The following is a 129,284-nucleotide window of genomic DNA, read 5'->3' on the forward strand; positions in this document are numbered from 1 at the left end:
TTCGGAAAATGAAGTGCCCACTCCTAGTGCCGGCAATTTACATTCTAACCTGCGGGAGGCAGTTTGGGGAGATTAATCGCCCCAAGGTAGAGGAGATTTGTCGCCGGGTGACTAATCTCCCAGAATCTGAGCGTGTGTCTCTGCCCTTAAGGCACGGGTGCTTCTGATACACCTTTTGAGAGTGCGTATTGACCAAGGGAAACCCTACAGTTACAGCCATCTTGAAGATGGTGTTAGATTCAGGGTTCCCACTGTAGTTTGCATCAGTATTTGATTATGTTTGGTCTTGTGCCTAAATAATCACGCACAGAACACCAGAACTTTTGGCATTCTGACTTTTTGAAATTTTGGATTTTTAGCATAATTGAATGAAAATATAAGCGCAATTGCAGACATTTTGACCTGCCAGAAATGATGAGCCAATCTGCCCCATTTCGCTTTGCAAAACTTTTTAGTTGCAAAATACATTCTAGTTTATGAGCAACTTTTTGTTGACGCGATAATTTTGTTGCTGTGAATTTTTTGTAGCAAAAGAAATTACAGTTCATGGGCAACTTTATTTCTCATTCCAAATTAGGGCTGCACCGAATCCACTATTTTGGATTCGGCCGAACCCCCGAATCCTTCGCGAAAGATTCGTCCGAATACCGAACCGAATCCGAACCCTAATTTGCATATGCAAATTAGGGGTAGGAAGGGAAAAACTTTTTTTCTTCTTTGTTTTGAAACAAAAAGTCACGCGATTTCCCTCCCTGTCCCTAATGTGCATATGCAAATTAGGATTCAGATTCGGTTCAGCCAGGCAGAAGGATTCGGCTGAATCCGAATCCTGCTGGAAAAGGCCGAATCCTGGCTGAATCCCGAACCGAATCCTGGATTTGGTGCATCCCTACTCCAAATGCATTCAAGTCAATGGGAGTTTTTTCTTGCGTTTTTTCTCTTTGAATTATTGTCACAGTTTTGTGAAAAAATTCACAGATGGCAAAATGAAGAATTTCACTGCAAATCCATGCATGGTGAAAAAATTCCATGGTTGCTACATGCAAGCACAACTAACCCTCATGTCCACAAATTTGCTGGGACTTTGGGGAAAAAAAATACTGAATGTATGCATTGCTTTAGAAATTGTCCTGTGCACTTGTGTGTCAATAAGCCTTATGGGGGAATGTAATATATGTCGCTAACAGAAACATTGTTCACAATGCGAATAAATGTTCACATTGTGAACAATTTTGCCTTTGTGAAAATGTAACAACCATTTTGTGAACCCCTTGCCCCTCACACGACAGTAGGATAGTGATTGCAAATTTTATAGTTTGTGATTAGTGATGGGCGAAGTCGTGGCAAATTTCCGTGTTTCGCCGCCAGCGAATAAATTTGCAAAACTGCATCGTCACAATAGTCGCATGCATAAAAATGTTCACATGTCAAAATTATTCAGATGCCCATTGACTTTAATGCATTTGGGCAAAATTGGTGTGCAAATCAAAATTGGCACGGGCATCAAAATTGATGCGCGTCAAAATAATTTTACCGTCCATTGACTTCAATGTGTTTTGTGAATTTTTCACTATTGCAAGAATTTCGCAGTAAATTCTCAATTTTTTTGCGACAAATTCGTGCATCACTATTTGCCATATGTGCACAAATTTTTTCTCTTTGTGAATTTTATTACATTTCCACCTTAGAGTTTTCCTAAGATGGACAGGTTGCTTATGGCCTTATTAAAAGGGGCCAAAAAAAACATCCCCACATTTTAGAGACCAAGATTTTTGAGACAATGAACTGATTAACTAGTACAGCAGAAGGGACTTTATTATAAAGAGCCATGATTAGAGGAAAGGGGGCAAAGTTTATTCTTAGCTAATGTTTCACTTTGCCAGAAATAAGCAAAAATGGAGAAAATTTGCCAAAGTGCATTAAAGTCTATGGGCATCAAGTTTTTTTTTTTTTCGTCGCACGACAATTTTTTTCACCCATTGGAGTCTATGGGTGTAATTTTTGTGGCAAAACTCAGAAAAATTTCGCTCATCACTAATTAGAAACAGAGGTAGGCAAAAACTGTAATATAAGGATGAAATAAAAAATAGAACTATTATTTTAAGTAAATTACAGGCAGTTGAAACCAGGTAGGGAGACGGACACAGTAAATAACAATGGATTCTGATTTTCAAAGTCAAATGTACCTCTTTATAAATGACACTCCTCTCAGGCATAATATTGTTAATTTTTAAAAATGTTCACGTTGCCCATTCCCTCAGCCACCCAACGCCTCCATTCCTTTTTCCCAGTGCTTTCAGCTGAAGGTATACGTTTATTATGTCATATTTCTAATCCCAGTTGGTAACAGGCTTTTTCGTGCAATCATGTTTCTATTACATGGTGTTTCATTATTGATTCAGACACACTTATATTTTACTGACAGTTTAGCTACTCTCTCTGGGACTGAAATGGCAAGGAACCAACTCCTAAAGAAACAGAAGCGGCGATACGAAATGTACTTCCAAAGATATTCCTTTTCATGAAAGCGTGAGGCACACCAGTATAGAAAGTTTCATATTTTAGACTAATCCAAGAAAAATAACAGATTAAGCAGGATTTAGACTAACCATATATTAAAGTTTATTTTCCATCCTAGAATATTTCACTCCCCGACCTCCAGATGATGCTGTACATTACTAAATTATTAACCACACAGTAAGGGACAGTATGGATGAAATGTGGATGCACTAACTGATATTCTGTGTGGCAGCACTGAAGCTCATTTGGGTTTCACAGCAAACAGTTTAGAGAACATTGACTGGCCAACCATTTAGATCTTGCATGCAGAGCATGGGATCTGGTGACAGCATAGCACAATGTCTCCTCTTTGATGTGGCTGTCCTGTGGGTATTCTGTGTCCCTACAAAAAATATCCTACACCCAGAAAACACATATGAAACAGTATAATACTCTGAAGAAATACGAGTAGAGTGTATTGCAGTAGAACAGCTTAACCCTCATACTCCTGGGATTGTGGGTCATTCAGAGAAGGTCAGAGAGAGAGAAGTAACAAAGAGTGCTTTAATATTCCCCTAGAGTCTCCCAAACTGAGACAGATAAGTTTGTTATGTCTTAGTTCTTTATCTAGAGTAGTGTCCTCCAATAGAGACTAGTGAGTTAGAAATGTAGCTCAAAATATCAATGGTAGTGCAGGGGAAACATTTTAATAAATGGGCACGTCTTGTGCCATACATTTTGATTAAAGAGTTCTATAGAGTACTTTATGATATAACTATTTCTTTTTGCTTACTTTCTGTTGGAACAAATATTATCTTGAGATCTTGCTAATAAAAATTGGTATGTTAAGTGTAAGCATTTTTTCCCAAGTTTAGGGTGGAACATGTGGTCCTGCTTGTTTGTTTCCAAGCAATGAGAACAAGATGAGCAGATCTCTAGGTTGCTTCATTCATCATTGCCTACTTTGTTGTATTCAAGCTCCCTTGCTTTAGAGTAGCCCTGTCACAGATTTCTTGTGGCAGTTGTGGGGTTCCACCAATGAAATCTTTGCTCTGTTAAAGTAGAATTGTCTATAGAAAGTCTTGAGAAATGTCAGTCAGTGGTAGGGAAACTGGAGTAATATACAGCTGGCATCTACAAAGACTTCATACCAAGTCAGGAGTATGGAAATGGCCAAGCTGATGTTTATGCTGGAGAAGAAGCACTTAAGGGGGGATATGATAACTATGTATAAATGTATAAATTGATCATACAATAACCTCTCTAATGCTTTATTTTCCAGTAGGTCCTTCCAGCTGACAAGAGGGCACCCATTCCGATTAGAAGAAAGGAGGGTCTGAATATTCGGAAAGGGTTTTGTTTTTTTACAATGAGAGCTGTGAAGATGTGGAATTCTTTCATACAGGCTAATACATTAGATAGCATTAAGAAGGGGTTGGATGACTTTTAGCAAGTGAGAGAAAACAGGGTTAAGGAAGATAGCTCATAGTACAAGTTGATCCAAGGACTGGTCAGGAAGGAATTATTTCCCCCTCTGAGGCAAATTGGAAAGGGTTGTTTTTCCTTCCTCTGGATCAACTAGCAGTTAGGCAGGTTATATACAGACTTAAGGTTGAACTTGATGGACATGTGTCTTTTTTCAATCTAACTAAAGGTGGCCATACACGGAGAGATCCGCTCGTTTGGCGATGTCGCCAAACGAGCGGATCTCTTTCCGATATGCCCACCTTGAGGTGGGCAATATCGGGCTGATCCGATCGTGGGCCCCAGGGTCCAACGATCGGATCCAAACGCATGGGAACGGGGGTCGGATTGCGGGACCGCATCAACGAACAGATGCGGCCATGATCTGACTGGATTTTTTGTCCCATCCGATCGAGATCTGGCTGACTTTCGGCCAGATCTTGATCGGGGAAGCCCTTCGTGGGGCCCCATACACGGGCCAATAAGCTGCCGACTTGGTCTGTCGGCAGCTTTTATCGGCCCATGTATGGCCACCTTTACTATGTTGCTATGTTACTATGATTACAGAGCTTAATTGTTACCATTCCAAACATTATTGCAGGGAATGAAGGTAGAGTCTTTCTTGTAGCCGATATCTGAGAAAGTTTATTGGCAATTACTGCTGGCTTGTTATTATTATTAACATGTATTTATATAGCGCCAACATATTGCGTAGCACTGTAAAGTAACTGTGATTATACAACTACATCACATGAATTACATACATAGAATATATGGAGTAACAAACATCACAATCAATACAGGTACAAAGAGGTGAGGAAGGCCCTATGCATAGGCATACAGTCTAAAGGGAAGGGAGTAATACACAAGGTGTGGGAGTGGGCAAGATCGAAGTAAGTGGGTGAGAAATGTGGTGTTGTATGTGGTGTTGCGTTTGGTAGTTAAGCAGAGTGAGGGTAGGCTTCTCGAAAGAAGTGCGTTTTCAGAGATTTTTTGAAAGCAGAAAGGTTGGGAGAAAGTCGGACAGATCGTGGGAGAGCGTTCCAGAGGAGGGGTGCAGCCCTTCCAAAGTCTTGAATGCGAGCATGTGAGGAGGTAATGAGAGAAGAGTTGAGTAGCACGTCAGTAGAGGAGCGAAGTAAGCGAGTGGGTGAGTATATAGAGATGAGTTCAGAGATGTAGGGTGGAGCAGAGTTGTGAAGTGCTTTGAAAGTCAGTGTCATTAATTTGAATTTGATTCTGAAAGGTAACGGAAGCCAGTGCAGGGATTGACAGAATGGCGAGGCAGAGGATGAGCGGTTGCTGAGGTGTATGAGCCTCGCAGCAGTGTTCATTATGGACTGGAGAGGTGACTCTCTGGAGGGGGAGGCCAATTAAAAGAGAGTTACAGTAGTCTAGACGCGATATGATGAGAGAGTGAATAAGAATTTTGGCAGCGTCTTGGGTGATAAATGATCGTATTTTGGATATGTTCCTTAGGTGGAAGTGACATGATTTAATAAGTGACTGGATATGAGGAGTGAATGACAGGGCAGAATCTAGGATAACCCCAAGGCACCGGGCCTGGGGAGAGGGGGTGATAGTGGAATTGTTAACTATGATGGATACTTCGGGGATGCTACTGGTGTTTCTTGGAGGAAAGAGAACCATTTCAGTTTTAGAGAGGTTTAATTTATGGTAGTGTTGCGACATCCAGGTAGAGATAGCGGACAGGCAGGAGGAGACGCGAGTTAGGAGTTCTGGGTTGAGATCAGGAGATGAGAGATAGATTTGAGTATCGTCAGCATAGAGGTGGTAGTGGAAACCATACGAATTTATTAATTTGCCAAGGGAGGAAGTATAGAGGGAGAATAGTAATGGTCCCAGGACAGAGCCTTGAGGAACTCCAACAGAAAGAGGTAGGGGAGAAGATGATACTCCATTGTAGGAGACACTGAAGGAACGATTGGTGATGTAAGAAGAGAACCAGGACAGGGCTGTGTCAAGAAGGCCAAGCGACTGGAGGGACTGGAGGAGGAGAGGGTGATCTACAGTGTCAAATGCGGCTGAGAGGTCAAGCAGTATTAGTAGTGAGAAATGATTGTTGGCTTTAGCGGTTAAAAGGTCATTAGTTAGTCGAGTCAGGGCAGTTTCCGTGGAGTGTTGTGGCTTAAAACCAGATTGTAGGGGGTCCAGCAGGTTATTGTCAGAGAGGAATGAGGTAAGTCGGTTGTAGACTAGGCGCTCAAGTAGTTTAGAGATGAAAGGTAGCAGAGAGATAGGTCGGAGGTTGTCAAGATTGGAGGGATCAAGAGAGGGTTTTTTCAGAATGGGGGTGACAAGAGCATATTTTAGTTGAGAAGGAAACAGTCCAGTTGAGAGCGAAAGATTAAATAGGTGAGTTAAGGCTTTGATTAGACAAGGATTGGTATTGCGGAGAAGTTTCGAGGGAATTGGATCAAGCGGGCAGGTGGTAAGGTGAGAAGAGGCCAGAAGCTTTGAGACTTCCTCATCAGTGACAGGGGTGAAGGAGCACAGGGGAGACTGGGCAGTGTGCAGGGAGGGTGGTGGAAGTCTAGGGGGGTTGAGTAGTGTAATGTCCCTTCTGATAGTGTCAATTTTGTTTTTGAAGTGCTCAGCAATATCTTGAGCAGAGACAGATGTGCATGGAGGGGGTGGAGAAGGGGAAAGGAGAGTGTTAAAGGTGGAGAAAAGTTGTGCTGGTTTTTTAGAAAGGGAGTTAATGAGTGAATATCCCTCTATTCATCTAGAACGGTTTTAACTATACTTGCTAAAGTAGACCACGTTGATTGGAAATATGTATGATTTCATACAGAAGTGTGAGTGTTTTCACTTATAAAGTTTTTTCTTTTTTTTTTCTTTTAATTGTCACAGGATGTGCAGGAGTTGATAACAAAAACAAATTCTATACATTATGGCAGGTATTCCTTTGTAAGTAACATTGATCGATGACATCTTTAAAGTCTGGGGTCTGTTTCTGTAATACCATGATAAAGCATAATTTTGCTTTAACTGCTTTGAAAATAACCCTGGTTTTAAACTATTGTTCCTTTGTCTTCTGTTTCCTTCATTATTAGTTCCCATGTCAGTCACTGTCACACAAAAATGTTAGATAATAAATATTGAAGTTTACACGGTACAGTATCTACATAACAGAGGAGAGATGGGTCTTTATTTCTTTAATCCCCCCTTACTTGATTCTCTGGAAGTGTACCCACAGTTTACTCACAATAAGAACTCTTGAAGAACAGTGAGCCATGGAGCTTGCCTTTAAACTGTAAAAGGTCTACATGGGGGGTGAGCTGTGTATCTTGTGTACTCTGAATGTACCTTGAATCAAAATCAAGCATTTTCAAATTCAGAACATAATGCTTTCTGGTATCAACACCAGTCTACACAGTCCTACTGCTTCTTAAAGAAATCCTAAATATAATGGGATTAACAGAATAAAGTGAACTACTCCTTTCAATCAAATGTCTTGCCCTTCTGTGGTCTTCTTTTTTCCATAGGTCATATGTTTGGGACACATGACCATTCATTGATTTCATTTCATATAAATGTACATTTCAATGGCTTTGACGTTACTTTACTGACCATGCACAGGAGACTTCAGAATCTCACAAATATAATCTGTTGGATTTCCAGGAACATATTTCTAGGGGAATTTTTAATGCATGTATGCTGGAGCACTGATTCTTACCAATATGTTTACACCATTGATAAAAGTTGGTTCTTGTAATCTGCTCAAGCACCATGGACGCCAGTATATGGTCCGTCATCAGATGAGGAGGTCAAGTGAAGTGGCAGCTCTTCATTACTTCCTCTAGTTCTGATTATTTGAGTCAACAATAAAAGGTGGCCATAGTGTGTATGACCACTCAGGCAGAATCCATTTTGACATTAAATGGCCACCTTTAGGCCAATGGCACATTTGATATTTTGCAGTCATGTTTTTCTTTATTTCCACAGGGAAAAATAAGAGACTGTAGCAGACCTCCAGGAATTGTCTCAAATCACTTTTAATTAATGGGAATTTTAATTCTGATGGCACACAGATGTCACCTGAAAACATACCTGTATGTTCCTTTGAAAGTTGCTTAGTTGTGCACCATAATGGAAACACTCGTTCTTGGCACACCACTGCACTAAGAAACAGCTAAATATGGGGAAATATTACATGTTTATACAAGCAGAATATCAATGTCAACATCAAAGTCAAGTCAAAGGATGGAAAGACAATAGAAATGGAGCATAGAAAGGGGTACAGTTCTAAGGGAATAAATACTTTCCATTATTTTTCACTTGCTCTGTTTAATAAATCCCATATTGTTGGTCCCTACAAAGACCAACGCAGATCAGCCTTGATGAACTAACAGATAGTCATATTCCAAATAATCAGGGTAATATGATCAAGCAAAGTTTATTATTCCAAGATATACAGATTTTTGCATGAGCTATGCATGTTAACTCTATAGTAGGTTGGCGACAGCCTGTGCACACACAAAGTAAAAGGGTAATATGCATAAGGCATTCTACGGAGTATAATAGCATTATCAATTCAGGATCATTAGGTGGTAATTAGACCATGCCCATAAATAATTCATCTACAAAGTTAGGCAGGAGATGAGCAATACCACTTTCCCTTACCCCAACCCCACTAATGCTTAACTCCTGCCTCTCTTCTTGCTCCCCCAATCCGGGCAGATGCCTGAATTGAACCACCTCCCCTCTTATGCCCTTGTCAGCTGCCTACCCCTTGTTTCAGTCCTGTGGAACACCGGACCCTCTTAACACATATTTAACAAATATAGACATTGATGTAGATGTATCATTTTGCAGATTATACAGACCAGCATTCATACCCACAGTTCAGAAACTTTAATACGGCATTAGAGTACATTGGGACTTACATAGGTGACCTATCCAAAATTTTGGAGCAGTGGGCCTTAAGTAACGTCATTATAACACAAATATGTTAAAAAACAGTATTTTGTTCAAAGCCCTATTTTCCTTACATAGGGACTCTATCCAATGGTTTTAGAGTTATCTGTAATAGAATTAGTAACCCTGGATGGAACCTAAACCTATAAACTTAAAACGTTGTTGAGACCATTAAAAAGCTATTCTGTTTTAAACTTTAATTTCCTATCCATAGCATTTGGTGATATGAAATAAATTGGCTGTTGGCCAGAACTGATGAGAAATTGTACTAGAGGTATGGGACCTGTCTTCCAGAATGCTTGGATTTAGATCTTCCCATATTAAGTCTACTAGAAAATCATGTAAGCATTAAATAAACCCAACAGGCTGGGTTTGCTTCCAATAAGGATTAATTATATCTTAGTTTGGATCAAATACAAGGTATTGTTTAAATATTATAGAAAAAAGGACATTTTAACAATTTGGATTATTTGGATAAATTGGAGTCTATAGGAGACAGCCAAAAACTATGGAAAGGCCTTCTGGCTAGCGGATGCCATACTTTTACAAAAAATATACTTCATAGCAATATTTCAAATACTTACCTGAACTAAGCAACTAAAAAAACCCTTTTGAGAAAAAAAATATAATTTGAATACATTGTGATAAAATCCTTTTTTAAGGGAAAATTGATTTTTATTATTTTAATTTGTTCTTGCTGAGCCTAATCCAAGCCATTTTGCATATGCTAATTATAGTTTGGGTTCAACCAAAGGCAAGCCTTTAAAGACTGATTACAAGGCTAAAGTAATTACTGTTGCAAAGTTTGCGCCAGGTGTAGTCACACAGTGTCTCGTGAACTGAGTTCATTATATAGCAGATTTAGGGGCAAATTCACTAAGATTCGTAGTTGCGCCAGGCGTAACTTCGCCACACTTCGCCAGGCGTAGTTTCGCCAGCGCTCCGCAAATTCACTAAAATCCGAAGTTGCGCTCAGGGGTAGCGTAAGGTTGCGAAGTTGCGCTAGCGTTGATTCGCTAAGCAAAGCGAAGTTACACTAGCGATGGTTAATTTGCATACGGCGCCAAATTCAAATTTCAATGGAGGAATACGTACAATCACTACAAATGCCTGGGAAACCTTCAAAACATCAAATAAAATTTTTATTTTGCCCTACACATGTGCCCACTGTATAGTTAAGTTGCCATGAGTTAGGAAATGTAGGGGGGAAGGAGGGGAGCCCCAAAAAAATTTTCGATCTTTTTCAGCCTATCACCCATAATATAGAAAAAACGCCAGTGTTTTTTGGGACTTAGAAAAAATTTGAACTTTTTTGAAGCAATCCCTATCTACTCTATTGCGCTTCACCTGGTCTGAGGTGGCGAAGGAAGTCTAGCGTAAAAGGTAGCGTTCAGTACAATGCGCGTGTTAGTGAATTTGCGTAGTTACGTCCGTTGCGCAAATTCGCCAGGCGTAAGGGTGCGAAGTAACACTAGTGAATTTACGCCAGCGTTCGTTAGTGAATTTGCGAAGTAACGAAAATGCCCAACACTAGAGAATTGACGCTAGCGTTAGGCGCTTCGGCGCTTAGTGAATTTGCCCCTGAGTTGGGAGGAAGGATTCACTACCTTCTTATACTCTCACAAAAAACAGATTAGATATAGGTTTGTATTGTATAATGCAACCCTGAGAATTTTGGGCAAATTAAAAAAAACCCTTATTACACAGTAAATAAGTTTATTATGTGTAGCTTCTCAGCACTATGTACAAATAACCAATAGGCTACAAGGGACAATAAGCAGTTACCTCTGTAGTACAGTATATTAGCTTAAACAGTTTCATTATACAACTGTTTTAATAAAATAGGCGCTGGGAACAAACATCACCTAAACAAATATTTCATGTACAATCGTGAAATGTACAGTATGTAAAACAAGCAAAAAAAATTGATATTGGGTCGGTCCCACCAAGGGGTTTCTTTATTCTGTTTTTTTTCCTTTCACAGAAATATACACAAGTCCGAGTAGTTGTAGATCGCTTCTGCAATTTCTACAACAGTTCCTTTTCCAAAAAGAATTCTGCCAGTGCCCCTCACAGGCACTACAATAAAAACCGAAGAAACAATAATTAAAACAAAAAATTCTTTGTCCCAACTACAACACTGATTCAACTCAGCGTTCACTCCTTTTTGGAAGTTCCGGATTGAGGAAAAAAAAATTAAAAATGTATAAATAACACAAACAACCTTGTGAATCGGTTCACATGTTATTTGCAACCAATACTGTTAAAGCAGCGGTTCCGCAGTTCATTCGTGTGCAAGAGCATGTAGCAGCCGTTGTGCACTTAGCAAAAAAGAAAAATGTAAGGATCTGTCTCTATTGGCTAGACCGGTCTGTAGCAAGGACGACACTGTGCTGCTCTTGGGCCCTCTCCAGTAACTTCTTTTTCTTCTTCTTGTTCCTCTTGTCCTTCTTCTTTGTAGTTCTCTTTCCTGCGTGAGCAAAGAACATGTGATCAGTGCTATTAATATTTCTACTTCTGCTGCTGTCAGTATATATAAGAAAGTGTTTGCACACAAAAAGTAGGGGTGATAACAAAGCAATTCCCCTAGTTTAATTTTTAACAAATCTGCCCCCCAAACTGTACAAAAGAAATAAACATAAGTTGTGAAATCTCTAAAAATGATTTTTTTTTTCACTTTTAGAGAAAAAAAACTAGATTTTTCCAAGATTTATTATACCCCAATGCTGCAAAAAGCCTGAATCAGAAAATCCACCATCTCAAACCTGTCAAGGTCCTGTTTAAGTCAATGGGAGAGGGACCTATCACAATTTGAAATTACCACGGTCTGTACAGGGTTTAGCCTGAAAATCCGCCTATTTCTGGGTTCTCTTGAAGAAACTCAAAAAAATCAAGTGATTCGCCAAAAGCCTGAAAAATCCGTACAATTTGAGTTTTCGTTCGCTTGAGTTTCTTCACAATACGATTAAATGTAATTTTTTTATCAAGAAATTAGCTAAAATCGGCATGGGTTTTGGTTGAGATTTTTTATTAATATTATGAGATAAATTCAGATTTTAGTAAATAACTAGACATTCTGGTCAATGACAGCAGAATGACCTATGCAGTATTTTTTATTTATCTGAACCCATGTAATAAGGCAACAAGGTGGGGGCTTAACAAATGGTGAACTGCAGTGAGGTCTTGAACCCATAAGTCTGAAAGCTGCTGCCACTTAGATTTCTACAAATTTACTTTAATCTCCACCTTGCCCCATTTGCATTAGAACTCCATGCACAATATATATATAAATGAATATAAACTCTGTATATGATAGTACCACACTGTAGTCCAATGCACACTTATTTGTAACTCATCTTTTTTGTGCAGTATGAAGCTATGCCAATTTATTTTGGGGGGGGGATATTTTTCCCATCTAAGCCAGATATCTGGTTCTACTTATTGGTTTAATGAAAGCATGTTCTATTGCATAACCTACTAAAGAAAAAACAATAGGTAATAGGAAAAATGAAAACCATCTGGAAGTCATTTGTTGTCAATCAGACTTGGATTGGTCTTCTAACCTTATCAACGTCTAACGATCATAATTAAAAGCAGCACAAGGATTGATGCCACCGACCTTTAAAAAGACTCGAATGTAAGAAGTTATCGATCATCTACAAAACAGAGATTAGCGACTTTGACTATGTTCTGCTCATGTTTGTTCATCTGTGGCACACTGGTCACAAGTTTAAAGGGGCAGTTCAACTCTGATGCAGTCAACTGTACTCTAGTTTCACCTTGAGTAATGTAATAAGTCTAAAGTTTGCCCTCATCTAGTAACCCATAGCAACCAATCAGGTGTGTTTTCACACTAGACCAGTAAATGCTACCTGCTGATAAGTTCTTAATTATATTTGACAGGTCTCAGAATATCACCGTCTGCAAGGCACTCAAAATAAATGTAAAATACTCAGCCTCATGTTGTTTTTGTAAGAGAATTATCAGATTTAAGACTTTGGGAGGAAATGAGGAGGTTAAGCAAAGATGGAAGAACAATGATACCCCAGAGTAAGATAGAATTTATCATATAGTAAAATGGATATTGCACAGACAAAGCTTGGTTTCTCTTGCTCTTGGTATCGTTCCTTAGCAGCATATTTCTAAAAAAAAATTGTATTTCCAAAAAAAAAAAAAAGAAAAAACTTACATAGGTGCAATAAAATGCAGAACTGTGACCTTTCTCAAAATCATGGTTATTTTGTATTTAATTAATTTAACTAGTTTAATTGTTCTCAGATGGGTTCATCTCGATTGAGTTTCAAACAAATTCAATTAATAAACGAGTTTTATTATTGAAAATAAACTTCCCATTGACTTTTGTGGCATCTCAGAAGGTTTTAGGTGGCAAGATTTTAACTTTCATTTTTTCAAGATTTCCATTTGGTCAATGTCAATAAATAGTTTTTCACTGATAACTTCTGGGGGGTGGGGGGTGTCTCAACAAAATTTTAATAAACCACCCAGATAAAGTCACATTTATCAAAGAATGACAACGCAATTCTCTTCAAACTTCACAAATATTCTAAATCCTATTCAAACAAAACAGGCCTTGGAATATTTTAAGGAGCCGTTATTTCCACAAACGTTGGGTACGGAATAAAAATAGATAAGTAGATTTTTCCCTGCAATTCAAGGGTCAGAAATATCCACTAACAAGCCCACAATACTTTCACTGTTACTTGTGAATGTAACTTATTAAATGAAAACAAGACTTTTCCCCATAGTTGTGCGGTTGTGAAATGCAGCTTTGAAGATATGTGTACATGGACCCAAATCTTACGGATTACTTGTGTTTTTTTTCAAGAGCTACAAACATGTTCCACAAGGGGGCACACAATAGCTTTGTTTTTAACGTAGCAATTAATGGAATTAAATACTTTCCCTGTCATTACTTAAAGAAGCAGTCATCACGTAAAGTAGTATGCTATGGAAACCTATATTCATAATTCATATAGACCTTCTTCTCCTACACCAAAAAATGGTCTCCATGAACTTGGCTATATATAAAGGGGCTTGTCCAAGGATTCTCATCAAATGGGTCAACCCAAAAAATAGAGTTATTTACAGTAGTTCAACCTGATACCTTAAATTCACTGAAATGTCTTCCTGCAATAGAAAATAGTAACTAAAATCTGCTGCAGAATGGACTCTAAAACAATTCTTGAGGAAAAAGGTTAAGAAACCCATGGCCTAGGAACAGAAATGTTTATTTATGGAGCAGAAACACTGTATAGGCTTCTGCCAACCATACGACAATGGGATATTCTTGAATCTTATTCCTCCATTGTACTTTACAACTGCTACAGAAGCCTAATGTTTTAAGGAACCCGAGACAAGACTAACCACTAACCTAAAAGAACTGTCACAAGGCAATACACAAGCCCTTAAATGTCCTCTTCCATACTCGCACTCAACGCTACTTTCCACCAGTTGAAACATGATAAAACTAAGCACATTCTGGGAAATCTTCTGTATCTGCCCCCTTATCAAGGTGGCACAACATATGTAACTAGAACTTTAGGTTGTGCTGCTCCACAAAACACACTGGAACTCTCATAGGAGTTCTACCAGTCCCAAAGTAAAAATTAATTGGTTTACCACTCACATATGAACAACATCATCTTTATTTTCCTATAATGTGCTTTCATCAATTCCACCTAAGGCCTATGTGGTCCCACTTCCTTTAAAATTAATGCAAGACGTTTTTCAGGCCCCTTACTATATGGTTGGTCTCCATTCTGAGCAACTAAATGCAACCAACCACTAGTCAGCAGTTACAACAGTTATTAAAGCTGATGTTGCATATAAGATTAATAAGCAACTGTAGGTGTGGGACCTGTTATCCAGAATGCTTGGGACCTGTGGGTTTTTTTCGAATAACAGATATTTCTGTACTTTGGATTTTCCTGCATCATAGTCTACTAGAAAATCATGTAAACATTAAAAACAATATGCTGGTTTTGTTTCCAATAAGGATAAATTATTTCATCGTTTGTATGAAGTTCTGTTTTATTATAACAGAAAAAAATGAAATCATTTTAAAACATTTGGATAAAATGGAATCTATGGGAGTCAGCCTTTATGTAATTTGGAGCTTCCTGGATAATAATTTTTCAGGTAATGGATCCTATAAAATCCTGGAAAGAAGAGCCTAGGCGATATGAAGAACTCAAGCTGTCTCTAGATGTTTCTCCTTAACATTTTACTGTTGAAATATAAGGAACTTATATACTGAAATCATATAATGTTCTCTTCTCTAAAGGTCATGAGAAAACGTAAAGAGCTGCCTCTTTCTATGGAAAGTTCTATTTGTGACCTTGTTTGATTGACTACATCCACAGTTTATCATTCCTTGTTCCCTGGGCCAAGTTAACCTAATAGGACTAAATGAGTAAATAAGTGGGAATCCAGCTAGCAAGTCAATTTTTATAGAGGTTAGTTGACAATTATATATGTAGTTCCATTAAATGATGGAAATAGAAAGAGAAAGTAAAAAATGGAAGATACAGTGGCCCAGTCAACAAACATTATGGGCAACAAACCCTGCAATTACTTGGAACCTGTGATAGTGGGAGACACAGATGGATATTGACTAGTATTAAGTGTATGTTTGGAAAACAGGTCAAGATTTGGGAGCCCTAAAAATATTTTTACCAGAGGCGGCCATTTAAGAAGAATTTGACCATGCAATCAATTGTAGCAAAGGATCCTTCCAACAATCATTATACATCTACTCTTGTATCTTTGGCCATTGCTCATGAGGAAACATTGGGGACCTTTCTTGTCCATTACAGAATGAAAGGGAACCTACATTGATGGGACATACTACTTCAAAAAATTGGCAGTAGCTCTGCTTATATTCAGTAATAGTATTTCAGTGTTATCATAGAGAAACAATGACCAGCACTCCGTTCTGCAGCCCCAAAGTCCCACCTATGGGCATTGCCCAAATTAGTTTGAGCAAGAGCAGGTTTCTTGCAGGCAATTTGTGAAACTAATACGTGTACAAATGTAACGCCAGGGGATCAACCACAGTGAAAGCAAATAAAGTCCAAACAGAGTTTGTGCAGTAAGTAATGTTATGTTACATTATGAGCTGTGACAAGTCTTTACATTATACACCGACGGGAACACAAGGCATGTACTGTCGTCGCATGGAGCAAGTTCCACTTGTGTTTAGAGTAGCCGAGCCACTTAAGGTAATTATAGTATTTTGTCTGAATTTGTTTTCTGTTTATTTTTAAAACTATCCCAGTCATTGAATTAAGCCCAAAAATATTTTGTTTCATCAAGCTCTGGCCACTTAATTGGCTAGCCTTAGCCAAGTATCTAATTGTCGGCTAAAATATATCTTAAATCTCTGACCTGCGTTTTACAACAGTGGATATTAAGAAAGGAAGAAAAAAAAAAACCCTTTGAGTTTCCTAAATCATATAATCAAAGATTTTTTTTTTCCTCAAAGTAAATATAACAGGTCACATGTAGCTCTAGGGTGCTGAACTGTTACAGAAAAAAAAATCCCAAGAGGTGTTTAAAGGGAGTCACAGCAGAGCATACTTTAGTTAATATATGTTAAATAATTACAGGCTACAAATAAGTGGCTTTTACACATGCTAATGAGGTTGTACTTTACTAAACATTTGTCTGTACTAGTCCCCTCCTGCTGTGGCGTGGGTATTATCTCTCAACACTTGCTATTTTGGAACTCTTTTATCTAAAGTCCCACTGTGAAACTAAACGCCTACTTATGTACACGTTGGAGCATCTTGTTGCATTACAGAGTACCCAACAGTTTATCGAAGTTTGTTAGGGTACTGCTTTTATTTATTTTTAATTATTGTGGTTAAAAAAACACTATCTTTATTTAGAGGTGCATCTGCCCCTCTTGGGGTTGATGGGGGGGAGTCAATAATGAAGAGAACGTTATTATGTCTTCTCCTATACAATGATTTCCTGCAATTAAGAATATAAATTCTTCCCTTCATGTTACCCTGAAGAAGTTTCTCCTATGGCAAGGTTCTTTCCTTCTCTGAAATGGTATAAGGACTACTGGACCAGAAAACCAAGAACAATCATGACGTTGGCTTGATTTTAAACATGACCTAACCTTTGTGCTGAGTTCATACAGTATATCTTCTTATATGATATAAGGCTTTGATGGATGGTTTTAAATAGGGATGCACCAAATCCAGGATTCGGTTCGGGATTCGGCCAGGAGTCGGCCTTTTTCAGCAGGATTCGGATTCAGCCGAATCCATCTGCCCGCCGGAATCCGAATTTGCAAATTAGGGGCGGGGAGGGAAATTGTGTGACTTTTTGTCAGAAAACAAGGAAGTAAAAAATGTTTTCCCCTTCCCACCCCTAATTTGCATATGCAAATTAGGGTTCGGATTCAGCTCGGTATTCAGCCGAATCTTTCACACAGGATTCGGGGGTTCAGCCGAATCCAAAAATCCAAATCCAAAGTGGATTTGGTGCATCCCTAGTTTTAAAGTGTAACTACAACACAAAGGACATCAACAATCTTTAAAAATCTTTAAAAAAAAAACAGTTTGGAAAATCCATAACTGTCAATGTTTCCAAACAAAAATCCCATGACATTTTAACCACAAACCATACTTAACTAGGCCGTATATCTGAATGTACTCTGACCATGCTGCCTTTAACCCTTGACCTTTGTTTTATGGACCGTATGTGGAAAACTGGTACAGTTCACATGTACTTGTATCATTGGCAATTGAAAACAATGCTTACTAGTGAAAGCTGTAGTTTTAATATGTAATCAATACGATACCCCCATAAGTCTTTAACGAATGGAAAAAAGTAGTGATGGGTGAATTTGCGCCGTTTCGTTTCGCCGAAAAATTTGTGAATTTCGCGCGAAATGGCAAAAAAATCGCGAAACTGCGCCGTTTTTTTCCACGTCGGCGAATTTTTTCGGGTGAATTTTCGCTGGCATTTCGTGAATTTATTCGCTGGCGGCGAATTGCGCAAATTCGAATAAATTCATCCATCACTAGAAAAAAAAAATAGATTAAAAAACTAAGTAGGAATTTCCAACCATCCAATATTTTCGACATTTATCCACAAGCCAACATTTACCAAAGACAATACAGGAGAATTATTGAGAATGTGTTTGAATTCCAGCATATGGGGTGTTAGAGCTCAGCAAAATTACTGGGCTCTAACACCATTCTGCAAAATGCAAGAAGGGAATTTGCACTCTATCAGTTTTATGTATGTATAGCTTTATTTATACATCACCACTATTCTGTACTACTACATCGTGTCCAAATAAAACCACCGTATGTAAAGGGCTACATGGAATTAGCAGGGCAATATGACCGGACAGTCCCTGGAAATAATACGACTTGCAATTAAAGAATGCTCTGGCCTTTCAATGCCTTGGCCACACATGTTGGCTTTATTTACAGGAAAGTAAAATGAACATAAATTTGACTTGGGGCTGAAAAAGTACATTTCCCCGTAAGCAGTATCATTTGAATTACTGCTTTAATTTTCAGAAAGATTTAATATATACAGTTAAGTATTGTTTACTGGCTTAACCCAATTACTGTAAAACATGTGGTTGATATCCTAGCTCATGCTAAGTACTCTTATAGAAAAAATTAATTTATGCTACAAGTTCTTGAAATTATAATATATAGTTATATAGTATACCAAATTAATATTTACTCTTTGGGATACATAATAATGTTGTGTTCGTACAATGCTCCCAATCAAAAAATCTTTGGCAGGCCCATTTACCCATCATTGGGCTAAGGGTCCGTGTTTTTAGTTATAATAAATCATATAGGGAAATAATACATTTTACATTTATCATGATGTCTAAATAAGTTTTGTTCATGTTTTACAAGAGGAATATGGTTGTAAAGTAGCCATTATACAAACAAATAATTTGCTAAGAACATTCAATCATTCAATGGTTAAAAAAAAACCCTGGCCTTGACCACTTCTATACCATTGACTCATTACAGAGTAGAAAGAAATTAAAAACTATCTGAATTTCTTGATCTATTAGAAAATAAAGTAAATAGAGAGATAAGGATCTGTGGCGCCAACTAGATTTGATTTCAGTGAACAGAATTAGATTATGTTCCATTAGGTACTCGTATTCATTTAAGAGGTTGCAATGAAGATTATTTGTGATATTCCTGCATAATGTAGAACAAAGAAGTAAAAAGTAGAGAAACAAAAAAAAAATCTAACACTGGTGGTGGGGATGGCGGATTTAGATTTCCTATATCCCTATCTCAATGAATTGCACAATGTTAATTGTTAAACATATTGGTTTGAAATCATAATACAGAAACAAAATCCCACTTATTTAGATACTTAAACTTAAATATATATATTTTTAAATATAATTTTACATGCAGATTTGGAAGGCACTCTCCCGCTATTCTTTGAGCAACATTCATCTTTACCATGTATTTCATGTGAAATATTCAAATATTCTGTATGTTTTTGGAATGTGGCTGGAAACTGAAGAACACAGAGGAAACCACTGCAAGTACAGGGAGAACATACAGCCCCCCCGGCTGGAATTGAAGCTAGGACCCCTGACCTGCTAACCACAGGGCTGCCATATTCCCTCCATGTCTGATGTTATGGGAACTCATCTAATGGAACACACAAAATGCTAAACCATCTGCCATTAAAAGAAAGATATATTGTCTTAGACATTAAAGACTTGGTAACATCTGATTTAATAATCCACATTGCAACATGCTGGTAACTGTAATTCAACAGATGGAGGGCCACAAGTTGGACAAGTGATGATGATGCTAAAAACATTTAACCATCTACACATTTCCACTGCTTATGCTGGAGGCCAAAATTTTCCCTAGCCTATAATCAGTCTTTCTGTGATCAAAGCTTCATTATTTAATTTAAAATGTGCATATACTTGGGAAGAGTGGCCACACTTTCAAAGTTGGCCACAAGGGTTCCCCATCTTGTAACTCTGTTAACAGTCTTTGTAAGACTATGCACATGCTCAGATACAGCAAAACTGATTAATAATCAGAATATGCAGACTACACTGGGTCTGCGGATAAAAATCTCTACACAGTCTCTGGCTGCATTACAGGGAAACAAACAAAGATGCTTGAGTTATGGGAAGTAAGGTGGGGGGCTCCCCTGAGTTTTGAAAGTATGATCGTTTCCCTGCAGAGCAGTTAGGGACCGTCTGAAGTTTCCTATCTGCAGCAGTCAGAGCAAGTAAAATTAAGGGGAATTTCAGGTTTCTTATAAAAAACTGGACCATTTTTTTTAAATTAAAATATATTAGAGATAGACTTATTTTTCATTAAAGAAAATAAAAATTGATTTTATTTTTTTGCCTTTGCATCCCTTTTTATCATATCAGTACCTGTTTAAAAGAATAGTAAGGCAGGCATAATGTATCTATACTATGTGATTTACACACACACCAGCACACACCAAAATACCATAAAAACAAAAAAAGCTTGATTAATTGTTACTTTATATTTATAAAGAGATTAAAAGAAAAATCAGGTACAGTATGTATGAAATATAATCACTTTATGTTTTATTGGATGCTCCAAATTCCACAACTTCATTAGTAAGTGTTTCTCTTTGATTCTTTTGGACAAGATCAGAAATGATAGATTTCATGAAAATCCCATTACAAAACATTTTATGTGATTGAATAGCAAGACTATAGGAGGAAATGTAATAAGAAGTATGAAAGATGTTGTTACTACAACCAGCCAGCAGTTAGAATGGACTTGTCTACTGCTGTTAAAATAATAAAAGGATAGATAAGACTATGAGCTAAATTTGCACTAATGATTAGCGATGGGCGAATTTGCGAAAATTTCGTGAAACTGCGCCGGCGTCCGTTTTTTTGATGCCAATGCCCATTTTTCGATGCCGAAACCCGTTTTTGACGCCGACGGCCGCTTTTTATGCCGGCGTCCGTTTTTTTTTGGACGTCTGCGACAATTTTTTTTGATGCCGGCGAACTTTCGACAGCGAATTTTCGCGGGCTAATAAATTCGCCCATCACTACTAATGATTCCATTTCCCTCATAAAAAAGTTCTTAGCTTATTGAAATGCAACCTAAGTTTATCTCCGAAGAGCACAAGCAGAATAATTTGCCCGTAACTAAAGCAAAATGTACCCATGCCCTCTTATCTCATAGGTACAGATGATCTCTTTTAAGACCCAACTCCAGTCCAAAGACTTCTCTGGTTGCCAGAACATTCTCCAGAATTCTGGAAGGACTAACAGACTTTTTTCTGCAATAGACTAAAAGCCATACAGTACATACCACTACACATACATATCACAGTTTCACATAAGGAACTAACAACCCCCTTTCTCCTCCATTTTACGTGAATATATCATATAAAGCAGGCTAAGACTCTTAGCTGCATATTTGTGGATTGTTTTACAGGCATCAAACCATGAATATTGGCAAAACTTCTAAACTTGCTCAATTATTTTGCTCATCATTTTATCTCAATCTAAAGCCTGAGTTGTTCTATAAGGATCCAATGGAAGAAGCATGCGTGATATCCCCTCATCAGCAAGGCTGAGGGGGACCTAAATATCTAATATCCATTAGAGGCTATGAAGGGAAAAGAGAAAAGGTGCACCATAGGAGTCCAGCCATTCCATTCTGCCTGGAGATCAGTCATTCACCACTGGCTTTGCTTTAAAGGCAGCTATAATTTTGGACAGGTAACAAATCTTAAGCGCTGTGTTTAGAAAGCACTGGCAAGCAAGGAAAGGAAAGCTCTTTAAAAAGAATGGATGGTGTGCACCCACCCTCTCTCTAATATCCTCATGACACACGTGTATGCCACAAGCCCTAGTTTATAATTCAAGCCAGTACAAATATACATAAAGTAGAATGGTCCATTTTAAATAGTTTCCCTTTAATATTCTATCTAACTTTTAAAAAGTCAAAAGAACATATGTAAAAACCAACTTGATACCTGTCTAGGTCCTTGACTTACTGGCTACACTTTGAGTGATTGACAGTTTTTTTGAGTACATATGGCCCTCTCTGAGCTTATCATTTTTTAACCCTGCACCAGAAGTCTGAAGTCTTCATTCCTGCCTTTTCAGTCAAGCATTTGGTTGGGTATATTGAAACATGAAACTAATAGTCACATGCCTATAGTTGCATGAATATCTTGCACATTGGGAGCAATCTATAAGTTGACATTTTAAAATTCTCAAATGAGTGAAGACACTCCCAAACACTGTCTACTGGTATTCCCCACCTAACTACTGCCGTGCTCCCTGATATAGGTGCTGGTGTCCATTTCCACAGTTCTGGGTCCCAGTCACCCAATTTACTCTGAATAGTTCTACCATTACCACCCTTAGTACCAACAGGAGAGTGTGAGTATGCTTGGGATATTTCATTGGCACTCTGACCCCAGCCTGGACTGACTGACAACAAGAAGTTACATTATTTATACTTCTTGAGGAAGTGACCAGTTTGAGTCACGAAACGCGTCAAGCCATGCTCCCCCCCTGCCTGCAACATCCATGTGTTCAGACTTTGCTTTTATTATTACGTCTTGAATAAATTCGATGTTTTATACATTTTTTGCCTTACGGATCAAGTGATTACAGCAGCATGCTTTGGAGGATTTGTTACTTTATTTAAACCATACTTGCTATGCCACCCATTTTAAGTCCATCTGTTGTACAGTAGAAGTTAGAAGATCAATGGGCAAATTATCTTGACAACCTCAAACACCTGTTTTTTTAAGCCCACTCTATTCATCAATATTCCACACCCACTTTATGTAAAATTAGAATCTGGTCCCTGTTCCACTGCTTTTGTTAATTTATATTCTGAGGTCAAAGGTCTAATTATTTGTGGTCCAAGCCCCTACACCCTGTACCAGTGCCCCAATGCCTAGAAAGCAACGGTTGCATTACTCTGACTTTCTCTCTATCCAACTTACTAATTCAACAATTAGTTTTCCCCTTTAAATGAGTGATTTTGCATTTGCACAGGGCATATCCCCTAGCCAAGGTTTCTTGCTGATACAACTGTCTAACAGATGTGAATACTTTTCTCAGACCCTGCAATGCTGAATGTACTCAAGACTATCGCACATATTCAGGTCTCCTGTACCTACTGGAACTTCCGCTCATGTTAATCCATCACCTCAGAAGGCTACACATGACCCCTCGTGTTTCTTTTCATTATACTAATGTTTCTTCTCATGGATAGATCAAATACCAACAAGACAATGTATATGGTGGAAACAATTATGTCAGTATTCTCTTTTGGTGAACTACTCAATATGCACAACAATGCATTGTTTGATTCATGATATGAAAAATGAACTAGAATTTAAATGTGAAAGAATGGAATGTTCCCTATGTATCTGTAACCTATCAGTGTATACACTCCAATTTAAGCAGCCATATGATATTATCCTTCAGGCTCTATGGATACTCCCCCTTATGAACAGCTTCTGTTAAATACCATGTAGTGCACGCAAATACAACACAACTTGGTGACTTCCACATGTATCAGTGATGTCAAACAATTACACAAATTGCCATAATTATTCTAACTAGTGTGTTGTCCAAAAAGTACTTATGCTTTCAGTAGCCCTTAGAATCTTCACTTGTAAGAGGACTTCCCTGCAAGCAGACATGTTTCAAAGCTTTGGTTTTATTTGTATACTAGTCTGCATACCTCCATGTACAGATTTATTGCAAAGTGAGACCTCCTGCATTTGCACAGAAAGTTTACTTGCTATGTTTATTTTTTGGAACTCACAAACTCTTTGCAATTATACCATATTATGAAGTAGCAATATTTCAAGTAGTGGACCAGATAGTTGACCTACTAAATGTTCTTGGGCCAGATTCTATCAATTCTACACTGCTTTGCAAAAGTATTCACCCCCTTGGCTGTTTACCTATTTTGTTACATTCCAACCTGTAATTTAAATGTTTCTTAATCTTATTTTATGTGATGGATCTGTGAAATGATGGTGAAGTGAAATGAGAAAAATTATATATAAAAAATAATTAAATTGAAAATTGCCATGTGCATATGTATTCACCCCCTATGCCATGAAGCCCCTTAAAAATCCTGGTGCAACTAATTACCTTCAAAAGTCACATAACTAGTGAAATGAAGTCCACTTGCATGCAATCTAAGTGTCACATGATCTGTCAGTTATAACGCACCTTTTCTGACATGGTACAACACAACGATGGTACCACAACAAACCTGACAAAAAAAGGGCTGCCCACCAAAACTCACAGACCAGGCAAGGAGGACATTAATCAGAGAGGCAGCACAGAGACCAAAGGTAAACCTGAAGGAGTTGAAGAGTTCCAAAGCAGAGACTGGAGTATCTGTCCATAGGACCACAATAAGCCGTACACTCCATAGAGCTGGACTAGAGTGGTCAGAAAAAAACATTACTTAAAGTTAAAAATAAGAAGGCACGTTTTGAGTTTGACAAAAGGCATGTGGGCGAGTAAGGAGGAAGGTGCTCTAGTCAGATGAGTCTAAAATTTTACTTTTCGCCCACCAAGGAAAATGCTGTATCTGGCGCAAACCCAACACATCCCATCACCCCAAGAACACCATCACCACAGTGAACATGGTGGGGACGTTTTTCAGCAGCAGGGACTGGGAAAGTGATCCGAGGGAAAGATGGATGTTGCTAAATACAGGGATATTCTTGAGCAAAACCTGTGTCAGTCGTCCTGTGATTTGAGACTGGGACGGAGGTTCAACTTCCATGAGGACAATGAGCTGAAGCATAAGGCTAAAGCAACACTCGAGTGTGTTTTAGGGGAAACATTCAAATGTGTTGGAATGGCCTAGTCAAAGTCCAGACCTCAATCCAATTGAAAATCTGTTGTTTGCTTCACAATAAAAATATATATATATATATATATATATATATATATATATATATATATATATATATATATATATATATATCTTCAAAGTTGTAGGTATGTTCTGTAAATGAAATGGTGCAAACTCTCAAACAATCCATTTTAATTCCAGGTTGTGAGGCAACAAAACGTGAAAAATGCCAAGGGGGTGAAAACTTTTGCAAGGCACTCTATTATACAATGCAGACAGGCAGCCATAAAAACACCATGGAGGACCATATCCAGCCTGTGGGCCTCCACTTGGACAGCCCTGTTAAGAAGTACAACATTCTGCCTTTAGATTTACACAATGTTTTTGAAGACCAAGCTATTCAGAACAGCTCCGAGCAACACTGTCACTGCCACCTTTGGTTTTTATAGGTTACAGGGCCTAGGCAAAAAGTACACTTTGCTCTATCCTTGACATCTTGGCTACTATGATCACATTTTAGTTCTATGCTGTTGCTCTGGTTTTTCAGCTCATGTTTCATTGTCTATTTAATCACTTTAAGGTCTGTCCTGTCCTGATTTGTGAGTAGGCCTTCAGAAAACCCTGCTAAGATACTAACTACAGTGAAATTTCACAAACTCATCTAGTTTGTCATTCAGTCATACATTATTGGATTTTTTTTTGGACAACATATTTCTAAGCGATAAACATCTAGTTAGGATAGATAATTCAGAACTGAATAATGTTTGAATCCATCTATATGAGCACAAAGGAGGTTGAGAGATCGATTGACCACACGGACCACTGATTCCAAGTGACCAGATCTTTGCGCCAAACTGAATGATCATTAGTAAACTTCAGCATCCAACCATAGACTTACTGAACAGAATATGACTGCTTGGCCCTGGGGCCTAATGATCAGATTGGAGAAGTATCAGCTTTAGAGGGAGAGATATTTGAGAAACCTTGCCAGGATAGATTATAATCACATTTCAACATAGCTCAGCCTGCTTTTTTTCCATGTTAAACACAATAATTAGTAAATTTGTTCCTTGCCATCAAACTAGTTAGAGAGGTTAAATACTTAAAATGCTTTCAGTTACGCTTCAGTTTAATTTGGATACTTTAGGGAAACTGCATACTGATCTTTTTGCCACATGTCTGGTGCTTGAAACCCAAAAGGTCCTGCAAGGTCGCAACCTTTTCTTGAACTTCTCAAGCCAAGTTCTCAATATATTTGACACACTATGAGGCAATGGGCACATTAGATTACAACCTCTTCAAATTTGCAACAGGATCTGTTCTTGTCCAAATGACATCCAGCAGAGACCAACCTCATGGGACTCCAGAAAATGACTGGCCTTATGTTTCCAATAGCACACAATCCTGACAAAGTATCGCACAGAAAACAACATCTGCAACACTATACTGAAAACTGCAAAATGTTGACAAATTAACCTTTTTGAACTGACCAGTCTGAGCATGCTAGAATAGCAATTAGGGGATCCAACGATGAAGAATTTTTATTTCTCAGCTGCACCTGGAAACCATGATTAAAGGTTCTTTAAATTGACCAATTCAGTAGGATGAATACCACTTTGTTAAAATGATATTGAAGAGACTAATTTTGAATTTTGACTGCTGTGGTGTACCATAAAAATCTCACCAGTATACAAATTCCATTTAATACACAATACAATATACAATTCCTTCATACTCCACAGTAGAAATTAGAAAAATAGAGTTTTAAGTTAACACAAGTTCCAATGTTGCTTTTTTGTGTGTCCTAGGCCTATAGTTCTTTTATTTCATAATTCTTGATAATTATAACACAGGTGTGGAACCTTTTATCCAGAATGCTCAGGGGCTGGGATTTCTGGATAAGGGGTCTTTCCATAATTTGGATCTCCATACCTCCATACTAACAAAACAAAAAAAATTCATTTAAATATTAAGTAAACCCAATAGGATTATTTTATCCTCAATAAAAGTAATTACAGGTATAGGGTCCCTTATCCGGAAACCCGATATCCAGAAAGGTCTGAATTACGGAATGGCTGTCTCCCATAGACTCCATTTTATCCAAATAATCCAAATTTTTAAAAATGGAAGCAAAACCAGCCTATTGGGTTTATTTAATGTTTAAATGAATTTCTAGTAAACTTAAGACACGAAGACCCAAATTACGGAAAGATCCATTATCCGGAAAACCCCAGGTCCCGAGCATTCTGGATAACAGGTCCCATACCTGTATATCTTAGTTAGGGTCAAGAAAAATGGACTGTTTAATTATTACAGATTAAAAAACTAAAATATTTTTTTAAAATTCTAATTATTTGGTTAAAATAGAGTCTATGAGAGATTGCGTTCCAGCAATTCTGAGCTATCTGGATAATGGGTTCCTGGATAACAGATCCTATACCTGTACAAGTTCTACGTCAGAAAAGACCATTTAAATGTGGTGTTCAGCCTTGGAGATTTCTTGGGACAACGCAGCCTTCACCTTTTTAAAAGGACAGCAAGAATTATTTCTTCATTGAAGTTTTCAAAATTTAATATTCTCACCTTGGGCTTAAGGCACACAGGGCCTTTGATCACCACAATCTCTAGTGGAGAATCATGGCAATCGAAAAAACCTTAACTCACTTATCACAGCTTCCCATAACAAAACACGTGTAGAGTTCTGCCAATAACAATAGGTCAATATCTATCTATGAATGGCAGAGTTCTCTTACAGTGCATTGCAATTGTCTAACAAGCCAAGTGCCATAGGCCTCAGCCCTTAATCCAAACAAGCAGATTCATGTAAACTAAAGGCATCTCATTTTATACAATCCAAAGGAAAAACATGAAAGCTCTAGAGTTCAAAATACTTAAATTTGGACATACACGGGTCAACGTTGTGCATATCTAACCAATTAGCACAAGGGAGAATCTGTACAGCTTGCACTGGGCTCATGTTTAGGGCATTATAACAACTCTATTTTCTTTTACAGGTATAGGATCCCTTATCCGGAAACCCGATATCCAGAAAGCTCCGAATTACGGAATGTCTGTCTCCCATAGACTCCATTTTATCCAAATAATCCAAATTTTTAAAAATGATTTCCTTTTTCTCTGTAATAATTAAACAGTAGCTTGTACTTGATCCAAACTGAGATATAATTAATCCTTATTGGGGGCAAAACCAGCCTATTGGGTTTATTTAATGTTTGAATGAATTTCTAGTAGACTTAAGGCATGAAGACCCAAATTACGGAAAGATCCATTATCCGGAAATCCCAGGTCCCGAGCATTCTGGATAACAGGTCCCATTGCTGTATTAGGTTTCCCGGGATTGTGTTCTATACACAAAATATAGTAGATACTGTTTTCAAGCACAAATAAAATGTATTTTGATGGCATTATACCTCAGGATATACCTCATTATACCTATACTACAGGAATGGCTTAATTTATATATGGGAAATATCCCATCACTTTTAAGGACAATCGGTCATAGAATATTTATAAAATGCTGGGACAATAGAATATGGTAGGAAATGTACTTTCTCTCTTCATTTTGTAAAGCCATTGAAAACAAAAAAAACAGGCTTCTGTTTCAATTATTTATGGCTTCAGACTCCAGATAGATGAACTTCCAGACTTGCAGACCAATTTAAAGAGCTTTTACTCCTGGGATATCTTTATGCCTAAGATTGCAAGCTTGTTTGGTCAGCTGTATGCCGACTGCTAGTACATACTATATTTCTTTAATTTATGATGTTCTGCTACTGTTTCTTTTTAAAGACATGGGAGGTGTAGGTCTTGCATTGATGACTTTCTGTAACATTCCAGTAATGGTTTAAACGTTGAAAAGTAGAAGGCTGACTTCTAGGCTTTATTCTTAACAGTAATGGCTGGACATGGTGGCCCCCTGCCAAACATCTTCCATGAGGAAAAGAAAAGTTGTCTGGAAATTGATTCTGATTGGAGGAACTTGGGCCTTCCATTATGATGTTCCACTCCTTCTACACCCAATGGTATTGTACCTAGAGAACTTATATAAGTCATCTGAACGAAAATGTCCAACTGCTCTTGTTAATTCAATGGTGTTTTTTATTTTGGAATGAAATCAGTGGATAGACCTCAACTGGAATTTTGAGATGTATTTGAATTAAAGGAGAAGCAAACCCAAAAGTTAAAAAAACCTACCCCCCCCTAGGCAAACGCCCCTAACTTTTTACTTACGCCTCAGTGGAGATTCAGGCGTCAGAGTTCACGGACGCCATCTTCAGGCAATTCTGTAATCTTCAGAATGAGACCAGTGCTCTGGCAATTTTCGTGAGTTTCGGCGCAAGCGCAGTTGTAGCGTAGCAGAAAATTGCACCAACTGCGCATACGTGCTCCACTGGTCTCATTCTGAAGATTACCAAAGAGAAGAAGATGGCGCCCGTGAACTCCGCCGGACAGAATCTGCACGGAGGGCTAAGGCATTTGCCCGGGTTAACACTTAGGCTGGGGGGAGGAGGGGGTCTATGTAGGGTAGGGGGGTAGAGTTTTTTAACTTTTGGGTTTGCTTCTCCTTTAAGAAAAAAGATATACATAATATAATTATGTTTGAAAAGTGTTATCAACTCATTGGAAAGGAAAGTACATTGCAGATGCAGGTAAGCCATATTGCAGAGGATAACCAGGCAGGTCATACAGAGAGCACTACTGAAACATCAACAGTTTGATTACATTATAACGGCAGTGGAATAAATACTGTGTATTCCTACAACCAGGAAACTGAAGTAGAAAAGGCCAATGCGCTTCACAAACACTTGAATACTCATAACACGCATCTCCCCGGGGTTAGGTTTCTAGGACCTTCGAACAGCTGTTTTGTTTCAGAACCTACAATTATATGCAATTTCCAGTCTAAACTAGCAGTTTTCAAGAAAGTCTTTTCTTTTAATAATATTTACCTATGTTTTCACGTTCCTCCTTTCAATAATGCTTAAGAACTGTTTTATTTGGTTTATTTATTCCGAATGTATTTACAAAGATGTGAGCAAGCGCTACCTTTACTGTTTAATACACGTTTTAGGCTTAGGTTTAGGCTAGAATTGAAATATTAAATTATGCCCATAGAGCTTGGGCAATTAACAATATTTGGATTTCCTCTCATGCATCGTATTATTTTGAAAAAAAATTAATGCTTTTACTTTATTTTTCTAAAACTCTAAAACTTTTTTTCTACAAAATGTGAGATTTATTAAGTAATAAAACCCATGAAAAACACTAATACAAAACTTAAAAAAAAAGCAGTTGAGGTCCTATAGAATTCAAGGGGATCCTATTGTGTGATCTTATATATATATATATATATATATATTTATTTTTTCAACCATTTTTTGTATTTTGCTAATAATTGTCAAACAAACTTGAGTTTTTAGAGTTTTACAGATCAGCATTTTTTCCCATTCATACTGTTTATATTCAGATCTTATTAACTTGTTTGTGGTTTTAGAGAAATCTATTTTATTCATGGTTTCAAAAAGCTCTAATACTACTAAAATTCAACTCTTTATAAACGGGCCTCTACGAATCAATAATTCTGAACGTGCTGACCACTGCTTAGTAAATTCCGGAGCTCAATCCCCATAATTGCCCTCATCAACTTGTTGGCCACTAACAGAGAATATTAGGAAAATAACATTATTCCAGCAGAATTTTGAGTAAATATACAATGAGCACAGTCTTGTCATTTACATGTGTGGCATAGACCCAAATGACCTTCCATTTATGTAACTGAAACTACAATTTACACCAACCAAATATCTTCTGTCTTAAACCTTTTTCTCCTGTGGCTCTTTAATCTAGCACCAATATCATCTGTAAGAACTCTCCTTCAAACCTAAATCCTACATCTGGGAGCATAAAAGTTCTTGATTTAGTTTTGGCATGTTTGGGCCAATGCCCAAACTGTAGCACTATTGGATCCCTAAAAAGTTACTTTCGCTGTAAGTTTTTGGGGGAAGAGACCACCTTCCTCCAGAGCCTCTCCATAACTATGTAAATTAGGGAAAACACGTTATATTTACCGAGGATAACTCATGGATGGTTTGGATAACATACACAAAATGAGGCTTGGTTGTGGAAATGCCAGGACTGTATCTGAATCCCAACCATAGTTGATCAAATCAAGAGAGGGATTAATGAGCAATTTATTGGTGGGTTTCTAAAACTGGTTGAAAAGTTTATTTATATGTTTTATTATTAAATCTAAATGACTGCTTGCATTAGTTTGCAAACCATTAAAAACAAACCACAATGAGTCATAGTAAGGTTTGCACTGGTGGAATACCCCTCGTTAGGCATGTAACATATCTATCCAACTGTCTTCCCAGGTTCCTCCAAGTTCAGACCACAATAAATTTATATTGCAGTTGTGACATTGGGACAGTGCACATGGACTTATGTACAGAACCTATACAGACCAGGGCTGGCCACGTAGAAGAGAAATTGAGTAATTAAGACACTGCTTGTCATATTATAAGGTAGTTATGTTATGCTGGTGAACAGCAAGTATCTACAGTAGACAAAATATATACTCCTCTAATATTGCAATAGCAAATTAATACTTAAAAGCAATTGCAAAATGGTTGATTAATGTGTAAAAATAAATGATTCTGGAAAAAGCTCACAATATGGCAGGCGTATGCCTAACAGTAATAATGTGACACTAGTGATGGGTGAATTTGCGCCGTTACGCTTCGCCGAAAAATTCACGAATTTCGCTAAATGGCCAAAAATTTGCGAAACTGCGCCGGTGCCCGTTTTTCAGAAAAAAATTTTTTTCGACACCGGCGAATTTTCGCGGGCGTTTGGCAAATTTATTTGCTGGCGGCGAATCGCGCAAATTCGCCGCGAATTCACGCCTGCCGAATAATTCGCCCATCACTATGTGACACCACAAGACAGAGGGGCAAATTAATCAAGGGTTGAATATCGAGGGTTAAGTAACCCTCGATATTCGACTGGGGAATGAAAATCCTTTGAAGTCGAAGGATTTTGTGCAAAAAGTTCGATCGAAGGAATAATCGTGCGATCGAACGATTCGATGGATTTTAATCCAACGATCGAAGGATTATCCTTCGACCAAAAAAACTTAGCCAAGCCTATGGGGACCTTCCCCATAGGCTAACATTGGGTTCGGTAGCTTTTAGGTTGCGAACTAGGGGGTCGAAGTTTTTTCTTAAAGAGACAGTACTTTGACTATCGAATGGTCGAATAGTCGAACGATTTTTAGTTTGAATCCTTCGATTCGAAGTCGAAATCGTAGTCGAAGGTCGAAGTAGCCCATTCAAAGGTCAAAGTAGCCCAAAAAACACTTCGAAATTCAAAGTTTTTTTACTTCGAATCCTTCACTCGAGCTTGGTGAATGGGCCCCAGAATGTAGATAGAAATTCATAGCGTATGCTGGCAATCAGTATAACAGATCCCACTAATAATTCAGAGAAGGAAGGTTCTGGGCACACATTAAATTAACTCCCAAACCTTACTGTCTAGTTAAAGGAATATACAGAACTAATAAACCTTAATAAGAGGTGTGTATTTTCCCTTTAGCTATGCAGGAAAGCAATGGAAGCAAAGCAGACTGCATTAAACTATATAAAATGTACAAGTCATCCTGACAAAAGGAAATCTGTAATGCGACATGAAGAAGACAGACGTCAAACTAGGCACAAGCTTAAATCTCTATTGTGCAATATTTTAGTGGAATGGCTTTCTTTTGCTAACCCTGCAGTGACCTGGAGTTTTTCTATAGATATTTCTAAGAATAGCACATCTGTTCTTCTTTAACGGTGTAACATGAGATTTTATACCCAGTATAAATGTGTAGGCCCCCTGCAGGTCTATGGATCTTTGCCAAAGTCTTCAAATGAGAATATTTATTTTAATGGTGGTGATCAGCCTTCCCAAAAACCAGCATACAAAACGGGTCTAATAGATGGAGGCACAGAGGCTAACATTAAGGCGTTAATTCATTTACTGCCCATTTTTTAGAAGGCTCGGACTAGGCGTTTATAATCCAGGGATTTCTGATGAAGTTTATTGCCCGTACATTCGTAAGAAATTAAGGTTTTGGTAGTTAATTGCATGGCACACCAAATATGATAAAATGTACTTTCTGCAGAATTGTGGTGAGCTATTCTCCTGAGTGGAAGCTGTTGGACTCAATCAGTGAGGTCACTTTAATGCATGACGTCACAATGCACAGACATAAGCATCAAACTTATAGCCATAAATCAAATTCTGATGCTAATTTGCCTTTGAATAAAGAAGTGAATAAAGAAATAAAGATTTGCTTTTGATTTATATGATTATGAGTATTACATGGTGCAAAAAAATGGACCCAAAAAAATTCGCCACAAATCCGCGCCTGACTGTTTGAATACAGGTTTTTATTTGTATATGTTCTTTTTTTTGCTTAAGTGCCACCCCTTTCCATTTGAATTGCAGTGTATATTACATATATAGTGGCACAGTGACTGTAAAATAAAACCATAGAGAGCTTGTATGACACATCCAGAATGCATAATCTGGAAGCCTGATATCCAGAAATCTTCAAATTACGGGAAGGCATTCTCCTATAGACTCCATTTTAGGCAAATAATTAAAATTGTTAAAAATGATTTCCTTTTTCCTATGTAATAATAAAACAGTACCTTGTACTTGATCCAAACTCAGATATAATTAATCCTTATTGGAGGCAAAACCAATCCTATTGGGTTTAATTTGTGTTTAAATTATTTTTTAATAGACAAGGTGTGAAAATCCAAATTACAGAAAAAGATCTGTTATCTGGAAAACACCAGGTCTTCAGCATTCTGGATAACAGGTCCCATATCTGTATATGCAGACTGCCAATGGTCCAGTTGTTTCTGGTTTCAGACTAAACTTTAATTTGCTTGTTGGATATGTTATGTACAGTTGAAAAATAGATTTTATATAAAGCAAACCCTACTGTGATTTGGATACCTGCTTGAAGTTACCTTGGGTGTCATCGCCTCTTACTTTGGAAAAAGGTATAACCTTTTCCTATTCTCACAATATATCTACAACACAAAACACACTCTGAGTGTGGCGCTTTTGTGATTTATATTTCTATTTTCACTGACACCCAGGTACTTGATCTAGAGATTGCAGTGGTCCAGCTTTTCAATGGAGGGTAGTGGACTTTGCACTGTGTGGTTAGTATTCCAATTGTGTATGATTTGTAGACAGTTTAAAGGTTAGTATAATAAAAGTCTGATTTTGCCTTTGCTTTCCTGCTTTGCCAGGGGTTGTGAGTAACAGATGTCTTTAAGGGGCACATTTACTAAGGGTCGAAGTGAATTTTCGAATTTCAAAAACGTTGAATTTGGAAGTAATTTTTGGATACTTCGACCATCGAATAGGCCAAATTCGACTTCGATTCAAAGTGAAAAAAAAAGTTAGACTTCGACACTTCACCATCTTAAACCTGCAGAATGGCTGTTTAGCCTATGGGGGACCTCCTTTAACCTACCTTGAATGTTTGGGCAAGTTTTGAGAAATCGAAGGATTTTTGGTAAAATTGTACAAATTGTTCGAATCGAAGGATTTCATCGTACGATGGTACGATTTTAAAAATCCTTCGACTTCTAATGTCGAACTACCCTATTCGATGATCGAATTTCGGAGTTTTTTGCACTTCGAAATTCAACCCTTAGTAAATGTGCCCCATAGAGTCCTTAATCTTAGACTGTACTAATAAATGGCAGTTGGCCTCTTTTTTTTGAGGTGGCTGATCACCCAAGCCAACATTTTGTCTAAATGGAAGTGTGGGCAATAGTATCACCTATACTAAGATCAGGTCATTGAAATAAAGAACAGAGATGTGCACATATGCATTTGTAATAGCCCAGATAAACACTCTCAGCTTTTAGCTATTGCAAATGTAGAAGAAACAGGTGTTGCCTGTTGTGCCTAAAAGCAGCAGAAGATGAGAGCACCTAGGTATTCTGCAGAAGTATTTCTGATAACAGACCTTGCCAAAACAACCATCCCCACAATGACCTTGCTTTAAAGCCTCCTTGGCAGTACCTGCCGCCAGCCGGCACTTTATCTTCTGATCTCATGGGAAGTTCAAGGATTACCTCGCATGTGCTCATCCTTCAATTATAGAAGTCTAAATTATCTTGTAAAAACAGACACTGAAATGAAGTGGGATTGTAATCATTGACCTCAACGAAAAAATACCAGTCTTTAAAGTTTGTTAGAGAACAAAAGCCTTTAGTTGGGATTCATTATGGAAATCTGGCAGAATAATGTAAAGACTCTCAGATACATGGTCTTTCTGTACCCCTTTAGGGTCTGGCCACACGGGCAGATTCGGGGAGATTAGTCGCCAGGCGACAAGTCTCCTTTTCTTCATGTTGACTAATCTCCCCAATCTGTCTGCCCCTGCCTTCCGCCGGCTAAAATTTAAATTGACTGGGGGCAGGCACACGGAGCGCTTCATTTTCCGAAGTCGCCCGAAGTTTCCTTGTAAGGCAATTACCGGCGACTTTGGAAAATGATGCGCTCCGTGTGCCTGTCCCCAGGTGTTTTACATTTTAGCCGGCAGAAGGCAGGAGAAGGCGGATCGGGGAGATTAGTCGCCGCGAAGAAGAGGAGATTTGTCGTCTGCCGACTAATCTCCCCGAATCTGCCCGTGTGGCTAGACCCTTAGTTGCAGGTAGGGTTGCCACCTTTTTTAAAATTCTTTACCGGCTGGTGGGGGCGGGGACACAAATGGGCGGGCCGTGACGTCAAAATGGGTGGGCCGTGACGTCAAAAGGGACGGGGCCACGCCACGGACGCTAAAAGAGGCAAAAGAAAAGCTAAGTTCCAGGGGATTGGAGACAGGCCGAGGGCTCTTTTTAATCGTATTACAAATTTACCGGCAGCTACATTACAATTTGTAATACCGGCCCTGGCCTTGGCAAGTATTTTACCGGCTAGGCCGGTAAAATACCAGCCGGGTGGCAACCCTAGTTGAAGGGTATACCTAATCACTATCCCCCTCTATTACACAGAATACCTTCCATTATACGGCTGAAGTCCAGCATAATCCCCCGACACTCACTCATTACTCAGCATAGTTTCCTTCCATCCTGGTAACCCCCTTTCATAAAAAAGCTACCCTGCCTGTATAGCTCCCAAGACAATATATAAAAGTATATTTGGAGGGTATGGGGCCATTGCAGCTTTCTGGAGTATCAACAATCCTCATTCCAGTCTTAAGTTTTATAGGGGTAGGACATGTGTCCCCAACAAAATATTCCTAAATTATAAATTAGATTTAAGTAACTGCAGTGGCCATTTATTATGGCATTAATGGGTAATACACGATAACTACTTTTGCTATCATCTGAAAATATTACTCCTGCTTTTTATTTCAGTTGTAAATACTTACTTCCGACTACACAGTAGAATAACAGATAATTTGGGTAAAATTTGGCCAAATGTCCATCAGGTTTCATGTCATGCCACTGCATCAATGACCACATTTAGAATGGAAAGAAAAACTGGCCAACAAGATGCAAAAGTGCATCATTCCTACTTGGTTCCTATATGTAGTCTCCCTAAATGATGCACAGTATATAATTTATATTTTGTGAAAGGGAACATTTTCCTCATATTTTAGGGGCCATACAAAAATTTTTAACCGGGAAGTTCGATAACTTCAGTTGGTTTCACCAGAATTAAATCGCTATAGTTGGGGGTGAACTTTCAACTGTGCATGGATAGATAGAATACAATCTTTAGAAACCATGTTTTTTTGTAAATTGGGTATCAATAAATATACTATATAGTCTTTAAGGGGCCGATTCACTAAATTCGAGTGAAGGATTCGAAGTAAAAAAACTTTGAATTTCAAAGTTCGGCAGCCGAAGTCAATGTTAGCCTATGGGGAAGGTCCCCATAGGCTTTCCTAAGTTTTTTTGATCGATTTTTGTTCGATTTGAAGGATTTAATCGTTCGATCGAAGGAATAATCCTTCCATCGTACGATCGCAAAATTTGCGCTAAATCCTTCGACTTCGATATTCGAAGTCAAGGATTTCAATTCCTAGTCGAATATCGAGGGTTAATTAACCCTCGATATTCGACCCTTAATGAATCAGCCCCTAAGTCTGTTCCTATTTACAAAAGCTGAATGATATTAATAAATGGCAGCCTATGAACATTACATAAATAACAACGTTAGTTTTATAATGGATTGCAGCAAAAAAAAAAAAGTTCTTTTGATTTCTCTACATTTAGCCAAAGTCAATTCATATCAAGGCGTAAAGTGAAACATGATTCCATGTGCTGCTTTTGCTTCTGCGGCCTGCTCCCACTCCCCCGAGAAACTCGTGCCAACATAACGAAGTTTAAAGAAAAAAAATAGAGAAAGAGCTTTTGAGAAGGTAAGATTAACGATATGATCCCCGATGGAATGCATTGGTTAATTCATTATCTACAATCTGATTTGGCCGTATGTCCAGATTACACATTTCAGTTTTCTTATAAAGAAAAAATTCGATTTTTATTTAAAAGGCCAGGTAAAATGAACCATAAGATCCCAACAAAGAATAATGAAAAGAAAAAAAAAAACCTCTGTTACTGAGGAGGGACCAGTTTCAGGGGAGCTATTTCTTAACTGAGATGTTATAAAGGCAAGAAATTACAAGGTATGTGTAGCCAACCATCCTAAAGTTCTTAGGACCCATTTGCCGGTACTGTAAGGGGCCGATTCACTAACTTCGAGTGAAGGATTCGAAGTAAAAAAAACATCGAATTTCGAAGTGTTTTTTGGGCTACTTCGACCATCGAATGGGCTACTACGACCTTCGACTATGACTACGAATCGAACTATTCGAACTAAAAATCGTTCGACTATTTGACCATTCGATAGTCGAAGTACTGTCTCTTTAAGAAAAAGCTTCGACCCCCTAGTTCGCCATCTAAAAGCTATCGAACTCAATGTTAGCCTATGGGGAAGGTCCCCATAGGCTTTCCTAAGTTTTTTTGATCGAAGGATATTCCTTCGATCGTTGGATTAAAATCCTTCGAATCGTTCGATTCGAAGGATTTTATCGTTCGATCTAAGGAATAATCCTTCGACCGTTCGATCGCACTACTTCGATATTCGAAGTCGAAAGATTTTAATTCCCAGTCAAATATCGACCCTTTGTGAATCGGCCCCTAAATGTCCCCTATAGTAGTTCTCTTGACAAAGAACCCTCTAATACAGGGGTCCCTAATCTTTTGTTCTTGTAAGCCACATTCAAATCTAAAAAGGTGTAGAGGAGCCAGGCTGTCAACCCCTATGTGGATTGGCAGACTACTGCTTGAGAAAGCCTTAGTGTGGCGAAACGCGTTGCAGTATCCAGGGGGATCATTCCTTGGTGTGGACTTTCATTTTTTATGCTTTTAATCTAAACCACGAAAAAATCGTGAAAAGTTACAAGTTGCCGGTTCTTCATGATCCTCTAGTTTGTGATATCGGTGAAGCAGCGGAAGATCACGAAAAGGAATCGGAGGTTGCGTCTCGCTGTGGAGCGCACGCACTGAAACAGACGGTGCGCCATCTTGGATCATCGTGAAAAGGACATCTGCAGAGAAGTAAATTCGTGAAACAGGCTTGAGGCTGCTGAGAGTTCAAATCCGGCTGTGCCCTTGAGAAATTCCAGAACTGTGTATCTGGTGAGATTAATCCAACTTCTTTTTGGGGGCCTGTGCAGCTGGCAAGGAGGAGAGAGTAGGCGACGCCCCAATATACCCCTTTTAATAATCTGCTCTCTAGATTCAGCCATCTATCGGCCTGCCTGTTTGATATATCTAACTAAATACTCTGCACACTCCACTGCTTCAAAATTCCAGCTCTAACTCCTGGATAATAACTTTTCTGTCTTTTTAAACTACAACTCACAACCATCTTTTTTAAATTACAAGCATACACCAACACCAAGGAGCAGTCATTTGAATTTTCTCCACTGGAAAAGTTATTACTCACTTGAATTGTATTTATTACTGTATTTATTCATAATTTATTTACTGTGTTTCCTGGCCGGCCAGTGTTTTAGTGATTATCTAATAAATTGTACTTTTATTATATTGGTTTTGCAGTCCACCTTCTACCTGTTCTTTGTATTTTGTCTTTATCCCCAATAGGACCTTGGGGATTGAAGACGTGCAGTTTTGACCAATATAATATCCTTTCCCCATCCGTCACAAGACTTCTTTTTAGACTACTGAAGGTTCTGTTTGCCAGACACCTGTTTTTTATGCAGCTAAAAGTTGCCTCCAATCCAGAAATTAAAATATAAGCACCTGCTTTGAGGCCACTGGGAGCAACATCCAAGGGGTTGGTGAGAAACATGTTGCTCATGAGCCACTGGTTGGGGATCACTGTTCTAAGAGCTGAGGGTGACAACCACAAATGTGAGGAACATACTACTGTTTCTACATGATGAATCCAAAGGACCCTTTTACCGAGGAAATCACCATCAATTAGAGAAAGCTAATTATTTCCCCACTTCCAAGTTCCCATGCGAACATAGTCTAATCATATAAGGTAAAATAATCCTTGAACTGTATTATTCTGGCAGTCTCTTACCTCCAGGGCAGTGTCTTATTGCCATCTTACATCTTCTGGATTCAGCAATAGTTGGGCAGGGGATGGTGTCTTTTGCTGGTTTCTTCACAATTTGTCGCGTTCTGGTCTCCAGGCCCCATTTGAAACCGCACGTTCTGTTATTTCGGCTGCATGTGCCCCATTCACTCCATGGCCCTACTTCGCAGCCATCTGGGAAGGCAACAGAAAGAAAAATACTGCTTGTTGTAAGTGTGGTCTTGTGGTTTTATCCAGCATTTAGATAGTGGCTTGCTGCGGCTGAGAAGATGGCTGCCTGTGGGTTTTACTAAGTGCTTGTAACTGTGTGTGTGGCTTGGAACCCATCAAGTACACGGTAGGAGCTTACAATCCAAAGTAAATACAAATAAATTAAAATAATACAAGACTATTATGTCACAAATGGTGTATTTCTGCCCAAAGCACATTACTATGTCTTACTATTGTAATAAGATTCATCTGTTAAGGGGCCAGTATAAATTAAATTATAAAAAAAAAGTGTTCATCATCAAAGTATAGGATGTATTTAGTGTTGCTGTTACTTCTAGTTGTCCTTTTCACTGTTGGTGTTCCCATGAAAACGGGAATTCTGATGGATGTTCAATTTAGTGTCTGCACCTGAGAAAGTGAGGTGGGAATAGGATTTCCTCCTTTTGGCTCATACGATACAGTATTGGGGGTGGGTCTTACCGGGGTCTATGACATAGGGGGTGTGTCATGATGTCAGTGGGGCGGAGTCATTATGTTACATGCTGAATCTAAGATACCTAGTGGATAAGGTGGGTGCACGTGGGATAAAGAAGGAGCTAGGAGAATGGATCAGAGTCTTGCTGGGGTGGGTTGGAGGTGTTTTAGGGATGAAGGAATTGTTATTACAAATTTACCAGCAAGTATATTGCCGATACATGTGTAACACTGCCCTTGGCTGGTATTTTATCGGTTAGGTTGGTGGTAAACCTATGAAGGAGCCCCCCCAAAATTATGTACAGCCCACACATTGTTTAATAGTTTAATTTACAACAAAATATTTCAATGGAGGGGATGCAATTCCCCAATGAAACGATGCTGTGTTTGCCTATATTCTACTGCATGTGGACTTTAGCACAGTGGAGACGAGCTGAGCAAGGTTTATATAGTGAATAAAGTACCCCCTTTTGTAAATTATAAGGATATTATAAGTTACCGAGGAGTTTCATGACCATATAAAAGTACGAGGCCAAGGCCGAGTGTTTTTATACAGGTCATGGAACTCCGAGGTAACTTCTAATATCCTCATATTTTGCAACCGGGGGTACTTTATTTATTATAATACACAAATTTCAGTGAGTCATGTGACAGAAATTACATCAGAACTCACTGTATATAACTGATGACATCAGAACTCACCGTTTATAAGGATATAATTTACAAGCTATTCATGGCTTTTGTGTATTATATACAGATACTGTATTGCAAATCAGCCATCATACAATTATTCATGTAAATCAGAGGTTATTGTTCATCTCAACAAAATGTATTGTTCCTGAAATAATGCTCAAATAGACCGGTTTTAGGGAATCAAGAGGAGATTTGGCAAAAGATGATTTTACTGAATCTAAAGCTGTTTTCAAAAATGTAATGAAAGGCTGAGATTTTTGGGGTAATGTAATAAAAGTCAGTAACGGAAAAACTATTTGCAATGGGAAAAGTTATGCCTTTGTGCGAGCAAATTTGTGCAAATTGAATATAGCTTTTGCGAACCCGGAAACTGTTTATCGACCACTTCCGACAGGGGAAGAAAGTTTGTGAATTTTATAGTTTGCACCAATGCGCAGTGAATGTAATAAAACTTCTTACTGAAAAAGTTGTGTTTGCTCCGAAAGATTATGGGGGGGAATGTAATAAATGGCACCTTCAAGCTCTTCTTAAAAGTGGGCAATGCGCAGTTTAAATTCACAATACAATAACAGTTTAAGGAAGAGTATTACATTGCGAAATGTGAATTTTTATTCTTATTTGTGCAAATTGATTTGCTCTTTGCAGCTTTTATTACATTCCCCCATTTGTGTTTTTTTTGTGAAATTGGTAATGAGGTTAAGTAATGACTCTACGCAGAGAGCTGACAAACTTACCCACACACACCATGGTATCATCCAGTGGTGCAAATCCTTCTGGGCATTCTTCAAAGCATTGCCCCTTGAGGGAGTAAAAGCCCGATTTGCACTTTATGCAAAAATCTCTACTAAAACAAGAGTCGCAATTTTCAATTCTGCATCCTGTTAACAAAAAAAAGAGCAAAATCCAGTTAAGGAAATGGCTTCTGACTTTTGGAAATATTATATATATATATATATATATATATATATTAGAAAAAAGTAAATATTTTCCAGTATGCTGCCAAACACTTGCTGCAAAATCTGTCTCTTCACGGGATCTCTGTGTGCACAGAACAGTCTGCAATTGGCCCAGTCAGTGAGGGGCAGACTAGGACAGTACCACACCTAAATATAGCCATGATAGTGATCACAATAGCTAGGACTGAAATGTATACAGTGTTGGACTGGGCTCAGTGGGTCCCAGCCCTGTTAGGTATCTGAAATGCAGCGGAGGGGGGGTTTCGCTTGCCAGGTCAGTGGCCATGTCTGGTACTGGCCTAGTCCTCCCCTCCCAGAAAAATTATTTTATCCTTATTAAACATGGAAAAAAGTTTGTAAATAGTAGTGATGGGCGAATTTGCGTTGAATTCCTGCGATTCGCGGGCGCCGAATAAATTCCAATTGCCAGCGTCCACTTTTTTTGAACGCCGGCGCATTTTCACCAGCAAAATTCTCGTCAAAAACGAGACGGCGTTTCGCAAATTTTTTGCCGTTTCGCAAATTTCATGGGAAATTCGCAAATTTTTCTGCAAAGCAAAACTCCCCAAATTCGCCCATCACTAATATTTAAAACTTAAAAGAAGATATAACAGCAATAAAAAACTTCTTCCACCAAATAATACTGAATAAAGATGCCCATACATATAAAAGAAAGGTATTTATGATGAAATAGCTTCAGGGGCGTAACTACAGAGGAAGCAGACCCTGCGGCTGCAGGGGGGCCTAGGTGGTATAGGGGGCCCCATGCGGCCCTACTTAATGAGCAATTTCAATATATATTGGTAAAACAGGACAACCTCTGAGTGTTTTGGGGGCCTAATATAAATTTGCTGTGGGGCTCAGTAATATCTACTGAATAGCTTCATACCAGAATGAACAATGGCTGCACACTTTATTAATCAGGTAAGTCCTAGGGAATCAGTGGTTTCTTTCTGAAACACTTTATGCAGCGCTGATACAAGCAACCAACAGACTTATGGGGTTACAGCGGCTGCATTTGGAACTCATTTCTCTCTGCACAATACTGGCTCTCTCCATCAGCGGAATAAATCACTCCTGTCTCAGCCTCTGAGAAACATAGGACTTCTAACACAGCCATTTGCAAACTCCCAAAGGCGTTTTTTGGTTTTTTTTAATTTTTTTTATATTTCTTTCAGCCATCAAGGTCAAACAGGCATATATACTTGTAAAACCTGAGCCGTAAACTAGTCCTTTGTTCTTGGGGAAAGTTGACTATATACATATATATTTAACAAAGATATAGGAGTGACAGGTTTGTTAGAGATTGGTTCGTGAAGCTCAATATGTTTCACTTACATCTAGCTGAGTGGTGGTGTGATGCTGTTTAACAGGTGTAGGGCTAAATAAAATGCTGAAACTAACAATTATAATGCAATGCACTCATTTTTAAAATACAGGTATGGGACCTGTTATCCAGAATGCTCGGGACCTGGGGTTTTCCGGATAATGGATCTTTCCGTAATTTGGGTCTTCATGCCTTAAGTCTACTAGAAATTAATTTAAACATTAAGGGGCCGATTCACTAAGGGTCGAATTTCGAAGTTAAAAATACTTTGAAATTCGACCCTCGGATTGAAATCCTTCGACTTCGAATATCGAAGTCGAAGGATTTAGCGCTAATCCTGCGATCGATCGATCGAAGGATTTTCCGTTCGATCGAACGATTAAATCCTTCGAATCGAACGATTCGAAGGATTTTAATCCAACGATCGAAGGAAAATCCTTCGATCAAAAAATCACAGGCAAGCCTATGGGGACCTTCCCCATAGGCTAACATTGACTTCGGTAGCTTTTAGCTGCCGAAGTAGGGGGTCGAAGTTTTTTTTAAAGGGGAAGTACTTCGACTATCGAATGGTCGAATAGTCGAACGATTTTTCGTTCGATTCGTTCGATTTCGTTCGAATTCGAACGAATTTAACCAATTCGATGGTCGAAGTACCCAAAAAATACTTCGAAATTCGAAGTATTTTTCATTCGAATCCTTCACTCGAGCTTAGTGAATCAGCCCCTAAATAAACCCAATAGGCTGGTTTTGCTTCCAATAAGGATTAATTATATCTTAGTTGGGATCAAGTACAAGCGACTGTTTTATTATTACGGAAAAAAAGGAAATCATTTTTAAAAATTTGGATTATTTGGATAAAATGGAGTCTATGGGAGACAGCCATTCCGTAATTCGGAGCTTTCTGGATATCGGGTTTCCGGATAAGGGATCCTATACCTGTAGTAGTGTTCAGTCCATCATTTTCACACTGCTCCATGATAAACTTTCACCAAAATTAATAATTTGACACAAAATCTGCAATTTCATAAATAAGGAGTACAAGAAATTTTTGTCATCATTGACTTAGCAGTGATCAACATTTGCATCTTGTTGTCAGATGTAATGCAAACTACCCATGCAAAAAAAAAACCTTCACAAATATTCATTTTAGTAAATATATCCAAAGAGTGTTTTTTTTAGCATCTATGAAAGATTTAAGGTTTTACTACTGAGCTTCCCAACGCTACATAAAGGCTAGGGATTCTAGAGACATAGTTGGAGCAATTGCGGGTTGTAGCAGAGGAATATGTTTAGGCTGAGATTGGGTAACAAGAGTAAGTGGGTCCCTGCATGGCTCTCGTTGAGGACTTAAGCTTCTATTGGTCATCAGTGGTAACTGGAAGCTCAATGTTGTCTCCGCTCCAACTTTCACTATCCCTGGTGGCAATTGCCATTATTGTTGCAATAGACAAAGAGAGCCCTGGAAAACTTTTTTGGATACTTTCATGTGAGATGACTCTGATCTTTGAGCCCATCTGGCTCCAGCCTTACGATACACGTCACCATATGATATCCCTCATGTTTCCAACTGACACAGGAATAGTAAGCTTTATGGAATGTTTAAGTGCCAAACTGAATGTGTGTGTTGTGTCCACATGCAAATGCTTTATTTTATATGAATCTCATTTAAATTTGTGAGTGAGATAAGCACAATGATGGACACCTCTTAAGATATTGGAGCCAGATTAAATGCCCTCTCTGCCCCATCAAAATATAATTCCTGGCAGACAATAGAGGAGTCCTGTAAGTATAAATCTGTTATTTTGCCTGAGGTTTATTAAGCCTCAAAGAGGCTATATCTCTGGTAGTTGAAATATGGGATTCAAGTCTGCCATTATGTTATGTGTGTCTTCTGTTCTATTCATCCAACTGGCAACGACCTGCTGCGATTATTCTGCTGTATCACATGGATTCATGAAACTCACTTCCTGTGATGGATATTTAGCATAAAATACAGGTTTAAGAAAAATATGTGCAGAACAGTTGTAGCCTGTGGGTCATATCTTAAGCACGTCTTTCCAATCTCAAGATGACATAGGCTGTGTCACGACCGGCACCCAATACCAGAACAAGTGCCAAGGACCCTGGTCTCGGCTCGGCTTCACCAGTAGTGTGACCACCTTTGGGCTTCGGGAGGAGCCCTCAGTTTAATTGGGTGCCACCTGGACTTAACGAGGGGTACAAGGCGAGGTGTTCTGGCTGGCAAAGGGGCACGACCGGATAGCAAGAGTCTTTGGGCAGAAGGTCAAGGACAAGGTGTCTGGTGGAAACGGAAACAGGACAGATGGATCAGGACAGGCAGATAACAGAATCGTCAGGCAGGCAAGGGGTCAAAACCAGGTAATCAGACAGACTGGATCAGGCAGAAGGAGTTGTCGTTAGGCAGGCAAAGGGTCAAAACTGGGTAATCAGACAAACAGGATCAGGCAGGCTCGGTAGTCAATAAACAGGCAGGATCAGGATACAGAGGTCAGAATAGTCAGGAACAGGCTGGGTCAAACACGGAAAGAACAGTCAGGATAGCAAATTCAGGAACAGGTAGCACAAGGCTCAGGAAACCACAGGATAAGATCCTATAACAGGCACTGGCTACAGGTCTGAATGGGCCCCTAAATAGGGTCCCAATTCGCGCCAAAACTTGCGCAATTTCACGCCAATGAGCACCTGCGCCTTTAAGAGACGTGCAGGCGCCCCGCTGCCCACTAGACCACCAGGGTAGGTTTCTTACAGGCTGTCTTGCCGGCAAAGGAAGGACAGGAGCGGCGCATCGGGTGTCCACGCCAAGGACGCGGCGTGGACCCCGCTGCCCACTAGACCACCAGGGTAGGTTTCTTACAGGCTGTCTGACAAACAGGAAGTCAAATGTCATACTTTTATTGATAGCATACAATATTTCTCAACACAACCACTTGGCCATCTCAGAGCCGTGTAGTGGAGTTTAATTACTTTTTATTTAAAGGGAATGCTGTATGAAGCATGAGGCATATGAAGATTGTATTACATTTATTGTACAATGGAAAGGCTTTTGGATGCTTTAAGGCCTCCTCAGCCTAAGTTATTGGGTTCTTCTACCAGCAAATACCAACTGTAACCTCTCTGGTTCTTCTACCAACTATAAGCACCCAGGTTCTGCTAGCAACTATTACCAACTGTAGATTACTGTACTGTAAACGAATCTAGCCATGGTCTACTGAATTAAAGCAGACCTTGGGTTAGAGTGGGGGTTGGTCAGCTATGGGAAGCCATTTGTTTGGAGGGGTCTGGGTAGGGGATCCTTCAGGGGCAATGCAGACGTGAGTCAGCTAAAACTAACCCATCCAAGACTCCTCCTCTCTTTCATCAATATGATCACAATGCTAATCTATTTTATGAAAAGGTTGCATTTCTTAATTTTCCTAGTAGAAAAATAATATATTTACAAAAGAAAAACCAATCAAGATGAAAAATAAGTATAATAAAGAAGAGGCTTGGATATCCTGTAATTATCTGTAGAAATTATGCCATCAGTGCCAGTGCTTAGTAATTGGTGCTTAGTGATGGACTTTGTGTCACATGACTTATTAAAACGTTTATATTAAAAGAATAATCTACTGTAATGTATTGTATTGTAAAATATCAGGATATAAAATGTCAACTCATGCCTTTATACGGTAATAGAACTCCAAGTTGACCTAAAATATCCCTATATTTTGCAACAAAGGGCTATAATATTCCCTATATAAACATTGCACTGAATGACAGGTCAGGCAATCTAAGTCCCCATGTGTCATTATCTTAAAGAGAAGAAGGTGGAATCTAGTGGATATAAAGTGTGGATGTGAATATAAAAGTAATGGATGCTGAACAAGTTATTATGTACCCCAAGTGCTAAAACAGTTTGAGTTTAGGCTATTCCTTTTAGTGTAATAATCTGAGCAATAAATGCAATATCTTGGTCAATTTGCATAGACAATTATCCAGGCAAATTAAGTCTCAACTAGTGGGCTGTAAAGATTTTGGCTGTTTCATTGTCACTAGGACCAAGGCTTTACTAGGGAATTAAGGAAAAGTGAAGAATATGCACAATATAATGTAACCACAAGTTTATAATTCCATTATACACCATTTTCCTTCTACAAGTCTCATACTGCTGATGTACAAAAACATTTAGACTACTGAATTAACTCATGTGCTGGAGAAAGGAGATAAAAATTACATTAACCAATACAAATCACCTATAATAACGCTTACAATGGCCAGCTTTAATCAACCTGATTAAAATACTTTTAAAAATCCAGTATTTATAGAAAATGATATAAATCATGTGTTAATGTACTGTATTGAACAAAAGTTGGATAAGCGAGCCGTGCCAAACCTCCAGCCACATCAAAGATTATCGTTTTAAGAAGATTAAACCAAAGTGACATTTTTACATTTTCTGTCTGGGATTTCTGGCAAAGAATTAGCTCATAATATCTCTCCCCCCCCCCCACCATTTTCATATTGGAGAATACATCAGGGATGTTAATATTAAGACCCTTCATAATCTCTCAGTTGTGGGATTGCTTGTGAATTATAATACATTATCAACCTTACAAACATAGCTTTAAAAAAAGATAGTATGAAGATGTTTAGTTTATTGTAAATCCCTTTAAATTTTGTTGAGCAAGTCCACCCCACCCCCTTTGACTAACAACAACCAACTGAAAACCTTCCAAGTTAGAGAGTCATATTCTAGATATCTTTTATATCCAAAGCCATTTCCAAAGTCATTAAGGTCATGAGGTCATAAGCCATCAAATAAACTAACTTCACAAAACCTATTCACCATAAAATGTATAGCTATATAGGGTATAAATTAGGGATGCACCAAATCCTCTTTTTTATGAGGAAAGATTCAGCCATATACCGAACCGAATCTGAACCCTACTTTGCATATGTTAATTAGGGAAATGAGGAGGAAAGAGAACCATGCATGCAAACAAAATTAAAAAGTGTTTGACTTCCTTGTTTGAGTGATGAAAAGTCACATGATTTTTTTGGATTCGGATTCGTTTTGGTCAGGCACTTGGATTTGGCAAAATCCGAATCCTACTGAAAAAAAGTCGCATTCTGAACCGAATCTAGGATTCAGTGCATCCCTAGTATACAGTAACGTAGCTAGAGGGGAACGGGCCCTGGTTTGGGACGTGCAGCCAGGCCCCCCACCCCCCTTCGTACGCCATTTTTTCTGCCGCCGGAGTCCCATAATCAGTGGGAATCAGTGGCGCACGAGCTGCGGGGGGCCCTGAGGGGGTGCGGACCCTGGCCCAATCGCACCACCTGCTCCCCCGTTAGTTACGCCACTGTTAGTTACTCCACTGCTAGTATAAATGTACCACCCAAAGCCAAACCTTAAGAAGCCTCCCACCACTCACTTAGGAAGAAGATACACTGAGAACAACCACCTTTATTGCAAAGAATGTGAGATTAGTTAATGTTCTGGAAAACTAGAATACCACTAAGTTGTTTAAGAATAGGCTAAGATAACTCACATGTTCGCAGTTACGGTAAAGTCTAGCTTAGCCAAATGCTACACACTCCATCCTAACGTTCTAACTCCCATATGAGCAGCGCGATTTTAACTGTCCTGATTGGTATTTACATCTGGTTTGTGAAACGATGACCTACTGTTTGAATAGCCGTCCTTTTTGACAGAGGGAATTCAGCCATTAACTCCGCCATAGTGGCATTGATAGAAGCTAGATTGGTCGGTCTTTGAATGTACTTGACCTTACAGATGTGCCTTTATAAATTCAAGGTGGAAGTACAAGGGAAGAGTGACAGGAAACGTCTCTCAAATATGTATTAAATTATGCGGTTGGCTGGAGATACAAGTGCTTCGGAAGTGTTGAAACAGAAGTTTTTGGTTTTTTTCTAGTCTGGGTCATGACTGCTATTACCTGGGAATGTTGCACCAACCTCCCAAAAAAAGAGACAAATCTGGTGATTTGAAATATATGAAACATCCCAGACTACTTTTTTCTGTACAATTTGCAGTTCCCTATCATTAAATATATTTACTTTTTTAACAATACATTTTTAATCTAATGTGTTTTGGTTTTCTCTCTTCGGTTTTCTCTTCCATGTGTCAATGGTCGTTTTTTTTCCTTAAGGCAACCAATAAATTTAGATGCTACTGGACATACCCAATTAAATACATACAGTGAGTGTGTAAGTATAAAATAACACTTGCAAGTTAATGAATAAATCTGCTTACTGGAACACCTGTTCATATCAGGTCCTCTGACTCCATAGTATCCCGGAGGGCAGGACTGCAGACACTCTCCATACTGCCTCATACCTTCTCTTCGCAGAAAGAAAAACAGTTTTGGCTGGCAGCGGAGGCACCCATTATCTTTTGAGCAGGACAGGCAACCTTTGCATATCGGGTTGGTCCCATAGCTGGCTGTAAAACAAAAAACATAAAAATTACATTTGAAACACGTAAGGAATATCAATTGCCAGTACACAGTTAAAAGAGGAAAATGTACCTATCAGTTTCACAAAATGAAAGTTTAGGGTGGGGTGAGAGGAACCATTAAAAAGAAGAATATTGCCAGTTTGGATACTCGTAAAGGAACCTGAATTGAAAACAGACCCACTTCAATGCTATACTGCTTACTTTGGATACTGGTCAATAAATGATCCCTTTTATATCATAAAATAAAAGTTGTAAACAAATGCTTAATACCTTATTTTTTTGCTATTGGCGAGAGCACCTATTTCATTTCACTTTCTTCCACCCATCTGTAAACGATTACTAAAGCTGGGCAAACACGTAAATATCCACTCGATTGGTGAGGTCAAGAAGCGTGCAGATCTTTGTAATATATAAATTGTGACCCGCACAGAAATACAAATCATGCTGATCCAATCAGGTCAATAATCAAATAATAATGGGGGCTTATGAAAAGGGACTACATGGTGTACAATGACACAAAATATACATCGTAAATCCCTGTATTTATCTACATTTAAAACATTAGTACTGAAAACACAAGGGATCTGCAAAAATTCCTTTGCATACAATTTTATATTTACTCCATAAGGACAACTGAAATTCAGTGTATGGGTACTTTAGCCAAAGGCTTTACATAGCAGCGACTGCCAAGTATGAGGAACATGGTGTCCATGTGAACTTCACCAGACCTGTAAGTGACACAAGGCAGGTTGGGTCCACAGCCTGAGAAAAACAAATGCTCTGTAGAAGACCTCATACATTGCTACATGGAAAAGAACACACTAAGTACTTGTGAAAATAAATATTTATTTACAAAGTCTTCTCAGAAAGGTAATAAAATAGAGGTGCATTCAAATGTATGTTGCTGTTCCATTTAGGTTGGCATGGCTCTTAAAATCTGCATTTCTGAAGGATATAGTGATCTAATTGACTATGAGTTGACTCAAGCCCTGCCCAGTTCACAATTGGTGATCATACAAGGAACTACAAGGAAAGCTTTCCTCAAAATCTTGCTGACCAAAACCAAACTCTAAACACTCCACAAAAATACACACTTACAGCATTTTGTTCCCTTGGCAAGCTTGCATAATTGTCAAAGCACAAGGTCTTTGTATGTATTAAGCACACAAAGTGCGGCGGCTTCATGATGTCTGGTAGGCTTAGATCTCTAGAGAAACTGCTTTGAATAGAAAGGTTACAAACTCATTTATCAAAATTTGGATTTGAAGCATAAACAACTAGAACTTCCATCCACCCCTCATAGGTGGCAAGAAAAATAAAACTGTATTAACTTCTTAAGGGGAAGAAAGGTTGATGTTGATCAAAAGTTGTTTCAAGACACGGTAGGATCCAGTAACAAAGTACGAATAGATTAGCAACTCGAGAGTTAGTAAAGGAGAACCAAACCACCTGCTCACAGTGACACCAACAGGCCCTGTTTTGCTTAATGTCTACGTGCCAAAACTCTCAGGCATCGCTGAATGGCCTATACATTTGCTCCTGGAAAGGCTCTAGAGTAAAGGATTTTTTGGGAGGGTAGATTTTATTTTAGGCTGATTTAGGAAAAAAACAAAAAATCAAGCAAGGGATTTTCAGACAACTGCAAAAAGTAAATCAACAGCAAAAATATACCAACCTACAATACTGGGGTTAAAAATTTATGGACAGGAACCTGACTTCAAACTCTTAAGGATGGGTCAACATGATCCCTTTTCATACAGAAAAATTAACAATATTTTTAAACAAACAGAATAAACCATTAATTCTCAGCAGGTCTTGCATCACATAACCGACTCCAATTCCAAAGAAAGATTAGGAAATACAGCTGTAAAACATCTGATTATATCGGGACAACTCCCTCTATAAATTTTGCAAAAAAAAAATCTGGCCAGTTGAGGATCTAGAGGATCTGTAGTCAAATGATCAATGGTCCCTAGAACAACCTGACCAATCGCTGACCAAAAGGCCAAACATTTTCCTCAGTATGATGAGATCAATGTATAGGTTTCTGAATTAGGACAATATCTGATACTATGGGAACCTGGCTCTGAAACTTGTAGTTCTACATATGTGTATACCACACACCCCGTCCATGAAATCATGAATAACTAGTGTTTCAACATAAAATGTAGTTCTCAACCAAAGTGGACTTCATTTGTCAACAAAGGTGCAAGTTAGCATCAGTGCAGTGGTTGCAATGGTTGCTCAAAATGTATGAACCTTACTATGGCACACTCAACCTGGTCAAACTTAAGGCCCCCATACACGGGTCAATAAAAGCTGCAGAAAGACCGAGTCGTCAGCCTATTGGCCAATGTGTGGGGCCCTCCGACGGGCATCCCCGATCGATATTTGCCCCGAAATTCGGCCAGATGTCAACCGGGCAGGGTAAAACATCCCATTGGATCACAGCCACATCTGTTCATTGATTGATTGATTGTCTCCATTCTGATCCGACCGTTGGGCCCTAAGGCCTCAATGTGGGCATATCGGGGAGAGATCCGCTCGTTTGGCGACATTGCCAAACGAGCGGATCTCCCTATGTATGGCCACCTTAAGTTTGCCTCTCAAAGAAGAAAATCTTTTGTCAGCTGATCCTCAGAAAAGAATGTGGAAATGTATTTGCTACATCTACAACTTTATACTTCCTGATCTTCTTGCCAGCCGAGTAACTACAAACTGGGACGTACACTCATGAGTTCAAGGTTCACACAAGCCCAATAGATTTGGCAGCTCACGGAGGGATTTCCATGCAGTGAAACTACATGCCATTTGTTTGTTTATAAGATCTCATTTGTTATAGGAAAAGAGCATTGTACCGCCATCTTTCCTTATTCACAGGGTCCCTGGCTTGGGCTAACATAGAGTAACATTTTCTGATATTACTCTGTGAATGTGCTATGGATGTCTAGTAAAAGAAAAATAAAAGTGTTGGTGCAGACCCAGATATAGGTGATTGGGTTCAAAGGGGTGCTAACCCCCTACAAGAGAATCTGCCTTTCCGTATCTTTTATCAAGTACAAATTAAGAGATTACAAGCAGTGAATTGAGTATTAACGTTTCGCCATTACAATTTAAATCATCAAGATTAAATAAAGGCTAGAAAATATAAACAGATATATCAAATATTGTACTTTTTCTCTGATATGAATTACTGTAGACATAAATTACTATCTTACATAACTAAGAATTCTTTAGCCAAAAGACCTCATTAATCCAGAACAGTGTCAGCAAAGCATGTAAATGCATGGTATTTAACACTGCCATTGTACTGGCTATTAACTTCTCATATACATACGCATGGCAAATTATATTATTGAAGCCAGTGCCACTGGCTGAATTTCAGATACACATTTCCAATTAGATAACCTGACATCTCTAAAACCCATCTATTAAGTACACAGTAATTAAATATCTAGAAAGGAATTTAACTGAACTGTTTCGGTATGTTGCAGCTTCTGAAGCTAAAAATCTGATTGCTGTGTTCAAAGTGCAACAATTTATGATATATGTGTGTAGATGGATGTAAATCTTTTCTATGAGTTATAAAGGCACACTCCTCTTTTTCTGCCTGCCTGGCAAGAATGTCATTTCCAAAAAGTAACAAAAACCAAAATGGCAGCTACGATGAAAGCTCAAACCTCTGCAATCTTTCCCTTACCAGTGACTAGGGAACAACCTGTTGCTCTCCACCCTCTCCAAACAGTGGCTCATGAGCAACATGTCTCTTATCAACCCCTTGGATGAGACCTCATAGCAGGTGCTTATTTTTTTTTTTAAATTCCAGGCTTAGAGGCAAGTTTTGGTTGTATAAAAGCCAAGCAGAGCCTCCTGTAGGCTGCCAGTCAACATAGAGGCTTCCCAAAGCCAATGACAGCCCTTATTTGTCATCCCCAGGAACTTTTTTCATGCTTCTGTTGCTCCGCAACTATTTTTATATTTTAATGTGGCTCATTGGTAAAAAAAAAAAAGGTTAAGGACTCCTGTTGTAGGAGATCCCAGTATGAATGACAGTGCCATGATAAGAGATCAATGTATTTCCCCCAACTATGTAAGCTACATTTACACTACATCTCCCTCTAGTTCAGTTACGTTCTGATGATATGTCCAACCCTAACACATCGCAGCTATAAAAACACAAGCGACCAAGGCAGTAGAACATGAGAATTGTTGAAGTTAAAAAAAAAAAAATGACCTAATTAAACTAGGTGATTCTGGTTTTATTTCAGTCAGCAGAGCAACGTCACACAATGATGTAAACATTTATTATGAACAAGACCCCGTTTAAGCCAGAGATTAAACCCACCCAGTGTACATTCTACTGAAAAAAATGCTTTGAAGTAATCACCATTTCTGGTGTTTGAAGCTGAAAAATAATAAATCTTAACCAAATTAGAGCCTCAACACACACACACACACACACTGTAGAAAGGCCTTGAAGAGGGGACACTTATGTGTGTTTTGAATAATGTTGAAAGCTTTCATTAACTCAACGTTTTAGTGCTTCTGGGGGCAATTCCTTACACTTCAAACAAGCAGTGGTTCTTTAATGTAAATGACATGTTTAGCCTCTATTTTAGGGCTGTTTAGCTATTTAGGCAAGGTATTCACTATGGATGTGTGACCGTTGCTTGATTACTGGTAACGAAGTAATCAAAGAATGTAATGAGTCAAGTGTTTACATCAGAACAAAACTGGAGCTTAAGATCTTAACTTGTGCCTCCGGGTTGAGTGATAGCATTGAGGGTATATATTTAGCCTTCCTTTACAGAACCACAACTGAAAAATGTAATTGCTGCGGTGAGCTACAGAGCAAACTACAAACTGACCTCATAAATAGAAAATATACAAGAGGAAGGTGTATACAATATCCCTATTAGTTTCTCAATAAAGTGCTCCTTATAATACTTGCTACATGGCAGTGTTGTAGTGAATCTTGTAGGCAATCCTATATACTCTAGGCTAAAAATGATCATTAGCTTTAAAAATGACCCTTTTATTAGAGCTCCCCATAGATCTGTTATGGTCCCTGTCTGTGTTTCAAATGAAGGGTTTAGAGCTTATGATTAAGTGATGGGTAAGCATGAAACGCGTTAGGCCATATACATATATGGGGTCAATATAGATTTTAATATGTTTGGAATAATAAAGTTTTTTAGACTTTAAGTTGTGCAAGGCCTATTTTTTGGTCAAATGAGGAGTGGGCTTGTTTTAATAGTCCCTGCCAGACACACAGTGGGAGGGGGATTGCCAGACACAGTCATGTATTCACACAAAGACATACTTCAGTTCCCTATCAGGTCAGCCTACAGTGCACTCTGCCAAGTGCCACCAGCACCCCTGGGAAAGGAGACAGCCGTAAGTAGAACAGTGAGACTAGTAGGATTTTGGAAAATGTCTTAATAAATCAGCCCAAAACTTTAAAGGGGACCAGTCACCCAAAAATATTATTCAAAATCCTATTTTATCACATTAGTCAATCACAATGAACTTTAATTACACTAAGGGGCCCATTTACTAAGGGTCAAAGTGAATTTTCGATTTCAAAAACTTCGAATTTCGAAGTAATTTTTAGGTACTTTGAACATCGAATAGGCCAAAATTCATTTCGAATTGAAAATACTTCACAAAGTCGACCATTCGAAAATCAAAGTACTGTCTCTTTAAAAAACTTTGACTTCACCTTAAACCTGTTGAATTGCTTTTTAGCCTATGGGGGAACCTCCTATAACCTATATGAGCCGTTGGCTAAGTTTTGAGAAGTCAAAGGTTTTTTTTGTAAAATCATACAATGGTACGATTAAATCGTACGAATCAAACGATTTAATCATACGAATCAAACGATTCAAAGGATTTTAATTTTAAGGAAAAAACCTTCGACTTCGACTATCGTACTACACCTATTAGATGGTCGAATTTCGACGTTTTTTCACTTCGAAATTCGACCCTTGATAAATCTGCCTCTAAATAAATTATTGGAATCTTGTTTCCTTCCGTCTGGGAATTCATAATTATAACAAGCAGGCAGGAGCCATTTTGTGGACACTGTTATTAAGGCAAGCCTTGTAGTGACGGGCGAATTTGCGCCGTTTCGCTGAAAAATTTGCGAATTTCGCGCGAAATTCGCAAAACGGCGAAAAATTTGTGAAACGGCGCCAACGTCTCGTTTTTGACGCCGGCGCCCGTTTTTTACGGCGGCACACGTTTTTTCGACGCCGGCGCCCGTTTTTCGCGAATTTTCGCAGGCGTTTCACGAATTTATTCGCTGGCGGCGAATCGCGCGAATTCGCGCCTGGCGAATAAATTCGCCCATCACTAAAGCCTTGTATAATCTCAGAATCTTGTTTGTGCACCAGAATGGGGGACCCGATGTCCATCCCCATGCCCTGCCCTCGCCTCCCGGAAAATGAAGTGCTCCGAGTGCCATCCCGCTGGCAATTTACATTCAAGCCGGGGGAAGACAGGGGAGGCAGTTCGGGGAGTTTAATCGCCCCGAAGAAGAGGAAATTTGTCGCTGGGCTACTAATCTCCCCGAATCTGACATGTGTCTCTAAAACACAACACATGACAATGGCACTGGATATACTGTATACCAAATCCATGAGAACAAATTCCAGGTGCATCATTTAAAAGCAAGGTCATTTGGTTTAAAAAAAGTTTCACCTTTTATCATAAAAAATGTTGAGTGAATCCAAGTATCATGCAGAAGGTATGTGTATGGAGTAAAACCAAAGGCCAGGGGGCAGTTAGAACTTTTTGCTATGCTAATCCACAGGTTGTTATTATATAACCTCAGACCTACTGTTGTGGTGGGTGCATGAGAAATTCTCTGGCTGGAATGAAGTAACTCAAGGCTCAGTTTTATCCATACATTAATGACCTTGAAGGTGACTTTGAAAAACAGAATCTCTATTTACCGACACAAATGATGTAATGTAATATGAACCATGCAGGATTTTTCACTCTTCGGTGATTTACATAATTTGGCAGGCGGCGGAGATTAAATATTGATAAAGGCAACGTTTTTGCTTTTGGGGAGGAAAATATGCATGTGTTTTATACCGCTTGATTATAAATTATCAATAGTTTGTTCAACAATAAAACAAATGGACTTTGGGTACACACAATAAACTCTGCTTGCAATATAATATTCAGGTATGGGATCTGTTATCTGGAAACCCGTTATCCAGAAAGCTCTGAATTACAGAACGGCTGTCTCCCATAGACTAAATTTTTTTCAAATAATCCAAATTTTCTTTTTTTCTGTAATAATAAAACAGTAGCTTGTACTTGATCCCAACTAAGATATAATTAATCCTTATTGGAGGCAAAGACAGCCTATTGGGTTTATTTAATGTTTACATAATTTTCTAGTAGACTTAAGGTATGAAGATCCAAATTACAGAAAGATCATTTATCTGGTAAAAACCCAGGTCCCAAGCATTCTGGATAGCATGTCCCATACCTGTAATAGGAAAATCCCTTTTTGAACTAATTTGCCATGTTGTTGATAAATAATAAATTTTCTCACTTTGTACCAGACTAAAAACCATCTACTACTTTGTAGAATTCAGTTTGATTCTGGCAGCTTATCAATACAGCCATATATTCTTTAGGATACTAAAGCCTAAAATGAGCTTATGGCTTGAAATGCTAGAGTGCATGCTTATTGTGCCAGGCCAGAACTTCAGCAGCCCTATAATAATAATGATCTAGATAAGGAGACCCCAACCTTTTTTACCCGTGACCCACATTCAATTGAAAAAAAAGGAGCAACACAAGCATGGGAAATGTTTTGGTAGCCCCTATGTGCACTGGCAGTCTAAATGAGCTTCTAATTGGCAGTACATCTGGTATTTATGCAACCAAAACTTGCCTTCAAACCAGGAATTCAAAAATAAGCACCATTTTTGAGGCCACAGGGATGACATCCTAGGGTTCCGAGAGCAACATATTATTCATGAGCCACTGGTTGGGAATCATTGATCCAGATCTTCAAAGAGGACTACATCGGCTTCCTATCTTCTCATCTGGAAAGGCCATCTTTTGGTTGGTGGCACAGCATAAGCTCAGTGTGCTATGGGCTGCTGTTGAGCAGCTATGCTTTATGTTGGTCATCATCAGGCAGAACAGAACAGAATACAATAAAACAGGGAAATGCTTTAGACATCTTTGGAGGCACAAAAGGGCTGTAGGTGCCTTACAGGGGTCACAAGTCCAAGGCATAAGGTGAAGCAATTCCAGCCAAATCTTTTTTTGAGCATCAGTTATCCTTTAAGGCTTAAGCTGGCCATACACTATGAGATCCGCTCATTTGGCAACATCGTCAAATGAGAGGATCTTTCCCCGATATGCCCACCAACACAGGGCTATATTCTGAACGTTGGCCCTAGGGCCAAACAATCAGATTACAACGAGGAGCAATTGGCTCTGACGGGTCGATCGCCTGAAAAATGAAACCATTCCAATCAATATCGTGGCCAGACTTCGATCGGGAAGACCTGTCGGAAGCCCGCAAACATGTGCAGATAAGCTGCAAAATTGGTCTAAAGGACCGTTATTGGCAGCTTTAATGTGCCCGTGTATGGCCAACTTTAGGCTGGCTTCCCATATTTGCCTCTAGCCTATTAGCTCAATAACTAATTTAAAGAGAGCATTTTGTCTATATATAACCAGCCACTCTTAATAACTGCTGACCGCATGGTAAGAGAACCATTATTCTTCATCATAATCTTAAAAATCACCTAGACAGGACTATTTTACCCACCAGAATTGGTATTAACAAAAAAAAAAGAAAATCTGCTGTTTCACATCACCAAAGTTTAAAGGGATACTGTCATGGGAAAAAAAAAATTTCCAAAATGAATCAGTTAATAGTGCTGCTTCAGCAGAATTCTGCACTGAAATCCATTTCTCAAAAGAGCAAACAGATTTTTTTATATTCAATTTTGAAATCTGACATGGTCCTAGACATTTTGTCAATTTTCCAGCTGCCCCTGGTCATGTGACTTGTGCCTGCACTTTAGTAGAGAAATGCTTTCTGGCAGGCTGCTGTTTTTCCTTCTCAATGTAACTGAATGTTTCTCAGTGGGACATGGGTTTTTCCTATTGAGTGTTGTTCTTAGATCTACCAGGCAGCTGTTATCTTGTGTTAGGGAGCTGTTATCTGGATACCTTCCCATTGTTCTTTTGTTTGGCTGCTGGGCGGGAAAAGGGAGGGGGTGATATCACTCCAACTTGCAGTACAGCAGTAAAGAGTGATTGAAGTTTATCAGAGCACAAGTCACATGACTTGGGGCAGCTGGGAAATTGACAAAATGTCTAGCCCCATGTAAGATTTCAAAATTGAATATAAAAAAATCTGTTTGCTCTTTTGAGAAATGGATTGCGGTGCATAATTCTGCTGGAGCAGCACTATTAACTGATTCATTTTGAAATATTTTTTTTTTCCATGACAGTATCCCTTTAACCATTGCATGTGCAAATGTTTTCATTTAACACCTTGGTTGGATGAGTTCCAGGACTTGTACCAATCAAAGTAACACATCTGTTCCATGTTCCAACACTGCAAACTCTGCACCTTATCACTGAAAAACATATGATGCCGGCTTTTAAGTCTCGATAGAGGCTGCATTTGATTCCTCCTCGTCGTATATAAGGTGACTGGAAATTTACCACAAAAAGGCGTATTTTAATAAAGTGCAGCTGTAAGCCCTCAGACCGACAGCGTTTAACAAAACGAGCAAAGAAACGTTTCTGCAACATCTTTAGAGTCAGTTTTTATAGACACTGTACGAACAAAGATTATTTGGCTAATGAACTCCCGCCAGGAGCCCCGTGGAAGGAACTGAATGGTTTGTAGTCAAGGTCTTTGGAAATTAAAATGATTCGCCCATGATAAGTGTCCTATATCTTAGGGCAATGTTTTATATAAAGCCCAAGCACTAACAAAGGAGATCATTGATGTTTAATCATTATTTTCTTCCTGTTTAAATTATACCGAAATTCTAAGATATAAACTTTTCTGCAGTAGAGCGTCGAAAGGTTTCAGCACATAAGGGGAAAAAATGGAAGGGATTCAGGAAAATAAAACCCTTTTTTCTAGTAGAGATCTTACATTTGGTCTATTTAACAGAGAATTACTGGTGAATCTAAAGTTGGAAAACTATAAAAGACATTTTGACTTTTCAGTCTGTTTATGGAGACAATGCAATGCAGCTCATTCTACTTTAAGGCTCAATCTTTCATGGGAAAATTGATTTAGAAATCTGACAAATTAAAATTGCATTTTTTAAATGTGTTTCATGCATGTATATTTATGTTTTGAAAAAATGTAAGCCCTAATTATGTTTAATACATTTTTGCTTTGTTGTACACAACTTTGCATACCTCCAAACATTCATAATTTAAGACCCTGGTAACCCCTACCCCCCTTTCCATGGCCAGATATGCCCAATCACACCCTTAATCTTCTCACCTAATATCCAGGAAGACCTGTCTTCTTTCCAGTCTACAAAAAGGGACTTTTCAACCTACAAAGAGACAGAGTCAGCCTGGCCATACTGTATATTGAATGAGATGATCAGTTAAATTGGTTGTCTTTGACTGACTTGGCCAACTATTGTAGTTTGGCCTATTGGCTGAAATGGGTAATAACCCATAAACGTAGAGTCTGAGGAGGTAAGATAAGCAATGGGAATGCTATACCACTTGTGACATTGCTCTAAAGCAGTGGCCATTTAGGTGATATTTTTCAAATATACTTAGTTGCTCTCCCATGTATTTTTAGATATCCAGTTTAAAGGTTAGTTAAAGAGATACTGTCATGGGAAAAAACATTTTTTTCAAAATGTATCAGTTAATAGTGCTGCTCCAGCAGAATTCTGCACTGAAATCCATTTCTCAAAAGATCAAACAGATTTTTTTATATTCAATTTTGAAATCTGACATGGGGCTAGACATTTTGTCAATTTCCCAGCTGCCCCAAGTCATGTGACTTGTGCTCTGATAAACTTCAATTACTCTTTACTGCTGTACTGCAAGTTGGAGTGATCTCACCCCTTCCCTTTCCCCCCCCCCCGGCAGCCAAACAAAAGAACAATGGGAAGGTAACCAGATAACAGCTCCCTAACACAAGATAACAGCTGCCTGGTAGATCTAAGAACAGCACTCAATAGTAAAATCCCATGTCCCACTGAGACACATTCAGTTACATTGAGAAGGAAAAACAGCAGCCTACCAGAAAGAATTTCTCTCCTAAAGTGCAGGCACAAGTCACATGACCAGAGGCAGCTGGGAAATTAACAAAATGTCTAGCCCCATGTCAGATTTCAAAATTGAATATAAAAAAATCTGTTTGTTCTTTAGAGAAATGGATTTCAGTGCAGAAGTCTGCTGGAGTAGAACTATTAACTGATGTGGTTTGAAAAAAACATGTTTTCTGATAACAGGATCCCTTTAATATGAACTTAAGTTTAGTGATTATTTGTGGTCCTAGATATTCTTGGAACTGTGGTCGAATGGCAGTGCTTTTTGATGTATCTGTGACCCAATTATGAGCTGTGACCAAGTGGATTTTGAACTGAAAAAGTCTATAAACCACTGCTGTAAAGAATAAAATAGCAGAGGTGTCAAAATAATTAATGCAGCATCAAACCCAAAGAGCATCGTTTTCCGAAGTCGTCCGAAGTTTCCTCGTGAAGCAACTTTGGCGACTTTGGAAAACGAATCAATCTGAGTGCCATCCTGCCAGCATTTTGATTGTAGCCGGCCGGAAGGCTTTTCTTGGAGATTAGTCGCCCGCAGAAGAGGCGATTTGTCACTGGGCAACGAAATCCCCCCGTATCTTAGCGTGTGTCACTCGCCTAAACAGTAATCATGTTCCCTCACAAGCGTCTTCCCTCATAATTTAAATCTTCCATCCTTCTAACCAGTTTAGTTGCACATCTCTGCACTCTCTCCAGCACATTTATATCCTTCATAAGGACTGGGGCCCAGAAATGCAATACAAACTCATGGTCAGCAGTGGGTTTATATCTAAATAACATTTGTAGTACAGACAGTATGGAGATATGGTGGTTCTTCTGAAACAGAATACAGCAACAAAAGAATCAAGATTCCAAGCAATGCACGTATTTAAGACAACCTGAAAGTTGTTTATAAAATCTGAAATCAAATGAAGTGTGAGCAATAGAAAGGTAGCCCAATGTGCTTATCATTTTGCATGACTGTGCCAATGTATGAGTGGAATTCCTTTGTTTATCCTGCAGTTCTAGAGAGTCCAGCCACAAAGAACAGTGTTTTCCCATGGTTTTATGTCTAAGCATTAACGATGCACACATTCTAAATCAAATTTATGTTTACTAATAGTGCCAAACATCTAATCTTCTAGAATAAATGGCATACCTTAAAATACTGTAAGTAGGCACGTTCAACAGCTTCACCTCCATGGATGAAAATGCTGCATCACCCTAGCCCACTGGTTTGCTTTAGAAACAGCACTATAGCAACTCATATTGTATAAAAGTCCTTGGTAGGATCAAGGTGATTGGCTGCTGACCATACACTGCTCATTGCTTGGTCAAGAAGGGAAATTAAGCTTTTCTCAAAATGTTGGATTGAAAATAACCAAGTATGGATCGCTGCAGTTAATAGTAAGCCAGTGTTTCACCCCATGTTGACCAGGTGTCTTATTACATTAGAATGGATAAAAATGAGGCATGGAATATGTTAGAGGACAGGGTCCAACTCCCATTGCAGGAAGTCAGGGCTCTAACTAAAGGGTGAAAATGACTTAAACCAGGGATGTCTGATCCAGCTATTGTTGGACTATATCAAAGAATGATGGGCAAAATCTAAAGGTTGGACAGCCCTGACGTGTACAAAATACTCTCTGTGTTTATCTACCTCTTGTAAGGTTGTCTGCATCTTTGTTCCCTGGAAAGATCTTTTTAGAAACCTCCACATTTACCAAGCCACAATGTCTTGCAACCTTCATGAGCAATGTGTTTGGTGGGGCATGGGGACAGATTAGTTTGTGCCATGATTGTCATGATTAAATACCCAACTGACCTTAGAATAGCAAAGCAATTTATAATTTCCTGTAATAACCACCCAAAGCAAAAAAAAAGAGGAATATAAAATGATTTAGGGTGCCATAAACTATTATAAACATATTTAATGCTTAAATATAAGCATATATACAGAAAAGAGTAATTAACTCACCCGAAAATGTAATCAAAGAGATTGCAGAGAGGCCTTAGTAAATAAGTTAATAAAATAGCTGCACAAGTTTGATCCCAATGCCCCAAAGCCAGTTCATAAACAAAACCCATAAGTTTTCATTTCCACAGTTATTTTCATCTTCTTAAAACTATGCAAAGCATGAGTTGGTAGCTGCACATTAGCCCTGTGGTGTTTAGGGTTTTTACTTTAATTCAAATGATTCCTGAAATGTCATGAAATGAAATGATGATGTTTTTTTTTTTTAATAAATAAATTTATGGCAGCAATGGAAAGTTTGCCCATGGGAGAAGCTTCATCTGACACGTATTAAACCTCAGCTGAACATTCATCTGCCATGTATTGAACTCCATGTGAACACCTGTCTCTGATGGACATTAAAGAAAATAGAATAAAAAGAATGCATTTATTTTATACTCCCATTATAAATATTATTCAAAGCCTTATAAAATTTCTATAAACACATTTTAAATTGTTAAAGAATGGATGGGGTATAGAATAACATCTGAATTTAGTTATTAGAATACAAAAAGAGGTTGCACAATTTGTGCTTCGTTGGTTCATGTTCTCACTTTAAGGACAGAGACAACGTGGAGTTTCGGGGAGATTCAATCACCCAGTGACAAATCACCTCTTCTTCGGGCGACTAATCTTGCCGCAATGCCTTCCTGCCGGCTAGATGGAAACTTCAGGTGACTTTATAAAACTAAGAACTCCAAGTGCCATCCGGCCGGCGATTTAGATTCTAGCTGGCGGGAAGGCATTGCGGGGAGATTAGTCGCCCGAAGAAGAGGCTTTAGGCGACTAATCTCCCTGAATCTCCACGTGTGTCTCTGCCCTAACTCAGATAATCTAGAAATCACCATCCAAGCCACTCCTGTTTAAGTTTTATGCTAATTTAAGCAAATTAGCATTCATCCCAAATTCACTGCTTCAAGGCTTCTTTAAGGAGGCCATCCTCAACGTTTGGGGCTTATACTGTTAGCATGTAACATTTGTTTATATTGTCTCAGATAATTATAGAACATTTGATCTATAGTACACATATCTGTATTCTGGGGTGATCACAAACTGCCTGAGCCAGAGGTGTTGATGTATCCTAGACTTTTCTCAGAGATGGAACACAAAGTATTATTATCACAAAGGATCAGAAGAAGATCCAAAGTAGACCCGGACATAAGACCACTCTACCTAGGGCATATTCCTCTGGTGTTAATGTGGAGCACCCATAAAATAGGCATTGTGACTACTAAAAATAGTTAAAATCTTAAGGTGCCCATCCACTGACTTAAAGACAAACTTATTGGAGAGTACATGGGGCCCCATGGGCTTCTGCGATTGATATCTGGCTGAAAATCTGAGGTGTTGATTCCAGAAGGATCAAAAGGATCAATGGCCACATCGGTTCATTGCCACAGTCCTTGATCCCACCACTTGCATTACAGGCCTTGTGATCTAATCATAATCAAGAACTCACCATCCTTGTGTGCGTAAGGTACATCGTATAATACATAGACACTGGCCATTGTTAAGGAGGGCATATCCGGATATTTCTGAGTTCTTGGAACCTCCACTTATGTCGTATAAACGACCACGCAGTCTGAGAGACAGGCTTGTTAAATCAGATTTGGGCACAGCGAAAGTGAGTCCTCAGAGACTCTTGGCTCCACTTAGGAATGGCATGTACCCGTGTGGTAGATGCACTCAGTGTTCTAGTGTGATACGCACCAATGCCTTTTCGCATCCTTATACAGGAAGGAAGTTTGACATACAGGGTCACTTCACTTGTGATTCGGAGTATGTCGTGTATATGTTGAAGTGTCCATGTGGGCTGGCTTATATTGGTGAGACCATACAACCGATCCACGATAGGATCAGCCAACATAAATCTACTATACGCAAAGAGATGGTGAAATTACCAGTTCCACTTCACTTCCAGTGTGCACGACATACTGCAGCGAGCCTGAGATTTTTGGTGATAGAGTCTGTTGCCCCCCACGTCGGGGGGGCAACAGACTCTTGTTACTCCAAAGGAGGGAGAAATTTTGGATACATGCATTACAGACACTGCATCCTAGAGGTCTCAATAGGGAATACGACTTGTATGCATTTATGTAAATATGAATTTTGTGAATATGGGGTGGGCAAAGGGACTTTGTATGTTAGCACACAGGGAGATACTGTTACTCTTTTCTGACCCTATCATGATTGACTCAATAATGTTATATGATATAAAATGTTAAGATGTCTATAGTGCTGAATATGTACTATTGCCTGTACTAGCTAATTGTAGTTAAGTACAGCGATGGTTAAATCTAGTGAGACTTGAATTCACCTGTTGAGTGTGTTAATTAGTAACCTTTAAAAAGGTAATGATGACATGATGTTATGTGATGCTTGACAAAGAAGCGGGAGCTTCGAAACGTTGCAGCAATTTTTTGCACATAAAGGACTTTTTTACTTGCAATTGGAGTCTGGACTTCTTTGTTTAAATATATATATATATATATATATATATATATATATATATATATATATATATATATATATATATATATATATATATATATATATATATATAATATACACACACACACACACATTCCACTCTTAATATTTCCATTAACCAAATCCAAAGGCATAATAATAATAAATGTAAGAACCATGCTACTTTAGCTCTGGATGGCTTTTCCAATGTAATTATTTTCTCAAGTAAGTTTGCTTCCAAAATCTTTGTGAAAATTCTACATCATTGCTCCAAGCCTAAATATATATACTGTACTTAGTATAAGACGGTATGTGTATTGCTGATTTTCCAACTTATTTTTAAAAATGTAGCTTCTTATGAGTCATAACATAAAGGAAATATGTATTTGCTGAAAATAAAAGTCCAGAAACAATCCCTCTGTTCATAGGTTTTCCTCCCCACCACTTCCCATATTACTAGGTTCCGATTCCCCGCCAATTAAATTACAGCATTAATACCAGGCATCCTGCTTCCTAAAGTCAATCAAAGCCATTATCTTGATTACATACTGCTCCTGCTTGGGTGGTGTCTTACCCAGCAGGCATAATTGCTCTGCCCCTTCAAGTTCAGTTCCCTCGTGCATATTTCACAGGTCAACAGCAATGTGCAGGCCTCACATGTGATCACTGGTAGGGAAAATACCCACATTACTTGGCCCATGCTCCATACTAAAGGCAAAGAGGAGGGTGGCCAACTTTAGCAGACGTGCATCCGAAAAGTCGATCGCATCAATTTTGATGCTGGCGTTAAAGTCAATGGGCGTCCGAATAGTGTTGACGTGCTGCGATTTTGGCGCGAGTGACTTTTCAGATGTGCATCCAAAAACGACGGCGATTCTCCGCAAATTCGCACCAGCCAAATTTATTTGTCAATCACTATTCACACTATAGTGCCAGGTGACTTTTTACCTCAGACCAGGTGAAGTGCTATAAAGCAGCTAGATCTTCCTCAATCTTCCATCACTTACATCATATCCTGTGTGCCGAAAATGCATTAAAGTTCCAAAAACGCTGGCGACATTTTTTTTTCAAGTGGGATTGGCTGCAAAAGTCCTGACTTGAACTTTTTTGGGGTAAGCGGTTTTCTCCAGACATTTCATAACATATAGAACATTCATTTTACAGTGGGCTCATGTGTAGGACATTATATTAACTCTCTTGTCTTTATTAAGGATCCCTGGACATTTGTAAGAAAAAGTGGTAACTTTAAGCATTTGCAGCAACATTTATAATAAAGACGTCCATACAACTTTAAATTACCCGCCGTATGCAAATTGACCTAAGCGCAAGATCACTAGTGATTTTTCGTTGGGCACAAACGAATGCCGGCGATCTTCGCTATGAAATGCTCGCACTGCCGAAGTAACGCTAGCAAAAATTCGCCAGCATTCGCCGCCCAGGCGCAACTTTGCATATTAGTGAATTAGCGTAGTAGTAGCAAATTTGTGCCTGGCGAAGTGGTGCAATGTGTGAGAAGTGGTTGCTGGTGACTATTCGCCCTTTAGTGAATCTGCCCCGTAGACTCTAAATTACCCATACTCAAGTCATAAAATTGTTATTAAAATGGCTTTGCAATAAAACTTGAAGCAAGTATCTCTCAAAATTTAGGTAATGCTCAAAAGCCTTGAAGTACATGTATTGTCTCAAAATCCTTCCATCCACAATGGGCTCCTAGAATGTCCCTTTAAGGAGATGACATTGATTTAATGCTATTCATGAAAAGAAAAAGATTCCAAAGCAAAACCTTGATACACTCATGAGCACAGAATGGACTGATAACAATTAATAATATTAAATGTCATATTGGTGACCATAAAAAGGAAGTGTAGCTTTAGCTATTCACATAAACACGTCTTGGGTTTGGAGGGATTTAAGTAAAATTTTTGTTTTTAATTTTGATTGCAATGTAGAATAGAAACCACAGTTTATTGCTTTGAAACTTTAAATGTGATATAATGCCAGTATCCATTTATACAATTTCACAGGTTGTAGAAAGCAAACCCAGATACGGCCTTCACTGTATTTTTAGAGATTACAAAAGAATTGGAGTTGTTAATGCACCACGGTCTAACTAACTAACCCTCTCCCCTCCCACCTTGCGGATATATGACCAATTAACAAGTAGGTTTTGTTTAATAGTTACTTTTATGTAGATAAGGACTTCTTATAACCAACAGGTCGCAACCCAAGAATGAGTCACCATGCATTTTAGACTGGGTTGCCATGAACCTTTTAAATATTTTATTTTCCAACTATACAGTCTATTTACTATGCAGCATTAGTCAATAAAAGAAGATATGTTCTTTCAGTCCACACCGCATCTTAGTTGACACAGCTTGGTGCCCCCCTCCCCTTAAAAGCAAAGTCAAAAAAAGAGAGATAAAGAGAGTAAGAAGCTGTCACTCATTGGGATGGATCGTTTACAACGTTAATCTGAGATGCATAAGCCAAAAAAAAAAGATCAGCCGGTCATTTAACTGTAAGATTGTTATTACTGAACAACAGCACTTGTATAAACTACTAGCAACTGATATGATGACAACACAAATCTGAGCCGAAGAGCCCTTCCTCAGGTCAAGCTTTGGCAGGAGCTAATCCTTCTCAGGTGATATTGCTTATATTCCACCACATTCAGTTGATCTCCTCAAATATTTTCCTTTCTATCCTCTCTAAGCCTTCCACAAAGATTTAAGCAGCACAAACTCATGTATTTCCACCACATATTAAGTTGCAGTTTTGTTTCAGAAGGAAGCCAGTTGACACAAATCAGTGCAGAATAATGAGAATCTTTTTCTGCAGTAGTTATCGTATATTGGCAAAACATTGAAGATCATTCTTTAGTATAATTAAGTGATAGTAGTGTTTTATTTACTCCTGTTGTGTTTTCTATATCTTTAACATAAGTGCTACTGACTCTGCTGGCAGTTTCACCCTCATTTTAGAAGCTACTGTTTACTGGCTACGAGGTATATTTATCAAAGAGTGAAGTTAATAGTGAAGTTCTGCCACTAGAGTGAAATTCCGCCACTTTCCATTAATTTCTATGGGATTTTTAAAGGGTGAACTTTCACTTTCACGCATTGATAAATATGCCTTTCAAAATCCCATAGAAATGAATTGTGAGCTGCGGAATTTCACTCTAGTGGCGGAACTTCACTCTTTGATAAATTTACCCCTACATCTTTACTTACTAGTGTTGACCCGCTTCCAACACACACTTCAATTCATAGTAGGGTTGCACCAAATCCAGGATTCAGCCCTTTTAAGAAGTATTCGGATTCAGCTGAATCCGTCTGCCCGAAACCAAATCCTAATTTGCATATGCAGATTTGGTTCGGTTTTCAGCAGAATCTTTCGCAAAGAATTCGGGGGTTCGGCCAAATCCAAAATAGTGGATTCAGTGCATCCCTAATTCATAGACCCACATCTGACATCATGAAAGTAGGCAGGGCAGGAGTCCGCCTATAAATAGTGGCCGGCACAGTAAGGTCACAGGTGGGGAAAAAGAAAGAAAAGCTCCAAAACAAACAGTCCTGTGGGTTCTGGGAAGGCCCGCACATCACTAATACTTTATACATTCTACCTTCTGTCTTTTACATAAAGCCAGTAGGGGGTTCAATAAATGCCAAAACGGCATGGCCAGGCAGCCCTGCTAAAAGTGGCCATAGATGCACAGATAATATCGTACGAAAAGAATTTTCGTCCAATATTCGTTGCGTGTATCGTGGAAAAAGAGCCGACCAATATCGGCAGAAGACTTGGATATTGGTCAGCTCATCGATCGGGCTGGACGGAAAATTTTGATCCGGTGCCTTTGAAGGGATCCACACATCGCCCATTGTTAGTGCTGAATCGTCAGATACAGATAGAATTCTATTGTTTCTTCCCGTATATCTACCTGTATATCTGACGATTCAGCTCTACACGTGTGTATTGAAATGAACAATCTTTCTTGGAAAGATCTTTTCCAAGAAAGAACGTAATTGTTACGTCTATGGCCACCTTAACACTAAAACAGAAAGTAATTGAATATAAAGATGCAGTTGCACAAGAAACCACCAGCTTGCTCAAAACTGGTACAGCAGTTACATAAAACCCAACCAGCACTTGAATTCATATTCATATGTAAAATTGATTGTTTTGACCCTTAAAGACCTAGGTGAATGTTTGTCAGACTTATTTCAAGCACCCTTTGGAGGTCCAATCTTTGCTCAGTGTCCTCCTAGCTCAAGCCATAGTTATCTTATGACTGTTACTGTTACTATCTATTACAGTAAATAAGTATTCATCACCAATCTCACCTTAACCAACGTTGGGCTTTCAGGTGTATCTAAGAGTAAAAGGCAAAGTATTCCTAAATCTCACTCCTACTGGCCTTCAGGTTAAGCCCAGCTCGTCAATGCTCAAGCCCCTTCATGAGGGCTAGCCCCACAATATTCTAGGTTCTATAGAGATCTAATTAATAGCACAAAAGGATCCGCAACCGTGCATACATTTTTTTCTGATCACATCAATGTGAAGAGCATATGAATAATCACTGATAAATATCCTAATTTCTCACCATAAGGGGGAACATTCTTTTCCATCCTTAGAACTGTGGCATTGATAGCAAACTATTTTAAAATGATAGATATGGTCAGAATTGACCAGTTATTGTCCATGTGGTCCTACCTACTAACAGAATTGGATTTTTTTTCAATAATAAAGGAGCGAAGTTTCTCCAGGCTGCTTCCACATACTGTATGTCCCATCACACTCTTTACTATACATTAAAATAAAAATGAAAGACAACTATTCTAAAAGGCTGAAATAAATTATCCAACCAGTTCCTAGACAGGTCCAATTGACATCCATAGTCAAACCACACAAGTGCAATTAGTAAGAGTCTATTACGAAAGGTCTGATAGAGATACAGATCACTTAAGTCTTTCAGATTCATATCTTTGTCATGTCTCTCTTGTGCTGAAAGTAACTGACTCATTTCCCAGGAATACTGGACTTAAAGTATTGAGTAATTTAATTTCATTGCCTAGCTAAGCCAATAGACATACATCATTAATGTTTTATTGCCACCACTTGTTTATAGTCATTCCATTTGTTGAACGGCCTTCATTTCTTACTCATAGCTCTTAGGGCTGAAGCTACCAAAGTAACAGATGGCAAATCTTCATTAGAAAGCAGACAAATTACAAACATCTACAGTCTGAAAGCAATCCAAATTGTTTTTTGATTGGTAGAACCAATGACTTTTAAGCAATGACAATATAAGATATTTGTGATATGAATGATATTAAAGTGAAAGCAGCTTAGCATTTATATCAATAGGAACGTGGACTTGTTTGTTCATTTGAATTTCTATTTAATTTACTCTTAACTAGATATTAAAAGTGGAAAAAGTAGATATTAAAAGCATTCTGTGTTCACAGAATGCACCAGATATACACAATGCATTATTGCAGTTCAGTGGAGAAGCCCCTGCAGCTTGAAGCTACTTGAAGCTATTCTTTACAAACTTTAAAGGGTCTACAACAGTCTGATGGAGGTGCATAATAACCTAATGATCATGATATGAACATGAGCTCACAAAACTGCCTGTTATGCAGTAAAGCAGTGGCTTCCATACGTTCTGGGCTCACGCCCCATTTAAAGTCTAATCTTTTGACCAACACCTCCGTTAGTTCATTATAAGGTTTTCAAATATGTATCAGGAATTATGTAGTCATTGCAAAGACAACAAATGAGTGTCCATCCCATATCTAGCTTTCTAAATGACCTTCAAGATGGGCTTCCAAGGGTATGAGGGAGACAAAATAGATATTCGCAACAGATTTCACCCTAGTTGGTCTTCAGGATGGACCGATTTGGTGTCGCTCCCCACAACTTGAGAACAACTTCAAATTAAACAAATATACTAAATGGCAATGGTTATACAATAGTAACAGATTAAACTGTAGCTCAGCAAAATACTCAACATCAGTAAACCAATTTAACAGCAATCTCTCCACAAATATCAGTTAGGGTCCACACACAGGTGGTCCATTTCTCTGTGTACTTATTGTAATCTTCTTAGGTGGAGCTTAACAAAGTTAAAACTAGCTTTCTCTGGTGAGTATAGCCCTAAAGGCCGACGTTCCTCAGATTGTTCTTCTTTAGAGTCTACCTACGTCAAGCTTTGTACAACAGCTCCACAATCATCCATGAAATGGAGCAGAGAGAGAAAGGTCAGAACTCCCATCTACAGTATATATACTAGAAGGTCACATAGAATCTGTGCAAATATATCTTATACAAGAATCAAGTGGAGCTACTTATGTTTTTGCAATATCTCAATCTCAGGGAAATACCACCCAGAAAGATTGACTTTAATTCATCAGGGAGTATCATTCTGGTAGGGATAACCAATTTGCTATACCCTTATTATATATTCTATTTATTAACGTAAATGTATGCTCTGTATATAATTTACTCCTCTAAAGGCTTATCTTGGCTACATACACAATTTGTGAATACAATCTAACCACAGTACAAATCTGGTACTCCATTCATCTGCACCTGGATGCATCTTGTCTTGCCTGAATGTATTATAATTCATCAGCTGCATCGGCAGCTTTGGAACATGCTACAAATCTACAAGAACATAAAATGCCTGTGGGCATTATAGCCTTTCGGAAATATAGAGGATAAACACTACTGATCTCTCTCTAACTGCACAGTACAGGGTGTACTTTAAATATATAAAAAAAATAACCTGGCTCGAAATCATCACATTGTCTTTTAAGAGATCTGCTTTATATTTTAGGACTCAATATGATCACAATGAGCATGAATATTAGCCATATTTATTTTAATGGATTATGATTAAATAAGAAAAGAACTGGAGGAAAAGTGAGCGTTTCTTTTACCCAGTGATGCTAAAAAGGTATGTTTTGCATACACGGCACAATACAGGAATATGTAGCCAGACCATTTAGCCGACTCCTCCTGCGATCATATTGACTAAAAATCTTCTGGACATAATCTGTAGCCTTCAAGCCTATAGCAGCGTACCTCAATATTGTCACTGAAGCAGCGAATTACGTTTTTCAGATTTTATTGTCTATGTGCTACAGGATGGGATATTGCTTGGGAGATATAATAAGGGATGCACCAAATATCAAATTTGGGAGATGTGATTTTATAGGCTACTCTACAGGATGGGATATTGCTTGGGGGATTTAATGCACCAAATATCAAATTTGGAGATGTGGAGGAATACCATATGCTCCACAAAGAACTTCCCATTAAACTGAAGCTAACTTTTAGGGGGTTATTGAATGCTGAAAATTCGAACAATTTGTTTCTTTTTAGTATAAAATCTGAATTTAAAAAATAACACAAATTTTCCTGAATTTATTATACCCCCAAGGATGGAAAAAGTCTGAATCCGAAAATCCGGCATCTCAGACCTGCAGAGGTTGCATATAAATCAATGGGAGAAGTCCCAAAGATTTTTTCGTCTGCCATTGGTTTTGCGCAATAATCTGAAGCTTTCTGGGTTTTTGGGCAAAAGTAAAAAAAAAAAATCGGAGTTTTCAGGTGGAAAGTCCGAAAAAAAAGTCGTAAAATTCGTATTTTTAAGATTTATTCCCGCAAACCAAATTTTCCGGAAAGTGTATTAATAAATAAGCTGAAAAAACCTGTGCGGATTTGGTCTCAGTTTTTTTTCAGAAAAAATTGAGATAAATTGGAACTTTGATAAATAACCCCCATAAAGTCACATGATGTATGGATTTGGTTTGGCTGAACACTAAAGATTTTGCTCAATGAGATAAAAGAGCCTTGATTTGGTTGAAACCTAAACAAATTTTTGAATTAGGTTCATTCCTACAACTATTACAAGAGTATTCAGAGCTCCCTATCCAAGAGGTGGTCCCACAATGACAGGATTTTAGGCAATATCCAAGATATTTAGATATTATTGTAAGCTGGACCCATGGGTTGTTGGTTTCCCCAACAGTTTCACAACAGTGACCAGGTGGTCTCTGTTTAGTGGGATGATTGTTTAGATATTAGTCAAATTTGGCCAAACATAAGTGGTGAGACTGAATTGCTATGGTTTGACAAACTGAAATTTTTATTCTATGACCCCCAAAATTTTCAATTCATGTAAGTATATTAATAATCATGCAAAGTTGTCTATAAATATTAGCATGAAAAAGGCTGAATTAACTTGCATTCTCCACTAGCCTTATTGGCAAAACGTAATCTCTAAGCAAACACAGTGTCACGGTACAGACACTTCTAATAAAAACTAGTAGCCAAGCCACAGTGTATTATTTGGAAACAAACATTGAATCCTGCACATCAATTGTGGAGCATTGTTCAGCTAGATATTCCTGTTTAAGACACTACAGTAAATGGAACACATAATTATCCATTAATATCAATATATGTTTATAGAAACATGTTCTGGACCAACTCATTGATATAGAAATAAAACCTTGTCCGTTAAAGTTCTGGGGTGAACATTAATAGTTTATTATCTTATTACATGTACCACCATGGTGATAATTGAGTATATGACCTGGCCTGCTTTAGAGAGGGGGGGAAAAAACAGGGAATTATATTACAATTATATTACACAATACACAATTATATTACAATGAGTGTTCATGGTTGGAGTCCCCTCCCTAATGACCAGACAGTTAGTTGTTCAAATGATGGGCAATCCCGCAGCATGCCTGAGAACTTTCATAATATTACATCATTTTTTAATAGTATTTGTCCCACCTCATGAAAGCGCCGGAGATAACATCTCAGACACGCAGCACTGTTGGCCCAAGAAGTAACAAGTCTGTTGGTAACAAGTCTGGCCCAAGAACATTAGTCTTAATGGTTACGCATATGGCTTCTCAAGCTCCACATATTGATCTTTATAGACAGGACCATGGTTGGGGGTTACTTAAAAAAAAACACTATACTGAATACAATAAAAGCCATGGTTTTGATGTGGCTGTTGGATTGTTTGCAGTTAATTAATGTTGCATGCTGAAAGCTATCACTGGCCCACCAAGCAGAACCAGATAGAGCTTCCACACTTCCCTATATGACCATAGATAAGAAAATAAAACTGTTACTCAGATGAGGCTCACAGCACTGAGGTCAGCAAGACCTCAAGCTAGTTCAGTTAACTGTGTAACTAGTTTCCCTGGAGAAACTTAAACTCAAACCAAATACTAGGTTTTCTGCACATGCCCTCGTTCCACTACGAGGGAAGCCAGTAGAAGTAGGAAAGTGAAAATTGTGGACAGCTGGTAAGTGAGAAGACAGCAAATTTAGGACATGATTATTCTGCAATGGAAGCCAAAGATAAAATGGAAAAGAAGAAACTACAGATTCCTTTATTGCATGATGACTGGTGGAGGCTACCTGACCAGAACAATCCTTATGGACCTTCATCTCCACCCTGTAATGTCATAACCTCCTCCTCAAGAAGTCAGCAAAGCACATGGCCTAGTAGTCAAAAGGATTTGGTTTAAGATGACTGGAGACATATCTAGAGCAGGAAGGGAGGAGCACTTTGCAATTAGAGAGGACTTTTTTTTTCATAGTGTCCCTTTTAAACGGCCCATTAATGGATCTATGATATGGATTTCCCCTCAATTCCCCTACCCTATGGGAGCACATGGAATTTCTGAAGCTCCCAGTTTAAAGCCTGCATCTGTTCTGAAAATCCATATCAGTTGATAATGACAACTAAGGCTCTCAGCCATTTGAACTTTATTTTTTCACTAAATAACGCATTTCAGCAGCAATTAAGGATGATGGATCCAGTGTTACACCAGAGGTTTTAGAGGCCTGGGCAAAAACAAGTCCTCAAGTAGAGCCTTCTTTAAAGTGAGGAAGGAGGGTGGTATTCATTTGATTTGGAGGCAGTTACAGATAAAATTACAATATCCCAATGTTAAGAAAGTTCACCAAGAAAGCACATTAAACTGGACTCCAGTTACTCAAAGGGGCCCACTGTTTTGTGGGAACAGGTAGGTAGTGTCTTACATACTCACCTGAGCACTAAAATAATAAAGTCACAAACAGGTCAGAGTCAAGTAAGTAACATCTCAACGTACTTTTCACACCAACCCCTTTCAACCAAAACAATTTAGCTATAATGAAGAAAGAGTCCAGTTTGGGAGCGGTGAAGGCCACAGATTTAGTTGACAATCACAAAAACTATTTAAAGAACATAAATACCATTATTACCTACAGTCAAAACAACACCAGCCTAACAATACCAAAGAACCTACATGAGCCTCCAAAAGTATTTTGTGACTCCACCCTGGTTACGTTTTTATACAAAAGTCAACTTTTAACCTCCCACAATTTGAGTTCAGATAAATGACATTATCGTTGGACAAAGTCTCGTAATGTCTGACAGTGACTTTCTTGTACCTCTTGTCATCGCCCAACACAATGAACCAAATCTAAAATATTAAAGTTATACAGCACGTCGGTATATTACTTTAGGTGTTTAAATTATTTATTGCAGCCTTGGCTTTTGTCAGTTAATAACCAGTTGTCCTGGTAAGAAAAAAAAGACAGATCTCAATGCATTTCTACACCTCGTTAAATAGATTTTAATGTATAACATTAGATGAAGTAAATAATCGATCCGATTTCCATTTGGGCCTGAGCGCAATTGATTTTTTGAGTCAAACAGTTGACACGAGCCAAGATTTGTATTTCATTAAGAAAATTCTATTATGCTGCATCTGAGATTATGTAATAGAGTGTCCTGAAAGCCAAAGATATTTCTGTGGCCAATGCCCCATGGTGATCATTTAACCATTAGCAGATGTCCTGCAGCATGATGTGGCACTATTCTAAACATTTCACTATTTAACAGTCAATCGGTAACTCTTTAGATTAGGGTTGTACTAAAAACACGCAGAGGTACATTTAGCCTTCAGTGCCTGTATATCCCATGGGTAATGTCTAGAACCCTTAAACATGCCTGTGATATTTCACTGGCACCGAGGGTGAACCATGAGGGCTGGAAATCAAGATCTAATAGTTTTGGGCTACTATGTGCGGGTGATTTATTTGGGTAAGGCTCTCCTTATTTGACAGTCTGGTCAACCACTCCCTACTATACCACAGCCACAGTCCCTTCCCAGAGACTATTATCCCACTGTTACTATAGGCACCATCTCTCCCTACTATACCTGCTATCCCACAGTCACACTCCCTTCCCAGAGACTATTATCCCACTGTTACTATAGGCACCATCTCTCCCTACCAGGGCAGCCATTAGGGGGGGACAGGGGGGAGAGTTGTAGGGGGCCCCGAGGGTAAGGTGGGCCCGGCCACGCCACACTTACTTGATTAGCCGGGTCCCCCATCTTTCTGAGAGCTGCTGACTTCGGGAAGGCATGGACTTTAAGAGGCCCTGGCCACCAATTTTCTTATAATGTGGGGGGGGGGTAAGGGGTCCTAGCCATCAATATTTTTTAATGGGGGGGCCCTGGCCACAAATGTTTTTTTTATGAGGGGCCCTGACGACCAATATCTTTTTATTTTTTATTAACATGTGGGAACCCTAGCCACCAATATTTTTTTTGTTTTTTTACTGTGTGATGGGGGGCGGATCTGTGGGGTGGGGAGGGCGGACCTGTAGGTGGGGCTTGCAGTGGGCACAGCCCAGGGGCCCAGGAAATTTTGTTGTATGGGGCCCTGTGATTTCTGATGGCGGCCCTGCTCCCTACTATACCTGCTATCCCACAGTCACACTCCCTTCCCAGAGACTATTATCCCACTGTTACTATAGGCACCATCTCTCCCTACTATACCTGCTATCCCACAGTCACACTCCCTTCCCAGAGACTATTATCCCACTGTTACTATAGGCACCATCTCTCCCTACTATACCTGCTATCCCACAGCCACACTCCCTTCCCAGAGACTATTATCCCACTGTTACTATAGGCACCATCTCTCCCTACTATACCTGCTATCCCACAGTCACACTCCCTTCCCAGAGACTATTATCCCACTGTTACTATGGGCACCATCTTTCCCTACTATACCTGCTATCCCACAGTCACACTCCCTTCCCAGAGACCATGACTGCCATCAGAAATCACAGGGCCCCATACGCCAAAATTTCCTGGGCCCCCTGGGCTACGCCCACCGCAAGCCCCACCTACAGGTCCACCCCCCACCACACAGTAAAAAAAACAAAAAAATTTGGTGGCTAGGGTTCCCATGTGTTAATAAAAAATAAAAAAAGATATTGGTGGTCAGGGCCCCCCATAAAAAAACATTTGTGGCCAGGGCCCCCCCATTAAAAAATATTGGTGGCTAGGACCCCACATGAGAAAAAAAAATTGGTGGCCAGGGCCCCCACCCCCACATTATAAGAAAATTGGTGGCCAGGCCCCTTAAATGTCCATGCCTTCAGCAGCTCTCAGAAAGATGGGGGGCCTGGCTAATCAAGTAAGTGTGGCGTGGCAGGGCCCCCCTTACCCTCTGGGCCCCTACAACTCTCCCCCCTGTCCTCCCCTGATGGCTGCCCTGCCAGAGACTATTATCCCACTGTTACTATAGACACCATCTCTCCCTACTATACCTGCTATCCCACAGTCAAACTCCCTTCCCAGAGACTATTATCCCACTGTTACTATAGACACCATCTCTCCCTACTATACCTGCTATCCCACAGTCACACTCCCTTCCCAGAGACTATTATCCACTGTTACTATAGGCACCATCTCTCCCTACTATACCTGCTATCCCACAGCCACACTCCCTTCCCAGAGACTATTATCCCACTGTTACTATAGGCACCATATCTCCCTACTATACTTGCTATCCCACAGTCACGCTCCCTTCCCAGAGACTATTATCCACTGTTACTATAGGCACCATCTCTCCCTACTATACCTGCTATCCCACAGTCACACTCCCTTCCCAGAGACTATTATCCCACTGTTACTATGGGCACCATCTCTCCCTACTATACCTGCTATCCCACAGCTGCAAAGACACTGGCAAATATTCAAACTGCTGCCACAGAACTGAGAATGCTGCCTACAGAGTAAAGAAAGAGTATGTGGCAGTTGTATCGAATATGAAAACTGTCACATTTGTCAATGAAGATATGAGACAATGCATCAAAATGTTTACCTGCAGCCAATCACCATTCTGCTCTATGAGCCATTAGTCCTGCTGCAAATTGCAAGGATGTAACATTTTTTTCTGCGCAGGATCAAATCATTCCAAATGATAAAAATAAAAAGTCTAGTTATTTTACCCAACAGTTGCCTTTGATACAGTCTTCTAAGATATATGATTGTGATAAATCTGCCCATATGTGTAATACTATTGATTGCTACACCTGCTACTTCACAAGGCTCAAAGCTCCGCTTCATGGACAGACAGCTCTGTCTTGGTACAAAGGGGCAGTTATCTCACACTGGGAAAACCTATACAACAATGCAGGGGTTTTGCCGTTTGTTTTTTACTACTGGATTACCTGCTTGGAGACTTCTCAGCAGGCTTTGGAATTTACCCTACTGATCTCCTGGTGAGGCCTCATACTGAAATATGCCCTAAGCTATCTCTTTAACTCATAGTTAAGGAAAGTCTCTGTCTCAAGTATCTCACCTCTTAAACATGTGATTTTAGACTACACGTACTCGTCTCAGTGGTGGGAACTCTGCCTTTCTAACAACAAACCTTCACAAGGATAACTCTACATTTTCAGGCAGAGGAAACTGTAAAGGTTATTGAACTCTCTAGGGGTCCCGGTTTTCAGTGTAATGTACCTTCCTTTCACATTGCTTAAATAATTTCAGAGATTTTTTGACACGTAAAGGAAAAGAAACGCATTTTTCAAGGCATTTCATGACATTCTGGTTACAATCAGATCTGAGAGTACCATAAAGCAGAACATTTCGAACAGGATCGTATTTTAAAATGTTGTTCTGTAAAATTAAGTACACAGTACTCTGGTTCTCAAACTGTGTGGCTGGCATCCCGGGGGGTCCTGGAACAGTGGTGGGGGAGGCTAGCCTGGAGGTTCATTTACAGGAGATTATGGGAGAATGCTTCTTTTCTGTCCTACATACACCTGAAAGTCCAGCTTGAAGGTTACTTAGGTAAGATTTGGGCAGAAGACTGCAGATATACCAATGTTTTACTAATCTGTAAAGTAGTCCCAAGTATTGGTGATGGTGTTACAGTAGGAGTTTGGGAACCCTCAGGGTAAAAATAACCTTTATCACCTTTATCTTAAAAGCCTCAGTGACAACGCTGGACCCTAGGACCAGAAATGCCGCCGGCGGCTCTACAATTACAACGCTTGTCTTTAGTATGCATGCCAAGGCTGTAAACTCTGTGGCCCTTTATTTATTGATGATGTACAAATTCCAAATCCTACTGAGAGCCTATGAATATCAGATATAAATGCATTTGGGTATGTTGTAAACCAATCAGCCCAGGAGCTACTTCAAAGTTTAAGCCTATGCAGTTGCAGTTTAGCCAAAAATCAACCACAGAAGTCAGGTTTTGGTGGAGGTTATTCTATGCTATTCTAGAAAGCCAAAAGTTGCACTACACCAACAATCTCCAGAAATACCAATACTGGTCAGTTTTAGGGGAGAGACACACGCTCAGATTCGGGAAGATTAGTCGCCCGGCAACAAATCTCCTCTTCTTTGTGGCGACTAATCTCCCCAAACTGCCTTCCCCTGCCTTTCCACCGGCTAGCATGTTAATGGCACTTGGAGCAATTTGTTTCCGTGTGAGGCAACTTGAGGTGACTTCAGAAAATGAAGCCATTAGCTTGCCAACCTGCCGGCGATTTACATTTTAGCTGGTGGGAAGGCAGGGGAGGCAGTTTGAGAAGATTTATCGCCCCGAAGAAGAGGAGAGTTGCCGCCGTGAGACTAATCTCCCCAAATCTGAGCATGTGTCTCAGCCCTTAGGCATTTTTGATCTGATCCAGCCAGATGACCACAGCATTGCTGGACTGGCTCACTGGGATAACAGGGAAACTCCCTGTGGGCCCAGGTGTTAATGGGCTCTCCTCCTCCCAAACATTGGGCCTATTTCATGGTCATTCCCTATTTCTGTGTAGAAACAAAGAGATACAATAGATGGGATGATAAATTATAGTTTGGAGAGTGGGCCATGGGTCTAAGGAAGTGGTCTTGAACCATTAGCTTCTGAGTAACATGTTACTCACCAACCCCTTGGATGTTGCTCCCAGGGTCCTCAAAGCAGGTGCTTGTTTTTTAATTACGAGCAAGTTTTGAAAACCAGGCGTACTGCCAAACACAGTATCCTGTAGGCTGTTAGTCCACAGAGGGTTACCAAATATTCAATCACAACCCATAATTGACACCCCCAGGCAGGGTTGGACTGGGGGGCCCTTGGCCCACCGGGGCTGCTGCCCAAGGGCCCCCCTCCAAACCCCTCCCCGTGATCCGCGTATGTACACATGCGCCAGCACGTAATCTTTTTCTGGCATTACCAAGACTTATCACAGATGTGGGTGGGGATTGGGGTCGGCGGGCCCACAAGATCTGGGTGCCCACCGGGTTTTCTCCCGGTGTCCCGCCAGCCCTGTGCTGGCCAACCTTGCCCCCAGGGACTTTTCATGCTTGTGTTGCTGTCCAACTTTTTACATTTGAATGTGGCGCATGGGTAAAAAAGTTTGGGGATTTCTGATCTAAGGGTTTCTGGCAGGGCTCTGGCATCCCAATTCAAAACTGGAACACACTGATAATATTTAATGTCTGCTGGAAGTTGTACTTCAACAGCTACTGAAGACCCTCCAGTTGGGCAAGACAGATATACAGAGGTACGGTCACCATCTTGACTTACTATATCTTCTCTATCAAACCAACTTACTTATAACTGCAGCTCTAACTGCTGGACCCTAAGCAACTACATTCCCCCCCTCTTAAATAGAAAAACAGCTCTGCTTTTGTCGGTGACACAAATTATCATCCCACACAAGAGAATTAGCAGGGAGAATAAAAACAAACACCCCGCATCCTGGATTTGCTCAAATTCCACAGTGTTGACAATATCCGCGCATCTGCCAATATTGAGTCTTTTGCTGGTAATCAAACATTCACCCAAAAAGCAATTCAAGTCATGCTCTGGGCTTAATCCAGTTGTTCAGTGCGGTGGGAGATCAATTAAAAGCAGCTTAGATTATTGTAACAGGACAATTCACACAATTGCAGCGAGATCTCTATTCATTTCTCCCGCTCACAATACCAAACTTAAGCTCCAAAGCAGGAACACAACTATCACCCCTGCGCTGAGCAGCCGGCTCGCTAAGCAGTTCCACATTTAATTAAAGGCACAGTATAGCCTTTGTTGCCACAGGCTGGCAGGTCACTTTTAAGCTTTGCAATCAAATTCGAGCTCAAGAAAAGGGGAGGGAAAGGGGAAAAGAAAAAAATAAATAAAATAAAGTTTCGAATTCTAGAAAACATCTGTTGGAACGACTTCAAAATAAAACCCCACTTTATAATCTAATGTTTAACTTACTCCAAAAATTTACAAGACTTTAAATGCTGAAACCGTTTTGCTGGGGCATTTTATGAGGGGGGCTGCTCAGGTTTAAGCAGAGGGAGCTTTATTGTTCTCCAGAAAATGTGGTTTAAACCCAGGTATGTAACGACCTTGTTAGGAATAACAGTCCGACAATTAGGTGCTGTTTAGGAAACATATTGGACGTGGATTGCAAAAAAAAAAAAAACCTACCCAGATGTATATGATACAGTGATCTATAAAATACCATTTAGTGAACGACTCTTTAAAGGGATACTGTCATAGGAAAACATGTTTTTTTCAAAACACATCAGTTAATAGTGCTGCTCCAGCAGAATTCGGCACTGAAATCCATTTCTCAAAAGCGCAAACAGATTTTTTTTATATTTGATATTGAAATCTGACATTGGGCTAGGCATATTGTCAGTTTCCCAGCTGTCCCCAGTCACGTGACTTGTGCTCTGATAAACTTCAATCACTCTTCACTTCTGCACTGCAAGTTGAAACTATACCACTCCCCTCCCTTTACCCCAGCAGCCTAACAACAGAACAATGGGAAGTTAACAGTAGGGATGCACTGAAACCCCCGAATCCTTTGCAAAAGATTCAGCCAAATACCGAACCAATTCTGAATCCTAATTTACATATGCATATTAGGGTGAGAAGGGGAAAACATGTTTTAATTCCTTTTGTGACAAAAAGTCATGCGATTTCCCTCCTTGCCGCTTATTTGCATATGCAAATTAAGATTCGGTTCAGCCAGGCAAAAGGATTCGGCCGAATCCGAATCCTGCTGCAAAAGGCCGAATCTCAAACCAAATCCTGGATTTTGTGCATCCGTAGTGACCAGATAGCAGCTTCCTAACACAAGATAACAGCTCCCTGGTAGATCTGAGAACAGCAGTCAATAGTAAAATCCAGGTCCCACTTTGACACATTCAGTTACATTGAGTAGGAGAAACAACAGCCTGCCAGAAAGCAGTTCTATCCTATAGTGATGGCTCTTTCTGAAAGCACATGACCAGGCAAAACGACCTGAGATGGCGCCTACATACCAATATTATAAATTAAAGAGAGGAATTATTTCCCTATTCTTCTGACATGGGTTACATTGAAAAACATTTGATAAGTGAATTTGGAATTGTCCTTATGCTGGTTATAAGCCCCTACACCCCCTTTAACAGAAACCATATAACCTGTGTTACCCCCTATCCACTATGGCTGCCCGGCTGCATAAAAGTCTGAAGGCAAGAGGACAGCAGAGTCTGGGGTTGGTGCACACAAACACTATGGGTATGGGACCTGTTATCCAGAATGCTTAGGAGTTGGCGTTTTCTGGATAAGGGGTCTTTCTATAATTTGGATTTTCATATTCATTGTGTCTGCTAAAAATCATTTAAACATTAAATAAACCCAAAATAATTTTTTCCACCACCGATGACAATTAATTACATCTTATCTGAGACAAGTAAAAGGTACTGTTTTGTTATTACAGAGACAAAGGAAATAGGTTTTAAAATGTTTAATGATTTAATTAAAATGGAGTCTATGGGAGACATCCTTCCCGTAATTTGGAGCTTTCTGGATAACAGGTTTCCGGATAACGGATCCTATACCTGCATAACGTTTCAATCATGGGAAGGTAAGTAGGTGCAAGCAGGGTGGTTAAAGGGGAAGTTTATACTTTATTTAATCTGGGAAATGTTGCTTTTGTTCTCCATTGTTCTTTTGCCTGTTAAAGGGGATTTATCACACCCCAAACTCTTCCCCCAGTGGAGCAGCAGGCTGACATAGGCCCCATCTATTTGTGGGAAACAATAACCAGCAAAGATGGAGCCAGGTTGATGCCTCCACCTCTTCCCTGAGACACAGGCTTTCTGCACTGCCTATACACAAGTAAAAGTCTAACAAAATAGACAATTTGGGGCACTGGGAGGATATATGCATATAGGTGGCACAGGGAGGCTTTAAAAAATCAGCCTGGTCACACCATTACCATTTTCCATTGGCAGATGGTCGGCTTTGGTGTGAACTGTAACATGAACTGCCTCTTTAAAAGAACAGTATAGTAAAGCAGCAGAGCAATACAGGTCTTGCATATAATATGGTCCGACTAAACACCCACCCACAATGTGGTACAGGTATAGGGTCTGTTATCCGAAAACCTGTTATCCAGAAAGCTCCAAATTACGAAAAAGGCTGTCTCCCATTTTATCCAAATAATCCAAAATTTTAAAATGATTTCCATTTTCTCTGTAATAATAAAACAGTAGCTTGTACTTGATCCCAACTAAGATATAATTAATCCTTATTGGAAGCAAAACCAGCCTGTTGGGTTTATTTAATATTTACGTGATTTTTCTAGTGGACTGACGATGCAAATTAAGTAAAGATCCGTTATCCGGAAAACCCCAGGTCCTGAGCGTCCTGAATAGGCATGCACCAAATCCAGGATTCGGTTCAGGATTCAGCCAGGATCCGGCCTTTTTCAGCAGGATTCGGATTCGGCCGAATCCTTCTGCCTGGCCAAACCGAATCCTAATCCTAATTTGCATCTGCAAATTAGGGGCCGGGAGGGAAATCTCGTTACTTTTTGCCGCCCTAATTTACATATGCAAATTAGGATTCGGTTCGGAATTCGGCCGAATCTTTCGCAAAGGATTCAGGGGTGCGGCCGACTCCAAAATAGTGGATTCGGTGAATCTCTAGTCCTGGATAACATGTCCAATACCTGTACTGGTACATGGTACAGAAGCTGTATAACCTTTAACAAAAATAATATTTCACTGAAACTTTAATTTGCCCTTAAAGGGATTGTTTTACACTGTGCTGTAGCGAGTGATATTTTGAGACTCTTTGCAGCTGGTCTTCATTTTTTTTTTTTTGAACGATTAAGCTATTGCTATGTGATTATCATCTCTCCATTTTGCAATTTCAGCAATCTGGTTGCTAGGGTCCTAATTACCCCAGCAACCAGGGAGTTTTTTTTTTGTGCAAGACTAGAATATGAGGGGTCTGAATAGAAAGATAAGCAATATAAAAAATAGCTATAAAAGAAAGCCTCACAGAGCACTGTTGGGGTCAATGACCCCTATTCGTAAGCTGGAAAGAGTCAGAAGACGATGGGAAATAGTTGAAAAACTATATATTAAAAAAAATGAAGACCAGTTGAAAAGTTGCTAAGAAATGAGTTAACTTGAATGTGAACTACCGCTTTAAAGGAAAAGGAAATCTACCAAAGCAGTTTATTACCAATAGATAATAGTGCAAGCTATAAGACTATATTTATTCTGCAGAACGCTTTACCATACCTGAGAAAACAGCTCTACAAGTTCTATCTGGTTGTTTAGGATAGCAGCTGCCATATTAGCTTGGTGTGACATCACTTCCTGCCTGAGTCTCTCCCTGCTCACTCATAGCTCTGGGCTCAGATTACAGCAGGGAGGGGAGGAGGGAGGGAAGAGCAAACTGAGCATGCTCAAGCCCTAGCCCTGGAGGTTTAAGCTGAAAACAGGAAATCTGATACAGAAGCCCATGTGTACACAATAGAAGGAAAGAAATGCTGTGTTTCTTTTGACAGAGGACTCAGAGCAGCATTACGTTTAGTATTTACTGGTGTATTTATATAGACCTTTCTGATAAAGCTTACTTAATTTTAGCCTTTCTTTCTCATTCAATGCCACTGTATTCTGTGAATACTCAACAAAAACAAGTCACTCCATTACCGCGTGCTTCTCGGGCCAGGCCTAGGACTTCATGTACAGGACTGTGTGTACAAGAGACCATTAGGACAAATGAGCAAATCACAAGCTGATCTCATTACATTCGATCAATACTGCAACATCATCCCTCTCCATGACTCAGGTCTGCTCCGCTCTCTGGCAGGCCATTTATTTTCATGTAAAAAAAATGCAATTCATCATTAAAGAAACTGCCGAGTTAAAGGAACACTAAGCTCCAATAAATATTGTTTTACGGAGAAGAGGCATTCGATTCAAAGATGATTAAAAGTTAACTTTAAGTAAGTTATAAAATGGCTTATTCTAAGCAACTTTACAATTGGCCTTCAATTTTTTTTCTTTTTTTTATAGTTTTGTTATGATTTGCCGTCTTCTTCTGACTCTTTCCAGCTTTCAAACGGGGGTCACTGACCCCACTTAAAAACAAATGCTCTGTAAGGTTACAAATGTTTATTAAATTATTAAATTATATTAATTACTACTTTCACTACTCATCTTTCTATTCAGGCCTCTCCTATTCACATTCCAGGCTTTTATTCAAATCAATGCATGGTTGCTAGGGGAATTTGAACCCTAGCAACCAGTCTGCTGAAATTACAAACTGGAGAGCTGCTGAATAAAAAGCTGAATAACTGAAAACCCACAAATAATAAAAAATGAAAACCAATTGCAAATAGTCTCAGAATATCCCTCTCTACATCATAATAACAGTTAATTCAAAGGTGAACAGCCCCTTTAAAGATGTTTTTCCCAGGAGTTATGGGCCCCACAGCAAATTCATTTTAGAGCCCCCAAAATATCCAGAGGTGACCTGTTTTACCACTATATATTGAAATTACTTAGCGATGGGCGAATAAATTCGGCAGGCGTGAATTAGCAGAGAATTTCCGCGTTTCGCCACAAGCTTATAAATTTGTGCGAAAATTTGCTAGCGTCATAAAAAAGTGTGTCAGAAAAGACGCTCGCGAAAAAAACTTTGTGCATCAATATTAATTGGATTCCCATTGACTTTAATGCTGGCGTTGGAGTTGATGCGGGCGTCAAAATTCGCTTTTTCAAATTTTTCGCAGTTTCACTTAAATTGCTAATTAAAGGGGTTTTTCACCTTTGGGTTAACTTTTAGTATGATGTAGAGAGTGATATTCTGAGACAATTTGCAATTGGTTTTCATTTTTTTATTGTTTGCGTTATTTTTAAGTATTTCACTTTATGTTCAGGAGCAATTTCAGCAACTATGTGGTTGCTAGGGTACAAATTACCTTAGCAATCATGGAATGGTTTGAATGAGAGACCGGAATATGAATAGAAATATATGTAATACAACTTAACAACAACAATAAAATTGTAGCCTAACAGAGCAATAGTTTTTTTTTTATGGCTACTGACCGTTTTAAAGTTGTAAAGAGTCAGAAGAAGAAGGCAAATGATTAAAACATTTTAAAAAAAGAAATAATGAAGACCAGGTGAAAAGTTGCTAACAATTAGCCGTTCTACAACATACTAAAAAGTTAACTTAAAGGGCTGGTTCACCTTTAAGGTAACTTTTATTATGTTATAGAACGGCCAATACTAAGCAACTTTTCAATTGGTTTTCCTTATTTATTTTTTATAGTTTTATAGTTATTTGCCTCTTTCTTCTGACTCTATGCAGCTTTCATATGGGCGTTGCTGACCCCTTCTAAAAAAACAAATACTCTGTAAAGCTACAAATGAATTGTTATAGTTACTTTTTATTACTGATCCTTCTATTCAGGCCTCTTATATTCATATTCCAGTCTCTTATTCAAATCAATGCATGGTTGCTAGGGTAAGTTGGACCCTAGTTACCAGATTGGTAAAGATGGCAAACTGGAGAGCTGCTGAATAAAAAGCTAAATAACTCAAAAACCTTCAATAATAAAACATGAAAACCAATTGCAAATTGTCTCAGAATATCACTCTCTACATCATACTAAAAGTTAACCCAAAGGTGAACAACCCCTTTAAGGGTGAGCCACCCCTTTAAGTAGTGGCTCATGGGGCCCCCCTAATTCTCATGGACCCCCTCAGGTCTGTCACCTTCTGTCAGCAATTACCAAGCACAAAATCACCTCCCGAAATCCTCAGAAACAGTGGAACAGGGAAAGCTATGGGGGGAGGGTCTGGAAGGCAGAGCCAAGATGCACCATTATGACTTTACACTTGATCAATGCCTAAAGCACTTTCTTCTTCTTCTTGTAACAGGGTTATAAAACAATAGGGGGACTATGAGAGACAAGTAGCTTGAGACCAGACAACCCGAGAGTCAATGGCTGTAATCTGAGTCATTAATAAATATAAACTATGCACTGCAGCTAAGGGATCTATTATCCAGAATTCTGGGGACCTCTGGTTTCTGGATAATGGATCTTTCTCTTAATTTAGATCTTCATACCTTAAGGTATGTCATAGAATGGCTAATTCTAGTTGGTTGTCATTGTTTATTTTTAATATTTTTTTTTAAATAATTTGCCTCCTGACTCTTTCAAGCTTTCAAATAGGGGTCACTGACCCCATATAAAAACAAATGCTCTGTTATTGCTACTTTGTATTACCCACCTTTATTACCCTTTCCCATTCACATCCCAGTCTCTTATTTAAAGCAATGCATGGTTGCTAGGGCAAGCTGGACCCTGGCAACCAGATTGCTGAAATGACCAACTGCACAGCTGCTGCATAAAAAGCTAAATAAGTCAAAAACCGCAAATAATAAATATTGAAAACCAATTACAAATTGTCTCAGAATATGACTCTCTACATCATACTAAAAGTTAACTCAAAGGTGAATAGCCCCTTTAAGGCTACTAGAAAATGATGGCCTGACACTGCTATCTTATGACTACAAAAAACAGCCAATAATATGTAGTGTTCATGTTATATGTGCATATTTGAAAACATCATATGGAAGTCTATCCATAGATTAAAACAGGACTCTGCACATAATCTGCTTTCTAGGGGTGCAGCCTGTATGAACCAGCAAGCAAAATGGCAGCCTCCATTCATCATTATAAATGCAAATATGCAATAATTGGATGTTTTAACACTTCCCACAAAATATAAAGCATCCAAGATTATCTGTCCACTAGAGGCGCTGTTTCATTAGTGTCCATTAGGCTCCATCTGAATGTAGAGAATATATTCCCTTCTAATACACAAAAGACCTGAATATCTTGTAAATTATATCCTTATAAACGGTGAGTTCTGATGTCATCAGTTATAAACAGTGAGTTCAAATGTCATATCTGTCACATGACTCACTGAAACTTGTGTATTATAATAAATAAAGTACCCCCAGTTGCAAAATATGAGGATATTAGAAGTTACCTCGGCGTTCCTTGACCTGGTCATGAAACTCCTCATTAACTTATAATATCCTAATATTTCACAAGAGGGGGTACTTTATTCACTATATAATACACAAGAGCCCTGATTATCCTGTAAATGATATCCTTATAAACGGTGATTAGTGATGTCATCAGTTATAAACGGTGAGTAGTGATGTCATTTTTGTCACAGGACTCACAAAAAAGTATGTTTTATAATAAATAAAGTACAACTTGGTGGAAAATATGAGGATATTAGAAGTAACCTAGTTCCATGACCTGTCTTTCGGCCTCGTGCTTTTATATGGTCATGAAACTCCTCGTTGACTTATAATATCCTTATACATTTTACAAGAGGGTTTACTTTATTCACTATATAACACACAAAAGCCATGAATATCTTGTAAATTATATCCTTATAAACGGTGACTAGTGATGGTCGAATTTGTCCCGTTTCGCTTCACCACAAATTTCCCATGAAACTGTTGAAAAATTTGCGAAACACCAATTTTGACGTCGCTGGCGTCAAAATGGGCGTCGGTGTCAAAGTTGACGCCGACACCCATTAAAGTCAATGGGCAACTGTTTATCATCGAATTTTCACAGCAAACTCGCAAATTTATTCGACGGCGGCGGCGAAACTGGCAAATCCGTCGCAAATTCTCCCATCACTAACGCTGACAAGTGATGTCATCAGTTATAAACGGTGAGTAGTGATGTCATTTTTGTCACATGACTCCCTAAAACTGCATATATTATAATAAATAAAGTACCCCTTGTTGGAAAATATGAGGACATCAGAAGTAACCTCGGAGTTCCATGACCTGTATAATGGAACGCCTCGGTAATATCCTTATATTTTACAAGAGGGGGTACTTTATTCACTATATAACAAGTAGAGAAATAATGAGGACAGTTGGTACTTGCTGAATAGACAGATCAACCCACAGGCCTGAGGATATACAAGAGATTTGGGACCTTATAAAAAAGTCAATGTAAATGGTGGTGAGTGATCTTTCTCTATGGCTAAACCCTCGGCCAGATGATTAGTCAGGGACGGATGACATTTGGATGTTACAAGAGACTGCTCTAGTGGTACTTACTAGAAACCACATGTACAATTACAAGATCAATAACAGGGTTATGTGATCCTCCTCCCCGGAGTATTCTCAGCTTTATGCTTTCAATTTAGCCGGGAAGGCTGTAAATATATTTATCGTCATTGTTATCATTAGAAGCATTAACCATCCATTATTCACTGCACTAAAAACGCAGAATAGAGCAGCACCAGCGATATTTTCTTGTAAATATTCATATTAGGCAAAAACAGATACACTCAGACGCTGCCATATACAAGGGGGTTGTTCAGAATTAGTGCCCCCCCCCACACACACACACAAAAGGGCAGATGAAAACCCATAAGGTGTTGCTTTGTATTTTTATTCTATACAGTATAGGGTTTGGGCCATGTCTTTAATATTTTAAAGCCTAATAAAAAGAGATACTTTGCTTATAAGGCTGCTGCAAGGTTAGTTATATACAGCAGCCCTATGCAACCTCCTTGTAACTTTATGCATATGCCCAAAGCCAAGTCACTCCACTACTGCCAGTTTATAGCTATGTGTGCTCAAGACAACAGACACAAAACAGAAGGAAGAAGGCCAAATAATTAACAGTTGGGTCAGTTTTACGACACCAATGACCCTACCAGCATGTTGGTATATTGTGAGAAACAGTCCATTGAAAACTAGGGAGAACATACAAACTTTATATAGAAAGTTGCCAGGTGGGAATTGAACCTGCAACCTCAACACTGAGAACCCAGGTTCAATTCCCACCAGGACACTATCTGCAGAGATTTCTATATTCATGTTTTCCATGTGCGGGTTTCCACATAGCTTACATAGAAGCAAAAGTCAGGGGCTTTTCCCACTGTATTCTCTTAATAATAATAATGAAATATTTTGGGCCAAAAAAATAAACAAGTATGATTTACACTGTCTGCCGTCCTTAGCCATTCTCTCTCTCTCTCTCTCTCTGCTGTGAATAATAATATTTTGTGCTCTCCGTCAGTCTCCATGTGCAGTGAAGTATATCCTGAATCTTCTAACGGCACACGTCTGTCATCTAAATCAAATAAACCCAGCAATGTGCGGAACATATACTCAGCCATCGTGTGAAGGCTCGCAGCTATATGGGTCTCAACTTTTTGGGGGTTTTTTTTCCCATTAAATTATTTGCAGATATTGATATTTAAATAAAATTGTGGAATTAAAGCAAATTCGTTAAGAAAATAAATAAGTGCCATTAACTGTGTGCAGTAGATGGAGGGATCCGTAGAGCCCATGATGTCATACCACCGTGCTACTCTTACACCGCTCCCCCAGTTCAGCAGAGCAGTAACATTTAATAGGAAATAAAACAGTATTTGAAATACTTGAACTATTACATATTACATAAGGAAGTGTGGTTGAATGCCAAGCATCTATGATAATATTCAGCAGCTGTGCTTTTCAGACTTTTTGGGGGGTCAAGACCCCGTTCTTTGGCATAACGTCTCCCCTAGTTCTACATAAAATGTAACCAATATCGAGAAACAATTCTGCTGTACGCTACAATTTCTGGCACGTCCGTCTGCGTCTTTACATCTGTTACAACTCAACGCACCCGAGTTGGAGTTTTATTTAAAGGGCCAGTTCCCTTCAATTGAACTGTGAGTATGTTATAAAATGTCCTTTTCTTAGCAACTTTTACATTTTTTTTATTTCTGACTGATTGTCTTCTGCTTCTGGCCTGTCTCAGCTTCTACTGTATCGTTGTTAGAGGGGTCGCTGACCACAGCAACCATGAACTATTTCTCTGTACGGTTAAAATCTTATTGTTGCCTTTTTTTTACTAGTTATTTTTATATTCAGGCTGTCCCCTAGTTACCTTATACACCAAGTCAGCAGCTTATTGGCCCATGTATGGAGCCCCCCGACGGGCTTCCCCGATCGAGATCTGGCCGAAAGTCGTCCAGATCTCGATCGGATGGGACAAAAAATCCCGTCGGATCGCGGCCGCATCTGTTCGTTGATGTGGTCCCGTGATCCGACCCCCGTTTCACATGCGTTAGGATCCGATCGTTGGGCCTTAGGGCCCACGATCGGTTCAGCCCGATATTGCCCACCTCAAGGTGAGCATATCGAAGAGAGATCACTCATTTGGCGACATCGTCAAACAAGCGGATCTCTCCGTGTATGGCCACCTTTACAGTCGCTCATTCAAACTACAGCCTGGTTGCTAGGGTAAATCAGACCCTAGCAACAAAATAATTTACCCTAGCAACGGAAAAGTGCTGAAATTCTAAACGATCTCAGAATAGCACTGATTACATCATATCAAAAGGGGGTGAACTACTCCTTTTATGACAGCTGAAGGGCTGCAGATACAGCATTAAAGTTCAATTTTCAATATAGAATTCTTTGGCACATACAAGAGTCATTCCCCTGCCCCTTTCATGCAAATAGGAGGCACCCTATGACTCCACACAATATTATTTGTATTGTAGATACTTTGCATAGAGGTACATGAAGACGAATGCAAACATTACCCATAGCAGTTCCTAACCAGGCCTGCGAATGGAACACAGAGGGGCTATAAATACATTTTGCCTGGGTTTGCACTATGTGTTCTGATTGATGTGCATCAATAATTCCAAAACCTCCTTGGGAACGCGGCCTAAAGAACACATACTTGGCGTGCGCCTTTGTCCTCCAGGAACTCTAATTTCAGATATTAATGTGGGTCTATTGTTGGCCATACGGTTTGCAGGTGGAGCTCAGAAAAGTTAACTCTTGTGTTTTATTGGAAGCAGGGATTTTCTATTCCCTTATAAACTCGGGCTATGGCATTATATTTACAAAGAAAAAAAAAAAAACCTGACCGTGCAGTGTTACATGGTAACAAATTAAAATACTGCACAGCAAAACCACTGTTACTATCTTTTTTCAGCCAAATAGCAGTTAATTGAAACCAGACGGAGCACATTTGGAAGCCCGAGTGCACCTCAAAGTGGCGGTGAGGTCTCTCCGGAACGTGCTGCTGCCTGATGGAAATTTAAGCGCTCGGTGCTATCAAAGTCACCGGCTAAATTCACCCCCCCATCTCTGATCGGTCAGTTTGGGGACAAAAACGTTATTTGTCGATTAACCCTTTCCAGGGCAAAGGCTGCTGTCGTTCTGAGATTGAAAAGCTCACCTTTGCCAATTCAGCATGTATTTTCCAACCAGGATTCCAGAGTCTGGGGCAGCTGAAGGAGGGCCAGAAATGAGGGTCGCCTCCAGTCTATTCATTACTGTATTTCTCTTAGTATTGCTGCCTTTATTCAGTGGGGCAGACAGTTATTTTAAAGCTACAGCCTAGCATCCCACCAACCTTTATAAAGAGACATGTCAAAGTGTTTAGCTGGGAGAATTAAAAGGGTGGTTCACCTTTAAGTTAAGTTTTGTAATTTTATCGAATGGCCAATTCTAAGCAACTTTTCAATTGCTCTTCATTATTTATTTCTAATAGTTTTTTTAATGAATGCCTTCTTCATCTGAATCTTTCCAGCTTTTAAGATGGGGGGGGGTCACTGACCCCAGCTTAAAACGAATGCTCTGTAAGGCTACACATTTATTGTTACTGCTACTTTTGATTACTCGTCTTTCTATCCAGGCCTCTCCTATTCATATTCCAGTGTGTGGTCGCTTGGGTAATTTGGACCCTAGCAACCAGATTTAGGAACCTGCAAACTGGAGAGCTGCTGAATAAAAAGCTAAATAACGCAATGAAAGAAAAACGAAAGCAAATTGTCTCAGAATATCACTCTCTACGTCATACTAACAGTTAATTTAAAGGGGAAGAACCTCTTTAATGTGCATTGGAGCCCAATGCTGTATAGAGTATCTACCATCTACATCTCCTCTATACAGACACATGAGTAGGGCAATAGTTACTACTGAAAGCTTTTGGGGTTACGTGAACATTTATCCATAAAGTTTCTAACAGTCACCTGATCAGAACAGCAGAAAGATTAAGGACTGCCAATAAGCATGCATGACATTTGCTGGACCCTGACCAAGGTTTAACCCAGGAGAGCCCATACTTTACTAATGCGAGGTTGACTTTTAGTGATGATGTCCCATTATGATCTACATCCATAAAAGCATTGTTAGCATTCTGTGCAGTGGAAAATATGACTTAAATACTGATTCATGGGAAAATGTCTATATTTAACAAACATCTATTTCTTAGGTAACCTTAACGTGATAAATATCTGAATGAAAAGCATGAGTTATATAGACAAGCTGTTTGTTGACAGTGTCTTGAGATCTACTGATCACCAGCTAAAGCTGCCCAAACACAGTCGATAAAAGCTGCCGACAGACCGAGTCCGCATCTTATCGGCCCGTGCGTGTGGCCCTCCCAATCGTAAATCGCCAGATGTTGATCGGACAGGGTTAAAAATCCCATTGGATCTCTGCAGTCCCGTGATTCGACCACCCGTATTGGCAGCATTATGATCTAATCGTTGGGCCATAGAGATGAGCCCGATATCGCCAACCTCAACGTGGGCATATCGTGGAGAGATCCGATTGAAAAAGCCCAATATCGCCAACCTCAATGTGGGCATATCGGGGAGAGATCCGATAGGATCAGCCCAATATCGCCAACCTCAATGTGGGCATATCGGAGAGACATCTGCTCGTTTGGCGAAATCGCGGATCTCTACATGTATGGCCACCTTAGAGGTCTACTGGTAGATCCAGACCTACCTTTTGGGAACCCCTGGTTTAAACAATCTCTTCCTAAGAAGCTATGCCAACAATAGACAGTCCCCAAACTGCACAGTCATTCTGCCTTGCACCTACCCAACTGCCCTCTCCGCAGCCAATAGGGAGAGGCCCCTGTGAGCTCATCTCCAGTGCCTATACCATAACACCACCTATTGTACATACAGAAAGCACCATGTGATCAGCGACTGGGAATCAGATCCCAACAACTCCCTGAGCCAATAGAAGCCCCGCGGGGCAAACTGGTGACTGTTCCCAGCAAGACACGTGCAATGTTTGGGGATCAGTTACAGACTGAGCTGATCCCTCCCCGGGCACTGACCTCTCTTGCTCCGTCTCCAGCGGGAGGCTTGGCAGTGACTGTAATCCACACAGTTCAGGATGATCAGGGCGAATGAAAAGAGTTGAAACTGCATTTGGACGGCCTTGAAATCACCACGTTTAGGTGAACGGAAGAGAATTATTATTAATAATAATAATAATAATACAAAATAGATGGTATCCTTCCTGGTGGGGAGATAAAGCGTCAGCTCCTCTGGCAAGCAGTTCAGGTGATGCACAGTCCCCAGCAATGCAGCTAAACACAGCAGCCTGGATACACAGAAACAAGAAAGGGGACTTTATAAACTGAAGGGTGTCAAACTGCCGAAATTTAATTATCACCAAACTGCCCTTTGATCACAGCCCCCTCCATGTTATTCATGATTTAACACTTAAAGGGGAACTCCTCCCAACCCCCAAATCAAAACTTTTTTGCATCATGAAAGAAAATGTGATTCTAAGCAGCTTTCCAATATACATTGCTTTTCAAAAAGATGTTTATTTTCTCTGCACCCCTGGCTCTGACTCCTGAAACAATGTAGCAGAAGCCTGGGAAGAAGGAATGGCTACAAGAAGAACTAAATCCAAATGGCAATTCCATTTACACATAATTAAGGCCACTGACCATTATTCATTAGAGTTACATTTGCTTTCATTATGCAAAAAAAACAGCATTTGGGTGGAGCTCAGATTTATAAAGAAATAATGAGACTAGTAATTGGCGCAGGTAAATGGATGAGACGGTCCCATGACACCTGTTATTAGACACACTCTGAGAGGAGACACTTTACATTCGCACCTTACTGTGAGAAGTGACTGCTCCGATGCTCCGCTCTAGGGATCGATGAGTCGGTGGGTTTCCGCGGGCGACCCCGGTGGGTACAAATACTGAACACGTGGAGTTTGGGGGGTCGCGACCCTCTCACAGCAGATCCCGGGGCTGGTGGGGTAGAAGCTCCATTGCCGGTGGCTGGAGGGGTTTAAACATCACACAAAGCTCCTGCGACTTTTCCATCAGAGAAGAATGAGAGGCGGCGAGTCCGGAGACAAGTCCATGGGGGGCGGAGAGTCGCAGGTGTTGGTCGGTACAAGCGGATCGCGAGTGTGTGGGATGTTCCAGTCGTGCGTCTCAACTCTGCACTAGCGCCGCGCCTGTCATCCCAGCCCAATGTAGCGCTGCTTGTTGTACATAAGCACCGGACTTCTTCTGTCCTGTCTGTGTGTCACTCAACTTCACTCCTTCAACTGTCTGTGCGCTTTGTAGCCTTTACTTCTCTGCGCCGCTCCCTCTCATCAACTGTCCGTGCGCTTTGCGCCTCTCACTGATCTGTCCCTGCACTGCGTGCGCCTCTCGCTACTGCTACTCCTGCACTGTCTGTCTCTAATCCTGGACTCTCTATTCAGCCCTACACAGTCTCTCTGCACTGTCTCTATTCACTACACAGTGTCTCTGCGCTGTCTGTATTGAGCCGTGCGCTGAGGGGAGAGATGTGCCAGTGAGTAGTTGGTGCAGTGAGCGCTCAGTATATAAACGCACAAGTATCGCCTCCCAGCCACGCTCTGCTGCTTCCCCCGGGGTCCTAAATAAAACCAAGTCAAATCCTGATCCTCCTCCTTCCACCCCCCCCCTCCCCTCAAGTCTGTCCCTCACTCCCAGCTCCTCACCTACATCTTGTCCAACAAGCCGGGCTCTCTAATTAACCCTGTAGAAGCGCACACAGTCGCACAGCAGCCGGTTGCTATTGCAGCGACTTGACCTCCAGCGTCTGATCAATAGTCTCACTGCGCCGGGCCCGGGATTGTAACAGACAGAGCGTTCTGTTTGCGCGGGGCAAGGACAACGAGTCTGATGCCACAACATTTTGCGCACAGAAATGAGTTTGTGGTCTGCGATCTTCTCATCATCATTTATTAAGGTCAGCATTGCGCCAGCAAGTTTATAACCGGCATCTTCTTACTGTAATGAGCAAGGGAACAAGGGATACGATACAAATGGGATCTGAGGAGTCTGCTCACAAGAGCTTGCAATCTAAAGCAATGGTGTAACTAGATGTTACAGAGCCTTACAGCAAGGCCCCACTAAAGTTAAGGAATTAGACATTTATCATGATCACATGATGAGACTCATCAATCGGTTCCCAATTGAGTCCACAGGGTTGGAGTGGAATAAACTGAGTCTGATAGTGGGGGTCCCCTATATAAATGGGGTAGTACCTATACCACTGACCCAGCACTCACAGGGTCTTATTCTTCTTCTATAGCTACCTCCTCCCCCATCTAAAGGCCCTGCTCACAAGAGCTTGCACTCTAAAGCAATGTTGTAACTAGATGTTAAAGGACCTCATAGCAGGACCCAACTAAACTTTGGGAATAAGACATTTTCCTAAACATAAATTGAGACTTCCACTGGGTCCCCAATATCACTGAGGGTACCCCAACAGTCACAGGGTCTTATTCTATAGCTACCCCTCCCCCATCTGAGGGCCCTGCACACAAGAGCTTGCACTCTAAAGCAATGTTGTAACTAGATGTTGCAGGAGGGTACCCCAACAGTCACAGGGTCTTCTTTTATAGCTACTAGTGATGGGCGAATTTCTCTAGTTTCGATTTGCCAAAAAATGGGAGAATTTCCTGTAAATTTTGGAAAATGGTGAAAAATTCACGAAACTCGAATTTTGTCGCCCACGTCAAAGTCAATGGGCATCCGAATAGTGTTGACGCCAGAGACTTATCCTACACAGGTCCAATTTTGTTTTGACACCAGTGAATTTTCGCGGGCGTTTCTCAAATTTATTTGTCGGCGGCAAACCACAGAAATTCAAATTTAATCGCCCATCACTAATAGCTACCCCCTCCCCCCAATCTGAGGGCCCCGCACAAAAGAGCTTGCACTCTAAAGCAATGTTGTAACTGGATGTTACAGGACCTCATAGCAGGACCCAACTAAACTTTGGGAATAAGTCATTTTTCCTAAACATATATTGAGACTTCCACTTGGTCCCCAATATCACTGAGGGTACCCCAACAGTCACAGGGTCTTCTTCTATAGTTACCCCTCCCCCAATCTGAGGGCCCTGCACACAAGAGCTTGCAATCTAAAGCAAAATTGTAGCGAGGTTTTACAGGGCCACTACCACTGAGGGTACCCCAGTCACAGGGTCTTCTTCTTCTATAGTTACCCCCATCCCTGATCTACAGCATCATTGTTGGGCCATATTCCTTGGCTGAGGGAGGCTGCACATGTTTTTCGGTGAGAGTAACTGCCAGAATATTGCGGCCACATTTGAAATGAAATGAAGTCGAAACACAAAGCCTAATTAGAGGAGCCGAGGGGACACTGCGAGGGAAGACATTCCTGCTCCAAAGAGTTCTTACAACTTTAATGGCATTTGGGGAGACTTAAAGGGACCGCGGCGAGGGAATGAAGTTTATAGTCCATGACTTGTGTAATCACGTCGCCTTCTCTAATGTCTGAGCTACCGAAGAAGTCAGACTAACGGCAAGAGATCAACCGGGGACCTTTCCCATGGCCGATCCATACTTATTATTCTGATTTTTCCTCGGCCGGTAGCGAGTTCAAATAAAATGCAATTGGTCGTTTACAATGTCCCTGTTACAGAACTGGTCCAATGGTATTTCACATGAAAATCCTGTCTTCCATTTATAAAGTGGGCACACAGCTGGGTATTTAAAGGAGAACTAAACCCTAAAAATGAATGTGTTAAAAATGCCATATTTTATATTCTGAACTTATTGCACCAGCCTAAAGTTTCAGCTTGTCAATAGCAGCAATGATCCAGGACTTCAAACTTGTCACAGGGGGTCACCATCTTGGAAAGTGTCTGTGACACTCACATGCTCAGTGGGCTCTGATTGGCTGTTGAGAAGCTAAGCTTAGGGCTCGTCACTAATTATCAAGCAGAAAATGAGCTTCCCCTGTAATATAAGCTGATGCTACAGGTTTGCTGATTATTAAATTCTGATGCTAATTGCACTGGTTTCTGTGCTGCCATGTAGTAATTATCTGTATTAATTACTAATCAGCCTTATATTGTGACGTTTCTATTCTATGGGACAGATTTATCAAAGGTCAAGGTAAATTTTGGAATGAAAAAAAAAATCTAATTTCAAGCTTTGTGTGTACTTTGACTAGGGAATATTCCAAATTTGATTTGAATTTGAAAAAAATGCGAAAATTCGAATGTCTAAATTTATCATGTACTGCTTCTTTAAAAATTCGACTTCGACCATTCGCCATCTATTTTATCTGTTTTAGCCTATGGGGAGACCTCGTAGAGCCTATTTGGAGTCAAGTGAACGACTTTGAAAAATCGAATTCGATCAAATGTGCTATTACTTCAAATTCGGCTGAATACGGACCTATTCGATTGAAAACGGACCTATTCGTCCAAAAAAAAAACTTCGACTTAATTTCGGTTGGTCTTTTTGAATTCGGATTTCAAAGTTTTTTCAATTCGAAATTCAACCCTTGATAAAAATGCCCCTGAGTGTACTGTATATTGTGACATTTCTATTCTATGTGTACTTTATATTGTGAGTGGGTCCCTAAGCTCAGTAAGCGACAGCAGCACAGAGCATGTGCAGTGAATCAGCAGAAAAGAAGATGGGGAGCTACTGGGGCATCTTTGGAGACACAGATCTTTACTGCTAAAGGGCTGTGGTTGCCTTGGGCTGGTACAGAAGCACAAAACATAATGTACAACATTTCTAGCTACTTCTTTAGTTAGGCTTTAGTTCTCTTTTAAGGGGGTCTATAGCCAGTGAACTACTTGTTGTTTTGTAAGGAGGAAGAGTGTAGGGATTGCTGGGCAAATTGGCAATCGTGCCAGCGCTCAACTGCTGATATAAACTATATTTCCCCACCAAGAAGTTCTAGGGTACCCTGGTTAGCCTTGGGCATACTAGGGTACACTAAAACCTCATGGTGGGGAAATCTAGACTGTAGTAATGGATAAATCTGTCCTGTATCGCTTCGCCAAAAAATTTGCAAAACTCCAAAATTTGTGAAACGGCAAAAAATTTGCGTGAAAATAATTTTGACTCACGACAATTTTTTACACCAGCGCCAATTTTTCATGCGCCACTTTTTTGTCCAAATGCGTTAAAGGCTATTATGGGTGTCAAAATAAGTTTTTGTACACGAGCAACTTTTTTGACGCAGTGAATTTTTTTTCATCAGCGAATTTTCACAAAACAATTTGCAGGTGGTGAAATGCAGAGATTCGCCGCAAATCCATGCCTGGCGTATAAATTTTCCCATCACAACTAGACTGGCATGTTAGGGTATCATAGGATCTGGCCCATAGCTAGTGGACCCCAAGCCTAGGGTATTTCCCATCAGCCCATAGTGGTGTAACTAGATATTACTGGGCTCCACAGCAAATTATTTTTCAGGCTCCCAAAATGTCTAGAAGGTTGACCTATTTTACCAATATTTATTGATATTGTATATGAATTAGGGCCTCGTGGGGCCTCTATACCTCCTGGGCCCCCCTGCAGCCATAGGGTCTGCTTCCTCTGTAGTTACACCTCTGAGCCCACCCTTATATCCATCAGACATATAAAGAAAACCTGCACTATTTGGCACAACCCATATACAATCAGGGTGTCAGGTTCTCTGGTAGGACCCAGTATGGCACTGGCTGTCAGTTTATAAAGTATAACTCCCAGCACCCTCTGCTGAAGGTCTTCTGGTCAAAACTAAATATTGTAGCCATGACAAGAAGATCCCAGCACATTCACTTGCTGAGCAAGAATATGTTTGTATCACGAGATCTATGAATGACCTGTAAAATATATCCTTGTGCTTAATGATGTCATCACTTAGAATCAGTGCTTAGTGATGCCACTTGTCACATGACTCAATGAAACTTAAGTATTATAAAAAAAAAAAAATTGTACCATTTATGTCCCATGAAATTTAACTCTGGGTTCCTCCAGCGACGCTCATATGTTCCAAGAGTAACATGTGTAAGATATGTGCATGCTGATGTCATCCGTTATAAATGGTTCTTCTTAGTGATGTCATTTGTATCACAGGGCTCTCTAATACCTGTGTATTATAAGAAATAATGTGCCTCTTTCTTTTAACACATAGTGAATAAAGTACCCGCTCTTGTAAAATATAAGGATATTATAAGTAGTGATGGGCGAATTTCTCACGAAAAATCACGGAATTCGAACATTTTCTCTAAAAAATCGTGCAATTCGAACGTTTCCACTTACAAATCGTGAAATTTAAACATTTTCACAAAAAAAAATCGTGAAAATCACAAATTTATTTGCTGGCGGCGAAACATGGAAATTTGCCCCGAATTAGCGCCATGTGGATTTTTTCACAATCACTAATTATAAGTTACCGAGGAGTTTCATGACCATATGATACAGGTCATGGAACTCCGAGGTAACTTCTAATATCCTCATATTTTGCAACTGGGGGTACTTTATTTATTATAATACACAAGTTTCAGTGAGTCATGTGACAGAAATGACATCAGAACTCACCGTTTATAACTGATGACATCACTACTCACCGTTTATAAGGATATAATTCACAGGATATTCATGGCTTTTGTGTATTATATAGTGAATAAAGTAAACCCTCTTGTAAAATATATAAGGATATTATAAGTCAAAGAGGAGTTTCATGACCATATAAAAGCACAAGGCCGAAGACAGGTCATGGAACTCCGAGGTTACTTCTAATATCCTCATATTTTCCAACAAGGGGTACTTTATTTATTATAATATACACTTTTTTGTGAGTCCTATGACAAAAAGGACATCACTACTCACCGTTTATAACTGATGACATCAGAATTCACCGTTTATAAGGATATCATTTACAAAATATTCATGGCTTGTGTGTATTAGCTATTAGGAATAAAGATATTAGAAGTTCCATGACCTGTATTAAAACACCGGGTTGCAGTTCATAGAACTTCCTCTGTGACTTCTAATGAATATATTGCATCATGTTCCCTTAGCGATGTCATCATTTCTAAATCGTCGCTTAGTGATGTCACTTGAGTTACATGACTTGCATATTAGAAAATGCCATGGGATATTGTATGTGACAGAAGAGGTCCATGACGCACTACTTTGCAACTTGAGGGTTGCCACCTCACCCCTTTAATACCAACCATATATTGAAGCCACATCCTGTGGAGTAGGGAGCAATTCATTTAAATGCATGCTGCAGACTGAACTGGTTCATGTGCAGCCATGCACCATGCATCTATATGAATTGCTAGCTAGTCATGCAGGATGTGGCTTCAATATATGGTTGGTATTAAAGGGGTGAGGTGGCAACTCTATCCACAACCCTGTGCCATTAAATCATATATATTTTGACATACTCCAAGCAGGTGGTGCCCTGGATGGAACTGGATCCTGAAACCAGAAAGTCTACCCAGGGTCCCACCAACCCTTTTAGCATGATATAGAATGGCCAATTCTAAGCAACTTTTCAATTGGCCTTCATTTTTTTATTTTTATAGTTTTTGATTTATTTACCTTCTTCCTCTGACTTTCCAGCTTTCAAAAGGGGGTCACTGCCCCCATCTAAAAAACAAATGTTCTGTAAGGCTACAAATGTATTGTTATTGTTACTTTTTATAAATGATTCTTCTATTCAGGCCTCTCCTATTCATATTCCAATCTCTTGTTCAAATCAGTGCATGGTTGCTAGGGGAATTCGGATCCTAGCAACCAGATGGCTGAACTTACAAACTGGGAGCTGCTGAATAAAAAGCTAAATAACTCAAAAAACACAAATAATAAAAAATGAAAACCAATTGCAAATTGTCTCTGAATATCACTCTCTACATCATACCAAAAGTTACTAAAATAAACTTTCCAACATACGTTCATGAAAAGCATATCAATGGTTCTAAAGGTATCTGTTGGAGGCACATTTATCAAGGGTCGAATTTCAAATTCTCGAATTTCAAATTTTTTAAACTCTCTTAAATTCTAATATATTCGAAATTCGACTGGGGGGTTATTTAATAAAAAATCTAAAAAACATCTATAACTCGGACGAATTTTACCGACACGAAAACTCGAATCGAATTCGACCAAACTTGATTCGACCTTTTTCTCAAATGTCAGGAAGGCTACAAACATCTCCAAATTGGTCACTGGAGCTCTCTCATTGACTTATACATGATTTCGGACAGTTTTAGGTAGCGAATAGTCGAATTTGAATTCTTAAAGGGCCAAAGTTTGATAAATCTCGAAAATCTAATTAAAATTTTTTAAAAAAAACAAAACTTTATTCGAGTTTGGATAATTCCCTAGTCGAATTTGACAGTTTTTAGACAAAAAAAAATGCAAAAATTCGCATGTGGCAAATAGTCAAATTCGAATTCTTAAAGGGCAAGAGTTTGATAAATCTTGAAAATCTAATTCAAACTCTGATAGAGTTTGGATAATTCCTTAGTCGAATTTGAGTTTTTACCATAAAAAATTGCTCAAATTTTCAATTCAACCCTTAGGGGAATATTTATCATGGGTCAAATTTCGAATTGAAAAAACTTCGAAATTCTAATTCAAACTGATCAACCAAAGTTAAGTCAAAGTTTTTTTTTTTGGTCGATTAGGTCCGTTTTCATTCGAATAGGTCCGTATTCGGTCGAATTCGAATGGTACGAATCGAAGGAGTAGCGCATTCGATCGAATTCGATTCAAAATTTTTCCCTCAAAGTCCACCAATTAACTCCAAATAGGTTCTAGGAGGTCCCCAATAGGCGAAAACAGCAATTCGGCAGGTTTTAGATGGCAAATGGTCGAAGTTGCATTTTTAAAACGACAGTACATGATAAATTTCGATATTCGAATTTTCGCATTTTTTTCAAATTCTAATCGAATTTGGACTATTCCCTAGTCGAAGTACACAAAAAAAGCATGAAATTCAAATTTTTTTTTTCATTTGAAATTTCACCTTGACCTTTGATAAATCTGCCTCTTAATAAATCTGCCCCCAAGTGTTATTGCTGTCGAAAACTAACCCAAATATTCTCTGCACTGCTGAAACAATGCAGCAGAAGCCAACTGGTTAACAGACCTGGAGGAGAACTGACTTGTTCTATATTGTTTCTGTGGGAATTACTTGTACAAATAATGTTAAAACCATTGACTTTTTTTTTTCTAAATTGATGTTTATTGGAGAGTCCCTTAGAATGGCATGTCCTTTCATTAGGCAGGGCTGGGTGCGACTGTGCAGCTGCGAGTCTGTGTGTCGGTGCCATGGAACCACTAGAGGGTCTGAGCATCAAGGCAACAGCGGGAGAGAAGTGAGATTTGTGCATATGGAAACAATCTGCCTTTATCTGTCTGTTCCAGAGCGTAAGTTGTGAACAAGAGAGCTGAGGAACAAGACAGGCATTACATAATAGGGATTAGAACAAGACAACGCCGTATTTACGGTTTTTGAATTTCACTTCTATTAAATCCCCATAAAGAAGTCGCCCTAAATAACATTTGTTATTAAAAAATTCCTCTGGAGATGATGATCCCGAGCATGGTGGAAACAAGGTTCACCGGGGGGCGAGTGTATTACCAAATTATATTTAATATATGAATTAGACTTGTGTATAGACCAGTCACCAGCGGGACAATAGGGGGAGCAAATCACAAACAATAAGGATCTGAAATCACCTGGATCCCTCAGTGCCCAAATTAAGATCACATGGTTGATGTACAACTCCCAGCACCCATCGACAGGCTGTCGGGAATCTGGGAGTTGCAGTTCAACAGCTGACTGTCCTGTCAACCACACTCAGGGGCATATTTATCAAGGGTCGAATTTCGAATTTCGCTTTCGATTGAATAGGTGCATATTCGGCCAAATTCGAATCGAAGGAATATCGCATTCGAACAAATTCAGTTTGAAGTTTTCCCCCACCAATTGACTCCAAATAGGTTCTAGGAGGTCCCCCATAGGCGAAAACAGCAATTCGGCAGGTTTTAGATGGCGAATGGTCGTAGTCGAGTTTTTAAAGAGCCAGTACATGATAAATTTCGATTTTTGATTTTTTTTCAAATTCGAATAGAATTTGGACTATTCCATAGTACACAAAATTAGCTCGAAATTCATTAGAAAATTCACCTCGACCTTGGATAAATCTGCCCCTTGAATGTCGGAGAGATGACATTTTTCATGCTGATTGAAACTAGAAGATGTTGGTTTGTATTTCTCAAGTTAATGCCACCATTGTGTCTATGGCTGTACCAGCTGAGCTTACAGCACCCTACCCATAATTCTCCCCTGACCAAAATGGCAGCCTGCCTATCATGTTACAAAGTATCTTGGAGACCATTTACTATGTGCAGCCAAACCTAGTGCTCCAGACTTCTGTTGGGACTGATAGACTTGGCAGGAGCCTATAGGGTATCTGTGCCTTTAAGTGCATGGCTGTTACTGTTAGTTGCAGCTCCATGATGCCTCTTTTCCCCCTAACCTGCGTTTTTTAAACCCAACTAAGACAGGAGTCCCCAACCTTTTTTTACCCATGAGCCACATTCAAATATAAAAAGAGTTGGGGAGCAACACAAGCATGAAAAAGGTTCCTGGGGTGCCAAATAAGGGCCGTGATTGGCTATTTGGTAGACTGGCAGACTACAGGAAGAAGTTTGGCAGAGCACATTGTTCGCATACAAATAAACTTGTCTTTAAGGCAGGAATTCAAAAGTATCTGCTATGAGGCCACTGAGAGCAACATCCAAGGGGTTGGTGAGTAACATGTTCCTCATGAGCCACAACCTATAGAGAGGGTCAGGGCCCATGTGGTGCCACTTAATCATGTCCCATTGCTTTTGCATATTTTGGTGACTCCAGAGATGTTACAGCCTGATTCCACTCACAATCATGCCCCCAGCTCTGCTCAACACTGCCTAAATCTTAATTTCGGGAGGGTCTATAGGCCTTTTTCAATTGCATGGTTAAAATTAGTTCAGGTGCATGTTATGCAAAGCAGAAGACTTCTCTAGATTCTCTATATTTTTGGAGAATCCAGGATTCAGTTCTGGATTCGGCTAGGATTCGGCCTTTTTCAGCAGGATTCGGATTCGCTTCGGCTGAATCCTTGTGCCTGGTTGAAACGAATCCAAATCCTAATTTGCATATGTAAATTAGGCATGGGTAGGGAAATCACGTGGCTTTTCATCAAAAAAGAAGAATTCTTTCCACTTTTTCCTTTCCTGCCCCTAAATTACATATGCAAATTAGGATTCGGATTCGGTTCGGTATTTCACCAAGGATTCGGGGATTCAATAGTGGATTCGGTGCATCCCTACTATATTTAAAGCGTTATTTACTGAACCCCATTTTCCCTACTACTAGATCTCACAAGGTTGAAGAACACGTCAAGCCCACTAACCCATAGTAGTAACCATCTGCTGTCAAGGCCATACCATGTTGTTAGTGGGGGAGTGACCCGGTGAATGGGGCAGTAAACGGCACCCACATACCAGGTATAATTTCCTGGGTTTTCCTCATAACCTCTAAAATGAGATGCAATAATTCTATGGCAGCTTGGTTCTCCAAGTACAGTTGTGGGGCAGTATACATCATTCTTCAATATGAGATGGTTTTAATCACCAAAAAAATCTATGGTTTTTGTTCTTTCTTGAGCAACAGATCAAACAGGGAAATTAAAGCTACTCCATGTTTGGTCCTTGCAAGGTAGATAATTAATGATGGGCGAATAAATTCGCCTGGCACTAATTCGTGAATCTCCCGTGAAAATTCGCCGGTGAAAATCTGCCGGCATCAATTACCGATTTTCAAAAAATTTTCATGAAAACTTTCTAATTGCGAGATTTTTTTGAGAGAACATTCGAATTGCTCGACTTTTACGTGAAAATGTTCAAATTGCTAGATTTTTTTTTGAAAAGGTTCGAATTGCTCGATTTTTTTGTGAAAACGTTCAAATTGCTCGATTTTATCGTCAAAACATTTGAATTTCCCGATCTTTTCATGAAAACATTTGAATTTCACGATTTTTTCGTGAACTTTCCGATTTCATGATTTTTTTGCAAATTTTTCATCTTTTCGTGAATTTTGTGGGAAATTAGCGCTTTTTCCGGCGAAGCGGGAGAATTTCGCCCATCACTATAGATAATTAGATTCCTAGTACACGGATACTGCCCCCTGCATAATGGGGTAACTTCAATATCCCTGTTTGCCCTGTTTAGTATAAGAAATAACAAAATAACATTTTATGTAATTAAAGCAATAGGCAAAAAAAAATGTTTGGCATAAGATCTAATCACTACACTCCTTTTGAAGAAGGGATTATACTGTCCCTTTAAGGAAAATTAAAAGCTGGACTTATTTTTAAGCATTTATTTGACTTAAATTTCTCACTTGGACTGTCTATGTAGGTTGGACACCAGTCCAGGCCAGATTATGAAATCTTGGTTTGGCTTTGGTATATTTCTCATTTCTTTGATTGTCTCCTCGTGGGGGATTTGGGGCATTCGCCATAAAGTCTCTTTATATTCCAGCCGCCTGGGTTTGTGCAATTGCTCCTTATATATTACAATATTGTTGATTATACAAATGATTTATCCATCTGGCAAAAGAAAAAACTTTTAGAGGGTTGGATGCTGGAGAGCTGTAGGGATGTTGGTTGGATGAAGGATAGAGATATTTGGACTCATTTATCAACGCTGGGCAGTTTGGCTGTAGTGCAGTATCCTATAGCAACCAGAGATTTGCTTTTATTCTGCCTTGCTTTAGTTATTCTACCTGCAGCAGGTATATCAAAGAAGTTATAAAAAGTAGCAATAACAATACATCAGTGAGTGAATCAGTGAATGAGTTGGAATGAGTCATAAGAAGATGGCTACTAATTAAAAAACTATTTAAACAAAAAGGAAGGCTAGTGATGGGCGAATAAATTCGGCAGGCATGGATTCGCAGGGGAAAAATACGTCTCGTAAAAAAAATTGACGTGCGTCAAAATTGCCGCATGCATAAAAATTGTTGCGCGTTAAAATTATTTTGGACGCCCATTGTCTTTAATGCATTTGGCCAAAATAGTCATGCATATAAAAATTGTCAATCGCGTCAAAATGGACGTGCGTCAAAATTATTTTGACGCCCATTGACTTCAATGGGTTTTGCAAATTTTTCTATGTTTCGCAAGTTTTTTTTACTGTTTCGAAAATATTTCGGAGAAGCTAAATGGGACAGAGACACCCATCACTAATGAAGGCCAGTGGAAAAGTTGGTTAGAATTGGCCATTCTATAACAGACTAAAAGTTAAAGGGAAACTCGTGAGGCAACTTCGGCCACTTTTGAAAACGAAGCACCGCGTGTGCTTAAGCGCAGGCGACTTTTCATTATAGCGGATGGGAAAACGCGCAGAGGCAGTTCGGGGAGATTGTCGCCCAGAATAAGAGGCGATTAGTCGCCAATCGACATAATCTCCCCGAATCTCCTCGTGTGACCGAACCCTAAGTAGGAGAAATAACAGCCTGCCAGAAAGTAGTTCCATCCTAAAGTGCAGGCACAAGTCACATGACTGGGGACAGCTGGGAAACTAACAATATGTCTAGCTCCATGTCAGATTTCAGAATTGAATATAAAAAAATCAGTTTGCTCTATTGAGAATTGGATTTCAGTGCAGAATTCTGCTGGAGCAGCACTATTAACTATTAACATGTTTTCCCATGACAGTATCCCTTTAACTTCAATGTGAATCACCCCTTTAAACAGCTGCAGGGGGCCCCAGAGGGCATTTTTTTTATCTTATTCGTTTTTGCTCTGCATCGTCTGGTCTTTAAAAACCCCAGTTCTGATCCTTATGCAGTTACTCCGGCACTTTTATGACTTCCTGCATGTGCAAACGACTGCAGTGCCTTTCATGCTTTGCGTGCAAATTATCCATATCATGTCATTTTCATTCCATAGTTCCCAGCTTTGGGCTTCCTAGAAACTAGTTTCGTGCTCTTAATCACATCAGCTTCCATCCTCGTCACTAGGAGGGTTCCTGCTCTCCCCCAGTTCCCTGGCTGTTGCTTTATTTGGCCCCATTATACCAATTTCTTCAAACCCCAGTGCAATTATATTAGTTCATTAATTGTTACTGCACAACAGGGAGCCTTGGTTTTCCAGTTAAAGGAGAACTAAACCCTAAAAATTAATATGACTAAAAATACTATATTTTATATACTGAACTTATTGCACCGGCCTAAAGTTTCAGCTTGTCAATAGCAGCAATGATCCAGGACTTCAAACTTGTCACAGGGGGTCACCATCTTGGAAAGTGTCTGTGACACTCACATGCTCAGTGGGCTCTGAGCAGCTGTTGAGAAGCTAAGCTTAGGGCTCGTCACTAATTATCCAGCAGAAAATGAGGTTGGTCTGTAATATGAGCTGATGCTACAGGTTTGCTGATTAGTAAATTCTGATGCTAATTGCACTGGTTTCTGTGCTGCCGTGTAGTAATTATCTGTATTAATTACTAATCAGCCTTATATTGTGACATTTCTATTCTATGTGTACTTTATATTGTGAGTGGGTCCCTAAGCTCAGTAAGTGACAGCAGCACAGAGCATGTGCAGTGAATCAGCAGAAAAGAAGATGGGGAGCTACTGGGGCATCTTTGGAGACACAGATCTTTACTGCTAAAGGGCTGTGGTTGCCTTGAGCTGGTACAGAAGCACAAAACATAATGTACAACATTTCCAGTTACTTCTTTAGTTAAGCTTTAGTTCTCCTTTAATACTACACTATGGGGGGAATGTAATAAAATTAGCAAAGAGCAAAACTTTGCAAAAAAAAAAAATTCACCTGTCGCAATGTAAAATTCTTTGTTAAGCTTTTATTGCATTGTGCATTAGGAACCTTTAACACCTGCTCTGGAGTTTCGTTAAATACTTTGTCACAAAAAAAAACGGTTTGCAAAATTTTATTACATACACTGAGAACGTTTTGTAAAAGCAGTTTGGTCGCAAACTTTGCGAGGAAGTCGTTGAGGTCTTTAAGGATTTAAAAATGGAGTAAACACGGTCGCTAACGGGCACAAGCATGTTCGTGAATGTTTTTTGTTATAACAAAGTATATTACCTTCCCCCTTATGACTCCCAGCATCTGCATCAAGTCATTAGTCAGTGTTGGAACGCCCAAACAAATGGCTTCCCAATGTGGTCAAAAATGACCAAATTAGGTCACCTTGTCTCGGCCAACTATAACTTTAATGTCCTGGTCTCTTAATATACTCAGTCAGCCCAAAGAAATGCCATACTGTGTAGACCTACCCATAACTATTAGTGCCTTAGTGCTGGACTTCTGAGTTAAGTTGTGGCCAGGCTCTGTATATGTATTAGCTAAGGTTACATTGAACACAATACAACGGGTGGGACTTTGTTCAGATTAGAGATAAAAGATGTTGGAACACAGCTGGGCTGGTAGCAAACACGCAGCAATAAAAAAAAAGAACATCTGCTTCAAAGAAAGGGCTTTACGTGTACAGAAGCCTAGAAATCTGCTATACATGTGCCCAGAGAGAGATTTTTCAAGCATTAGCATTTATTTGACTTGTTTTTTCCCTCTTAACTTTAATTGCAAGTCTTTAACCAGTAGTCACGGGTCAAATTTATCTATAGATGTGGCTAAATGAAATGCATCAAATATTTATTGAACAAATATATATATATATATATCTTCCTCTAATCTTTATCATCATTAACTCCACCATGCTCTGCTTTTCTGTAGCACTATGTATTCCACAGGATCAGACCTGCGTTTTTTATGCTCTGAGAATAATGCATTTGCTTTATAGAGGAAGTAATAGAAAGTATCTTCAACTGTCAGGCTTTCTCTATACATTTTCTAAAGGGGCCAGCTACACTATAAAGTAAGTATTAATCATTTGGTGGGGTGGAAGAAGCACACAAGGGCTGTTTAAAGGTACTGGTGGGTTCAGGGCAAAGATCTGATTGGTTGGGTCACCTCAGTAGAAGTATTACCCTGTGAACTTAAATATAATCAGGCAGGCACTATTGGAATCTCCTCATTTTGGGCTCATTGCTTGTAAACAAATGAGTAGAACCTCATAGTGCGACCTCTACATACAGTAGCACATAACACTAAAGACAGAGGTCATTCTAATAAAAATTTCACATGAGCGGCATTCCCTGCAAGACAAAATTAATGTATGAACTGTTTGCCAATCCCGAACAGGCTCATGGTGTAATGCAACCCTCCCTCGCCTTGTTTCATTGCGAGTGAAGGACTTGAAGTCCTCTGCATTCCATAGTTGGTGGTGCATAGATTATCTAGATTATTAAGGGACTTCAAGTCCCAGAATCAGTGGGGCAAATTCACTAAGCCGCGAAGCGCCGAACACTAGCGTTAATTCGCTAGCGTTTGGCATTTTCGCTACTGCGCAAGTTCACTAACGAACGCTGGCGTAGTTTCGCTAGTGTTACTTCGCAACCTTACACCAGGCGAATCTTCGCTAGCGACGAAACTACGCAAATTCACTAACTTGCGCAGTGTACTGAACGCTACCTTTTACGCTAGACTTCCTTCGCCACCTCAGACCTGGCGAAGCGCAATAGAGTAGATAGGGATTGTTTAAAAAAAAGTCAATTTTTTTTCTAAGTCCCAAAAAACGCTGGCGTGTTTTCTACATGATGGCTGATAGGCTGAAAAAGATCAAAAAATTTTTGGGGCTCCCCTTCCTCCCCCCTACATTTCCTGACTCATGGCAACTTACCTAGACAGTGGGCACATGTGTAGGGCAAAATAAAATTTTTATTTGCTGATTTGAAGGTTTTTTAGGCATTTGTAGTGCTGATACGTGTTCCTCCATTGAAATTTGAATTTCGCGCCGTATGCAAATTAGCCTTCGCTAGCGTAACTTCGCTTTATATAGCGAATCAACGCTAGCGCAACTCCGCAACCTTACGCTACCCCTGTGCGCAACTTCGGATTTTAGTGAATTTGCGGAGCCCTGGCGAGGGGGTTGGGATATGGTTCATAAACCATGACTTGTGTCATTGTCTCCTGGCAATCTTTGGCATGAGGTATGTCTGTTTAAATACACAAATATTATACACATACACATTATATATATATTTGGCAGACAGTGTTTATGCACATTTTTACATAAGCCTCAAATGAAAGGCCTTATGCCAAAATGGGGGATATTTTCCTTTTAAGCTTTAGGGCAGGGGTCCCCAAACTTATTTTTTTTACCCGTGAGCCACATTCAAATATTAAAAGAGTTGGGGAGCAACACATGAAAAAAATTCCTGGGGATTCCAAATAAGGGCTAGGATTGGTTATTTGGTATCCCAATACGGATTGTCAGCCTACAAGAGGCTCTGTTTGGCCATAAACCTGTTTTTTATGAAACCAAAGCTTGCCTCCAACCAAGCCTGGAATTCAAAAATAAACACCAGCTTTGAGGTCACTGAGAGCAACATCCAAGGGGTTGGGGAGCAACATCTTGCCCATGAGTCATTGGTTTAGGGTGAACTAGAAGTTGTTAGATATTAGTCAGGAAGGTTGGGGAAACCCATTGTTTAATGATCACATTTATTTGTTCATACAGTTCTTTTAGGGCACGGAAGTGGAATGTAGACAATCCTCTAAATGTGCCCTTGATGTTAGAGATAAGTCTACATGGGGGCCCCTGTGTGATCCAGTCATATAGGGACAAGAGACAAATGATTAGATTAGTCTAATTCAGTCAACAACTGTTTGGGATTGGGAAAATATCCACTTCAACATTTGGAGCTGAATACCGCCTCCCCTAAAAATTTCCAAGTTACTGCTTGATAGCTAGAAATGCATGAAAACTTCATACTGCATGGCTACTACTCCTTTACACTATTTATTTTCATTTTATCCATAAGACTGAGAAAAACTCTTTTCTCTCACAAAGGGTCAACCAATGGCAGATATACCCAAAAGACATCACCTGCTTTTTAATCCAAGACTCCCTTACTTCATACTCTATTCAGTTTACACTTTACAGATGGCCCTTAGAATGATCATTAATCTGGTCTTGGATTCATCCTTTAATTCGATTAGGAGTGTATAACCCATGAACGTGACTAAACAACGAGAGTGTGCTATTATCTCTCCAACTCGTTACTCCATGCAGGATAACGCAACAAGGGAACAATGTGTTGGACCTGATAAACCTAGATAAATATTTTCTGGCGGCATATGTTTTTTACATTAGTCATGTTTTTGATCAAATATTAGGTCTTTTATGAAAACAGAAATGATGCCTCCTCCCTTTCCAGGATGATGAAAATTCCATTCCTGGGGATTCCTTTGTGTGTTATGATGTAGCTGTCAATTTCCTCTTACAATGGCTTTTAAATAACATAACATTTTTATAATATTCAGGCAGCATCAGCAATCTGCAGCCCATCTTCAGGCCAAGCTGCTTGATTAACTCCTGCTCCAGAAATTGAACTGTAAGTCTTGAGTCCAAAGGGCAAGTGAGTCGACATTTCCTCCATGTTTATGTGAGAGGAGAATTGTGGGTTAGACAGCTGGACTGTTGAGCAGAGTAGCCCCTTGCTTATTGACAATGACATCTCAGAAGCCTCAAAATCACCTCCTCTTCAAAGGGCGGATCACCGTTACATTTGCGATTGCTGTATTTACGAGCAAGTGTCTCAAATAACATGCCTGACCCCAAAGGGGATTGTCAATTGAAGCATGAGCTGCCTTGCAACTGGTGGGTGCACTTGAATTCTGAGATATAGTAGCTTTGCAGATTGCAATCACTTTTTTTGCATTTTCCCCTGGGTTAAAGTTTAGCTTTCCAGCTATGGTTGACCCCTCTACTGTCCTCTGCTGCCTCAGGCATAAAGTATAAGCAACTAGTACCTTTTTGGAAAAACATAAAGAGTACAACAGCTGGTAGGAGTTCTGGTCAAAGGTTCAGTCCACGGAATTATTTTACTCCTTTAAGGCAAACTGGACTATTATTTTTGGTCAGTTGAAACCTATTAAAATGTATAAGCATGCACCTTCTTTCAAGCTCAGCAGCTACAGGTAACTGTCATTATAGGAAACGCCAGTAAATAAGGGATACAAATTAAACTGAAAGCAGATGCTTCCCCTGACAGATGTGGTTGGTTACTGAGTTAATAAAACGTTTTACCACTCATCATGTTTAGAGCCACCTATAAAAATGCTAGAAGGGACCAGTGTTGCAATGTTTTGCCTAGAATGGCTCGAGACAGAGACCTCAAAAACTCCGAGAGTGAGTTGTTGCTGTATATAGAGCTAAGTGAAGTGATTATTTTATGGTTGATGACCAAGCTCTCATGACCAATTATTAACACCTTCCACCCACATTTTAAAGCTTTATGGATCAGTTTAATTCAGCTACTTGTTGTTTGAGCTAGACCAAGTATAGTCTTCTGCCTTGTTTTCACATAAAGGCGGCCACATAAAGGTGGCCATACACAGGCCGATAAAAGACTGAGTCAGCAGCTTATTGACCCGTGTATAGGGCCCTGCTACGGGCTTCCCCGATCGACATCAAGGTGGGCATATCGGGGAGTGATCTGCTCATTTGGCGACATTGCCAAATGAGTGGATCTTTCCGTGTATGGTCACCTTAACTCATGAAAAATAAAAAGCATGATCCAGGAGGACCACCAGAGTTATATATAAGGTAGAAGGTCCTTAGGTGTGCACAAGTGTGCCCCCTGGGATCATAAATTACCCATAATTTTGCAACAACTCAACAAATTTATATCCTGAAACTCGATTATGTAATAACCTAGAGGGTTTTTTTTGTGATTGTTAGAATATTTGGAAAAAAAAAAAACTGAATAGGATCTGATTATTCTTAAAAATTCTGAGCTGTCCAATTAAAGTTTCATAAATTTGAACAATGATAACATTTAGGACAAATATAATTATTTGGTAATTATTTTTCGAGATAAGTTTTTTTTAAAGGAGAAGGAAAGTCACCTTGCACTTGGGGGTGCCAAATGTTATGTGCTCCTATCAGCAGAAAACTGCACTGGCCAGGGGTTCTTCCAGTGAGCACCACGGAGCTCCTCTTCCGTCTCTCTCTTTCTTTGCTCGGCTGCCCATGCGCAGCAGAGCAAAAAGCCGAACTTTAACTAACAAGTTGGCTATTTCATTCAACTGCGCATGCGTCTGCTCTGGGTATATTTGAAGAAAAGAGAAGCCGGACAAGAAGCGCTCCAAGGTGCTCACTGGAATAACCCCGGGCCGGTGCAGTTTTCTGCTGATAGGAGCACTGGCCAGAGGTTTCAGGTAAGTAAATACAATCACTTGGGGGTGCCTAACATTTGGCACCCCCAAGCGCAAGACGACTTTCCTTCTCCTTTAAGAGATTCTGCCAGAGGCCCTTTTACTCCCAAAAACCTGAGTTTTTATTTAATGGGTCTACATGAAAGCAAGGGGTTTGTTTTTCATTTAATATGAACGAGTTAAGTAAAATACCTCAGATGAGAAAGCCTGGGACTGAAATTGGATCTGAGGAACATCAAAGCGCATGTCAAAAATGTTGGCCAATATGAATATAGTTGGTGGGAGAAGATGCAAACTATGCATAATTGTTGTTGATAATGTTTGTTTCGACTGTTTTATTCTCTCAAAAACACAGAAAGATTTTTTTAGCTTCATACATGAATCTCAGGTATAAAATTAAAACAGAATTTAAGTTGCAATTAATATATTAGTTACAGGGTCCCCAAATCCTAATGTTGTCCTGCAGAATTGTGTTTACTACAGAAGAACGCATATACTCACAAACCCCTCTCTGTGCAGCTTGTGAGCAAATGTAGGAGGTTCTTGCTGCTGCTGTTTCTGAAATAATACATTGAGTAAAACGTTTATAGAGGCTCAAGCTGGCCATACATGCCGACACTTAGTTGTGCAGTTCATTTTGACCATAGTGCCCAAGCATCTAGGCGTGTATGCCAGGTTGAAGAGGCTGTTTCTACTATAAATCCAGGCTACAGTTTTGTTAAATGAAATAATATGAACATGGCCACTTCTATGGTGTCTTTGATAGTCATGGGACTATCAGATACTGTAGAGCGGGGATCCCCAACCTTTTTTTTACAAGTGAGCAACATTCAGATGTAGAAAGAGTTGAGGAGCAACACAAGGATGAAAATTGTTCCTTGGTGGTGCAAATTAGGGTTGTGATTGATTATTTGGTAGCCCCTATGTGGACTAGCAGCCTACAGGAGATTCTGTTTGGCAGTGCACCTGGTTTTTCTGCAACCAAACCTTGCCTCCAAGCCTGGAATTCAAAAATAAGCAACTGCTTTGAGACCATTGGGAGCAACATCCAAGGGGTTGGTGAGTAGCATGTTGCTCACGAGCCACTGGTTGGGGATCACTGGTGTAGAGGATCACCCAGTGTACGACCATGGGGAAACAAGGCAAAATGAAACTAATGATACATGCACCTCAGTATTTCCATTAGATAAACACAAAGGGGCAGATTTACTAAAGGGGCTTACGCTAGCGGCTTTTTGAAAGAAATCACATTCGAAGGGACATCGGCAATTCACTAACAGGTGCAGATGACATGTGTCTGTTCCCTTCTGGTGCCGGCTCCCTTATGGCACATGCGCTGGTGCACTTCCAGGTTTATGCGCCGGCGTGATGACGTCATCGTGCATTGGCGCGAAATTCAAAAGTATAAAAGGGGAATTCAGTTTTCAAACACTGCCCATTGTTAGGTTCTATTAGCAAAGTTCCTGGGTGTTATTCCTCTTGAATCCTGATTGATCTTTTGTGTTTGACCATACCTGCCTTCTTGATTCCTCTAATCTCTCCAATCCTGACCCTTGCCTGCCTGACTACTCTGATATCCTCAATCCTGACCATAACCTGCCTGTTTAAAGGGCATGTAAAGGCAAAAAAAATAAAATCCAATTTTTACTTTATTTAATGAAAAAAAACCTATCTCTAATATACTTTAATTAAAAAATGTGTACTGTTTATATAAGAAACCTGACTATATGCAGTGAAATTCTCCCTTCATTTACTGCTGTGGATAGGAATTGTCAGACGGTCCCTAACTGCTGAGCAGGGAAACAATCATACTTGAACAGCAGGGGGAGCCCCCGCCTTACTTCCCAGCCATGCAGAACTCAAGCAACTTTGTTTATGACGATCCCTAAGCAGCCCAGACCACACTGAGCATGTGCACAGTCTTAGTCTTGCAAAGATGTATAACAAAGTTCCAAGATGGTGACCCCCGTAGCCAACTTTGAAAGCATAAATCATTTGTTTGATTAGGCTTGTTGTGCCGTAAGTTCATGTTTATATTTAGTATACAAAATACAGCATTTCTAGCCTTATTCTATTTTAGACTTTACATGTCCTTTAACTCCGAATTCTCCAATCTGACCTTTGTCTGTACACCGACTATTCTACACTCTCCAATCCTGATTATGTAGGTTGACAATTCACATGGGGCTACTTAATGGCCAATCACAGCCCTTATTTGGCACCACAGGAACATTTTCCATGCTAGTGTTGCTCCCCAACTCCTTTTACTTCTGAATGTTGCTCACGGGTTCTAAAGGTTGGAGATCCCTGGACTAGAGTTTCTGCTTTTTTGCTTTCCACTTTGGCAAAACAAGCGCATGGGTGCAGTGCCATAATCCATCCCACAGGTCCACAAATAAACCAGTCATCTTTCTTCCTATCCTGGTTGATTACCCGTAGTGCACTCCCAGCAGAAATTGATTCTGGTATATGATACATCCACCCAAACAACACCAACATTTCCAATTGACCATATTTATTAGGGCAGTCCCCCAAATCTTCAAAGTGGTGAGGTTTGGTAACCTATTGCATGACTTTGTGCAATAGAGCAGGACTATGTTGGACTGGGGCTGTGGCTTACAATATATTATTATTCAACTTACATGAAAGTGCAAACTCCATCAAGTCAGTGCTGCCATCTTACTTTGTTTATAGTTTTTTAGGTATTCTCACAAAATCAAATTTGATCTGAACGGAAAGTGAGGCATAGAACAATAAACCTGGAGATACCAGGTAGTAATTGTATAGTGACACTCTCCTGTCTCTTCTGTTTATTTTTATTTCCTAACTCAACCGTGTTTCCGCACCTCTCAGTCTGCCGTAGAGACATCTCGGGAAGGTAGTTTATACTACAATGCCAGTGTCAGATGTTTCCATGATTAGTAAGTATCAAGGCTCTATCTGGCCTGCATTAGTCCTTTCCCACGTTACTTTGTTAAATAAATCTGACAGCTCTTCTCTGTCATTTCTTACCAGTCATAAACACTGTTATCATCTTCTCTGAACTTGTTGTGCTAGTTCAGAGCAACTGATCTCTGCTAATATCCTTCCACTGATAACTTCCATTCCTCGGTTTTTTTTTTTGATGTCCCTCTAACAGTTTCTCAATCATTTTTATTTTTTAAAGAAGACAAAAGCTTTTAAATTGCCGGGTTGAAAGAGAATCTGGGAAAGGACACAAATAAGTATCTAAAAATGCAGAGACCTTGACAAAATTTGAGAGTGGAATTGTCAGCTGTGTTTGTAAATGAAGGGGATAATTTATGTTGGTCCAATTGAACCCTTGAGAAACATAGCATTTTATAAAAAAAAAAAAAAAAAAAAAAAAAAAGTGTAACTTGAACATAAAGCACCAAAAATATCAAGATGTTACATGTAATTATCTAAAGCACAGAAAAATTGTAGCTGGAGGAAACAATCTACAATCTTTGCAAGCTCCATATTCAGTGCAGTTCATATACCCTTGTAAGTCTGGACTAACATGCTATTAGTTAATTATTTTAGGATATACTGATAAAGAACTGAAATGTAAAAGAGTTCAATAAGACTTCAAACAAAAACAAAGATTTCTAGGTAGATACTCCATCTAACAAACTATATTATCAGCACTGCAGTTCATTTTTATTAAACAAAGAACTAATTAAAAATCGTTTGATGAATGTCATTAGTGCTTAATCTATGGAGCTCCAGTATCTGGCTAAAGGAAACCAACTATGGGTCAGATGGGCATTAACTGGGTCACTGGTGATCATACACTAAGGGGCCCATTTACCAAGGGTCGAAGTGAATTTTCGAATTCAAAAACGTAGAATTTCGAAGTAATTTTTGGGTACTTCAACCATCGAATAGGCCAAAGTTCGATTCGAATTGAAAATACTTCACAAATTCGACCATTCGAAAGTCGAAGTACTGTCTCTTCAAATTCAACACTACGCCACCTTAAACCTGCCTGTTTAGCTAAATTTTGAGTAGTCAAAGTAATTTTTTTAAAAAAATCTAACAATTTAATTGATCAAACGATTTTTAGTTTGATCCAAATGGCTGTTTTCGATCGGAAAAATACTCTGACTATCGAAGTATCAAATTCGATGGTCGAATTTCAAAGTTTTTTAACTTCGAAATTCGACCCTTAGGGGGCAGATATATCAAGGGTCGAAGTGAATTCGAGGAAATTCGAAGTAATTTTTTGGATACTTTGACCATCGAATAGGATACTACGACTTTGAATTTACTTCGAATTCGATTCGAAGTAAAATAGTTAGAATATTCTACCATTCGATAATCGAAGTACTGTCTCTTTAAAAAAACTTTGACTTCAATACTTCGCCAAATTAAACCTGCCGAAGTGCTATGTTAGCCTATGGGGACCCTCTACAGCATTTTTCTAAGTTTTTTGAAGTCGAAGTAAAATCGTTAGATCATATGATAAAATCGCTCGAATCGTTCGATTCCAAGGATTTAATTGTTCGATTCTAAGAACGATTTGACTTCGACCGCAGAATACCCAAATTCGATGAAAAAAGTTCGAATTCGAATTCGAGTTTTTAAAGGGGAAAATTCTAAATTATAGAGGGGAACAAAACTTGAATTTTTATACCCAAAGCTGCTTAAAAATGGAATCCGAAATTACTCCATCCCAAATCTGTCACGGTCATGTAGAAGTCAATGGCAGACATCCCTGAAGTTGTTTCTTGACATTGTGATTTGTGCTGAATAATCCGATAAAGCCAAGGTTTTTCATCCAAAAATGCAGTAAAATCAAGTGTTTACAGTGACAATTCGATAAAGTCGAGTTTCTGGAGCATCAGTCGTACTATTCGAATTGAAGCATGAACTTCTTGTGATGTTTTTTCGCTCCGACTTTTTCCAGAAGAGTTATTGATAAATGAGTTTAATGAGTTAGGTCGACTTTGTTTTAATTAGGGATGCACCGAATCCACTATTTTGGATTCGGCCAAACCCCCGAATCCTTTGCGAAAGATTCTGCCGAATACCAAACCGAATCCAAATCCTAGTTTGCATATGCAAATTAGGGGTGGGAAGGGAAAAATTATTTGATTCCTTGTTTTGAGACAAAAGGTCACGTGATTTCCCTTCTCATCCCTAATTTGCATATGTAAATTCAGATTCGGATTCGGTTCGGCCAGGGAGAAGGATTCGGCCGAATCCGAATCCTGCTGAAAAAGGCCGAATCCTGAACCGAATCCTGGATTCGGTGCATCCCTAGTTTTAATAAAAAAAATTTGATTCATTTGAGTTTTAGTAAATAACCCGCTAACAGTAACGGTGGTAGCGTGCTTTGATGCACATGTCGTGGGGATTCTCGACAATTAACTGTTAGGAAAGATATAGAGTAGGAACATGTAGCATAAATGTATATAACTGGCATATTTCTACCATTGACAAAGATCATTATGGGCATCTGCTTGCAGTATAATATATATTTTAAAGCCGAGCTCAGCAACAGACGAGAAGCACGCAGCCAGAAAGTGACCCATGTGCAAGTGTTTAAATCCTTCTGGAATCGATCAGTTGTATTAGTGATGCTGGCGACAGTCCAGCCACTCTGTTGTGTTACAGATAGTCAAGTAGGTCTTTGTTTGGAGAAACCGTGATAAAACCCCTCTGCAGTAGTAACAGTCATGTTGATGCAAAACACCCCAGAGGACATTCTATGTCAAAAACTGCCTTTGAGACAGATAAATTCACGGGAGATACATGGATCAAGGACCCTCGCTGGACTATCAGGGTTGTGTTCCGTGTATTATAATACATACTATAGAAATACATGTATATTAGGACTATGATAAGACTCAGGCACAGGTGCACTCCAGGATGATGTGACTATGAAGTGCAAGTCATAAAGGTTTTGCCTCTTAACTGCAAATAGCCCTAGGGCAGAGAGAACCATTGTGATCATGGGATTTTCTATGCATTTTATTTTGTCATAAATCTCAATATAAAAAGGGGTTAAGCTTGATGTGGTATGGTGGCTTGTCAACTTTATGATCATAACTTTGTAATTAAAGCGGACCTGTCACCCAGACATAAAAAGCTGTATAATAAAAGTCCTTTTCAAATTAAACATGAAATCCAAATTCTTTTTTTTATTAAAGCATTCATAGCTGTTGTAAGCTCATTTAAAAATCTCAGCTGTCAATCAAATATTGCCTGCCCCTCCTGTATGGCATAGAGGCGGGGCAAGCAATTACTTTCACTTTCCATTCAGCACTTCTGAGATGTCACTGCTCTCCCTACATCCCTCCTCTCTCTTTATCATGTAACTGTGTAGCCAGGGCATGGGAATGGACATCAGGTCCCCCATTCTGGTGCACAAACAAGATTTTGAGATGATGCAAGGTTTGCCTTGGTAGGTGGGCAGGGACTAGCAGAGGAAGCCTGACCAAGAAGAGGAGACGGCCACGGGCTGTGAAGGTTTTGCGCAATTCTAAAGCAGGTTCAGGTATGTGAGGGATACGATTGTGCTCAGATTGCCCAAAAAACTGCTCTTTAAAAAATAATTAATTGCTATTGGAAAAACGCTTAGATTAACTCCCCAAAGCCAAAGGGGATTTTGATTTTTGAGCATAGATCCCCTTTAATAACAGTGTCCACAAAATGGCTCCTGCCTGCTTGTTATAATTATGAATTCCCAGACTGAAGGAAACAAGATTCAAATTATTTATATAGTGTGATTAAAGTTGATTTTGCTTGACTAATAGGATTTTGAATAATTTTTTCAGGTGACAGGTCCCTTTAAAAACCCCCTTTTTTTTGCATATATACTGAATTACTTATTGAGAAAGGGGACCAGGGAATGTGCATTGATTCATTGGCCAAATCAGTAGGACTTCCATTGTATTTAAACACATTTTAACTTAGCTTTGGAGTGCACCCACAACCCCCCTTGTTTGTATTTTATAAATCTCAATATTCCTCCATTTCATCTTGATTCTTGGGTTAGTTATTCTTGGAGCTATTGAGGAACTGCCATAATGGGTGTCTCTGTAGAAGTGAAATGAATGCTCATCCATAAACTCCAGTGGAACGGCACATTCTACTGGTGTAATCAGTATAAACAATGGGAAAATAGACAGTAGAAGTCATTAACAAAGACCCTTGGTTGCAAGTCTTGAGCACTTGGGGCACAAAATCACACCCCTTTGTACATGGGGGGGTCTCGCTGCAGTTGACTCCTCCCACCAGATTAAAAATACGGTGCAGTGCGGCGGCGTTGGTGGGAGTTACCAACAGGGGAGCAGATTGTAGGCACATAACTCACAGGTGTGCCTTATCAAGGCAACATCAAAATAGATTATTATAATATTCCTTTTAGAAACATATCATTTTACTGATCCTTTAAAGTTACAGTTAACTTTTAGTTTGTTATAGAATGGCCAATTGTAAGCAACTTTTCATTTGGTCTTCATTATTTATTTTTTATTGTTTTTCAATTATTTGCTTTCTTTCCATCTTTCAAATGAGGGTCGCTGACCCCATCTAAAAATCGAATGCTAAGGCTACAAATGTATAGTTATTGCTACTTTCTATTGAGGCCCTCTCCTATTCAAATTCCGGGGTCTTATTCAAATCAATTCATGGTTGCTGGGTTAATTTGAACCCTAGCAACCAGATGGCTAAAATTGCAAACTGGAGAGCTGCTGAATAAAAAGCAAAAACCACAAATAATAAAAAATAAAAACCAATTGCAAATTGTCTCAGAATATCACACACTACGTCATGCCAATAGTTAATTCAAAGGGGAACAACCCCTTTAAATACTCCCTGCTAAAAAAGGCAGCACACTATCGCATTCTGTGGGACAAAGAGCTCAGTACAGGGGCCGCCATTGTTTTAGGAAAAAGGCCCAGGAGACTGTGAAGTCACAGCCTGTTACTCCTTTTAACTGAGCTTTGTGTTGTTAATGGTTTATGGTTATCTGTGCTACCTGTGCTCTGCAGCAGGACTGAGTCATGTGACAGTTCTGGGCTATTACAGAACAGTCAGCTCTACATTATTTACAATGTTAATAAAGACATATGTTTGTAACATAAAGCACATAGGGAACCTTTTATCCTTGAGACCATTGAAAGGCCACAAGGTCATCCCATGGAAAGAAGAAGCAAGTTTGGAAATCAGTGGGGAAGGACTATATGACCTCTGTAGTATCAAGAGCCCATTTATAAATAGAGCTGGAATCTAAGCAACAATGTTGGACTGGGGTGTCTGGGGCTGCCACCTCAAGGGTCCCCACACCACACAAGGTGGTCGAAGCAAACACAATTTTTTCTACCATAGGCTGGATGTAGATTCAGCAGGACAGGGACACAGGGTCCTCCACGGACTGACTGCATGGCCAGGGAAACTGGGATTTTCTGCCTGAAACGCGACTGTTTTACCAGGTATTGTGTAGGCACCCGACCTGATAGAGGACCAGGGCCGGACTGGGCTGGCAGGACACCGGGAAAAAACCCGGTGGGCCCCGGTTCTTGGCTGGCGAATGCACAATCACATGGAGAAGAAGCTACACACGCACATGCGCAATCGCAGTGCACCACAGCGGGGCAAGGGGCCAGGAGGGGGACCCGGTGGGCCTCGTGCCCCCTAGTCCGACCCTGTATAGGACTCTACACCACATATCTTTTACTACCTCCTTTCGTCCACAATCAGGGTGGAGCGTCCTAGAATGGAGATTTGGTTTTGCCCAGGTCCCACTGGTTGTCCCACCAGCCCCGTCTGACCCCGTTTAACAATTCCCCTTTAAACTGCTAATGTAGCCGAACATAATCCCTCGCTCCATTATTTTCTATTGTTCAAGCAACTGCTGCCCGGCAGATCATTATGTCAGTACATAGAAAAAGCATATAGATTTCCAAACAAGAGCCAGCGAATGACTTCATGTTCCTCAGATATCAATAATCAAAAATAACGAGCTAAAAACAAGACTACTGTGAGTTTCTTTGCTAGGAAAAACTGCAGCTCACGCACTTATATATTGATAGCTCCATTGCTGCCTCGTGATTTGCCAAAGTAAACTGAGACCGTGCTGATTTCTGCAGAAATGTATTTGAGTCATACTAGAACTTGCTTCAGCTATTTAATAACCTGGATCCATGTGGTCAGATTTCTGTATAATACATTATATAACACAGAAATTAATTTAGGCTTGTTTAGTCTTCCAAGAAATGGAGATTATTTATTACATTTGCTTAGCATGAACATTTCAGCGTCCAATAAATGCCTAACGTTCCTTAAAGGGGACGAGTTGAGGGTTGAGTATTCTCCCGGGCAGTCATTTAGGAATATTAGAAAACAGAACTTCTTATAAAAAAAAATGGAATTTAATTACGGCATGTAGGATGGTTCTGCTGATTCAGACCAAAAGAAATAAAGATGAAATGGAACAGACACGGTTTAGCAGCCAGTCACCTTCTCCAATGTTCTTCTCCAGAAACCTACAGCCTCCAGCCAGAGCCTGATCAGGACAGAGAGTTTAGTTTAGGGTAGAAACTGGATTTTCCTTGGTCTCTGGCATCATACGGGCATTTCCAGGAAAGAATAGATAAATATATAGATTATATTGTAATAAATATTAGATATTTTCAGTATATGGTGGCTCAGTGGGTAATACTACTGCTTTACAGCGATAGGGTCTTGCGTTCAGTTCAAGCCAGGGCCAAGGAGTTTGTATATTCTCCTCATGTCTGTGTGGCTTTACTCCAAGTACTCGGGTTTCCTCCAAAAACATCCAGGCAGGTTAATTGGCTCCTATGTGTGAATGTAAAGGGACCTTAGACTGTAAGCTCCTCCGGGCTGGGATTGATCGAAATGATTTATAATCTTAGAAATGTGTCGGTGCTACATAAATACTAGGAAACAAATATATGCATCTGGGATTCCCAGCCCTCCAGTTATTGTCGGACTACAACTCACGTATTCCTGGGAACAGCAGCTAAAGGCTGTGCGGGGTACTAGCACCCCTGATTTATGTCATCCCCCCACCGCACAGATATTGGTCTAGCCTTTCAGTATTGCTAGGCTTCTCTCTTCTTTAAAGGGGTTGATAACCTTTGAGTTAACTTTTAATGTGATGTAGAGAGTGATATTCCGAGACAATTTGCAATTGGTTTTCATTTTTTATTATTTGTGGTTTTTCAGTTATTTAGCTTTTTATTCAGCAGCTCTCCAGTTTACCGTTTCAGCCATTTGGTTGCTAGGGTCCAAATTACCCTAGCAATCATGCACTGATTTGAAGAAGAGACTGGAATATGAAAAGGAGCAGGGCCGGATTTACATAGTGGGTGCCCCTAGGCCCACTGCCGTTTGTCGCCTCTGTCCCCCCCCCTTTATTCGTGCAAATTTTCATCATCTGGACCAGAGCAATGGGGATTGGTACATGGGAAATTAAACAAATATTGGATCCACAGCACATCCTCAGTGTTTTTGAACCACTGTTGGTGTGGTTGGGCAGCATGTCGCCCCCCTAAAATCCTGCCGCCCTAGGTGGCCTTTCCACAAATCCGGGCCTGTATAGGAGAGGGACTGAATAGAAAGAGGAGTAATAAAAAGTAGCAATAACAATACATTTGTAGCCTTACAGAGCATTTGTTCCTTAGATGGGGTCAGTGACCCCCATTTGAAAGCTAGAAAAATTCAGAAGAAAAGGGCAAGTCATTCAAAAACTATAACAAATAAATTATGAAAACCAATTGCAAAGTTGATTAGAAATAGCCATTCTAAAACATACTTAAAGTTAACTTAAATGTTAAGCTGCTTGTATCCTATTGATTCAGTTATCAGAGTTGCCCTTGCCTTTATGATGCCAGGGCCAATAAACTAGTAGCTGTTGGACTAATTTAAGAAGTTTAACTTTTCTTCAGGGTCTTCTTATAACAAGGTTACAGATATAGGAAATCATTGGTGTATCAGTAATGTAGCCGTAGGTCCAAGAATATTTAGGACAACAAATAAGAATTCAGCACAAATCTCACACGCAAATTTCGAATTGAAAAAACGTTGAAATTTGAATTCAAAAAGACCAACCGAAATTAAGTCAAAGTTTTTTTTTTGGTCGAATAGGTCCGTATCGAAGGAATAGCAAATTAGATTTTTCAAAGTCCACCAATTGACTCCACATATATATATATATATATATATATATATATATATATATATATATATATATATATATATATATATATATATATATATCTATGGCTATCATTGTAAGAAAGAGAGCAAACTTGGGTTTTGACTTAAGGTGGCCATAGACGTAGAGATCCGCTCCTTTGGCGATGTCGACATACGAGCGGATCTGCTGCTGGAAGAAAGGTGTCCAAGGAAGAAGTTTGGTAGAGGGTCCTGTTACTTGAATTTGCACCCTTGGGTCAGACATTAAACTGGACGTGTTCAGTTAAAATGGAGCAACAACAAATTAGGCTGGTGGAAAACTTGGAGATTAACCGCTAGCGCTAAATCTCCTCTTCTGGGGGCGACTAATCTCCTGTAAATGTTTTCCCACTGGTGATAAAGTGAATAGCTGGTGGTAAAACCCATGTGCCTTTGGAAGACTGAAGCAACACGTGGGCGATTCACTTTATCACTGGTGGGAAAGCATTTACAGGAGATTAGTCGCCCCCAGATGAGGAGATTTGCCGATAGCGATTAATCTCCTTGTGGACAATTGCAATGTTGTGGTGCAGTTGTCAACTGATGCCGTTGAGTGCTGGGTTTCTGTCTTTTGTATCCAGCCAATGGGGCAAATTTACTAAAGGGCGAAGTGACTAACGCAGGCGAAAATTCGCCAGTGTGATGTCATTTCAGTACTTTGCCAATTTACTAACGGTCGCTGGTGTAACTTCGCTAGCGAAGGAGATAGACTGTAGCGGTACTTTGCACCCTAACGCCTGGCGAATCTACGCCTGGCGAAGTGCTGTGAGCAAAGCCGTCGCTGGCAAATTTTCGGAAGGTTAGTAAATTTGCCCCAATGAATTTACTGTATATATTTTACCTATGCTTGTATGGGTTTGCTCTAGTTTCTTCCCACACTCAAGAAACATACAGGCAGGTTCTGGCTTCTGCTATACTTGCCCATCATCAGGGGCATAACTACAAAGGAAGCTGATCCCGCTATTGCAGGGAGGCCCAGGAGGAATAGGGGCCCCATGAGGCCCTGAATAATGAGCAATTTCAACATTTTTGGGAAAAAAAGGACAACCTCTGGTTATGTTGGGGGCCCTAAAATTAATTTGCTGTGGGGCCCTGTAAGATCTAGTTACGCCACTGCCCATCATGCACGTGAAACTGTTACAGAACTTTGACTGTAAGCTCCACTGGGGCAGGGACTGTAAATAAAGTATAATCTCTGTAAAGAACGGCACAATATGTCACCACTATATAAATCTAATAATACCAAGTATCAGTGAATATATAAATGGAGGACAATAACATATTGATGGAGAAGGGGCTTGAAACAAACACGTTAACTTGCTGGGGCCCAAGTAATGAGCAGATTAAGAAAAGACACATCCGACATCCAACCCTTAGAGCTTCCATTTAGAGATTATTTCTTGAAAACATATTCAACATAGAGGAAAGAACAAGACCCACCACCAATTTTTAGCCTACACATATAACATTTCTCAACACACCCATCATATTCAGATATTACTAAGCTATCATAATAGGAAGGAACCCTATGTACTATGTACTGTATAAATATATGTCTTACACCAATGAACATGACTTTCCTTCTTTAATATACTGTTAAAGTTGTCCACAAATGACTAGAACTACCCATTTCACCTACCCTTTAAAGGAGAACTAAACCCTAAAAATGAATATGGCTAAAACTGTCATATTTTATATAATGACCTTATTCAATCAGCCTAAAGTTTCAGCTTGTCAATAGCAGCAATGATCCAGGACTTCAAACTTGTCACAGGGGGTCACCATCTTGGAAAGTGTCTGTGACACTCACATGCTCAGTGGGCTCTGAGCAGCTGTTGAGAAGCTAAACTTAGGGGTCGTCACTAATTATCAAGCAGAAAATGAGGTTGGTCTGTAATATAAGCTGATGCTACAGGGCTGATTATTAAATTCTGATGCTAATTGTACTGGTTTCTGTGCTGCCATGTAGTGATTATCTGTATTAATTACTAATCAGCCTTATATTATGAAATGTATATTCTATGTGTACTGTATATTGTGAGTGGATCCCTAAGCTCAGTAAGTGACAGCAGCACAGAGCATGTGCAGTGAATCAGCAGAAAAGAAAATGGGGAGCTACTGGGGCATCTTTGGAGACACAGATCTTTACTGCTAAAGGGCTGTGGTTGCCTTGGGCTGGTACAGAAGCATAAAACATAATGTACAACATTTTTACTTCACTAGTTAGGCTTTACTTCTCCTTTAAACACTTGGATCACTGAACATGCCTATACACTTATATGCACAGTTACTTTATTGGCACTACAGCCCCTAACTGAGGACGATAATGTTAATTTGCTATAGGGCGTGTACATGTGTAATGGGCGTTGTATAGTCCAAGTGGCTTTTAGAACTTGGTGGCTACAGAAACTCTATCATAAAAGAGGACAGAGAAGGGGGATGGAGGGAAAAGAGTTTCGGTGTTGTAAAAGTAGACGCAGTTTACTAGAGTTTAATGGAGCAGTGCTGGGTGGAACATAACTTTGGGAGAGTACAGAGGCTGTTAAAAAACATGGAAATCGAATGAAATATTCCATCTCTGCATATATAAAT

At 39.6% G+C, this 129,284-nt stretch overlaps 1 protein-coding gene across 2 annotated transcripts; it reads right to left on the minus strand.

The window, feature by feature from the left end:
* Positions 1-10,603: 10,603 nt before the first annotated feature.
* rspo2.L (R-spondin 2 L homeolog) lies at positions 10,604-96,780 on the minus strand. Of its 2 annotated transcripts, XM_018266662.2 has the most exons (6): positions 95,987-96,780; positions 95,189-95,457; positions 49,414-49,602; positions 41,588-41,731; positions 39,462-39,650; positions 10,604-11,374 (listed from the first exon to the last, which is right to left on the minus strand). In XM_018266662.2, the coding sequence occupies exons 2-6, from the start codon at positions 95,280-95,282 to the stop codon at positions 11,259-11,261; spliced, it is 732 nt and encodes a 243-aa protein (XP_018122151.1). In that variant the 5' UTR covers positions 95,283-95,457; positions 95,987-96,780; the 3' UTR covers positions 10,604-11,258.
* Positions 96,781-129,284: the final 32,504 nt, after the last annotated feature.

This window comes from Xenopus laevis, chromosome 6L, assembly GCF_017654675.1.
Source record: "Xenopus laevis strain J_2021 chromosome 6L, Xenopus_laevis_v10.1, whole genome shotgun sequence".
NCBI lineage: Eukaryota > Metazoa > Chordata > Amphibia > Anura > Pipidae > Xenopus > Xenopus laevis.

Bases quoted from the DNA above. Each gene is read 5' to 3' on its own strand.
- rspo2.L (XM_018266662.2), bottom strand. From the start codon at position 95,282: ATGCAGTTTCAACTCTTTTCATTCGCCCTGATCATCCTGAACTGTGTG. The intron at 49,603-95,188 runs GTCAGTGCCCGG...TTTGTTTTACAG, and splicing joins CTGGAGACGGAGCAAGAGAG to CCAGCTATGGGACCAACCCG. The intron at 41,732-49,413 runs GTAAGCAGATTT...TTTTGTTAACAG, and splicing joins TGATATGAACAGGTGTTCCA to GATGCAGAATTGAAAATTGC.